Source organism: Lissotriton vulgaris, unplaced genomic scaffold (assembly GCF_964263255.1).
Source record: "Lissotriton vulgaris unplaced genomic scaffold, aLisVul1.2 SCAFFOLD_1193, whole genome shotgun sequence".
NCBI classification, from domain to species: Eukaryota; Metazoa; Chordata; class Amphibia; order Caudata; family Salamandridae; genus Lissotriton; species Lissotriton vulgaris.
This window is the reverse complement of record NW_028249262.1, coordinates 249107-393285: the sequence shown is the minus strand read 5'-3', so window position 1 is coordinate 393285 and position 144179 is coordinate 249107. Positions and strand designations below refer to the sequence as shown.

The window sequence follows — 144179 nt, the reverse complement described above, 5'->3', positions numbered from 1 at the left end:
ATGAGCTCGGACGAGAATGGCTGACCATTATCAGAGTACACGACACGGGGCAAGCCGTATCGCGGGAAAAATTCACGGACCAGTTGTTTGGCAGTGGTTACAGCAGTGTAATCTGGGACTGGATACGCTTCTGTCCATCGGGAAAGGGCACATACAACTACGAGGACATACTTGAATCCTCTGCATCTGTCCATCTGGATATAATCCATCTGGAGGACCTCAAAAGGATGGTCAGGAGGATGAAATCCACCTTGTTCCACGGGATCATGCAGGTACGCACTTTCTGTTTCGCTGCTGCACGTAAATGCTTGTTGAACCAAAGATTCTGTATGCTGTCTAACATGGCTTTCTCTCTCTTAAGTGTGCTGGACTATGTGCTGTATTAATGATAACTTGAACCATAGAGTCGGGGAGGAACCATGTGGCTCTTCCCTTCGTCATCCATCCCTGATCTGTCTGGACCCCTCCTTGTTCAGTCCATTTCTTGATTTCATCTGGAGTCGCATGTGTCTGTATGTCGAGTACATCTAGTGTGGGATCCTTAACTGTCATGCAATGTGTAAGTGAAGTTACTTCAGTCTTTGTCGGATCAGTTGGAATGTCTGTCTGGGTCTGAGCTGTGAGTTTGGCTGTTCGATCTGCCAGGTTGTTACCCTGGGAAATAGTGTCGGTGACTTTAGTATGTGCTTTGCACTTCATGATGGCTATGGCTGTAGGCAAATGTATTGCTTCGAATAGGGCTTGAATGAGGGGACCGTGTTGTATCTTGGCACCATGAGAAGTTAAAAAACCTCTTTCTTCCCAGAGAACACCGAAGTCGTGAACGACTCCGAATGCATACTGTGAATCTGTGTATATGTTTACTTTCTTGTTCTCAGCTAGTATACAGGCTTGGGTCAGAGCAATGAGCTCTGCTGCTTGGGCAGATAATGTGTCAATACGATGTGTTTCTATGACTTCAGTTTCAGTGGTCACTGCATATGCGGCTACTAACTCGCTTGTTCTCATACATGAACCATCCACATAAAGTGTCAGGTCTGGGTTGGGCAATGCAATGTCTGTCAAGTCTTGTCTGGGCTTTGTCACGGTATTAATGACTTCTACAGTCATGTGGTGCCGGATCTGCTGTAATGGAGGGTAACAATGTGGCAGGGTTGAGTATGTTGCAACGTCTGATTTCTATGTGTGGCTGGAACAGTGTCAGTTCATATCCTGTCAGTCGTGCTATGGTCAAGTGTTGAGTCTGGGTTCGGTTCAGGAGAACTTCCACGGAATGTGGAACTTGTACTGTCAAGGGATTGTGGTAAAATCGATTACCTATACTTAATTTGCTATCAATAATCAATAAGAATAACTCAGAAAAATAAGAGGCAAAATCCGGGATATTGAGGTAAACTCAAAAGGGTTTTATTCCTGTAAAAGGAATTGGCTCGAGCCAAGGTGGCATAACCATTCCATCACCACACAGGGTTCAGGAAGGGAAGACAGACAACATATTGTTTACAGAAGTACATATATATAGTTAATGCATTACAATGTATGAGCATGTAGTAGGCGTAACAGTAGGCGTAACAGCTGGAAAAGAAGAGATAAAACATGGAAACGTCATATAATAGGCGTTATAATAGGCGTGCATGAAGGCGTGTACTAGAAACGTCATTAATCATGAGGTCACAAAATGGGTGGATACATAAGAGAATCTTGCAATGTCAGCAGAAATTCATAGCAAAGATGCGCGCGCAGCAGCTTGACGTGGGTCTGACATATAACCAGAGGGTGAAAGGACTTGACATTTAGCACTACAAGTGTAGACATAAGTGTAGACATAAGTCTGAGATGTCAGATCAACCTGATCCCAATATCGTATCTAATATCGTATGTTTTAAGAACTGTAGTGTCTGGAAGGAAGGTCTCTCGGGCAGAGACTACTCTATACTGTCTGCGTGTATGTGTCTACATGTTGGTATGCAGGGTGAGGGGGCATGGACCTACCATGGCAACGGAGTCTATGAATTACTTGCACGGAGACAGAAGAACCGGGCCCTCTGCTCCTGCAGCTGGGAGGATGTTTACTTGAACTACGAGACAGGAATGTGTTTTCGAGGAGTGGAGCAGATAATTCGAAGGTTGAAGACGGTCTTGGCAGGCAGAGGTTAGGCTATGCGCCGGAGCCGCGCAAGGAATAAGGTGGGGGCCACTGGTACAGAGGTAGCCTGGACTGAGGCCCTCGGAGTCAGAAAGCAGGAGAGAACTTGAAAAACTCGATGGCATATTCTGGGCCTACTTCGCCAGAGCTGAAAAACGTGTAAAGTGTACCACAAAAAGACGGTGGCACGACATATATAGGAACTGAATATTCAATCCGTTCATGGCGGATCTGAAAGAGGACAAGTTAAAGATGGACGCAAATGTATTTGCGTCTTTGTAGCTGGCACAGGAGGGAAATAACATGCACTGCAAGCTAGTACATGGAGACGGTGGGGTACTCGCTGGGGAACACTACTCGATCAAAAATTATATTTCCTCATTCCCTCCTTGTTCCCCACGGACCCTTCATGATACATCGATTCTCATTAATTGATCGACTTGTTCACTTAACATCATTTGCTCTTCTTGCTTTACGCGCTTTGAACGGGAGTCAGAACGTGGAACACATGAAGTGGCACACAGGCCGCAAATTGCCGGTCCACATTGGATACACAGGCAACAACTGAATACTACAAGAAAACCAATACCTAGGAGGGATAGGATCTTCCACCCCCAGGCTGACAACGTTGTCCAGAACCAACCGGACCAAGTCCAGGTGCCTGGAGTCTGATGAATTAAACTTGCAATCTTATGGAGACGTGTAATAGCTTTGTACACGGATGGCGCGTTATTAGGGATGAAAATACAGCAGCTTGACCCGATGACCTTACAAGCTCCACCCCTATCTGCCAAGATGACGTCAATAACAAGACGATTTTGAAGAACAACAACCCGCATAGCGGACTGCTCCTCCGTTAAGTTACCTAGAGCTGAAGCGGTCTCAAGTACCACTGCTTCGAGGGTTCTGGTTAATCTACGGATTAGTTTACTATTTGAAACAGTACCTAGATAGGGGAAGAAACCTTTATTGAAATCCGTATATTGTTCCCATGTAGTTTCTTTATAATTGACAAGCGGGAGATCTCTCTTGTATCTATGCTTAACCAAATTGGTGTTTCTATGATAATCGGGAGGGGCTAGAAAAACAGGTGGCAGAAGGAATGCAATATAACAGGTGCCATCCCAGTCTAAAGGCAAACGGACATATGCGGTATGACCACAAACAAAATAGGAATGACGTAGAGCCCTAAACGTGGATCTACCATGATCAGTAAATTCAACTACAGTGGTACATTTACTATGACCTACGTGTACAGAACCATTCTTGCGAACACATAGTTCACCAGTAACAGGCAAGACTGCCATAGCCGGTAGAACAGGAGCAGCTTCGGATTCGACAGATAAAATCATGAAAGTGACTGTGTAATTTCCTAACCCATATACTTCGTTTTCTAGATCAGTTCCAGTATCAACGGGGAGTCCCTCCTTGTCAGGGTAGCATACCTTAAGCAGGACTAAGTTCAGGTCACCCCAAACCCAGTTACCTTCATAAATAGCAGCAGTAGAGACTAGGGAATTGAGCATTTTAAACCATGCGGCACATGTGCCATTGTGAGTGAACGGATACGGGAAAAGGGGCAAAACACCCTTGTTTTCTTGATAAGGAGGGAGTCGACCACATATCCAGCAATTAGTGGCATTGGTAGCTTGATGGGAGTGATGTAACATACTAATGAAAGTGTTGTTGCGCAGCGCAAGTCTATATGATAATTCATGAGGCGGTAAGTCACTAAAAGAATGTTCAGTAGTAGCATTATAAGTAGATTGTGCACGCTTGAATATAGGGTAGTATATATGCAGTAGAATACCAGCAATGATAACCAGCAAACATAGGAAAAACATAACAAGTAGTGTCACTATACAGCGACTACGAAGTGATTTGCAATACGCCTTTTTCTTATGTTGTCTTTGTCTATCTGTCTCTCTATCTCGATCTAGGGGATACATGTCAGAAACTAATTTAACCGATTCACCTAGGGGAGGACTTAAACAATTAAACTGTCTGACTTGCTAGATCGTAACTTTTGTCTGTAAATTTCTGAAGCAGTTTTCTCAACCAAAGGGAGTTTCGTATCAGTTTGTGGAGGAGGGCAGGGCTTAGTGTCCAAGTCCGAAGGAAGTCCAAAGTATTTTTTAATATGGCTGGAATGCAGCCATCCCTTCCTGCCCTCTATCTTAACCGCTGTCCTCGTTGTAAGCAAAACCAACTTCGGCGATTGCCAGCGGGGCTCCAGTGGACTCTTCCGATCAAAATTCCTCACATATACGAAATCACCAGGCACCACCTCATGGGGCTTCGTCTCAGTATTGTCGGGGAAGGCTGCAGCTACCTGTGAACGACAAGATTGTAGTGCAGACATCAAGGAGGCAAGGTAATCTGTCAGCATAAGACAATCAACATCAGTTATTTTACGCGGAATGGGCGTCCCCCACATATTCGGTGGCCTACCAAAGACCACTTCATACGGGGATAGTCCAGAACGGGAATGGGCCACCATCCTCATATAGAAGAGGGCGACCGGCAAGGCAACTATCCAGTCTATACCTTTATCTCTACAGATCTTGGAAAGTCGGATTTTAAGTGTTTGATTATGACGCTCCACGAGACCTGCTGCCTCGGGATGCCGGACACAATGGAACTTCCACTGGTAACCTAACAGAAGTGTAATATGTTTCACAAGTTCGGATGAGAATGGCTGACCATTATCTGAGTACACGATACGGGGCAAACCATACCGCGGGAAGTATTCACGAACCAACTGCTTGGCAGTGGTCGGAGCAGTGTAGTCGGGGACTGGGTATGCCTCTATCCATCGGGAAAGAGCACACACGACTACGAGAACATACTTGAATCCTCGACACCGTTCCATCTGGATATAATCCATCTGGAGGACTTCGAAAGGGTGATCGGGAGGCTGAAATCCACCTTGTTCTACGGGGATGCTTTTACCTGGATTGAACTGACCACAAATCATGCAAGTACGTACTTTCTGTTTGGCTGCTGCCCGTAAGTTTTTATTGGACCATATGTGTTGAATACTGTCTAGCATTGCTTTCTCACCAAGGTGTGCAGGACTATGTATTGTATTAATGATGACTTGTACCATAGAATCGGGGAGAAACCATGTAGATTTTCCCTTCGTCATCCATCCCTGGTCTGTTTGGACCCCTCCTAGTCTAGTCCATTCCTTAATTTCATCTGGTGTTGCATGTGACTGTATGTCGATCACATCATGTGCGGGATCCCTGACTGTCATGCAGTGTGCTGGTACCCCTATTTGTGTCTGATCAGTTACATGAGTTCGGTTCTGAGCAGTTTGCTTTGCTGTTCGGTCTGCCAGGTCGTTACCCTGGGAAATGACATCAGTGACCTTAGTGTGTGCCTTGCATTTCATAATAGAGATTGCAGTAGGTAGATGTATTGCATCCAACAGAGCTTGAATGAGGGGACCATGCTGGATGTTGGCACCGTGAGAAGTTAAGTAACCTCTTTCTCGCCAGAGGACTCCAAAGTCGTGAACGACTCCGAATGCATAACGTGAATCAGTATATATGTTGACTCTCTTATTTCGGGCTTGAATACATGCTTGTGTCAGAGCAATAAGCTCTGCTGCTTGGGCTGACAAAGTGTCAATACAATTGGTTTCAATGACTTCCGTGTCTGTAGTGACGGCGTAAGCTGCCACTAATTCACCTGTCTTTGTTCTCATACATGAACCATCCACATAAAGTGTCAGGTCTGGATCTGGTAACGGAACATCTGTTAAGTCTTGTCTGGGTTTTGTTGTGATAGTAATAACTTCAATGCAATCATGTGCCAATGGATCTACTCCATTTACTGGCAATAACGTGGCAGGATTCAATGTGCTGCAGCGTCTGATTTCGATGTGTGGCTGGAACAATGTCAATTCGTAACCTGTCAGTCTTGCTATGGTTAGATGTTGGGTCTGAGTTCGATTCAAGAGGACTTCTACAGAATGTGGAACCTGTACTGTCAATGGATGTCCTAACACAATGGAATCACTCTGTCTGATTGCTAAAGCTGTAGCTGCAACTGATTTCAAACATGCTGGAAGGGCTTGTGCGACTGGGTCTAATGTACTGGAAAAATAAGCACAAGGCTTATGTGAACCTGCTTGTTCCTGGGTGAGGACTGACAATGCAGTACCTTCACGTTCTGTAACAAAAAGTGTAAAAGGCTTACTGTAACATGGTGTTGCTAGGACAGGTGCTTGACATAAGGCTTTCTTTAAGTCCTCAAAAGCTTGTGTATGTTCCTGAGTCCAAGGGAGGACAGACGAAGTCGCTGCCTCCTGTGTTGTTAACTGAATGAGTGGCTTTGCTAGAAATGCATATTGGGGAATCCATTGTCTACAGTATGAGGTCAGGCCTATAAAGGCCCGTACCTCCTTTTGTGTTCTGGGTGGTGACATGTTTACAATTAACTGAATACGATCAGGTGTGAGCTGTCTCCCCACTTTGGACAGCAAGTGACCCAGGTACACAACTTGCTGAACACAGAATTGTAGCTTCGAAGGAGACACCTTGTGTCCCTTGTCAGCCAGGAAATTCAAAACAATCAGAGATGCATTTTCACATTCGGGTTCGCTTCGAGCGGTGATCAGCAGATCATCGACATACTGAAGCAGAGCAGTGTGAACTGGCATGTGGATACTGTCTAGTTGTTTTTTCAATGCTTGGCTATAGATGCTGGGGCTTTCTGTGAATCCTTGAGGTGCACGGGCAAATTTAAAAGATCGTCCATTTAAACTGAATCCGAACAAATATTGGCTCTCTGGATCAATGGGGACACTGAAGAAAGCATTCTTGAGATCGATTACAGTAAAGAACGCTGCTTCGGAATCAATGGCTGTCAGTAACGAAGAGATATCTGGGACCACAGGGTACTGCGGTACAATGCATTTGTTCAATTCGCGCAGATCAATAACCAATCGATAAACAGGTGGGGAATTTTGGTCAGTACGTTTGAGGACAGGAATGATAGGAGAATTACACACATTAGAGTCGGTTTCCACAACCACACCTTGTGCGATTAGCTCGTCAATTATTCTCAGTAAAGCCACTACAGCATCTGGAGGTAACTTGTATTGTCGAATTCGTGGTAATACCACTCCTGCTTTAAGTGTGACTCGATACGGGGTGATGTGCATGCAACCTACATCAGTGGGGCCCTGCGCCCACAGGTGGGCAGGGACGTTCTGTAATCGGGGATCCATGTCTCTCAATACATAATGGCCTTTGAAATCTCGCAAAAATAATCGTACTCCCTCGGGAGAACAACAAATAATAGCTCCTAGAGCTTTCAGTGTTTTTATGCCTAATAGATTTTCTGGACAAGATTTCGTGAGCAATAAGTCTGTAGTCCGTGTCAGAGGACCTACTGCAAGAGGGAGGGGTTGTGATACTTCGTTGATAATCGGTTTTCCTGAAAATCCGAGGGACACGTTCTGTGAGCCTGAGAGGGGTGCCCCTGGTACTTCACTGTGACTTATCGTGGTTCTGCTTGCCCCTGTGTCAATGAGAAACTTTCTGTCTTTCCCTAAAACTTGACTATGTACATAAGGACCATTCTGATCTACAGGAACTTCAATAAGGGGCAAGCGGAATTCACTCTCTAGGCTGTCTCATGTGTATCGTTGGTAATCAGGGTAATCATTCTGTGCATACTGATACATTTGCTGTGTCGTGGTTTGTGTTGCAGCAATGGGCTGTTGCTGAGGTATCGCTACTGTTTGTGAAGGAGCTGGCATGGGTGCGATCTGCTGTGTGTTCTGGGGTACTTGTTGTGTAGTCTGATCTTGTCTAGGAGGACGTGGTCTTTCTTTAGTCTTGCCCGTGGCAATATTATGCTTCAAAACGGCACATTCATTTATATAATGACCTGGCTGCTGGCAATAATTACATACACCTTTTACGGGAGCTGACGAATTACTAGATTGGTTCGCACCCTTCTTCTGACCATCAGCAGGAACCGACTGAGCAACTAACATTTTCATTTTCGTATCTTTCATACGTCTCTGTTCATGTTCTTGTTCTTCTCTAAGTCTATTCTGGTGATACTGTAACATTTGTAACATTTGCGAAGGAGTATTAGCTTGCCAAGTGCTTTCTACTTTCAGTACTCTATTCTTAACCTGGGGTAGGGAATTCTCGACTAATTTCGTTACAAAAAGATGTGGATATGACTCGCTACTTGCTTTCAGACCACTGTTAATACCAAAACATTTCTCAAATCGTGTATAAAAATCACTAGTGTCTTCATCAGGTTTCTGTTTGCATGCTGAAATTGCACCCCAATCCTCCTTTTTCGTACTCAATAAACGTGGCAACACTTGTACTAATAAACCTGGTAACGCTTTAACTTTATCTCCAAGCCCTAGGCCTGGCACTCGGGTATTCTCTTCATCTTGTAATGCAGCCCAATCAATCTTTGCATCACCCACCTCCCACTCTTTTTCTTTGAGTTTTTCGTATATGCCTGGAGGTAGTAACACTTTCAGTATTTTCATGAGGTCGGGATAAGTGTAATCGCCCATTAATAACATGTCCTTTATTTCGCGGTGAAAACCTGCAGGGTCTTTATCGTGACTAGGTACTAGCTTCTTCATTTCCAATAATTCCATTTTAGTTACAGGAGTATACACAAACACGCGTCTAAGCGTGTGGTCTGCATTCTGTACGGGGTGTACTTCTCGCAACGGATTCTGTCTATCCATGTAATACATGGTCTTTCGTTCCATAACGGGTGCTGCGTTAATCTGTGGACATAAGAATGTACTATACTTGTGGCGGTGTTCTAGAATTACTTTAATCAGGTCAGTACTTAGACCTTTCCATCTGTTCGTGACCAGTTCTATTAGTATATCACGCAGGGGACCTGGATCGGAATGCTGGCTTTTATATAACAAGAGCAGATGCTGTATCATGTACATACCAGCTAAACGCTGCTCACTCGGGGTCAAATTCAGGAACGTATGCGCTAACACATCATCACCATATTTCTCAGAATTGTCAGCCCATTGCACGGCTGACCTGGCTAATTCTTGTTCATCCATAGAGTCAAGTGCATGATACCCCATGCGCTCTTGAAGTACGCGGTCGGTGGCTTGGAATAAGTGTTCGGGTGTTTTAGGATTACACATGGCTTCCTGATATATTCTTTTACATTCCGGGCGCACTGGGCGCATCGAATTATTAAACGGTCTACCTTTACCTACATACGCTACCATTTCTCTGACTGGCAACTGTGCTTGTGCTAGTGTCTCTGGTTCTTCCTCTGCCTCCTCCTCTGTGGATTCATGTTTGTCGGAATCTACTTCCGGTACGGGCTGTCTTTTCTCATGCATCTTAATTATTGAAGTTCTGATTCTTCGGTACATATTATCTATACTGGCTTCTTTGTCATGCTGTCCATCGGCTATATGTCGGCCCCATTTGTGGAGTGCTTTAAAATCTTCCGGGTTCGTACCCGGCCTATCTGCTTCTCGAATAAAACAGTTTATAAGAAACCGTAATAACTTGGCTTTAGTATCTACTTTCTGATGGGCCATGGCCTCCTTAATGCTTTCAGGCCCTACTCCTGTCTGCACAAACTTATATATTCGATCTAAGTGATCCGTCATTCCAGGCAATGACATCAAGAAGTTCGTGACTCGTCGTAAACGTACTGATGCAAGTAACATGTCCACATCGTTCTTTTTACCAGGTACTGGATCATATCTACAATCTGCAAGGCGATCTCCATAAAATGTAATATCTGTTCTAGGTGTACGCTGTTGTGCTATTTCTCTAAGACTCAGGCGATGGTTTGGTGGCGGAGTCTGGTAACCAGCCCCTCCGGACGCGCCTCCTGAGGCACCGGTTCCGAAAGGGTTAGTCGGATCTGTATCAAGGGAAGTAGGAGGAGGATTCTGGGGAGGAGTAGCTTGTGGGGGAGGAAGAGCATAAGGGTTCTGACCGTTAGGCACAGGCCCTGGTGCAGGCAATGGCGCAGGCAATGGGGTATTAACATAGGTGGGATCAACATCATCTAAGTAGGAAGAAAGGAAAACGTCCTTTGCTGTCCTCGGGTGGGTTTTAGTCGGGAGCAATGGGGGTGGTAGGTCCTTCGGTACTTCTGGAGAGGCCTTTGGCAGGCCTTTTGATAGGATGGGGAACATACCATTCATAAGCGTATTACGCTGTCTGTCTACTTGTTCTAATTTTACTCTGATACCTTCCTCAACTAATGCGTTTTCTTGGGCCTTGTCAGACTCTTCCTTACTCTTTTCTTCTAGTCTATGTGCTTTTTCTGTGCGCCTATGCGACTCTTTACGCCATAACTCGATGGCATCTTTCTGTGACTGTCTGGCTTTCTTTTTCCATAATGCTTCTTCTACTCTCATGATGCAATCTGCATCCCATGTCCCTGCAGCGGGCCATCTCTGATTCTCGGACAGTTCTTTAGTGTAGTCTACCCATAAATCGAGAAATAAAACAGCATCTAGGCCGTGTTTATGGTACATAAAGTACCCTGGAGTGTCCCTAGGTGGAATGGGAACGGCTTCTTCTAGAACCCCTTTGCGGGTTTTTATTTGTCTTAGTTTGGAGAACAACGGCATTCTGAAATCTGGCTACTTGGTTCTTACTCGGATATACACACTACACATAAAACACGTGTAAGCACAATAATGAAGATCGAACATTCACTCATACCACGACATTTGAATGACACATTAAAACATTTCAAGAACGAACCACATTAATTGAGTACAATGACATGTAACAGGATGTACCGCTAAACGGCACGGATACACCTTATGCAGGTGCAAACTAGATATACTGCTATACAGTACAGATACACTGCTAAACAGTGCAGACCAGGCTCGTGCACCCGAACCTGTCTTGACCGGCACAAACTAATGCGCACGTCAGGATGCGTCCCTAGCAACGGTACTCACCAGGAAGCACGGAAACAGAAGGCCTCGGAAACTCTGGACTGGACTCGACGCGGACTGGATTCGGACTCGACGCAGATACTTCGGAACTTCGGACTCTGGTGGGCCTCGGTATACCACGGATCTTGCTCTCTCAGCTAGGCTCGGGTTGGGATCCTCCGCACTCCTCACCGCCTCGTCTGGGTGTCGATCGCAGCCTCAGTCACCTCCGTTGGCCTGAGGGAGATACAGGAAATCCTGCGGATACGCGTAGTTGTCCGTCCGGCTGTGGCAGGGGGCTAGGCCTGCAACGCACCGCCGGCGCGTGGGGTGGGGGAGGAGTCCCTGTTCGGGCGCCAGAACTGTGGTAAAATCGATTACCTATACTTAATTTGCTATCAATAATCAATAAGAATAACTCAGAAAAATAAGAGGCAAAATCCGGGATATTGAGGTAAACTCAAAAGGGTTTTATTCCTGTAAAAGGAATTGGCTCGAGCCAAGGTGGCATAACCATTCCATCACCACACAGGGTTCAGGAAGGGAAGACAGACAACATATTGTTTACAGAAGTACATATATATAGTTAATGCATTACAATGTATGAGCATGTAGTAGGCGTAACAGTAGGCGTAACAGCTGGAAAAGAAGAGATAAAACATGGAAACGTCATATAATAGGCGTTATAATAGGCGTGCATGAAGGCGTGTACTAGAAACGTCATTAATCATGAGGTCACAAAATGGGTGGATACATAAGAGAATCTTGCAATGTCAGCAGAAATTCATAGCAAAGATGCGCGCGCAGCAGCTTGACGTGGGTCTGACGTATAACCAGAGGGTGAAAGGACTTGACATTTAGCACTACAAGTGTAGACATAAGTGTAGACATAAGTCTGAGATGTCAGATCAACCTGATCCCAATATCGTATCTAATATCGTATGTTTTAAGAACTGTAGTGTCTGGAAGGAAGGTCTCTCGGGCAGAGACTACTCTATACTGTCTGCGTGTATGTGTCTACATGTTGGTATGCAGGGTGAGGGGGCATGGACCTACCATGGCAACGGAGTCTATGAATTACTTGCACGGAGACAGAAGAACCGGGCCCTCTGCTCCTGCAGCTGGGAGGATGTTTACTTGAACTACGAGACAGGAATGTGTTTTCGAGGAGTGGAGCAGATAATTCGAAGGTTGAAGACGGTCTTGGCAGGCAGAGGTTAGGCTATGCGCCGGAGCCGCGCAAGGAATAAGGTGGGGGCCACTGGTACAGAGGTAGCCTGGACTGAGGCCCTCGGAGTCAGAAAGCAGGAGAGAACTTGAAAAACTCGATGGCATATTCTGGGCCTACTTCGCCAGAGCTGAAAAACGTGTAAAGTGTACCACAAAAAGACGGTGGCACGACATATATAGGAACTGAATATTCAATCCGTTCATGGCGGATCTGAAAGAGGACAAGTTAAAGATGGACGCAAATGTATTTGCGTCTTTGTAGCTGGCACAGGAGGGAAATAACATGCACTGCAAGCTAGTACATGGAGACGGTGGGGTACTCGCTGGGGAACACTACTCGATCAAAAATTATATTTCCTCAGGATGTCCTAACACTATCGAGTCGCTTTGTCTGATAGCTAGAGCTGTTGCTGCAACTGATTTTAAGCACGCAGGCAAAGCCTGGGCCACTGGATCCAATGTACTAGAAAAATAAGCACAAGGTTTGTGGTGTCCTGCTTGATCTTGTGTGAGAACAGATAATGCTGTGCCATCGCGTTCTGTGACAAAAAGTGTAAAAGGTTTGCTGTAACATGGTGTAGCTAAAACTGGTGCTTGACATAAAGCTTTCTTCAAGTCATTAAAAGCTTGTGTACGTTCCTGAGTCCAAGGGAGGACAGTCGAAGTCGCTGCCTCCTGTGTTGTCAACTGTATGAGTGGCTTGGCTAGATATGCATACTGGGGAATCCATTGTCTGCAGTAAGAAGTGAGGCCAATAAAGGCCCGTACTTCCTTTTGTGTTCTGGGTTGTGGCAGATGTGCAATTAACTGGATACGATCTGGTGTCAACTGTCTACCCCTCTTGGACAGCAAGTGTCCAAGGTATACCACTTGCTGGGCACAGAATTGTAGCTTCGAAGGGGACACTTTATGCCCCTTTTCGGCCAGGAAATACAAGACTGTCAGTGAAGCGCGTTTGCAATCACGTTCGGTCCGTGCTGTAATTAACAAGTCATCAACATATTGCAGCAGTGCAGTGTCAGTAGGCATGTGAATACTGTCTAGTTGTCGTTTCAGAGCTTGACTGTAAATACTAGGACTTTCTGTGAACCCTTGAGGTGCACGTGCAAATTTGAAGCTTCGGCCATTCAAACAGAAACCGAAAAGGTACTGGCTTTCCGGATGAATGGGGACACTAAAGAAGGCGTTTTTTAGATCTATTACGGTGAAAAACGCAGCTTCGGAATCAATGGCAGTCAATAGGGAAGAAATATCTGGGACTACTGGGTACTGTGGTATGATACATTTATTAAGTTCGCGAAGGTCGATCACCAGTCTGTAGACTGGAGGTGCATTTGGGTCAGTTCGTTTAAGAATCAGAATGATTGGAGAATTACACACATAAGAGTCAGTTTCTACAACTACTCCTTGAGAAATTAGCTCGTCAATAATTTTCAGTAAGGCTGTTACAGCCTCAGGTGGCAATTTGTATTGTCGGATCCGGGGCAGTACAACACCTTGCTTAAGTGTGACACGATAGGGAGTAATGTGCATGCAACCTACATCAGTTGGACCTTGCGCCCATAAATGCTGTGGTACATTTTGCAATCTTGGATCAAAATCTCTCAACACATAATGACCTTTAAAGTCACGTAAAAACAATCTCACTCCTTCCGGAGAACAACATATCACTGCTCCTAGTGCTTTCAACGTCTATTACCAAGCAAGTGTTCAGGACATGATTTCGTAAGTAACAAATCTGTAGTACGAGACAATGGACCAACTGCAAGGGGAACTGGCTTTGATACTTCGTTACCAATAGGCTTTCCTGAAAATCCAAGGGAAACATTCTGTGAGCCTGAGAGGGGTGCCCCTGGAACCTCGTCGTGACTGATGGTAGTTCTGCTCGCCCCTGTGTCAATCAAAAATTTTCTGTCTTTCCCTAATACCTGACTATGTACATAGGGACCCTCTTGATCTACAGGAACCTCGATAAGGGGCAAGCCAACCTCCCTCTCCAGGCTGTTTCATGTGTACTGCTGATAATCGGGGTAATCTGACTGTGCATACTGGTACATTTGCTGTGTGACATGTTGCGTGGCAGCAATGGGTTGGGGCTGGGGTACAGCTACTGTCTGTTGTTGTGCATTCTGTGGAGGTTGCGTGTTCTGTGGAATATTCTGTGGAACGTGTTCTGGTCTAGGTGGACGCGGTCTTTCTTTCGTCCTGCCTGTAGCAATATTGTGTTTCAGAACCAGACATTCGTTTATATAGTGACCTGGCTGTTTACAGTAGTTGCAATTCCCTTTAACAGGAGCTGCAGGGTTACTAGTCTGTGTGGTACCCCTCTTCTGACCATCTGCTGGGACGGACTGGGCAACTAGTACTTTCATTTTTGTATCTTTCATACGTCTCTGTTCATGTTCGTGTTCCTCTCTAATTCGGTTCTGGTGGTACTGTAACATTTGTAACATTTGGGAAGGAGTATTAGCTTGCCAGGTACTCTCGACTTTCAATACTCTGTTTTTAACCTGTGGTAAGGAATTCTCAACTAATTTGGTCACAAAAAGATGTGGATATGATTCACTACTTGTTTTCAGGCCGCTATTAATAATAAAACATTTCTCGAATCTAGAATAAAAATCACTAGTGTCTTCGTCTTGTTTCTGTTTACAGGCTGAGATTGCATCCCAGTCTTCCTTTTTAATTGTCAATAACCTAGGCAAAACTTGTACTAATAATCCTGGTAATGCTTTGGCTTTGTCCCCAAGACCTATACCTGGGACTCGCCCATTTTCTTCGTCTTCTAATTCAGTCCAAACAATCTTTTTATCCCCCACCTCCCATTCTTTTTCTTTAAGTTTTTCGTAAATGCCGGCAGGCAACAATACCTTTAACATTTTAAGAATGTCGGGATACGTATAATCCCCCATGAGTAACATGTCTTTTAATTCACGGTGGAATCCTGCTGGATCTTTATCATGACAGGGCACTAATTTCTTCATTTCCAATAGTTCCATTTTGGTCAGGGGAGTGTATACGAATACTCGCTGGAGCGCACCCCCTGTGGTCTGGACGGGATGAACTTCTCATAAGGGATTCTGTCTGTCTATGTAAAATGGTTGTCTTACTGGGGGTGGAACAGGAACGAAATGTGGAGTCAGGAAAGTTCTGTATTTGTGGCGTTGTTCTAGAATGATATTAATTAAATCGGTACCTAGGCCTCTCCATCTTTTTAGGAGTAATTCTTCCAATACATTATATAGGGAACCTGGATCAGAATGCTGACTTTCATATAGTGTAATGAGATGCTGGATCATGTACATACCAACTAATCGCTGCTCGTCTGGGGTAAGACTCAAAAATGTTTGCGCTACTGAATCATCTTTATATATATTAGTATTTCCAGCCCATTGTACTGCTGACCGTGCTAATTCCTGATCACGCATGGTACTAAGTTCACTGTAACTTATTCTTTCTTTCAGTATTTTATCGGTGGCTTGGAATACATGTTCAAGAGAACATTGTTCTGGTATGGGAGAAAGGAAACGTTTCTTGTTTTCTAGGCGAATGGGTCTGTCAAAAGGATTCTGTTTAGGAAGTCTCGCTCTTCCTACGTACGCTATTCTGCCTCGTGTTCCGTCTTGTGTTCCTGTGTCTATATCTTCGTCCTCAGTGACGTCACTATCTGCTTTCTCGTCTTCTCTCGCTGCTTTGTCCCTTTCGTGTATGTCTAGAATTTCTTTACGAATCTTTCTGTACATGGCTTCTATACAACTTTGTTTATCATGTCTACCATCAGCTATATTGTTACTCCAATTTATCAGGGCATTCATCTCTTCTTTGCTTGTACTTGGCCGATCTCGTTCCCTTATCAAACAATTTATCAAAAACTGTAAGATCATTTTTTGTGTCTCAACCTTGTGATGTGCCATGGCCTCGTGAATACATTCTGGGTTTTCCCCTGTTCTAATAAAATGATATATGTTGTCTAAATGGTCATTCATTTCTGGTAAAAGAACCAAATAGTTTGTAACACGTCGTAAACGTAATGAATATATCATCATCTCGTCTACGCCTGGTACTGGATCATATCTACAATCTGTAATGTACTGTCTAAGGGATGCAAAAGTCGCAGCTCTGGGTGTACGTTGTAATGCTACTTCTCTAAGCGTCATTCGTTTTACTTGAGGCGGGGTGACAGGATGACCTCCTACGGCGCCTCCTGAAGCGGAAGCGTAACCATCAACTAGCTGTGATGTTGCTGCTGGTGTCATAATTTGAAAAGCAGGTGCAGGTAATGTAGGCAGACTCTGGGTTGTCGGTGTTGCGAAAGGATTGTAAGGGCCGACAGCAGGAGGGACAGTAGTAGTGACAGGAATAGTTGTGACAGGATGGGAAATTACAACGGATGGGGAAGTTGAGTCGTGAGGGAGTGGTGGTGTCGCGTCTTGAACAGACTGAGTAGGCTGCTGTATGTTTTGAACAGGCTGAATAGGCTGTTGTACATTATTAGCAGGTGGTACGCGTACATTGGTATATGCTGGAGCTACATCATCTAAATAGGAAGAAAGGAAAATGTCCGCTGCATTCTGTTTGTGACGGAGTTTAGTCGGGACCAATGGTGGTGGCAAGTTACGGGGTACTTCCGGGGTCGCCTTGGGCAGGCCCTCGGCAAGAACAGGATACATGCCTGTAATAAGGGCATTTCTTTGTCGGTCTAATTGTTCTATTCTGACTCGTTCTCCTTCTTCTAGTAACTCTCTTTCTCTGGCTTTTTCAGATTCTTCTCTACTTTTCTCTGCTTTCCTGATTTCTTTCTCTGTTCTCCTATGCGCTTCTTTACGCCACAATTCTATGGCATCTTTCTGTGATTGTCTGGCTTTCTTCTTCCATAATGTTTCCTCTACTCTCATGATGCATTCAGCATCCCATGTCCCTGAGACAGGCCATCTATACTTCTCTTCCAGATCCCTAGTATAATCGACCCACAAGTCTAAGTACAGTATGGCATCTAAGCCGTGCTTGTGGTACATAAAATGTCCAGGAGTGTCCCTAGGCGGGACTGAAACTGCTTCTTCGAGTATCCCTTTCCTAGTTCCTATCTGACGTAATTTCGAGAACAGTGGCATTTTTGGACTGACTTGAACGTGAACACAGTAAACACAGTAATGAATAGCAAACAATCATTCATACCACGACATTAAATACATTGAAACATTTCAGACTGATATTACCTGGAACATAGAAAACACGAATTCTGAAAATTTTGAGAAACAATACTAGAATACTGGATTACTAGATGCACTGCTAAAACAGTACAGAAAATACCGGTCCCATAAAGAGACACGTCATACCGCGTTCACCTAAGTGAACAAGTCTGGACCAGGTCTGTGTACCCAGACCTGTCTTGACCGGGCACAAATTAATGAACCCGTCTAGATGCGTTCCCAACAACGGTACTCACCGGGAAGCAGAAACTGAAGGCCTCGGAAACTGGACTGGACTGGACTGCTACGTCGTCTGGCTGCTACTACGCTACCAAGCATGCGCTTCGGAACAGGTGAGCCTCCGGATACCTCGGACCTTGCTCTCTCGACTCGGGGCTCTGGTCGGGATCCTCCGCATTCCTCACCGCCTCGTCTGGATGCCGGACCGCAGTCTCCGTCTCCTCCGTGGGCCTGAGGGAGATAGCAGGAAAACCCGCAGGTGTGTACTGGTTCCTTCACGGCTGTAGAAGGGGTCAAGGCCTGCGTAACATCGCCGGCGAGTGGGGAAGGGGGGGTCCCTGTTCGGGCGCCAGAATTATGTGGTAAATAAAATTACCGAACTATTTTTCCATACATTAAATATCAATAAGGATAGCTCAATCAAATGAGAGGCAGAGTCCGTGGTATCTGACTCATACGGGCTTTAATTATGCTCCTCGAGGAACAGGACATCATGTTCCATCACCACTAAGGTTCAGGAAGGGATATTCAACGTTTTATTAACATCACACATTATATATAGTAAAACAGTATGATTGAAATGAATACAGTAGGCGTAACTAGTGAAAAGTAAGAGATAAGAACACATGTGCGTAACAGAAGGCGTGTAAAAAGGCGTACACGTGGGCGTGCACTGGACATGTCAGAGAAACGTCACAAGAAACGTCACAAGTGGGTGGATGCATAGAGAAAGTTTGCAGGATCAGCAGAAACTTTTGGCCTAGATGCGCGCGCAACTGAGCATGGCAACTGGGGAGAACTGGGGGCTTTGACTTTAGCACTAGTAGAGGAGACTGGTGTCTGGGATGTCAGAACGACCTGTACCTATAGCATATCTGGTATCTCATGTTTGGAGGATGTAGTGTCTGAAGTAAAAGGTCTCTCTAGCAGAGGCCGTTCAATACTGGATGCTAGTGCGTGCATACGTATCTTGGTGCAATGCGCGGGGCCATGGACCTACCATGGTAACGGGTAATGTAAATCACTTGCAAGGAGGACAGGAAGGCCGGGCCCTTTGCTCTGCAGCCGGGAATATGTTTACCTATTTCACTAGACTGGAATGTGTTTTCGAGGAGGCTGAGCTGATAACTATAGGAAAAATACGATCTTGGCAAGCAGGCCAGGCTGGGCCGGGCACCGCTTCGCTGGGCAGGAAGTAAGGCAGAGGTCAGGGATGCATACCCAAACTATAGCTTTCAGAGACAGAAAAGACTCGGAGCCTCGATTAAGGGCCAAGCTCAACGGAGCCAGGAAACATGGAGAAAACGTGTGCGAGATTCAAAAGTGTACCATGTAAAGACGTTGGCACCATAGGCCTAGAAGCCTAATTAACGTGATTTTCTTGGAGAATGATATAACTGACATGTTAACGTTTGACGCAAATGCATATGCGTCTTTCTAGCATGTACGGGAAGGAAGTTACATGACATACAAGGAACATGGGTGCATGGATGGGGTGCGAGTGGGGGACACGTTAGCTACCTGAAAATTTCTATTACCTCACTTCAGTTCTTTCACATTCTCTGGTCTCTATATTTACCGACCCCCAGGACCTGCTTCAAAGTTTATCCAATCTCTAGTAGTGAGCTCCCTAGTAATAGGACCATCCAATTTTACTGTCCTAGGAGACTTAAATCTCCATTTTGACCAGAAGCATGAGGCTACTATCAGGAATCCTTTAACTGATTTAATGGCCCTGCAATTGGAGTATTTTGTCCATACTCCCACACATGTGGCAGGGCATACACTTGACCCTCTCTTTTCTAATATTTTAGAGCTTAGAGTCGACACCCCCAAATCTATGGGATGGACGGATCACTTTCTCATTAAAGCTACCATACAGGTCAGGGAACCTTTCAAAACTGCGGGGTTGAACCGGGTTCTCAAAAGACCATGGCACAAACTTAAATCTGACGATCTCCAGACAACTTTGGGGATGTTTCCCGGTGGAGAGGAGCCAGATGTTAATGCCGCATATTCTATCTTCCAGGGCTGGATCGTGAAGGGATTGGATGACCTCGTCCCTGCCAAATGGACTAAAGGGTGAAGGTCACCATCCCACCCTTGGTATAATGATACCCTTAGAGCCTGGAGGAAAGACTGTAAGAGAGCTGAACGCCTATGGAGGCGTGAATATAGGGATGAGCATAAACGACTGTACTTGGCCAAATTGAAACTTTATCAGAAAGCCATTTGTTCCGTACGTGCTGCTTTTTACGCTGATGAAATTAAGGTCAGCCCCAACCCCACCAAATTTTTGTTTAGACTTGTACAAGAGCTTCAAAACAGTAGAGCTCCATCCTCCAATATCACCTCGGCACAGCAGTGTGAGGATCTGGCCACTTTCTTTGTTGAGAAGGTTAATACTATATATAGCTCCTTTCTGCAGCACCCTTCTGAGTCTTGCACTTACACTTGCCCTAGTTCTAAGGGGGCGGTCTTGGCCAGTATCCCCGAGATCACTACCGATGAATTGGCCATAATCTGCAAAAAAGTTACATCTGGGAGCCCGGCAGACCCTATGCGGCCTGCCCAATTTGTTGATTCCCTGAACTTTTTTCTATCACCCCTTAAATCTCTTCTCAACCTGTCCTTTTCCACGGCAACTGTTCCTGATGCTTGGAAACAGGCCTGGGTCTCCCCGATTATAAAAAAGCCGACCCTGGATCCTTCCAGACCGGAGAACTTCAGGCCAATATCCCTCCTTCCTTGGGCGGCTAAACTCGCTGAAGCCCATGCCAACTCTGTGCTTGAACAATTTGTGCACCAAAATAACATCCTGAACCCATCCCAAAATGGGTTCAGACCGGGTCACAGCACAGAGTCTGCATTGTTGGCTACCACCGAACATCTCCGAGAGATCCTCGACGCCGGTCAGAGTGCAGCGCTGATCTTGCTTGATCTCAGCGCTGCCTTTGACACGGTGTCGCATGGGATCCTGATTCGCCGCCTGGAGGAATTTGGTATTAGGGAGTGTGCCCTGAAATGGTTTCGGTCATTTCTTCAGGATAGAGCTTTTATTTATTTATTTTATTTTTAGCTGTTTTATAACGCGCTCCGTTACTACCAGAGTGTCCTGGCGCGGTAGGGTTTCCTCCTTAGGTCAGATGCCTGCTCCCAAGGCCTCAGTGAAAAATCTGGGTGTCTGGATGGATTCCTCTCTGGGCCTCCAGACCCATACCAAGAAACTTTTAGGGTTTCCGCCCCTCCCTTCCTATCCAAGTTCCATCATATTGGTCAGGGTGTTCCACAGGGCTCAGCACTCAGTCCGTCCCTTTTTAATCTTTATGTACAGCCACTCGCTGCAATCGCCAGAGAGTGGGGCTTGACACTGGTATCTTACCCTGATGATACTCAGCTAGTCGTCACACTCTCTGAGAGTCCATCTGTCGATGCTACAAGATTTAGGGACAGAATAGCTGCAGTGGCTCACTGGATGACCAACAACTGTCTCCAGTTGAATGCTGGTAAAACAGAGATTTTGCTGTTGGGGAAGAATACGACCCTGTGGAACGAACACTGGTGGCCTTCCTCCTTAGGTCAGATGCCTGCTCCCAAGGCCTCAGTGAAAAATCTGGGTGTCTGGATGGATTCCTCTCTGGGCCTCCAGACCCATACCAAGAAAGTGGCAGCGACTTGTGTAGGCCTATTAAGGAGCCTTCGTCCCATCTTGGGGTTCTTTGAACCCGCTATGCGTCAGCTTGTGGTTTAAGCTATCATCCTATCACGTTTAGACTATGCCAGTGTTCTACTGCTAGGTGCCAACAAAACGGAAGTAGCCCGCTTTCAGAGAGTTCAGAACTCGGCTGCTAGGACCCTGGTTGGTCTTCCCCGAAGATGCTCTGCCAGAGCGACGATTAAAAAACTGCACTGGCTTCCAGTGGAATTCCGCATCAAATTTAAGGCACTTTGTCTGGCATTCAAAATCCTTAAACTTCAGAGTCCGGCAATTTTACTGCCTCTTTTGACTCCGTATGTCCCACCGCGTAATCTACGCTCCCTTGGTCAGCACCTTGCAATCATTCCTAAGAGCAGGCTCTGCCGCATGGGTGGACGCTCTTTTCGGGTGCTGGGAGCTAGGCTCTGGAATTCCCTTCCGACTGCCATCCGTGGTATCGAGAATCTGCTTGCATTCCGCAAGGCTGTGAAGACCTTTTTGTTCTCCTGCTCCTAGGGCTTCGCCCGGTCTGGTCCGCTCCATTCACTCCACCTCATTGCTCACTAGCGCCGGGACGCCTCTTTGCTGGGGCAGCTGTTGCGCTTTTACAAACTAATAACATAACATAACATAACATATATATAAAATCGAATTTTTTGGCATTGACAGGATCCCAGTATCAGCGAGAGGAGATCGGGAACGTCATCTGCGACGCCTGGAATCTGAATATATTACAAAGCTACAGAGCAAGACACCGGGAGGCCTCAACCATGAGGAGGACCTGCAAGTCCACCTAGGCTGAACCCAGGGGAACCAGGCCCTTCACTACACTAGTTTTGTGAGGACGTTCCCCTTTCTCCCCTTCATCCCCCGTCTCTCTCTCCCACATAGGTTTATAATTTCAGTTAAAATCTCTGAAACCGATATGCCCACACACTGCTAGTGACATCTAGTATTAGCCTATCCGCTATGGATTACAGGACCATGGTCTTTGCCTAAAAGGCAGCCCTGCATGAGCTTGACTTGGCCTACCCGGCTACCTGACTCCTAGGACCCCTGTTCCTTTTCTTTATATTGTTTCCTTTTTAGGTTATCACATTAGAACATTTACCTTCTGTCTCTCACTCATAGCCTCACCACAACTCCGATGTTTATTTTTCTAACCCATTCTAAAGACCTCAAGTGGCCCAACCCTATGTCTTTTCTCCTCTGGACATCCTGTGTTTTGATAAATACATAGTCCATCAGGCACTTGCCCGTCCCCACCAGCGCCTATATCTCAGGGCTACTGAGTGCAGCAAAGGGATATAACTAGCTTGCTTGGCCTGCCACTGAGCAGCTGTATATATTCATATATATATATATATATATATGTATATATATATATATATATATATATATATATATATATATATATATGAATCATTTGTCTGTACTTTGTTTTTTCAAAGACTAAAAATAGCGGCAGTATGTTTTCACTGTTTAGCTGTCACATGACACACTATGTCACTGTGAGGGGGTGTTCCCTTCTAAACTTGCATTTAAAAAAAGCATTATGTCTCCAGTACATGTTGCAGCGTGATCAAGGGCATAACTTGCCAGAAACACGTAGCTGCTTTCTGTGTACCGAATAAAATCTTTATGATGCTAAATCTTCGTGGTCCGTCTTCCTTCTGTTTGCTGGTGTGCTAAGTTGGAAACGCCGAGAGATTTGGAGGAGTGACGTGGTATATATATATATATATATATATATATATATATATATATATATATATATATATATATATATATATATATATATATATTTATGAAGCCGGCATGCAATTAAAGAAAATTTGAAGCACCGCAGAATTTGGTCCGTGCATTGTGTTCCTTGTGCAAGCTGGGATAAGCTGTTTCTGTGCAAGGGAAACTTTGGTTTTTGACAATATATATATATATATTACCTACTGGCGGTCGCCAGTAGGTAGTTATAGTTAGGATTATTTTCAATAGAAAATCTCAACATTCTATTGTGAATAACTTTGGCGCGGTAGAGGAATCTGCCTGAAAATTTCCTCAAATTTGCCTCGCGGCGCCCCGGTCCTTCACTGAAAGTTTGGTGGGGATTTGTCAAGCGGGGGCCGAGAAAAAAGGGGGGGGTCCCAAAACGTGTTTTCCCCATGTTAATTTCCATAGGGCGGTCGACCTCACTTTTAGCCCGAACGGCTGAATGGATTTCCACCAAACTTGGCAAAATTTTAGGGACTCGTAGCCCGATGTGCCTTTGCTATGTCTCAAGATATGTGCTCCAGTGGATTTTGAGTAATTTAGGTTAAAAAAAATATATATATCTATAAGCGCGCCCCGGTACGCGCACCAGGGAGCTAACCAGCGCGCTACGCGAGTTCGCGTGCGGAAAGCTGATTGGCTCTCGGGTGTCTGTCAACATTCCAAACAGTCAGGAGCGGCCGCCATCTTGTGTCTCGGTAGGATCGAGACACAAGAGGTGGCAAAAACAAAGGGGGAAATGACCATAAGGGGCAGAGTAGACCCCCCTTGACCCCCTAGGTTTGATGTGGGGGCTATAAAAGGGCCCCGCGGGTCAAAAAAAAACATTTTTTTCGTTTTGATTTGTACGCGCACCGCGGAGTGTACCGGGGAGCAAACCATGGGGAAAAGAGTTTTTAAAAAATGTAGCCTTTTTTATAAATTGGAGGTAGTTCTAAAAATAACTGTTTTTTTTCTTCTTTTTGTTGTTTTATATATTTTCTAATTTTTTTTGAACATTTTGTACTTTTTTTGGCTTTTATGAACTATTTTATATTTTTTTTGTTGTTTTTATGGGGAGAAACAAAAAACAGGGAATTGAAAACAGGTCAACTGGAGCAAAAAAAAATGATGAAAAAATTAATTTTTTGGGGGCATTTGTGGTTGTCACCAGCACGGTTGATGAGCGTTATGCTTTGCTCACCGTATGTGATGGTCTTGCCACAAAAAATACAAGAGATCTTGTATTGCCCAAACTTTTGTTGAATGTTTGGGACCATCTCCCTTGTTTCTGGTCCCGATGGAGTGGGTTGCTTTCGTTTGGAGGTGCTGGGTGAAGATTGGGGAGGGTTGCTGGCCAGTTCTCTCACCTCTGCCGCAGCATAGTTGTTGGGATGCTTGCGCTGCATGTGCCAGATCATGGTGTTATTACCAAATGAATATTTTTTATTAGGGTTCCCCCTTGAAAGTTCAATGCCACAGATTTGGCGCATTCACTTTCTTCTTTCCCTCAGGGATGGAAAAAAACTCCCATACAATGTGCTGCTTTGGCCTGTATGGGGTATTGTCTTCTGGCAGCCACCTCCTCCCCTCCCTCCTCCTCCTCCTCTTCTTCTTGACCACCAATGTGATGTTGTGGTGGTCCTCTTGGTGGTGGTGGTGGTGGTGGTGGTGGTGGTGCAGATGCTCCAGCTGCTGCTGCTACTGTAGCCATTTTAAAGTACAAAATATTTTTTTCACAAAGATCTCCAAACAGGTCTTCCTCAGTCAAAGGACAAAGTCAGAATAAGGAAAAAAGGTGAGGTCTTTCATCATTTGGAAAAAAAACTGTCCTGAACCAATGAAAAGTGTTATTTTCAGGTCACATGACCCGGGCTTTCATCATTTGGAAACCAAAACTGTTCTGCATCAATTAAAAGTGTTATTTTTAGGTCACATGACCCGACGCGCTTACGCGACGCGCCCCGGGGCGCGTCGCGTAAGCGCGTCGGATGCTTACGTTGCGCGATTGCATTCGCTCAAGTGCTTCCGGGTGCGCTTACGCCGTGCGTATCAAGCGGACGCGGCTACGTGATACGTCACAATGATGTTTTCGTTCGCGGCAATAGCGCTAACAGGACGCTCACCGGTGCGCGTCGGAATACTGCGCTTTCCGGTGCGCGCACCGGGAGCGCACCAGGGCAAAAAAAAATATATATATATAAATGTACAATATGGGATTCATTATAAAAAATATTACATTTCATAGGTTTGAGAAGGCCCTATATATAGTTAGGAATTAGCATTTAAAAAAACCTATGAAATTCACTGAAAAAACCATAGGTTTCACACCAGTTATAGTTAGGAATTAGCATTTAAAAAACCTATTGAATTCACTGAAAAAAACATAGGTTTCACACCAGTTATAGTTAGCTGGAAATTTTAATGACATAAAACCATTGAAATTCCAACGTTATAGTTAGTTGGACTCACTATAACTTGCGCGCCTGCAATGCACTGCTGATGACGTCACATATTACATCACTCATGACATGGTCAGTGACATCACTCATGACATCACTGATGACACCATCCTTGTGACAGAGTGACAGACCTCCTTTCAGTGTAATGTAACCCTTGAAACACATACTCAAAAATAGAAACTAACATTTTCAAAAAAATGGAGATACCCATACCAGTTACAAAAACCAATTCAGTAATTCCACCATCTATATACACATCCACTCATTCACCAACAGTTCTATATAGTCACTCATACATATACTCACTCATCATATGTAGTGATACACCTATACATCCTGTTACACACCGACAGTCATCCAAAAGTTACTCACACACATACTCACACATGCAAATAAACTATTGAACATCCATTTATTTGCATATACAACTATACACACACTACCACCTTACTTCTAAGGAAACTTACACATACTTACTCTCTTAAACAATCACTTATAGAAATACATACTTATTTAAACAGGAACTCTTACAATCTCTCACTCTCACATATACTCACTTATATACATCAATACTCACATATACTAGATTAAAACATATGTCGTTACTGATAAAGACACTAGTGAGACAGTCATTCACTCACTAACACACACATATACACACTCATCCACCCATACAGTCCTGCACATATGCTGTCTTCAAAACACATACAAACGATTTGATTTTATGTTTTCTAGAGCGCGCAGCTACCCTAAGGCATCCCGGCGCTAAAAAGACCACGGTACTGAGGGAAGGAAAGGTCAGGAGGTGAGCTCAGGGGAAAAGTAAGGTTTTTAGGCGTTTCCTAAACCTGAGGTGGTTGTGTTCTTGCCTCAGGGACAGGGGAAGGGCGTTCCACAGTCTAGGAGCATTATAGGAGAACATGCGGCCGCCTGTTCTGGCCTTCCTAATTCTGGGGACATTGGCGAGGGAAAGAGAGTTGGATCTTAGTTGGCGACTTGACTGTTGTTGAGTCACCAGTGTCCTGAGAATGGGAGGGCCTTTATTGTGCAAAATTCTGTGAGTAATGCACAGGGTCTTAAAATTGACCCTCTCCTTTACTGGCAGCCAGTGCAGACTTCTGAGAGCTGGTTTAGCCGAATTCCTCGTTGAAGTTCCTGTGAGGATTCTCGCCGCCGCGTTCTGTGCGCATTGAAGTCTATGGATCACCGAGGCTGGGGCTCCCAGGTACAGGACATTTCCGTAGTCCAGTCTGGAGTTCACAAGCCCCTGCAGCAAGAGTTTCCTGGACTGGAGCGGAAGTAGATGTAAAATCTTTCGAGCCATTTTTATCAGGCCGAAGCAGGTTCCCGCCGTTTTTCTCGCCTGAGTTTTGAAACTTAGATCCTGGTCAAGCCATATCCCTAAGCTCTTGACTTCGGACTTGGGAATGGGTGGTGTTCCCATGCACGGTGGCCAAGGAAGGGAAGTGGGAATTTTGTTGGAGGTTCCTAAGAGGAGTATTTCCGATTTTTCCCCGTTTAGTTTTAGCCTTGATTCGCACATCCATTGATGCACCTCCTCTAGACAGCTGCTCAGGTTGGACAGGGCGTTGGCGGCCTGGTTAAGGGAGACGATCAGCTGGGTGTCATCAGCATACATTATTGATTTAATGCCAAACGGCTTTACAACATCCTCAAGGGGAGCCATGTAAGCATTAAAAAGTGTTGGGCTCAGGGAAGATCCCTGAGGCACACCACACCTAAGAGACTGAGCAGTGGAGACGGAGTACCCGTCAGCCACTTGGAAGGACCTGTCTTTGAGAAAGGATGATATCCAGGCCAGGGCGGAGTCGGCCACTCCCATTAGGCCAAGGCGCTGGACAAGGGTTGCATGGTCCACCGTGTCGAAGGCGGCACTCAGGTCGAGGAGGATCACTGCCACTGATCCTCCTGCGTCCAATATGCCCCTGGCTTCCTCGACAACGGCTAACAAAGCGGTGTCAGTCCCCTGTCCTGGTCTAAAGCCTGTCTGGGACATGCGGAGAAGATGGTTGGTCTCTAAAAAATCCGAAAGTTGCTGATTTGCTACTCGTTCGGCTATTTTACTCATAGCTGGTAGCAATGAGATTGGTCTGAAATTGGAAGGGTCTGTGGGATCTAAGTGTGGTTTTTTTATGAGAGCCTTAACTGTGGCTTTTTTCCAGTTTGCCGGGACTATACCGTTTTCAAAGGAGGCGTTGATCAGCTTAGTAAATAGGGGAGCAATAGTGGGAGCAACTAGCTTCAATTTACTAATGGGGGCTGGGTCTGATGGGGAGCCACTTTTGACTTTCTGTAAAACGTTGAGAAACGTTTCAATGGAGATTTGGGAGAAAGAGGTTAATCTCGGGGTGTCTTGGAGAGGGGAGGAGCCAGGGAGTGCTTGAGTGGTAGATGGGGTTGGAAGGGAAGTTAGGATTTTAGCAATTTTTGCCGAGAAGAACTCTGCCATTTGGTTGCATTTTGTGCCATCCACGTCTGGGGAAGATGGAGGGTCTTGTATTTTGGTGAGGAGTTTCACTATTTGATAGGTCTCTCTCGCGGAGTTAGCGGCTGAGGCTATTTGCTCCTCAAAGAAATTGGCCTGTGCAGTTTTTAAAGCGTTTTTATACAGTCTAATATGGGTTCTATAGTCGCTTTTGTCATTTGTATTCCAGTTCTTTCTCCAACGGCGTTCAAGCTTTTTGCCCTTTCTTCTTAATTCGCGAAGTTCTTCCGTGAACCATGGTAATTTGGACGATTTCCTACTGGATGGGAGAGTTTTAAGAGGTAAAACTGAGTCGAGGGAATCTTTAATCCAGTTATGAAGTTGGATTTCAGCTGACGAGGGGTTAGGGTCTACTAGGGGAACCGTGGACGTCAGTGCCTGATCCCATAAGGTTGTGTCCAGTTTTTTCCAAGGACGAGAAGGGGCTCGGGGGAGGGGGATGTCAGACGATTTGCCTGGAAGTTGAAGTTTAAAAGGGACCAGGAAGTGGTCTGACCAGGGAAGGGGCAGAGGAGTTTGTACAGTGAGGGTGGAGAGGTTGGAAAAGATGGGGTCCAGTAGCCGACCTTTCGTATGGGTGGGTTCTTTGTTAAGGAGATGAAGATTAAGGGAAGCCAGATCGGCTTTTAGGTCAGTTGCAAGTTTGTTGCTTTGATCGTTGAAGTGGAGATTTAAGTCTCCAAGGATTGTGAAATTAGGGGTCACACAAGCCCGAGAAGAGATGGCGTCCGTGAGTGAGTCTATGAAACCCCCTACCTGTCCCGGAGGGCGGTAGATTAGGGCCCCAGAAAGTGTCGTAGATGGTGGCAGGTGAAGGGAGAACAGAACGTTTTCACTATCCAGAATGGGGCTATCTTTAAGTTGGCATGAAAGATTATCACGGTAGATGATCGCAATCCCCCCACCAATACCCTTCGGTCTATTTAGAGATTTAATGAGGTATCCGGGAGGAAGTGCTTGATTGATGTCTGGATCTGTGCTAGGGGAAAGCCACGTTTCTGTTAAGAACAGAGCATCTAAGCCCAGCTCTGCTAGTAGTAAGTGGATTTCTGTCTGATGCTTTGGGAGTGACCTACAATTCAGCAGGGCCATTTCAAGATGAGCCGGTTCGGGTTGGGGGGATGGGGATAACCTGTAGTCGCAGTTAGGGCAGCCGATAGGATCGGTTTCTGGCATAATAGTTTCCTTACATCTAATGTTCACTGGTTCCCTGAGCTGGTACAGGGTATTGAGTGAATATTTCAATCGAGGGCAGTTGTGACTAGCCTGGGGTATGGGCTCAGGGCTCGGTCTGGCGCAGACGGGCTTACCTTAGGCGTGCCTTCGGCGCGCAATCGTCGCGCCCGCTGCGCTCGTCCGCTGCGCTTCCTGGCAAGGCACATGGTTTATAGTCAGGAGAGGAGTAGTCAAGGGGGCGTGGCCGCCTGAGGTGGGCGTGTCTCTAGTCGCGCCTCGCCCTCAAGAATGGCGGTGGGAGTGACAAGCGTTGCAGCGATGAGCTCGTTGTTCGTGAATTGCTAAGTGCAATGAGGTGATCGTTTTAAAAAGTACAGAGTATCACACACAAGCGTTTTAAAAAGAAGGTTTGTCTCAATCTCTCCCGGCTTCCGCCTCAGGAGTCTCGTAGGTCTTAGTGTCGCGCTTTCCAGCTGCGCGCACTATTTATAGTGTAGTCAAGGGGGCGTGGCCGCCTGAGGTGGGCGTGTCTCTAGTCGCGCCTCGCCCTCGAGAATGGCGGTGGGAGTGACAAGCGTTGCAGCGATGAGCTCGCTGTTCGTGAATTGCTAAGTGCAATGAGGTGATCGTTTTAAAAAAGTACAGAGTATCACACACAAGCGTTTTAAAAAGAAGGTTTGTCTCAATCTCTCCCGGCTTCCGCCTCAGGAGTCTCGTAGGTCTTAGTGTCGCGCTTTCCAGCTGCGCGCACTATTTATAGTGTAGTCAAGGGGGCGTGGCCGCCTGAGGTGGGCGTGTCTCTAGTCGCGCCTCGCCCTCGAGAATGGCGGTGGGAGTGACAAGCGTTGCAGCGATGAGCTCGCTGTTCGTGAATTGCTAAGTGCAATGAGGTGATCGTTTTAAAAAAGTACAGAGTATCACACACAAGCGTTTTAAAAAGAAGGTTTGTCTCAATCTCTCCCGGCTTCCGCCTCAGGAGTCTCGTAGGTCTTAGTGTCGCGCTTTCCAGCTGCGCGCACTATTTATAGTGTAGTCAAGGGGGCGTGGCCGCCTGAGGTGGGCGTGTCTCTAGTCGCGCCTCGCCCTCGAGAATGGCGGTGGGAGTGACAAGCGTTGCAGCGATGAGCTCGCTGTTCGTGAATTGCTAAGTGCAATGAGGTGATCGTTTTAAAAAAGTACAGAGTATCACACACAAGCGTTTTAAAAAGAAGGTTTGTCTCAATCTCTCCCGGCTTCCGCCTCAGGAGTCTCGTAGGTCTTAGTGTCGCGCTTTCCAGCTGCGCGCACTATTTATAGTGTAGTCAAGGGGGCGTGGCCGCCTGAGGTGGGCGTGTCTCTAGTCGCGCCTCGCCCTCGAGAATGGCGGTGGGAGTGACAAGCGTTGCAGCGATGAGCTCGCTGTTCGTGAATTGCTAAGTGCAATGAGGTGATCGTTTTAAAAAAGTACAGAGTATCACACACAAGCGTTTTAAAAAGAAGGTTTGTCTCAATCTCTCCCGGCTTCCGCCTCAGGAGTCTCGTAGGTCTTAGTGTCGCGCTTTCCAGCTGCGCGCACTATTTATAGTGTAGTCAAGGGGGCGTGGCCGCCTGAGGTGGGCGTGTCTCTAGTCGCGCCTCGCCCTCGAGAATGGCGGTGGGAGTGACAAGCGTTGCAGCGATGAGCTCGCTGTTCGTGAATTGCTAAGTGCAATGAGGTGATCGTTTTAAAAAAGTACAGAGTATCACACACAAGCGTTTTAAAAAGAAGGTTTGTCTCAATCTCTCCCGGCTTCCGCCTCAGGAGTCTCGTAGGTCTTAGTGTCGCGCTTTCCAGCTGCGCGCACTATTTATAGTGTAGTCAAGGGGGCGTGGCCGCCTGAGGTGGGCGTGTCTCTAGTCGCGCCTCGCCCTCGAGAATGGCGGTGGGAGTGACAAGCGTTGCAGCGATGAGCTCGCTGTTCGTGAATTGCTAAGTGCAATGAGGTGATCGTTTTAAAAAAGTACAGAGTATCACACACAAGCGTTTTAAAAAGAAGGTTTGTCTCAATCTCTCCCGGCTTCTGCCTCAGGAGTCTCGTAAGTCAGTCATTGATGCATCTATGTGCTAAGTAATACCCCCACCAAACCATACAGACACTCATACTAATGAATCTGGGGGAATATTTTCTTTAGTTGATGTGTTTAAAAATATGGGAATACATGTATTCTTGAAGTCAGTTAGGCTTTAGGATATGTACTGCTAGAGAATCTTAGGCAGCATGTCTGTCAGGCCTCTTAATTCCGAAATAGGATCTATGCTGTGCAATAAAGATCCAGGGTGTGCCGTTGAAATGAAAAAGGAATGTTATGTCTTGCTTATATATATATGGTCTGTTTTTTGCCAGTAGAGACGGTGAAATGGTATGAGCACAGACACAGATAGGGCAAGCAGACACAGACATGGTAGATTACATGTAAAATCCTGGTGAAAAACTTTAAAAGTGCTCATTTTACTAAAACCATTTATCACAGTCATTTCTATAAGACAGAGAACACAGCCCATGTGTTGAATATTAGACAGATTTGTTGGCATGAGCTAGAAGCCATTTTGTATTTCTGGCACCCATTTTGTTTCCCATGTGCTCTCTCCTATCTTTCTGTTAACTGTCTTTGCAGTCTGTCTAGACACAAAGTATGTTTAACATACTCCACTTCACTCATGCCTGGAAGGGCTTAACTAACAGCATGCGCCTACTTCTCTAGTATAACTCTCAGACTATTATTTGTCAGAAAGGTTGAAGTTAAAATTGGATTCTTTAGAGAAATCAATATCTAAAACTGCTGGTTTAGAAAAGAATCTGTATGTATGTTTAAATTGTCGGATTATTTTACGAAGAAATTTACATGTGGAAAGAGGTTTGGTGAATGGAGCAATGGGTCATGTTGTTGGTTTTGTGAATTACCCAAATTGAGATGAGATTGAATTTTTGGAAAATCAAATTTGATAAAATTGAAGAAGTACAACAATTGAGTTGTTGTTCGGCTCGATTTTTGCTTGTAAAAGATTTATATGTCCGACGAAAACAGTTTCCTATTTGTTTGGCATATGCGGTGACTATTCATAAATCTCAAGGTTTAAGTGTAGATTGTGCTTTGGTGAATATTGTACTGTGTTCAAAGAAGGTATGGCCTATGTTGCTTTATCTCGAGTCAGATCTTTATCTGGATTATACTTGATTGATTTTGATGAGACAAAGATTAGTGCAGATCTAAATTGTGTGAAGGAGTATTACAGGTTAAGAAGAGAATATGCTCCAAGTTTACCTCAATATCCTTTAATTGAAAAGCATGTTGTAGGTCAAAAAAGAAGATATGAGAAAAAATGTAGTGAAGTGGTAGAGAAAAGAAAAAAAGTAGATGAACCTGTGATTGGAAGCAAAAAGAAAAAGGATACTACTGAAGAGGTTGTTGGATTTCAGTTTGAAAACAGTTCTGGTGTCAACTGCTATGCAAATGTAGTGGTTAATGTTGTTTTTTTTCTTGAAACTTTACAGCAACAGATGTTTGAAAATCGGGACCAAACATTTTGTTGTTTATTGAATTCTGTGTTTGAGAAATGTAGCAGTGATAACACTAAAATAGAAAATGTTTCTGATATTAGAAATGTTTTAGACATGTGTGCTGGACTAAATCAATTTTCTCAGAATATTCAGCAAGATTGTCCGGAATTTATTATGTATATTCTTGCTGTTTTACAAGATGAAGGTGTAGATATTGATACTCTTTTTGGTCTTTCTTATAAATGGCAACATGACTGCGACAATTGTTCGTTTTCAAGTAGTACTGACATACACACTGAAAGATTTATATATTTAACATTACCAAACTGTAAAGCAGTGTCTTTCAATAATCTAGTTAGAGAAGCAAATCAAAACATGGTCTGTTCTCAATGTAACTCAGAAATGTTATCAACATTATTTATCCGAAGATATGGACAGTATATAATTTTAATGCTCCAACAATGCAGACCTGATGGAACAAAATTGACAACTTCAATTAAAAATGTTGTGGCTTCTCAACTATCAATTTCTGGAAGAACTTTTGTAACTGTAGCAATTATCTTCCATGATGGTCCTCCTACAACATCAGGACATTACACAGCTTATTTAAAATCTCCAAAAGGCTGAACACACTGTAATGATACTCAATTGACTTTTAAAAAACGTTTACCTTTTGACTTACCAAATTATTACCTAGTGTTTTTGCAACCCAAATTTTGGGAAAATTAATTGGCCTAGGAAGATTACAAGATTACTGCTATTAAGAAAGGATACTCTGTTGTTCAGAATTAGTTTGTGAGTGAGGGTGAGCAAATTATAAAAGAAAACTTGTATTTGAGATAATGATAGCATCAGGTAGAGGTTTTACTAATCTTAGATGGTAGAGAACACGTTGAAACTTTTGATTCTAAAGGTCAGGAAAATAAAGGTTAAGAGTACAATTAAGTAATTTGCAAACTAAACACTTTACACATACTATTTGGCCGTGGAGAAGTCTCTCAGAACAAAATGACTACTTCGAGAAAATGTTGTTAGAACATGCTTGTATGGAAGTTTATTTAGAGGGTATAAAAATAAGTGATATTGTTTTATTACTTTATGATTGTTGGAGATGTAGCATACTTAAACAAGAAATTGTGAATTAGAGAAAAACATTTAAGATATGTTTTTTTTTATATTTACATTTTGTATTCAAATGTTGTATGGTTTTTTTAAACACAATCTTTTTGACTGTGTTTTTTTTACCCGCTGTCATATGATGAGTAGTATTGCACTCATTGTTTTAAGTGAAATTCAATACATTCTGAGAACAGCAAAATAAAATAATTAAAATATTGTACAAATTATTTTGTATTTTGTATTGCGAAATATACATTATAACTGAATTGTTTCTTCTCGTCCACAGATATTATATTTATAAGGTAAGTACGACAAAGAAAAAAAACTTCTTTAAGAATCTCTTACTTATCTTTCTCTCTTTCCTCACCCATCTATCACTTCTGTCACTGTCACTGCCTTTCACTCAATCTAAATCATATTCTACCACTTCCATTGTCTTATGTTTCCTTTTTCCTTAATCACTTCCTTGTGTTGCTGTATCGCTCAATCTCTTCTCACTCCCCCCTAACTTTCTTTCTATTACATCATCCCTCAGTGACCTTCAGTCACTCCACTTCTTTCATTCCTTCACTCCATTTTGTTCACTACCCTTCCTTAATTCCCTTTCTCACTATCTTTTGCTTCATCCATCTCTAAATCTCTTCCACAATTTTAGTCACTATAACTACATTTTACTCTCACTCACTCACCACTTCTCAATTTCACTTACCACCATTTTATTATCCTCATACCCCTTCCCTCACCATCACTCCACTTCTCTTAATATTCACTCCCCTTACCCTACTTCCCTCTCTCCGTGCCTTACACTCCTTCCCTGTCTCTGCCCCGCTCCCCTTCTCTCACTTACCCTCCCTCACTCTCTTTTCCTTAGTGCCCTTCCCTTATTTTTTCACTCCTCTTAACTCACTCCCCTACCCTTAGTCCCTTTCTTTTAGTCACTGTTTGTCTCACCTTTCCTCACTCATCATACTCTCCTTTCCTCACTCACCATACTCACCATACTCTCCTTTCCACACTCATTCCCTCAGTCCCTTCCTCTCCTTCACTCAGTCATTCATTTATACACTATTTATTTATTTATTTTGATTTGTATAGCGCGTTATAACCCAGGGGTCTCTAAGCGCTTTACACTACACATTCTCCCCCTCTCTCTCTATCCCTTCCACAGATACTATATAATTTGTCATTATTTATTTGGTAAGTATGACAAAAAAAATATCTTTTCATCACTCATTTCTTTTTCTCTTATTTCCTTTCTTCACTCTCTCTCTTACTCATCTTCCATTTGTTTATGTTAGTCCTCTTCCACCATTCTCTTTACTGCTCTATATTCACCTTTACATTCCTTCCCTTCCTTCACCCTGAAGTATCTTATCCAACTCCCTCTTTCCCCTCTCTGTCCCTCACTTCGCTTTCTTATCTTCCTCCATCACTACCCTTGTCTTGCTGTATTGATCAGTCTCTTCTCACTCTCCCGTTACTCATCATCCCTCACTCTCTCTTTCAGTCTCTGCAGTTCTTTCACTCTCTTTACCTCATTTCTTCCGCCAGTCCCTTTTCCTTACTCTTCTTTCCTCATTTACTTTTGCTAACTTCCTTTCCTTTAATTCTCTCACTTCATTTCTCTCTCTCTCCCTTTGTCTCACTTAGTCTAATCACTTCATTTCCTGTAAGTCACTTGCTCTCCCTCTCTTTCTTTGTCACTTTCTCTCTCTCTTTCTCTCTCCCTCACCCTTCCTCACTTTCCGTTTCTGTTTCCTTGACTTCTCCTTTTTTTTCTATTATGAAATATATATTATAACTAAAATGTTTCTTTTCTTCCACAGATAGTATATATTATTTTTAAATATACTATAAAGTTGTTATTATTTTTAAGGTAAGTTTGACAAACAAAAAATACTTTTTCATCACTCACTTACTTTTCTTTGTGTCTTTCTCATTCTTTAATCTCTCTCTTAGTAACCTTCCTTTACTCATGTTACTCACCTTTTCTCGTTGTGATTACTGTCCTTCATTCACTTCTTTTTCTCACCAAAAATACTCTTCGCTCACCATAACTGACCTTGTGTAACTCTCTTTCCACTGCCTGTACCTCACTTCTCTTTCCTATCTTCCTCAATCACTACCTTGTGTTGCTGTATTGCTCAATCTGTTTTCACTCCCCCCTTACTGTCTTTCTATTACATCATCCCTGACTGACCTTCAATCATTCCACTTCTCTCACTCTTTCTTTTCCTTTTCTATACTCCCCTTCCTTTATTATCTCCCTAATTCTCCTTTCCTTCATCCGTCTCTAAGTCTCTTTCTCTGTCTGAGTCAGTATAACTAATTTACTCCTTCACACTTCTTCACTCTCTCTTTGTTTGTCTCTCTTACTGTCTGCCTCTTTGTCTACCAGTCTTTTTTCCTCTCTTATTCCATAAATCCTTCTCTCTTACTCACTACTGTTTCCTGTCTCTTAATATGCTTCTTTTTCTCACCCTGTCACTGCCCTTCACTAACTCTCACCCATTCTTATCTCTGTTCATCACTCCTATTATCTTTCACCTGCATCAATTCTCTCACTCCCCCTTACTCTTTCCCTCACTCCATCTGTCATTTCTCTTCCCTTACTTGATTTTCCTCATTCATAGTTGCTAAATCCCATTCGTTTAGTCCCCCACTCCCCTTCACTCCATTTAACTTTCCCTCTCTTCGTCTGTGTCACTCAGTCTAACCGCCTCACTCCCTCTCACTCACTTGCTCTCCTTCGCTTTCTCCCTTATTCTCCTTCCCTCACCCTCATACCCTTTCTGTAACTGTCACTGCCCTTTATTCAACGGCATTCCCCTTCCCCTACTACCTTTCCTCCTGTCTCTGTCACCCCTGTTGTCTTTTCTGCTCTCTTTTCCTCAGTAGTGTGGCTCACTGGTTAGAGGCGGCAGACCCGAGAGCAGAGGACGGCCCGGGACCAGGGTTCGAATCCCGGCGTGGCAGGTTTCTGGACCAGGGTCAGCGGACTCGATAATTCTCTCGCCTCGGTGCCCACTCTGATCAGCGATCACACTCGACAACTCTGGGCATTAGCTTGCCTCATCTTCACTAACGGCCCCACCAGACCGCCGGGGATGCCTGGTCTCATCCTGGAGATACCCATTAAGGGACCATCTCTCAGGGAAGCCAGGAAGGGTTTCGCAGCGGTCGAAGCGCCTTGGGACCCTCCGGGTAAGTAGTGCGCTATATAAATGCCTATATATTTACATTTACATTTACTCTCCCTCACTCTCCTTCACTTATTTAAATCCTCAGTCACATTCCCTCACTACGCTTTCCAAAGTCCCTCCATTCCCTCACTCAATTTCTGTCTCCCTCATTCCCCACTTCTCACTTTCATTTACCTCCCTTTTATCATCCTCATACCCTTTCCCTCACCATTACTCCACTTTTCATACCTTCACTCCCCTTACCCTACTCTATTTCCCTCTCTCCGTCCCTTACACTCCTTCCCTGTCTCCGCCCCACTCTCCTTCTTTTACTACCCCTCCCTTACTCTCTTTTTCTTAGTGCCCTTCCCTTACTTTTTAACTCCCCTTAACTCACTCCCCTACCCTTAGTCCCTTTTTTAGTCACTCTTTGACTCCCCTTTCCATACTCACCATACTCTCCATTCTTCACTCATTCCCTCAGTCTCTTCCTCCCCTACAGTCAGTCATTTCAGTCCTTGATTTATTCACTATACATTCATTCAAACAAATAATGACACATTGTGTTAGAAATACAGCTCTTTTTGGAGAAGTGAGTTAGTTCTGAAAAGAACTTTTTTTTTGTTTTGTTGTTTTATATATTTATTTATTTTTGAAAGCTTTATATATATATTTTTTCAAACGGGAACAGGAATCTTCAACTGCAAAACTGTTCAACAGGAACAAAATAAATCCAAACTTTGAAAAAAATCATCTTCTCTGGGAGCATTGGTGTTCATTAATTCTCCGCTCGATCAGAGTGAGGCTCTGCTCCCCATACACAATAATTTTAACCCCTTCCACGCTCATGACGAGCTGGGCTCGTCATGGCGTAGCCTCCTCGCACGCTGATGACGAGCCCAGCTCGTCATGAAACAATGTAAAACAACAATTTCCAGCACAGATGGGGAATTGCCTTAGCAGCCATGGAGTTAAAGCACTTGTTGCATCTCATTGGCACTTTTCTTAAGAATGGTCTTAAATCTATTTCTGCTGTGGATGGAGATGCAGGTGGTTGTGCCGATGATGTGCTTGTCACAGCTGGTGGCATTTGTGTAGCCAGGGCTCTTTTTGATGCCTGTGCAAACAGCACAGAGTGCACATGTCTAACATGCCTTATCATCGTGTGTATTGGGAAGGAGTATTTTTTTGAAGGGTTTCCCCTTGAGAGAACAGTGCCACATATAGTACATGTGACTTTCGGTGCATTCACTTTTTTGAGCCCTTGTGGTATAGTAAAAAAATTCCCAAATGAATGATTCCTTCCTTTTTCTTGGAGGTAGGCGATATTCTTCCTCAGAATCAGAAGATGAATGCTGTCTTTCTACCATTTCTGAAAATTCTCTGGAAACTGGAAAAGCTCCTTCTCCCACGAGAGTGAAACAGATAGTGAGGGAAGAGGGTGGGGTTTCTGAAGATTCTAGGACAGAAACTACTCACATGACATCACTTGACGTGCGCGCACGTCGCTTAAAAATTGCGTTTTACCCGATTTACATAAAAGTTTCAAGGTAGACACTCCCTGACCCCCTAGAGCTTCTCAGGGGGTCCCAAAAGAACCCCGACTTACAAAAAAAAACCTTTAAAAAAAATAATAATAATCGCGATGTGCGCGCACCCGGGCGCGCACGTCTAAAAAATATATATATTATTAATATTAATATTTTATTATTATCTAAGAAAACACCTGAATATATTTAAATATTTAATATCATTTTCTATAAAATGTGCTCCATAATTTCGTATCGCGCACGTCATAGTTAGAAATTAGAATTAAAAAACCTTGCAAATTTACTGAATAAAAATAGGTTTAAAAAACGTTATAGTTAGGAATTAGTATTTACAAAACCTTTGAAATTCAGTGAAAAAACCACAGGTTTGACACACGTTATAGATAGAAATTAGCATTCAAAAAACCTTTAACATTCACTGAAAAAATCATAGGTTTGACATATGTTATAGTTAGGAATTTGTATTTAAAAAACCTTAGAAATTCACTGTAAAAACCATAGGTTTTACACCAGTTATAGTTAGCTGTACATTTTAGTCATACAAAACCATTGAAATTCCCCCGTTATAGTTAGTTGAACTCACTATAACTCGCACGCCTGCAATCCACTGCTGATGATGTCACATACTCCACCGTTCATGACATGGTGCGTGACATCACTGATGACATCTCAAATGACATCACTGATGACATCATCCATTTGACAATCAAATACACCTCATCATACACTAGTATAATCTTTCATCACTCAATGTAAAATAGTAAGTGCCATATTTGAAACCATTGACACAGCAATAGAAATTTCGAAAACACCCACTCAGTTATTCATAGAGCTATACACACATCTAATCACTTACCTATAGATTCCGTGTTATATGCAGTGAATAATCAACAGAACACTATCAAATATACTTATATGTCTATTTCAACATTACACACCAACACACATTGTATTCACTTATAAAGATATCCTTCTGACTTATGCAAACAATTGATTATACTTACATTTACTCATCTACACACTTATCCAAACACCACTTTATCTATTTATATAGATAGTAACTCACTTAGTGTGTTATAAACTCACTATTACAAGTATACGGTTATCCATATACTGAATCATTCAATCACTAAGTCTTAGGCACACTTAATTAGATATAACTGTCACATACACTGCCTTTTGTTTTTAAGTTGAATGAACATGTACCATTGAGAGAAATATTTCATCACCACCACACCCATAAACATATACACTCACTGAAAAAACTGTTATAACATGTAGTCTTAACCTCATATACCTAGTGAATGACATATTCACACATTTTGGGCAATCATACACCCCACCAGACCACATAGACATTCATTTACCCATACAAATACTCAGTTAATAAACCAATAAGAAATATAATGATAAATGATTCCTTCCCCTTTGCTCACTCATTCCATCAGTCCCTTCCTCCTATTTCCTGTCTCTGCCCCAGCTCCAGTTCTCTCACTCCTCCTCCCTCACTCTCCTTTTCTTACTGCCCTTCCCTTACTGTTTCTCTTCACTTACCTCACTCCCCTACCTTTAGTCCCCTTCTTTCAGTCACTCTTTGACTCCCCTTTCTTCACCCACCATACTCGCCTTTCCTCACTCATTCCCTCAGTCTCTTCCTCCCTTCTCTCTCTCTGCCCCTGCTCCACTTCTCTCACTCCCCCTCCCTCATTCCCCTTCCCTTAGTTTTTCACTCCCCTTAACTCACTCCCCTACCCTTTTTCCCCTTCTTTCAGTCACTCTTCGACTCCCCTCTTCTCAATCACCATACTCCCCTTTTCTCACTCTTTCACTCAGTCCCTTCCTCCCCTTCACTCAGTCATTTCAATCATTCATTTATGGACTACGCGTAGTAGTAAAATACTTTATTTGATTTGTTAAAATCATAAAAGGGTGGGACTTACCACCATATAATACATTAACATCTTTGAATCAGAATAAAACAACGTAAAATAGCATCTTTAAATCAGCATAGAACAACATAAAACAACGCTAGCCCCCATGTCCTGAGCAATTTTGCACAAATATGCATAAAAGTAAAAAAGGGGAGAGAGTTTTTAAATGTTCAAAAGTAAAAAGAAACAAGGGTAGGACTTTTGTAAGGCAGTCACCCTCTCGTTGAGATATAGGGGCCTACAAGTGACTGTTTTAACGGTGGTGCTGCACAAATAGGGGCTTATATTTGATTAGATGTAAATGTCCCCTCTTATCTCAAAAATGCTTGCCATATGTAAAAATAACAAAGAACAAAAGAGTTGGAGGAGAGAAAAGTGACTGTAAGGAGGATAAGGGAGGGTCTGTATCCAGCTGCGAGGAGTACATAAGTCCCAGTTCCTCTAATGCTGCCATCTTCTTTTCAATCTCTTGAGCAGCAAATGCCAGGAATTTTACGGTTTTACAGGAAAGTTGTATTGAGGTCCCTCTAAGGCATTTTATCACAGCCGCCCTGCAGGTCCTGACTTGTAATTCTTTTAAGAGTGGCTTCAGGAGGATCTTTCTTGGATTTTGTAAGGCTGGGCAAATACATATTAGATGCAGTAACGACTCTGCTCCCTTGTTACAGAGGCGACAATCCGAAGTTGGCCAGGTCCGTAGCCAAGTAGGGGTAAGATCTTTGCTCGGGAACCACCCCAACCTCAATAGACTTAGTTTCCTCTTGTAGTAGTCCCTGAAACATTCTTGTAAATAGGATTGTTGTTTCAGTTGGTTGTAAGTTGGCATCACAAACCAGGCATGGCTTTTGCCAGTCACTAATCCTTTGTCTATTTGCAGCGATGTTTGTTTGACAACTTTGTTGGTGATCCGTTTAAAAGCAGAATATGTCATTGGTGAATGCCAAGCTTCTTCCAGATTTAGCGATAGAAGCGCTTGCCTTAGAGACTTACACGTGGAATTGGTCTGCCTGGCCTGTTTTTTGCCCTCTTCCTAACAGAGGTGGGCAAGCGTGTCCTCTTCAGCATCCCTCATGCGCCAGTAATATTTGGCCAAGACCGCTTGTCTAGCCGAAATCTGATTTGTTAAACCATATTCCAGGCGTATTTGTGCTTGGGAAATATGTCGCGGAATTGAGAAAAGTTTTTTAAACAATCTTGATTGGGCAAGGTTTAACAAAGTAGAGTCCTTGGGGGCCATCATTTCGGAGCCATATGTGATTGAAGGCAAGAATTTTGCTGCTATGACCTTTAGCAAATGACCAGTTGAGCTTCCGCTCAGTTTTTTTTGTATAGTTTTGAAGGCGAATTGAAGTTGTTTTGCTTTTGAGTTCCCATGGTCTAAATGGTGTTTGTACTTTAATTGGCGGTCTAATAGGATGCCCAAATATTTGTATTCATCCACCTGGGTTAGAATGCAAGAATTTATCCTCCAAACAAATTTTGGTCGTTTTTTGCGCAAGCCGGAGAAACATAGGACATTAGATTTTTTAAGATTTATTGTTAATTGTGCGTTAGAGATGTACAACGCCAGTTGAAAGATTAGCCGTTGTAGACCGAGTGGGGTTTGTGAAAGAAACACAATATCGTCCGCGTATTGCAGACTCGCTATGGGTGTTTGTCCCAGTTTTGGTGGATCGCCCTGGACTGTGCGTAGTTCGAGCTCTAGGTCGGCGGTGTAGATGTTAAATAGGCTGGGAGCCAACACACATCCTTGCTTTAGCCCGTTTAATGTTGGAAATTTCTTTGTTAAGCACCGACCGTCCCCTTCTTTTATTTGGACCCAAGTATGGGAATATAAGTTGATAACTGCTCCCAATAATTTGGGAGGAACACCCCAGGCTTTCATTTTTGCCCATAGTTTAGGTCTTGGCACTTTATCAAAGGCAGCTTTGAGGTCGAGAAAGCATGTGTATAGAATGTTAGAGTTGTCGATTGCTTTCTTAGCTAGAAGAGTTAATGCTGATAAATTTGTTAGGGTGCCCATGCCGGCCCGGAATCCTGTTTCCGTCATTGGGGTCAAGTTTTTACTTCTGACCCAGATCTCCAGATCTGCCAATAAGTTGGATGCGTAGATCTTGGCCTCAACGTCTATTAGGGCTATTAACCTGTAGTTGTTAGGGTCTGAGCGAGTCCCTGCTTTATAAATCGGTTGTATAATGCTGCCCCTCCAAGAGTCAGGAATATTCCCGGTGCTTAAGCTGTAACAGAACAAGGGGAATAAGTGGCTGGACCAAAATTTAGGGTCTTGCCTAAATAAAGCATTGGGTAGGCCATTTGGTCCGGGGGCCCCATCCGCTCTCAGGTGGTTTATAGTCCTCAGAACCTGCTTTGGGGTAATCTGCCCGGTTTCTCCTGTATGCTCCAGAGTGGAGCACTTACAGCTTTCTTTAATTTGAAATAACTGTGTTGGGTCCGGGACTGGAGCTACCACCCGTTCCAGACTGTGGGTGCGAGATGAATCTTTTTGCACGCTGAAGTTCCAGGCGTCTGGGGTTGTTCTCAAACTGGGGGTTGAATTGAGCTCTATTGGGTTTGCAGTTGTATTATCTATGCACGTTTGAAATTATATGTTGAATCAATGGGTGCACACCATATTTGATCTGTCAAGTCCGAGTTAAACTGCCGCTGTTTGCCATCAAGCAGGAGGTTTATTTTAGCCCAGAACTGTTTTGAGTTCCGCTGCTTGCTGGCATGGAGTATGGTGGACTCCAAGTGTTCCTTATACTTTTGCTTGGCCGCCCTGGTTTCACGTTTTAGCTCCTTTTTTAAATTTCCTATTGCTTTGAGAGTTTGTTGTGATAAATGGGGATCCTTTTTTCAAATAGACCTTAGGTAGCTATTCAGCCGCTTTTTTATTGAGCGCATTTTTGACGTATATTACTTCGCTCCTCCGTTTCTTGTTGTTTTGTGTCCCCTGCATTTATTTTGGTGTTTTCCGTTGATGTTAGCTACGAAGGACTCCCAGGCCTTTGCTAAGTCTTGAGCTTCTGCTGATGATGATAGCAATAGCCGACATGTCTCCATTAAATTAGAAATGTTGTCTTCGTTCCAGTTTAATCTCTGCAAGTTAAAAATGTGGGTGTTCAATGTTAGAGGGTGCGCCTGCTCCGACCCTTTTAGATTGATCGATAATGTGAAAACCTGGGGATAGTGATCGCTTTCAACCCGTTCCAAGATATGGAAATCATTAATATAGGAAAGTAGATCAGAGTCTACTAATGTGTAATCTATTGTAGAGCCTGTTTTCCTAGTGACCCTCGTTAGGGCTGCTGGTCTGTCCGAGGGGCCCCTTCCATTTAGGGTGTGGAGAAAGAGGGCTTCAAATTCTGCTACACATTTCTTCCCCATTGCATCTTGTCTACTTTGATTGCCCTGTCGTGGCTGTATGAAGGTTGCTAGGTTTACCTCCTGTCCTTGGTTTAGGTTCATATTGAAGTCACCCGTTATTATCATGTTGTCACTTGGGTAGGTGGTTTTTAGTGTATTGATTGCGGCTAGTAGTTGCTTAATTCTTTTCCCTTTGTGTTGTCCACCTGGATGCATGTATACATTTAGAATTAGTACGTCCATGGTGGGAGAGGTTTCGATTTTAATGCATTGCATCCATGTTTAGTCTAGATCAATACTGGCATCTCTCCAAGGGAAATCAGTAGATATGAAACTGGATAGCCCTCCTTTTGCCCTACCATACCGTGCCTCCTTTTGTGCTGGTATGAAGTGTTCTTTGTATCCCACAAGTGGCGAATTAATTGTCTGCCAGGTTTCCTGAAGCAGAAGTATGTTAAATTGGGTGATGAACTTTAGGAAATCATCTTCCTCCAAATTTGAACTTAATCCATTGATGTTCCAAGAGCAGATCTTGCAAACCTGCTCTTTTCCTGCAGTTTGTCTTCGGTTAGTTTATGCTACGCTCCTCTGTTTTAGAACCAGGGGAGCTTGTCGGTGCCTCCCAAATGTGACTTCTTCTTGGCGAGCAACTGTGATTGTAATTTGCCTAGATAGATGACCTTCTGCCATGGTGCTTCTTTGGTCTGGGCCTTTCGCACTTTTTCGAAGACTCCGTTTCAGGATTTGTTTCTGGAGCGGACTAGGATATCGGGCAGGCTCCACCTTTAGCAACTCTATACCCCATAGGGAGAATTCCTCACAATATTGCAGAATTTGTTCTGTGAAACTGTTTTCGGTCCATGTTATAATCGTGGATTCTAGGCCTGGTTGGCGAGGATTTGGTTTAAATTCAATTGACTCCAGATCGACTGATTTTATATGGCGCAGACCTGGTAATTCTTCTAAAAGTTTTAAAATTGACCTTCTGTTCAAGATGTCATGTGGCCCTCTCGAGCTGTATTGCCGAATAAGTTCAACTTTATTACTAGGTATGAAACGGATTGGGTCTGTGTATCTTTTGTTACCTGAAGTGGCTGTATCTGCCCGACTAACATCTGGGCCAAGTGGGGCCGACTTGAGTTGATGTTGAGAACAATTTCTTTCAAGAATGGTGGCGTTCGCGGCTGGTGGAACTTGTGTTTCTCCCAACAGCAGTGTCAGGAAACACAAAGCTCTTCGGGATCTGTGCGATGCTCAAAAGGTCCACCTCCGGACCCCCCCAAGCTTGGTTCTCTTAGACACCCTAAGCTTAGAGGTGGTCTGGCGAGGGAAAATGTGAAAGGCCGGGATGGTGCGGCCTTGTGGTGCCAATCTGGAAAACAAAGGAAGAACCCGTTATAACTACTCTTGGGCGTAAATCTGATTCGATATACTGTTATTAACGTGCTCATACCTTGCTACGAGTATTCGCGGGAAGAACCTCTCTGCCACCTGACGCTCTCCTCCTGTGTACCGCCCCTGGATGTTTCCCATAAGCATATAAGGACAGCATTACTCCCCCATCTCTCCTGTAGAGTGTTTCTTACTTTATAAACCCCTTCTAAGTACCCACTAGAGACACACATCGTAGGAACACTATGGAAACCGTCAGGTAGCGCTGAAATATGTCTTAGTAGCAACAAAACGATGTAACTCCCCCTCTTCTGTTAACAACAGAGAAGCCAATGCCAGTATCTCAAGTTATTGCACCAGAGCCCGGAAAAGAAAAGTGATAATAAAAAAAGAAAAAACAAGGCGGCTCCTCGGAGAAGTAAGCTTGCTCGCCTTACCCCAAACTCTATCGGAGTCAACAGTGTATTGGGCTCCTCAGTGATAATCGAGCATTCTTCTCCTTAAGTTCGAAGCACTCCCTCCCACGGAAGACAACCTCTCCGAATACCAGATACCGCCAGCGTCTGTGTCTTCGCTTAAAGTCCAGCGAAGCACCACAGCGTTTCTTAAGCGCCCCGGCCGACGCACTGCTCCAGAGCTCCAGCGGTTCCTATGGTGGCTATGTCTTCGCGTATTCACACACAGCGAAGCACCACAGCTTCTCCTACGCGCATCAGCCGACACGCTTCTCCCAAGGTAACAGAGGTTCCGTCGGGGGCTGTGTCTTCGCGTCTCTCACACGCAGCGAAGCACCACAGCGTCTCCGAGGCGCATCAGCCGACATGCCTCTCCACAACAGCGGAAACAAGGTCCTACCCTAAAGGGTCACAGCCACAGTTGTCCGTGTCTTCGCGAAGAACTCTGCGAAGCACCACGGGTCCCCCACACTTACGGGCAGCCGCACCGCTAATGGACCAGGGACTAACACCAATCCAATACAACCCGACCTCCTGGTTCAATGAAACTATATAGTTCCCGCCTACATGCCGCTAAGACTTCTGGGACATGTAGTCCATTATTAGACAGGCGCGAATTACCGGGTCTCAGAACCCGAAAGGCAGTGCCCGATTCTTTCTTCCATTGGGCTTCATATATGTATGTATGTATGTGTGTGTGTTCTTATATAGCGCTCGACTTACCCCTGGGCATCTCGGTGCTTGCATTGGGAACCCGTCCTGGCTTTTCCCTGTGAGATAACCCGTACTGGGCATCCCCAAGGTGAAAGCCAGGCATCCCGCCGCGGGGGGGCCGTAGGGGAGATTAAGCAAGCTATTGCCCAGAGTTGCAGAGTGTGAACCTGTGATTCAAGTAGGCACCGAAGTGTGAATTATCGAGTCCGTGGACTCTAGGGCTCAGACCCTGCCGCGTCGGGAATTGAACCCTGGTCCCGGGTCTGACCTCTGCTTCAGGGTATGCCTCCTCTAACCAGTGAGCCACACTTCTCCACCATATATTTATCTGAATCGTCTTGGCTGCTGTTGGAGGTCACTTGTGTGGTAGAAAAAATTAATATTTGCTTTATTGTCATGCACTGTGTCTGTGTGTGTTGGAATTCCTAGGCTCGATGGTTTAGATTCTTCTTTCCCTACCCGGATATTAAATATACTGAAAACTTTCCTTGCTTGCTGACTTTGGTTAGATCGTTCGGTTGGGCCGAGTGGGGTAGTGGGCTCCTTTATTAACCACATCAGTGCTAAGGGAATTCCCCTGCAGTGCTGTTACTCCAGCATTCCCATTGTTCATGACGAGCTCAGCTCGTCATGAGCACACGACCAGTGTACTGTATGACGAGCTGAGCTCGTCATGAGTAGCGAAGGGGTTAAGGAGTTGACAATTGGAATTGACTCAAGCGCCGGCTTTTTAGAGGGGTCTCCCTCGGTCCGCATCTTATCGTTGTCATTTAGATCAAAGTGCGGTTACCGGCTTAATTTGTTTAGGGTTTGTTTGACCTTTTGTTAGCGTATCCAGGTTATATGGTGCATCCTCTCCTGCGTCCGACTGAGCTTGTTCGTCTAGGATTGCTGATGTCTTGATGTCGTCCGGAGTGGAAGAGCTTAGCTGTTCTAGCACTTCTAGGCTCTCTTTATTGCTCCTTCCACCGTTTTCCCTGCCACTTCCCTCCTGGCCGTCGTATTCAACTCTTTCCAGGCTGGTGGTTGTGCTGATCTCTTTAGGTGATTCCTTGACAACCCACAATATCTGTGACATCAACATAGGTACAGTTGCCAATTTGTCAATTATTTGAGGACAATGGCAAGTGTGGAAAATAGTGTCCTTGTTGAGTTGCACCTTTTTGATCATTGTGTGGAGGTCCTGGAAATTTGCTTCTATCCCCTGGACATGGATAGCCAAGATGTTAAGCAGATCGACTTGCGTGTCTAGTTTGTCGGCGTGGTATGACATTGTCTGCCTATGGTTTCCATGGTGTTTAATAGTTGCGGCCATATAGTGGCCATAGGTGTACTTTTCGGTGTTTCCCCCTGTATTTGGGTTAGAAGGGGTGAGTATACAAGATGCTTGGGGTATTCTGTCTAGGTGATGTCATGAGTGATGTCACTGACTATGTCATGAGTGATGTAATATGTGACGTCATTAGCAGTGTATTGCAGGCGCGCCAGTTATAGTGAGTACAACTAACTATAACGTGGGAATTTCAATGGTTTTGTAGTAGTAAATTGTCCGGCTAACTATAACGGATATGAAATCTATGTTTTTTTTTAATGCATTTGCAACGTTTTTTAAATGCTAATTCCTAACTATAACGTGTGTGAAACCTATGTTTTTTTCAGTGAATATATATATATATATATATATATATATATAATCTAATTTTTTGGCATTGACAGGATCCCAGTATCAGCAAGAGGAGATCGGGAACGTCATCTGCGACGCCTGGAATCTGAATATATTATAAAGCTACAGAGCAAGACCCCGGGAGGCCTCAACCATGAGGAGGACCTGCAAGTCCATCTAGGCTGAACCCAGGGGAACCAGGCCCTTCACTACAATACAGTTTTGTGAGGACTTTTCCCCTTTCTCCCCTTCATCCCTCCTGTCTCTCTCTCCCACATAGGTTTATAATTTCAGTTAAAATCTCTGAAACCGATATGCCCACACACTGCTAGTGACATCTAGCATTAGCCTATCCGCTATGGATTACAGGACCATGGTCTTTGCCTATAAGGCAGCCCTGCATGAGCTTGACCTGGCCTACCCGGCTACCTGACTCCTAGGACCCCTGTTCCTTTTCTTTATATTGTTTCCTTTTTAGGTTATCACATTAGAACATTTACCTTCTGTCTCTCACTCATAGCCTCACCACAACTCCGATGTTTATTTTTCTAACCCATTCTAAAGACCACAAGTGGCCTAACCCTATGTCTTTTCTCCTCTGGACATCCTGTGTTTTGATAAATACATAGTCCATCGGGCACTTGCCCGTCCCCACCAGCACCTATATCTCAGGGCTACTGAGTGCAGCAAAGGGATATAACTAGCTTGCTTGGCCTGCCACTTAGCCGCTGTATATATTCATATATATATATATATGCATATATATATTCATATATATATATTTATTGTTTTTGCTTTTAGGATGTTTCTGCTTAGCATACATTTCACTGTTATGCAGGTTTTCCCCACTAAATGTTTTTTATTGACACTTGTGGAATGAAATCCTTTAATTTGTTATTATTATTATCACTTTTCCAAAATGTTTCTTTGAAAGAATTTGATAAAGTTTTTTTTTTTGCTGACAGTCTGTCTTCCTCAAAACTTGCACAGGACTAGCTACCATGAAATGTAAATGTTTTCTATGTCCATAGTTCCTAACAGAAAAAGCTCATTCAAAAGACATGGCCACCTATGGATCAGTGTATGACTTGTTGACAAAGACTGTGTCGAATCGCGTCGAGTCAAATAAATAACTTTTTCCTGAAATTGCAAAAATCCTGAGTGCGACCCTTCCTTGCGTTGCTAGCAGCGCGAGACACTTACATATATAATATATATATATATATATATATATATATATATTTTGTCGCTCCAAGGTTGTCCACCTTTGAGTAGCACACGAGCAGCAGCTTGATTTATGTGTAGGTGAGGACGGAGATCCGCTTGTAGATGCCGCTCCGTAATGGATCTGCCGTCCAGCTGCGGAGTATGCACCACCCCGTCATCCTTGGGGGTCACGGAAGTGAAACAGCAGCCCTACACGGGATCGAGGACGGGCCCACTTGCGGGGTCCATACAGGACTTGATTATGTGTTTTCCGCACCACACTTCCCATAATACACAGTCTCATTTGAGCCTCCCATTGGTGGGTGTGTCATATGGAAAATGGAGAAGTGGGTTAGCGGTTGCGCACACCGCTTCAGTTAAAGCCCCTGAAGAGTAGCATATGGAGCTTCGAAACGCGTCAGGCAGATCCATTACGGAGCGGCCTCTACAAGCGGATCCCAGTCCTCACCTACACATAAATCAAGCTGCTGCTCGTGTGCTACTCAAAGGTGGACAACCTTGGAGCGACAATTTATACGTGGCCGTCCAGCCGCAGAGTATGCACCACCCAGTCATCCTTGGGGGTCACGGAAGTGAAACAGCAGCCGTACACGGGATCGAGGACAGGCCCACTTGCGGGGTCCATGCAGGACTTGATTATGTGCTTTCTGCACCACACTTCCCATAATTCACAGTCTCATTTGAGCCTCCCATTGGTGAATGTGTCATATGGAAAATGGAGAAGTGGGTTAGCGGTTGCGCACACCGCTTCCGTTAAAGCCTCTTTAGAGAAGCATATGGAGCTTCGAAACGAGTTGGGCAGATCCATTACGGAGCCGCATCTACAAGCGGATCCCCGTCCTCACCTACACATAAATCAAGCTGCTGCTCGTGTGCTACTCAAAACTGTGGACAACCTTGGAGCGACAATTTATACGCGGCCGTCCAGCCACGGAGTATGCACCACCCCGTCATCCTTGGGGGTCACGGAAGTGAAACAGCAGCCGTAAAACAGCAGCCGTACACGGGATCGAGGACGGGCCCACTTGCAGGGTCCATACAGGACTTGATTGTGTGCTTTCCGCACCACACTTCCCACAATACACAGTCTCATTTGAGCCTCCCATTGGTGGGTATGTCATATGGAAAATGGAGAAGTGGGTTAGCGGTTGCGCACACCGCTTCCGTTAAAGCCCCTGAAAAGAAGCATATGGAGCTTTGAAACGCGTCGGGCAGATCCATTACGGAGCGGCATCTACAAGCGGATCCCCGTCCTCACCTACACATAAATCAAGCTGCTGCTTGTGTGCTACTCAAAACTGTGGACAACCTTGGAGCGACAATATATATATATATATATATATATATATATATATATATATATATATATATACATATATACATATATATACACACACACACCATACTCCTGATTCAATGAATACGCAGTGAAGACAGGTACGGACCACAGCGTATTCGTTGCAGTGAAATTTATTGCAGGAAAATTAAATCAGCAACCATAGTGCAAATACAAGTGTCCAGCCTGACGCCTTTCGACATATACATATCCTGCTTTTATCCAAAATTCCCCCTCCAGTCATGAACTGGTGTTAATGGGAGATTTTAATATTCACCCCTGTAATCTGGGTTGCACCATTCTAGGAGTTACGGAGGCTTGGGAACAGGAGGGTCCACACTTCGAACATACCAGGCGTGGTGAGGATCTGGAGGATTTTCTGGCCAAATTTAACCTCCTTGAATTTACAGTAGGAGAGGGGGTACCTAGAGCATCAACGTTCAAGGGCTCCCCCATGGGTTCTATTATTGACTATATTTTTGTGACCTCTGCCATTTTTAATTGTATTATTTCCTATTGTACTGTGTTTTCGCCTTTTAGTGATCATAACCCTGTTTTCCTGTGCATCCGCTGGGGGGGGGGGGGGGGGGGGTGCTTTGGGTCCCATGCCAGGGCATTTTAAACAGGGCTTCACCCTTCGCACAACAGACCAAGGCAGGCGTTTGAAATGGGGGAATGTGGTGGCAGACGAGTTTTACACTAATATCGGCCAAAAGATTGAAGAGCACATCAAAATCTGTCAAGATCCGACTGTGCCAGGTAATGACATCATGGCCGCCTTTCAATCAATATGTCATATAGTGGCTGAGAATCTTACGGTATCAAGGGGTAGGGGTGAACAAAAGCTGTATAAATGGTTTGATTCTGCTTGCACCAGGGCCCTTAGAGATTTAAAAATGGCCCTTAAAGCACAACCTAGGGACAGGGCTTTGGTTTCAGTATTGAGAAAAGAGTATAGGGCCGCCACAAAGTCCAGAAGGGACAGCATCAAACAGGAGGCATGGGACCAACTAAACGACATTAACATCTTGAGAGACAGCAGGCAATTCTGGGCCGTAGTAAATCACCCTTATTTTTCAGATTCTCCAAATCTAGATACCGATTGTGTAATACCCGATGAGAAGTGGCTGGCCCACTTCAGCTCTGTCTATGGCGAGCCTGGTGCCTGTTCGCTGCCACAAAAGCGTGCAGGTTCTGTGGCCACACCTATACAATTCAACAGCGGGGAAGTGGAAAAAGCAATCTGTGCCACAACAAAGAATAAAGCCCCCGGCCCAGACGGGGTACCAGCTGACTTTTATTTACACTCCCCCAAATTCTGGGCTGGTATCCTGGCCAAAGTGTTCACAGCCGCAAACACCTCGCCCCCCCCAAATACATGGGCTACGTCCACCATAGTGCCTATATTTAAAAAGGGCAGAAGGGATGACCCAGGGTGCTACCGGCCCATTTCTCTCCTGGACTCGGCTATTAAGATCCTGGGCAGAGTCCTTTTAGTGAGATTAAGAGATAGCCTGGAGGATTGCGGTGGCCTGGCTGACATACAGTATGGCTTTAGGGAAAAAAGGGGCACGCTAGAACAGTGCTCAAACCTGCACCTTCTGATTTCCAAGTATACGGTGGCCAAGGAGGGGACCTTGTATTTAGCATTTATGGACCTCTCCTCGGCCTTCGACTTGGTCAACAGATCGAAACTTTGGGAAATCCTAACTAACATGGGAATCGACGCCGACTTGGTGGCTTTTATAGCTTCTATGCATCAGGATTTATTTGCTGCTGTAAGAGTAACCAAAGAGGGAAGATGCACGTCAAGTTTTAGATCTCTACGGGGTGTTAGGCAGGGATGCATATTGGCCCCCCTGTTGTTTACTATCTATATAAATGACCTAGGCAAGCATTTACTCGAGGCAGCATGTGACGTACCGCGTGTAGGAGAAGTTAAGATCCCTGCTCTCTTATACGCGGACGATGCTGTACTCATTGCACGCACAGGGGTATGCCTCCAAAAATTGTTGGATGCTTTTGGGACTTTTATGGACCGGTTGGACCTGAAGGTTAATGCATCCAAATCGCACACCATGGTTGTAGGGACACAAGGGAAAAGTGGCAAGAGAGGAACCAAAACCTTCTTTTGTAAAGGGGAGATTGTGTCAGGAGTTCCCGTGTTTCCATACCTGGGAGTGCTCTTCGATAGCAGGGGTACCTGGGGCCCACAGATACGTGCAAAAAGCCTAGCGGTTACAAGAACATCTAGGGCCATCTTAAGTTTTGCTAAAAGGCTGGGACATAGACCCATGAAGGCAATCATCCAGGTTTACAACAGTAAATCCCTTCCTGTGGCTCTGTATGGTGCCTCCCTATGGGGTTACGCACGACTAGAAGAAATCCAGGTAGCCGAAAATAGTTTTTTACGTTCAGTCCTGTCCCTCCCCCAATCCTCCCCGGTTTTCTCCATTCATACAGAACTTGGTTTGGATTACATCCAGGACAAACTGAGATTGGCCCCATTAATATACTGGCTTAAGACCTGGTTAAACCCTGAACTTCTGTTAAATCACACGATCATGAGGGATGTGATGAGTTTAGAGTACAGTCACAAGATACCATGGATGGCGTATTTGCACAAATCTTTTAATGAACTAGGACGACCAGAATTATTCACCTCCCCCTCGTGCATCACAAAGCAGGATGTGAGTCTTATAAAAAAACAGTTTATGTCTAGGGCATACATGTTGCGAGAAGAAGTCGAATTATCAAAACCATCTGTTCGAATGCATTATTTGTCACTCCAGTCACCTGCAATTGAACCCTATTTATGTTTTGTCACTAATCCGTTCCATAGATTCTTGCTAACAAAATTCAGATTTAACACTATTCATTTTTATTTGGGCCATTTTAATACCTGGATGAAACCTGAGTTAGCTCCCCCCTGCACTTGTGACAATTTTTCTGTTCAGGACAGTTTACATTTTGTTATGTTTTGCGATTTCTTCTCCGACCAAAGGAAAAAATACCTGTTACCAGTCTTAAGAGAAGCGGGTTTCTCCCAGGTGAGACCTGCCATGTTATATTTAAAATCACTGGGTAACATCTGTAATACTTTCGCCATGGCCAATTTCCTTGTGGCAGCAACCAGAGCCAGAAGGGGCATGAATTTGGAAATCTGATGTACATAATGTGTTTCTTAAAACATTTTAACGTACTGATTTTTCGTCTCATTAACTTGCTCATAAATGAAATTGTTTAATTCCTTTTTAAATTGTAAATAATACTGTTTTTATGTACTTTGTATGATTTTAACAAATCGAATAAAGTTAATTTGACTGACTGACTGACATATCCACTGAAAAAGCCTACGGTTATAGGGACATTCTAGTTAGGAAATATAATTTTTAGAAACCTGTGAAATTCACTGAAAAAAACAAAGGCAACATATGTGGGACAGGATGGGTATATGGAAATATGCATTCTGCAAGTCCCAGGATACCTTTCAGTTTCCTGAATCCTGAGCCAAAGTGAGCATTTTGGTTCTATCTTATCGCAGAAATGTGTTCAACAGGCAAAGGACCAGAAGGAGCCTGGTGCCCTCCTCCTTCCTCAGAATGAGGAAGTGGCATGAATAGCACCCTTCTCCTTTCTCAGAGTCCTGCACTTATTCAATGGCTCCCTTTGGAGAGTAAAAGACTAACCTCCTGCATCAAGATTGCTCCTACAAAATATGTGCTAGTATGGGAGGAAGGCAGGATGAGGAAGAAATGAAAAGTAGGGCGTAGCGCTTTGGAACAATCTTTAAGACCCCAGTGTCTGATGTGATAACCAACAGACCAAATGTTGGTGTCTGCCTCCTACCAGCCTGGCATGATGCACTTAGGGCAATCTGAAGCAGCTTGGTAGATATTACAGCGGGGCGTGCGAAAGGTGAAAAGGAAGACTCCTGTCCCTACTGGTTGAGCGGTTTCTGCTGGTTTTTCTATAGCAACCACAGCCTCGAAAGAAGTGAGAAGGCTGTTGCAGAATAGTTTGTGACATCTGGCACCGCCTGTATGCAAATCAGCCTTCTCTCCGAAGAGCGTAAAACTATTGAAGAGCATTTCCACTGCAAATAACCAGAAAACCCAGTTAAATGCGCCCAAGCATACCCTTCTGGGCATGTGCTGATAGCTCAGCCATTGCAGTCCGAGGCATCCAGTACTCCTTGGACAGGCTTGGCTGCATTCTGTTCCTCCGGTATTGTTTGGGTTAAGGAGGTCCTGAGATTACTCTGTATGGCCAGGAAAAAGTCTCATAGTCCATGGATGTACATTCCCAGAAGACAGCCTGTGTTAACAGATTGGTGAGCCAGATTTGCTCAGGTAAACATCTTCTTCCTGAAAGCATAAATTTTCTTTGACTCTTTGTCTGGAGCGTTAGTCACAAAAGAGTTAGGAGTGAGGATGAACCTTGCTTGTTGAAGCATGAAAAATCAAACTCTCAGTTGTAGGATACTTTGTAGAGAAATTTGGATCATCTATGTCACCATGCCACAGGCCGATTCACTGGCGAGCAGAGCTTAACCCGTGTAGCCAAAACAGCAACAATAAGGGCTTCTTTAAATGGCAATACAGGCTCAGAGACAGCGGAAGAATCTTAGTCAACAAATTTGTTTTTGTCTCTACGATGGGCATCTGTAACTCTAGTGGATCAGCTGCCCTCTGAACAAAGCTTCCTTTTGTTTCTGGCATTGGTGGAGAGCCTAGCTCCATCTCAGGGGATTCGTCAAGCCCCCTAGCCTTTTGCAAATCAACAAAGAAAGAATCTCCAGTATGTGGAGGAAGTAACCTGTCCCCTTCCTCGTCATCAGTGTCCTGAAGAGCCTAGGATTCTTCTTACACTGGATCTGAATCAGAACCCACTAATGCAGGTACCGTAGGAAAGGTGTTGCATTAGAGTCTGGTTGAATGAGTACTGATAGCATTTTTTGATTTAATAGAGCAACATAGGCTTGGGTCGAGCTAAAGCCGATTTGTGGTCAGTAATCTGCGTATGGGTTGGATATATGACCAGTGCTGGTGGAGTTAGTGTCGGCATGGATGGAACCAACGTGGACCTTGGTGTCGGAGTGGAAGTTAGTTGACAAACTTGGCACAAGCACAGTCGTGGCCCTGAGGGGTCCTGAAGGGGCAAACTCACCTGTCAGAGTCTGACTGGAGTCATCTGGGGCTCTGTGGGACCAGAAGATGCATCAGCCAAAACAATGCCAAAGAGCTGCAGTGTGGCCTCATTAAAGGCCACTATTTTCTACAGGGTCGACAGCTTGGAGAACTGAGAATACACTGGAACCAAATGTGAGATTGCTTCCAATTTAGGAGGGCTTGATGCCCTAGCACCTTTTTGAAAGATTTCCAGTGGTGGGATGGCAGTAAATCCTGCGTGGCTTTCTTGTGTTTATGTTTAGAATTCAGTTCGGACTCACCAGAACACTTGTCGCAGGAAGTCGACTTCTCGAGGGTCTGTGCCATGACAGCAATCAGACACACAACTTGGAGGGGGTATTGGGATCTATGCTTCAACCTAAACATTCTCTTATGTTCCAAAAAGTACGATTTTGTTCCCAGTTTTTTTAATCACCTTTGGGTGCTACTCACCCCACACCTGATGCCTAAAATGTGCTTACAACCCAAAGTAACACCCAGTTGGAATTCTAAAAAACAATAAATACCCACTCTCAGCCCCACAAAATCCCAAGTGTGTGTGTGTATATATATATATATATTGTCAAACAAAGTGCCCGAAAGCTTTTGAAAGCGCACACTTAGCAAGCTGAACCTTTCGGTCATTTTCACAAGGCATAGGCTGGCGCTGATGTTGCTTTGGATTATTTAATAGACCTGACGCGTTTCATGGCTGCTGCCAATCATCAGAGGTCGCTTAGTAGAAGACTCATGCAGGCAGTTCTGGTTCTTTAAATTGGTTCTTTTCATGCCCCGCCCTCATTAGGCTGCTCGATGTTCAAAATTGCATGCTGGTTTTAGTAGTTCCATCCAGAAATATAATCTCACCTATAGTAGGTCCTGCTTTTGTGTCTTGATTTTTAAGCATTTCTTCACCCATAGTGGGCCCAATAAATCAGAGCGAGCATTTGTCGCCGCAGTTCGCCAAACCGTATTGGTCCGGATCCGGTTCCGAACACGGCTTCCTTAGGGGTGCAAGGACGGTGCTGCTTTCCGCGACAGGGCTGCCGCGTGAATAATTGTCAAACAAAGTGCCCGAAAGCTTTTGAAAGCGCACACTTAGCAAGCTGAACCTTTCGGTCATTTTCACAAGGCATAGGCTGGCGCTGATGTTGCTTTGGATTATTTAATAGACCTGACGCGTTTCATGGCTGCTGCCAATCATCAGAGGTCGCTTAGTAGAAGACTCATGCAGGCAGTTCTGGTTCTTTAAATTGGTTCTTTTCATGCCCCGCCCTCATTAGGCTGCTCGATGTTCAAAATTGCATGCTGGTTTTAGTAGTTCCATCCAGAAATATAATCTCACCTATAGTAGGTCCTGCTTTTGTGTCTTGATTTTTAAGCATTTCTTCACCCATAGTGGGCCCAATAAATCAGAGCGAGCATTTGTCGCCGCAGTTCGCCAAACCGTATTGGTCCGGATCCGGTTCCGAACACGGCTTCCTTAGGGGTGCAAGGACGGTGCTGCTTTCCGCGACAGGGCTGCCGCGTGAATAATTGTCAAACAAAGTGCCCGAAAGCTTTTGAAAGCGCACACTTAGCAAGCTGAACCTTTCGGTCATTTTCACAAGGCATAGGCTGGCGCTGATGTTGCTTTGGATTATTTAATAGACCTGACGCGTTTCATGGCTGCTGCCAATCATCAGAGGTCGCTTAGTAGAAGACTCATGCAGGCAGTTCTGGTTCTTTAAATTGGTTCTTTTCATGCCCCGCCCTCATTAGGCTGCTCGATGTTCAAAATTGCATGCTGGTTTTAGTAGTTCCATCCAGAAATATAATCTCACCTATAGTAGGTCCTGCTTTTGTGTCTTGATTTTTAAGCATTTCTTCACCCATAGTGGGCCCAATAAATCAGAGCGAGCATTTGTCGCCGCAGTTCGCCAAACCGTATTGGTCCGGATCCGGTTCCGAACACGGCTTCCTTAGGGGTGCAAGGACGGTGCTGCTTTCCGCGACAGGGCTGCGGCGACAAATGCTCGCTCTGATTTATTGGGCCCACTATGGGTGAAGAAATGCTTAAAAATCAAGACACAAAAGCAGGACCTACTATAGGTGAGATTATATTTCTGGATGGAACTACTAAAACCAGCATGCAATTTTGAACATCGAGCAGCCTAATGAGGGCGGGGCATGAAAAGAACCAATTTAAAGAACCAGAACTGCCTGCATGAGTCTTCTACTAAGCGACCTCTGATGATTGGCAGCAGCCATGAAACGCGTCAGGTCTATTAAATAATCCAAAGCAACATCAGCGCCAGCCTATGCCTTGTGAAAATGACCGAAAGGTTCAGCTTGCTAAGTGTGCGCTTTCAAAAGCTTTCGGGCACTTTGTTTGACAATATATATATATATATATATATATAACACAACCACTGTCTCCTCCCGCAATCGCTCTCACCACGATCACGCTGTGGACACAGACACGGACCAAAATTTCAGATGCTGGTTAGATTTATTCCGCTGTCGCCATAACGTTTCGGCACAGAGCTTTGATCACATGACAGCGTAACCACATTTTACGGCAATTTTTAAAGTGCACGGTGCTGCTTCATGATTGGCCTATTGCAAACATGAAAATAAAGGAAAGACTCATTGTTGTTTAGAGGCAAATCGTACCCTAAATTGCAGGTGCGAGTTACTAGTACATGTAAAAACCTTGCTATAGTACATAGTTATGCCATAGTAAGTTATTATATATACATTTGTAATAAAAAATCATGGGTTAAATCCCGGTATGAATTTTCAATATATTAATACAATTTCAAAATTGTGGGTTAAATCCCTTGGTCGTATTATTACACAAATGTAATCTTCTCGGTCTTTCCCTGTGTATTGACCATACTGATCCCAATATGTGAAAGTGCATTAGTGTGCTAATAAAAGTTATGTAAACTTAATATTTCATGAGTAGGACTGAGCTTCAAATTCTAAATCCATTTATTCTGTCTATTCTGTCTTAGCTCCCAGTGTAGCCTCCCTCTCTTATTATATACTAATTCTGCTATCTACTTCTCACAGTCTTTTCATAAGTCACCAATTGCTATTCTGACTTAATAGGCTAAATTACTAGGAATTAAAATACTCATTACATTCAACAGACTAAGATCATTTTTCCGCAATTATAGTATACCTCTGAGTCTTACAGATATGAAGATGGAGTGTCTTGAACCTGTATTAACCAATGGGTTTGCTGAGTTTTTATGATTACTTCAGTGGGGGAACAAATTGCTAATGGTTGGAGAGGTATTGTCCAATTATGTATTTCATCTCCTGTTATATTCAATATTTGCAAATATATTGCACTGCAATCTATTGCGCAGAACGTTGTTGTTATACACATCATGTCCTAGTTATGTGAACGGAATACATTGCTAAAGAATATATTCATGAATGTATTAAATCGATAATACGATCTTAAAACCATAAATATACTAAAATCCATTAAAATACATTTTTCATTATAAATAAATAAAAAAGTATTCAGAGTTCATTTATATACAGCATTGTAAACATTGATGAATATTCCTTGGAAGCTTGCTTTCTGAATAGGGATTCTGATATTTTCTATCCTAGTGGAGACATGTGTATAGGTCCTCCGTGAGGTTCAATCCTCCAGGCTGTTTTACTATTGAATTTTAAGATGTAATTGGTTTCCATTTTACGCAATTTTGCCTCCCTATTACCTCCCCTTCTACCAGCTGTTATAGCATCCACCACATAATAGATCAGTTCTTTGTTATTGCTCTGATGGTGTGTTTTGAAGTGGCGTGCAACCGGGTAGGTGTTGTCCTGTGTTGTTATTGCCCTAAGATGTTGTAGGATTCTTCAATGGACGGGGAGCTTAGTGCTCCCCACATATTTCAGTTTGCATGGGCATTCCAGGACGTATACAGCGTATTCCGTTTTACACGTTAAAACTTTAGTGATTCGATGTTCACGTTCACTAAAGCCATCACTGTATACCCGTTTGTTGACAGCATGTACACAGGCCTTACAGGTTTTACATCTGAAGAACCCTTGGTTGTTTTTGTACCATGATGTGCTGTCCAATATCTCCGGGCATGTTACAACTACCCTCTCTCTCATATTGGGAGCCTTACTGAAAGTGATGGATGCCTTTCTGGGGAGGTCCAGACCAATAATGGGGTCTTTACTTACTGTGGGCCAGTTTTTATCTATAATTTTACGCACCTCCCGGTGTTGGTTGCAGTAACCCATAATTATTCGAAAAGGTTCAGTTCTTGCTCCCTCTTTATTGCCTGTTGCATTTGGTATGCTACGCGTCTCAGCCGAGACATCATTGCGACCAAGCAACTCCATTCTGCCCTTGATCATGGATTTCTGGATTGCCTGTCTGACTGTGTTAGCATGGTACCCACGTTCCAAAAATCTAAGTGTGCTGGCTTCCTGAGCTTTCTTTAATTCCTCAGGCTCACTGCATAATCTCCTAAACCTGAGCATCTCCCCATACGGGATGCTCCGTATTAGGTGAGGTGGGTGAGTGCTGCTCGCATGCAGTATTGTGTATCCTGCAGTGGCTTTTCGGTATAGCCTGCTCTCCAGTTTATTATTGCGGGCATACACCTCGATGTCAAGAAAAGGCACCTGTGTCTGACTCATTGTTACCGGAAGTTGATATTTAGTTCATTCTTATTCATGTTTTCAATAAAATTTTCTGCTTCTTCACGTGTGCCCCTCCACACAACAAACAAATCATCAATAAAAAGGTACCACGCAACCACATTTTCCCTCATCTCTTTTTCAAAAGTGGTTCTGAGGACCAGTTCCTCCCAAGCTCCCATGTGTAAACATGCAACGCCTGGTGAGAAACTGGCCCCATTGCCACTCCTTGTCGTTGTCAGTATAAGAGATTGTTAAATATGAACACATTATGCTCCAAACAATATGTCAGCATCCTGATCAACATGGCATTGTGCTCTTTAAACCCTCCAGTCCTTCTTGCCAAGTAATACTTGACCGCCTCAATACAGTCTAAATGGCGGATACTCGTATAAAGGGCACTCACATCAAGGGCTAGCATCCACTCTCCCGGTTGCCATTGAATTTTGTCTAATTTACATAGAAAATCACCTGAGTCACGGACATATGAATCAAGAGATTGCACATACATTTGGAGAAAATAGTCAATATACACTGACGTGTTCTCTAGCAATCCCCCTCTTGCATTTATGATGGGTCTACCTGGGGGGTTTTCAAGGTCCTTATGCACTTTGGGAATGAAATATATACAGGGCATGATCGGATGGTCTACCTTAAGATATTGAAATTCACAGTTTGATATTAATTTCTTGCCCTTCCATTTCGCTAATAGTGAATGATATTCAGTTTGCATTCCCTTGACTGATACCGCATTCACCCTCTCATAGTGATTGCGGTCGTTCAACTGTGCATATGCCTCTTTCTCGTAAATTTCCTTTGTTAGTAAGACCACATTGCCACCTTTATCACTTGGTCGTACTATGATGTTCTTATCTTTATTCAATCTTGTGACCAATTGTTCATAGTCCATTGTTAGTTGATTATTTCTGTAATGTCCCTTGCATATTTTTTTGTGTAGGTCTTTAAGGTCATTTGTGACATTCTCATGGAAAATATCTAATCCATCGCGCGGCATTATAGGACAAAACGTAGACGGGGGTTTGAAGGGTGTAAGCCCCGTCTCACCCTCTTTTTCAATTTGTGTGTTAGAAATACTCTCCATTTGCACAACAGGTTCCGCTACCTCAGTCTCCCATAGACCAGCCAACTCCTGGGAGAGGGTTCCCGTTTGTTCTCCATGTTTTAAATTGCTGCCTGCAGGTCGTTTGTTGGCATTTTTGATCTTGTAATATTTTCTTAATTTCAACTTTCTTGTTGCCTTATAGATATCAGTCCGTGCTGCAACATAGTTGAGGTTAGATTTCGGTGCAAAAGATAACCCTAATTTTAAATGTTTTTCTTCATTTTCAGTTAGAGCCATGGGTGTGAGATTGATTATCGTTTTGTTTGTGGATGTTATTGTTTCTTGGTCCATTTGCCTCGACCTCTCCACGTGGACTGTCCTCCGTTGCCTTCGTTGCCTCGTCCTCTGCTTTTTCCTTGCGGTGTAGTTCTTCCTCCTTCGATGTAGTTTTTTTGCGTCCCAGGTCTTAGAGACTGCAGTCGGTCCTGGCATAAAACACTGATTTCCTCTCCCGGGGAGGGTCTTTTTTTCAGTGTGTCAGACACCACCTCCCTTTGTTCCGACTCGGATCCACTGCCTCCTTCCGAGCTGAAATCAGATATTGTGGAATCAGTTTGATCTTTGCGCATTCTGTTTTGAGGCCCCTTTTCCCGCCTCACTGCTTGTGTCTTGTCTGACAACGTGGTACGCATAGAGTCATATCGTTTTGAGAATGTAAAGATCTGCCCAAGTTCATAATCTTTGCGATCTCTTTGGAACTTGTATGTTTTGCGGTCTATGATCTTTTCTTCTTTTTTTTAGCCTTATTTTCATTTCTTTTAATAATTTCTCTTTTTCATCCTCCGGACCCATGGTTTCCAATTCCTCGTTTAAGGCAGAGATTTCATCTAGAATTCTTGCTCGATCAATATCCGCATACTTTATAAGGATGAGCACTTGTTGCCTCGAAGCCTCGAGGTTAATATCTGCCCACTCCCTCATTAGGTCAAGATTAGGATTCTCGTAGCTAGGTGCTGTGAGTATGCGAAGCCCCCGAGGTATCCTGTTGACATCAATGTACCTCTGTAAAGACTTCGACTCCCACCATTTACTTTGTTCCTGGCGGGATTTCTTTTCCAAAATTTTAATTTTGTCATGCAGAGAGTAATTTTTGGGGCCACTGGCAGCTTCCGACATGTTACGGATAGTCGTTGGTGTTGGTTGGCTATCCGAAAACATCGTGCTCGCCCTAGCCTCCCATTCCTTTACGCTGTCGGCCGACATTTATATTTGCTGTTTGATTAGTTGCGGGTGTCCTGTTATACTGCGAGTACTAATTACGCTTAATCACAGATAACGCTGCGCATCGATTTATACTTTCCTCCCTCCTGTACCTTAGTTTGACGTTTTTGGAATCCTCAATCCCCGTCCCAGATGTGCCACGCCCTTTCTTCGGTGCAGCTTTCTCGGGGGTTGTTGGATTTCCGATATGACTTTCAGCTCCAAACTTACTCCGGGAAACCCCGGACCGGATACCACTTCGGCGTCGACCTATCAGCTCTTCCCTCTCAAGCTGACTTTTGGAAAGGGTCCGTGTATAGCTGTGTGATATCCAAACGGCGAAATATATAACACAACCACCGTCTCTTATATATATATATAGAGAGAAAGATAGAGAGAACAAAATCCCAATCATATATATATGGAGAGAAAGTGAGAGAGAAAGAGAGAGTTGTAAAAACACCTATATATATATATATATACACATATATATATATACACATACATACATACATGTATATATATATTTTAAAAGTTGATCTACTTACCTTCACTGCAAAACCCCTTAAGTGTTGTTGTGACTCCCTTTGCAAAACTACAAACACTTACCTTGGTTGTAAAAGTGTGCATTGTTCTGCATGTTTTGGAATTGCATGTGTGGTGCAGCCATTGTTGTAAAAGACGGTACTAACTGGATAACTGTTGGCCTAAAAGTCCCTACCCTAATAACCAGCACCCTGATAACAGCTCTGGTGGTTTCACCATTCAGGTAAGCCTTTTGTTCTGCCCTAGAATGCAGCAGGGCTGCAAAGACGTGTAGATGGCAAGAAAGCAAAACCTTAGGTATCAAAATCAAAACATTGGAGAGAGACCTCCAGGCGACTTTCAGTTTATTTAGCTTCACCTTTATAGTAACTCAATTGCCTACAATATGCAACTACGTCTGGAAATAATGATATAAATGGTTATCTGGGCCTCTGACACCGTTTAAAGAAGCTAAGCTGTATGGAATTGGGCAGATTGCTTGCCACAATTTCCAAATCTCTTATAATGTTTGGAAGAGCCATGTCAATGCTGATACTTTATCCCGAAGAGCACATTTATCATCAAAGTCTAGAGAGAACTGCACTGAGGTGTCAGAATAAGAAATTAAAGTGGTTTGAAACATTTTAATTTATTTAGAGGCAAGTGGCATAACATTGTGACCAGAAATATCTTACAAAAAGATTACCATGGTATGCAGCTAATTAGATTTGGTGGAATACATAAACTGGCGAGGAGACTGAGATTTTCAACAAATAATCCGACTTGTTATGGAAAGATAACACACCCGAGAAAAATCATTGTTTTCTGTAAAGAATCAATGAAAAATCACCATCACACTATTCCAGGTCAGCAGCTATGTGCAGGATATAAAAAGCATACATTCTGTGTAGTTTGTGATCAAAACTACAACTTGACATTCATGAACCCATTGAACCGGTGAGGAACAGATTTATTTGGCCATATCTGGGAAGAGCACAAGCGTGGAATGTTCATAAGGCAACTGAATCGCTTGTTCATGGAGAGACGAACCAATCAGGAGGACATCTGCAACGTATGTAGTGAAAGGAGTGATGTCTGGTGTCCCTGTACACTAGGTACAACAGGAAGGCGGTCTTCTTGTCATATGGGCAGCACTGTAGGAGGGTGATGGACTGTTTTATCTCTTATACAATCTAAACAGCTGCTTAATGCACCCCTTTCTGAATTGAGCGGCAGCTTTAACACCAAGTACAGGTTACGGTTGCAATGGAGCACCACAAACTAGACTTCATGCATTTGAAATGACACACAAGTAACAGCATTTCAAATGAACTCCTAATGAAATGAGTAGTCATATGAAATGCAGAGAAAAAAGGTAACACCCGACATGATTTGATGTCTATTTAATTGAACACCAACATGAGAAGTAGTGTATTGGTAACAATGAATGTAATCCATAGAGAAACAAAAAGAAAGTGCTTTGATAGTTCTCCAAGAGAACGACCCAACATTGCGTTCATCATGGGATGTAGTAGACCATACCATGGTGAGTTAGACTGAATCTGGATGTGTGGCCAACACAGTCTAATAAGGTTAGGGAGCGCCATACCCGGCCTCTCGGGAAGAAGGCTGTGGACACCTCGTTTAGGTATCTAGGCAATTCAACTCCTCCAGTCTCGTGCTATACCTACAAATGTCTCCGATACGAGGGAGGGAAGCTCAATTCAAGCACAAGAGGAGAAGTGTTGAGAGAGCTCTAAACTGATTTAAGATTAATTATACCCAAACACTTCAAATGAAAAAAAGAAATCACCAGCAAAAGTCAAGTGGCGCTGATGTAAAAATCTCAGAAAAGTACCAGTAAACAAATCTGAACTTTATTTACTTGCCACTGAACATCTACGCACATCCATTCAATGCAGAAGCGGCATCAAGTCAGTCTTGAAAAGGAATCCGATTTTTATTCCGGTTCAGAGAGAGGTAGTAATAATTCTCTACAATACATGAGCAGAATAAAATGCATTTGTTTATTTGTATTTATTTAAGTATCTTTCAAGCAAGTACCTAACCACAAGGGCAGTATAATAGTGTACACCCACTCAATGATATATGACCACTCCCAAATAGTAGGCAACAGTAAACGTAATACAAATTTCATTTGCAGATTGATTAAAAGAAGAATTAAAATCACTATTCACAAATATTGAGAATATAATCAGCCAGCAATAATAAGGAGCAGATTTGAGGAAAAATAGACTTGTGTGAATTTCACTCCTGTACTTCCTAGATTTATTTAGTTAAAACAAAAAAATAAGTGTCCATACTTCCAATGTTTCATGATGGAAACCAACAGTACATGCATCTAGATACAAAACATGAGTTTCCTGGAAGCCGGAGCTGAGGGCCAAAGAAGAACGTCTTATCCAAAATCCTCATTGCTCAAGAGAAGTTTGGCATCTCTTGAGAGCATTTACATTGCACCAATGATGGTTGTTTTTTTCTTGAGTTTACGTTGTGCCCCCGGTGTGAGCCACTGGTTCAAGTACAGCTGGGATTTTGTAGTTTTATGTTTTGCTGCATTTCAGGGTGAAGATTAATTCAGAGAACATGCTTTACGGCGTAGCGATAGTCACTGGAAAGAGAGGACTCTGATTTGATCCAGAAATTGTGTTTCTTTCATCAGTTGTCAAGTCTGTGCCATGCCAATGGCCTCCACTGGGATAGCTCATGTGAATACAACATCCAGCAAGCATTGCTTCCTTTCACATTTACTGAAGGATGGGGTGCCTCATTGTGTAGGACGCTTGGGCACGTGTTTATGCATGGGTCACAGTTTGAATGTCTTGTCCTCATACCTTATCGCCATCTCTGCTTTCCGATGTTCTAAGGCATAGTATTGTGTCTAAGATTCCAGATAGAGCAGGAGGTTTGATTTATCCCCTGCACCTTGCATGCTTACTTCACCACATGGGGTATTGGAACTTGGACTTTGCAGATCAGCTGATGGCCTTGGATTTTTTTTTTCTGTTTGTCAACTCCAAATTCTTCTAGGTCGATCCCCTCGGTTTAAAGCGCTACTCTCTGGTATAGGATTTCCGTTGACCTTTCTCTCACATACAATATACAGTTATTCTCATGTCGCCGTGCCAAGAATCAGTCCTGTGGCTCACGCATACTGTGGGCTCAGATTGAAAAAATCAGGTTCACCAATATGCTTCTCCTGACAGAGATTACGGTCAATGGCACATGAGCACCATGTCCCTTCCATGTATGTGGATTGGTTAGCAGGATGCAACACAATGGATCCCCTGGGTTTAACCCCTCCCCTGCTGATGACGGAACCGCTCCGTCATCAGCTACAGTTGAGCTGTGCTGATGACGGAGCGGTTCCGTCATGGCCCAGCCGCTGCGCCTGCGCGTCATGACGGAACCGCTCCGTCACCAGCATAGCTCAACCGCGGCTGGTGACGGAGCGGTTCTGTCACCAGCATGCGGCCGCCACGCGGCCGCCCCGCCCCTTTAGCGCTGCGGCGGAATAGCCGCCGCAGCGAAGGGGTTAAACCGTCAGAACAGAAACAAGTTTATGGAAAACAAAGTCAGGTAACTTATCAGGTTTAAGCTTTCCTGTGGGGTCTGGCTTTTTAATCCTGAACCTAAGTCGTACAAATAAAAGTGTTTGCGTACTCTGCAGCCAGTTTTGATTCCCCTCAATGTTTCACACGCTCTGCCCATTGGACTACCCTGAGCTAATTAAAGGGTATTTATTATACCGCTAAAAACATCCGCTGTGCTCCTCCCTCTCAGCGAGGGTGTTGTAGCCTGCACCGTTACTAGCTATCATGATGTGAAGAGGTTCCCGTGATGAGGCAATGCACCGTTGCTGGGTGAGGGAAATAGTCCTATAAATGGAATGCTCCAACAAAGCTAGGTTACTTCACTTTGTTTTCCATGAACTTTTTTCTCACTGATTAGACCGAGGGGTTGTTTTGTGTTGCGTAGTATTACATTGGGGCGTCTCCTCCTGCTGGTCTTTAATCTCCTCTGGCCCACTTAGTGCTTTGATTGGTTAGCGGGAGACTGAAACAGACACTATGAGCCCTCCATTGCTGTCAAACTACATTTTTCAGCAGCGTGTGCGTACGCTTAGCAGGACAGTAATGCAGGACTCGAAGTGTTATTGGAAAGTACTATTCTCTGTAATTTGGATTTCCTGAATCCTGACCGGAGATAGCCGAGTACACTGCGCTGCATTGCTCTGGCTGTTATGCTAGCAAGCCTGCTGTGCTTTGACACAGAACCTAGATTTGTGTTTCTTGGATTTCTCCTGGATTCCCCTGGTGGTTTGATTAATGCTGTCCTTTTTGGCATTTTATTTGGTGTGTTTCTTGGACTGCTTTCGATCTCGTTTGGACAACTGTGGAATTCTTGGATAACACCTTTTCGTTGTTTTCTATCTGAGGTCATTAATACCCCTTTTCATGCTCATGAATGTACACATTATGTGGCCACTTTTTTCAAGGAATAACTGTTTCAGCCTATTGCAGAACTCATTTATGTACACAACGTTTAGTTACAATCCATAAATTTACTTGATTATGGTTTTCCGGGCAACAACAATGTTTCTCTGTTTTCAAATACACAGATTTGCAGAGTTTTTAGCTACTTAGAGGTTCACTAGGTAAGCCGTGAAGCTATCTGCCTCTTCAAATCTGCTTGAACTACAAAAGTCACTCCAACATTGTGGTTCTTATGTATTGAGAGGTACATCGGGAACAAACCTCAACCAGACTGAGGTAAGATAATGATTTGCGTTCATGCTCAATTTAACGAATGTCAAGTGTTCACCCTGCACCTATGTTGTGCAAACACAGTTCAAATTATGTCAGCTTAGCAGGCAGCATGTTCCTGTAGGCCCCTTTCAAGCATTCCTTCCATGACCATGTTGTTGTTGCTGCTGCTATTGCAGTCTGACACCACAGCAATAGGGTAGACAAGTCTGTCCATTGCTAGAGTTCAGTCTAATTTAATCTTTAGCGGTTTTGTTTAACTTCATGTCAGCATTTACCCCTTGAATCAGTCTAAATGTATTCACATTTTCTTCAGCAGATTAGTTTAGCTTGTCAACAGTTCCCCCTTGAATCTTGTTGGATTCATATTTTATTTTCTTGCTTTTGGCTTTGGATGCATTAGGAAGTAGCATTTAAACTCAGCGGTTTGCCATACCCAAGTCTAGGTACTGGTGCACACACGGCTGATTTGGCACAGGTCAACCTCAGGACAACTTGTAAGCTAGAACACCACTTGTGCCATCACCACAACTATGAAAAATGATTCCCCTGGTTAAGAGAAGCTAGTACAATGGTTACATCGAAATGGTAAACAATGATGATGACAAACAGGAACTCTGAGAAAAACTGCACCTATTGGGAGATCATAGATTACCTCAGCAAGCCAATCAGAAATGAGCGAAGACACTTGTCTGCACGCTCTGCCACTTCAACCAATTCCCTGATTCTAGACAGAAGAAAGGAGTGGTGAAAGCAGCTGACAGGGCGAATAATATCAAAATGCTGTATTTTTCTTGTCAATAATGTAGTAGGTGGAAGAATGAACATCAAGAAGAACAAGCATTGGCATAGCCAATAGGTCTCGCCTTTGGGACCTTATACGTTTTTAGCTATGTAACAGTTGATGTTGCACCAAGGATATTGTGCTGCATAACTAAATACTTTTAAGGTCCCAAAAATGAGACCTATTGGCTATGCCAATGCTTGTTACTGTAGTCCAGTAGGGCATGTTCTCTGGGATTCCTTACTGACAGCGGTTCCTGCCTGCTCTTCGTGGGTTTGTTGTACTCTAGAACTGTTTGAATAAAATCTCTTTTTCATGGGACCTCGTCTATTCTTGTTCTTGGATTATAACAGTCTTCCAGTGAATCGGGTCTATTGACATGTATGAACTATATCTTGTTTTCCTTGTCCATCTCATGCAATTTATTCTGAGCAATATTCTACAATATGATTAGTGATTAACTCCTCGGCCTTTAACACTTGTTTTTTGTCATGACGTGAATCCTTTTAATAACCCTTCATCGTTTTAAATCCTTCTCTCGTTTCAAGCCTAATGCGCTTCACTATTTACAATTTGAGTTATAATTTTCTTGATTAGGTCCAGTTGAGGAGCAACAAAATCCCTGAGGAGTGAGCACAGAATAGGGTGCGGCAGGAGTGCTTTATTAAATTATGTTTACTTTTGTGGAAAAGCGGCAACACATCACCGGCTGTTATCTTTTTTGTTGATCTGATCTTGCGCAGAGTATTGTTCGATAAGCTGTTGGGCTTGTATGCAGTCAGAGACTGGCTTGATCACGTATACAGCTGTAGCACTTCGGTAAACTGACAAAATCAGTGGAAAGAGTCATTAGCAGACTATAATAGCCCATGTCATTTATGGTAGATACCACGCTCTTCCATGAAACGCCGGGCACGGACACAAGAGTCTAGAGATAGTTATACTCTATGGGATTAGAGTCCTCCACAGAGTACAGCGCACCCTCGTCTTGCGGTACTTCTGGCTGTTAGAAAGCCAAAGCACCCTCGCTCTATGACAGTTCCACTTAACGAGCCGTCACTTCCGGTCGGTTTGTGGCGCTGTTTCTGGGCCTGTGTCTATTGAGCTGATGGTGAGTGTGGGGCGGGAGGGGATCCGAGGAGAAGAGAAAAGAGAAAATGAATAATAATATGTTTTGCTCACATTTTGATCCGAGAAAAGCGAGCGTACGAACCGAGATAAAAGCGAAGATTTAGCATGCACACAGAAGGCCGGGGCATTTTTAAAAAAATCGATTTTCCCCCATTGAAAAAGAGGGGTCGAGAAAATAACTCGTCGTGTTCAAGAAGTGGTATTTTGGAGGAAGCGAATGTTTTAAGGGACTTTTCACACCGTAAGGCTTTTGCGTCGCGCAATGGGTTGTGGAGAGATAGGAAAAATGCTCCTTCTTCAGATTGAAGATAGATAGTAGTATGGCATTGCTGAAACAAGCGCTCGCCATGATGCCATGACGTACACTTTCCTCACGCCCTCTGCCTGCATTCCTTCAGCTGCAAAAGGTTTATTATCTTTATGGGGCCATCTGTTTGGCCCCCCATAAAGATAACAAACCTTTTGCAGCAGAAGGAAAGCAGGCCAGTCCGTCCAAGTGGGACAGTCGAAAAAGAGAAAAGAATACATCACCATGACCTCTTTCCCAATGGCTGGCCACCGTTTAGCATACACGGTGATGCCGGCCAATGGGGGGGAAGGGGCGGGCTTAAAGCCCGCTAGTGAAACATACCCTAAATCATTAAATCTTGCCAGCGTGACTGCGCATGTGCGCAGTATTACGCTAGGCTCGAACTAAAAAGAGGGTCACTTTTAATCCTTGTTCTCCTACCGGAGAATCTCACTGGAATCAGAAGAACTGAACTGTAAAGTGCAGAATCCCAGAGCACCTCAAGAAATAAAACAAAAAGTATCCTTCTCCTTGAGGTGATCCCCACTTAAAAATCATAGGCACAGAAAAAACGCAGGTCAACTCCAGCAGGTTGATATGGTACAGATCCTCTTAGTGGGGCCATGTACTCGGTGTTCACTGAAGACGAGTACAAATAAGCCCTCCACCCAGCTGTGGATACACCCATTGGAATGTCCTGATAAAATGAGACTCCCTTGGGATTTTCTGCCGCGTACCAAAGCGTAAGAGATTGTATTGCTACTGGGGTAAGAGTGAATATGTATTCCCAACTATCACAGTGCTGCTAGCGCTGATTGTCCAGACAGTGCTGAAAGGACATCTTGAGGAGATATGCGGACGGTATGAGGCAAATTCAGGATGCCATGGGTCCCGGTACCGAACACATCTGGTGAGCCATGATTTCTTTAGATTTCTACACTTCAGATTCATAGCAATGTCTCCCACAAATATATATACATTTCCCCCGCCTCTCCTGCCCCTCTCCAGTCATTAGTATAGATGTTGATTTAGCGTGGCTGACGTGTCAGACCAGCCTATTCAAAATGTGTAGAGTTTTCTGGAAATACCATAATACTTTTTGAGTTGTTGACACTTTTATGAGGCAGTTTAGTATGGGTATGTGAAAATAGTTTGCTTTCTCAAATAAGCAGCTTCTTTTATGTCTATGAAGTTCAAAGTTTCCCTCAAGGTTTTCATAGATTACAATCCTTAATTGGTGTGCGTGCCAAAAAGTGTAATACCAGAAAAGGCATGTTTAAAATATGCTGATGCAAGCCAGGGTCAGTGACAAACGACTGGCCAAGCCAGTAGTCACGACAGCAAATTCAGATGGAGTTTGAGACCACCATCACTTCCATCAATACTATCTACAAATCGTTTATGTCTTCACCAGGGAGTCTTGCACTGCACTACTGCAGCAAGTCCCATGTGGATTGGTCATCTCTGCTGAAGGAAGCTGCTGCACTGGCAGTCCTTGCATTTGCTTCCTTTGTCAGAAGCAACAGTTGGTGTAGGATCAGTGGAATGGTATTTCCTTGCTTTAGAAACCATGACAGAATCCGACTGCAGATTCACTTTTAAGGGCAGACGATACTGGGCTGTGTGTAATTGCAGTTTTGACCTGCCTGTGATTGCATATTTTATCACCTGTTTTGTGTTTTAACCTTGTGGTTTTTCCTGACCATGATTGCTTGCATTTAACCTGTTGAATTGTGGGATTTGCAGTCCAACCTCTGTAGTTTGTCCCTCTCATTCCTTGGTGACAAATCTGTTTTCTCTCTAAATTTCTCCTTTGCTCTGTGCTAAGGCCTGTGTGTTAAGACAGTGTACCCCCAGCCACCATTTTGTGTTCACAAGCCAGTGAGGCCAGTCCCCCTTTCTCTCCCCCCCCCCCCCCAGCAACAGGGATATTGTACATCAGAGGGTGCTTCTGTGAGCTGTTTAAACTGTATTTACTAGGGCCTGTGCACTTCGTTTTTTGGCCAGCAGGGGAGTAACGTTTTATTCAAACAGTATTGTTAGATTTCGAGTTAGTGAAGCCTTTACCTGCAGAAGTTCAAAGTGTGGATTGAGCCTGTCTGTCTGCTAGGAGATTCTGAACAGGAGAAGCAGCTTCCAACTCCCTGGCCAGCAAACCTTGTCTGAGGTCGCTGGGACCTTATATGGTCTGCTGGTGGTCGTCACATGTGTACACGGATTGGTGGTTGTATCTGGTGTTTCTATTGGGTTAGGGTTAATGTCCTCATTGGTTGGGTATTTGAGGGATCGGATTGGTTTCTGGGTCTGTGATTCAATCATTGTAGGGTTGGGACTAGGGCTAGGGTTAGGATTTCTATTGGAAGTAGGGACCTATGTTATTGGTTGTTGGGAGTAGGGTGGGACTAGGGCTAGGGTAAGACCTTTAATTGGAAGTAGCTATTTAGGGCTTCTGGTGTGATTGGTTGTTGGACTAGTTGTGGGACTAAGAGTAGGGTTAGGCTTTCTATTGGTAGGGCTAAGGCCTTTATTGGACGCAGAGCTCAGGGTTTTTGAACTGATTGGGCGCTTGGACTAGGGCTAAGATTGGCTGTAAGGTCCTGGTCTCTTATTGGTTTTAGATATTGATTCATTTATTTACGAGTTTATATAGCGCTGGAATCGACTCCAACTGGAGTATCTCTGCGCTTTTGGGCCGGTTTACATACACAGGGGAGTGAATAATGCTGGAGTTAGATCTCGTTTTTAAACAACAGGGTTTTAAGGTGTTTTCTGAATTTAAGATGTTCAGTGCATAGTCTGAGAGTCAGAGGGTGTCCGTTCCACAGTGTGGGTCCTACTACAGATAATGCTTTGCTTCCGTGCCTGGCTTTTTTGGCGCGAGGTACTACCAGTAAATGGCTTTTGCTGGATCTAAGCGATCTGGAGGGGATGTAGGGAGTGAATTTCTGTTCCAGGTAGGTAGGGCCTTGTCCGTTTATGCTCTTGTGAATAATACAGCATATTTTGAATTTTGCCCTTTGTCGTATGGAAAGCCAGTGTAGTTTGATTAGGAGTGGTTTCGATGCTGTTCTTGGAGGGGCATTTAGGACTAGGCGAGCCGCCGTGTTTTGGACTACCGGGAGTCTAGCCAATACTCCCTCGTTAGCGGAGAGAAACAGGCCGTTACAGTAGTCGATTAGACTCAAAATAAGGGCCTGCACTAGAGTTTTCCTGAAAGAGTCGGGCAGCAAGGGAAAAATTTTGCGCAGCATGCTAATGATGTGAAAGCATGAGCCTGCAACGAAGGTACTGTGTTGTTTTAGTGACAATTCCTGATCGAGGCGGATCCCTAGGTTTTTGATGACCTGTTTGGGTTCTGGGACCATACCAAGATCAGATGGCCACCAATCCGGGGTCCATAGTAGTTTGGCCTCTCCGAATAGCATAACTTCAGTCTTGCTGACGTTGCACTGTAGATAGTTGGTAGACATCCAATGTGCAACGGCCTTCATGCCTGCAGAGAAGGAGTTCCTTAATTCAGCGGTGAGAGTTTTAAAGGGGAAGAGGAGCTGCGTGTCATCCGCATATGACACGGGGATGAAACCAGATTTGCGCATCACTCTTGCCAGGGGTGCCACGTAGATGTTAAAGAGTGTTGGGCTCAAACAGGAGCCCTGTGGCACCCCTTTTGAAATCTCTACCTCCGCTGATCGATATGCACTCATGGTGACAGTCTGGGTGCGATCGGATAGGAAACTCCTTAACCAGGCAAGGGCTTTGTTCTTAACTCCTACGTTCGACAACCGGTCAATAAGGATGTTATGTGATACGGTGTCGAACGCTGCCGACAGATCTAGTAACACTAGGATCACAGAGTAGCCTTTGTCCTGGAACATGTGCAGGTCGTCGGTAACAGACAGGAGGGTGGACTCTGCTGTGTTTCGGCCTAAAACCAGATTGGGAATAGTCTAGGCCGCCAGCTATTTCAATGTAGCTGGATAAGTGTCGATTTACGTATTTCTCTGTGAGTTTTCCCAAAAACGGTAGCAGAGAGATGGGCCTGAGGTTTGCTAGTTCGGTCCATGGTGTAGCAGTATTTTTCCTAATGGGCCTAACTAGTGCCTGCTTCCATTGTCTGGGGACAGAGCCTGTACTAAGTGACAGATTGACAAGTTTTTCAAACGTAGGACATAAGGCTTCCAGTAAAGTGGGCATAAGCCTGGCTGGAATGATATCGTCAGGGCTGCCACTTTTGATCTGCATGGTGAGTGCTGACAACTCCTTTGGGGTGATAGGGGGAAAGATATCTAGGGTGTAAGAGTTTTGATTGTATTCTGTTTCGTGAAAGGCAAGACCCGCGTCGCTGATCATGGTATTATTAGAGTTGACTATTTTGTTTGAGAAAAATTGGGATATTTCGTCACAGAGCTTTTGTGATGAAATGTCGGAGCTTTCACATGCTGTCGGTTTGACAAAAGATTGTAGTACTTGGTATTGGACCCTGGGGGAGTTGTCTGCGGCCGTGATAAGGGATGCTATGTGGGTTTTTCGCGCAGTACGGATAGCTTTATGATAGATGGTTAATGAGTCCCAGTAGAGGCTCCTGTCGGTAGCTAGGTGGGAGATTCTCCATTTCTTTTCTAGCTTCCTAGCTGTTTGTTTTAGTGTCCTAAGGTCGTCAGAAAACCATGTTTCTTGTTTGTTAGCTGGCCGGGGTCTAAATTGTTTTAGGGGGGCTATAGTGTCTATGGCAGTCTTTGTTGCTCTTTCGAATTTTTCGAGGGCATTTTCGATATTTTCCGAAGTGGTAATGGAGGGTTCAGTGAATTTATCTGAAAATGTAGTTTCGTTGACTTTGTGCCATTGACGTTGTTCGCTAGGAAGGGAAATTGGCCCATGGGGGGTAGGTTTGGGGTGAGGGGTATAGAACTCAATAATAAAATGGTCAGTCCAGCTGACTTGGGTGGGAGGTAGACAGGTGACTGTGGGGAAATTGGCTAGTATTAAATCTAGGGTGTGCCCTGCCTGGTGTGTTGGGCCCACATTACGTTGTGTTAGCCCCAGTAGGGAAAGGTCATTTAGAATGGATTGTGCTTCCTTGCAGTCTTTCTGTTCACTGTGTATGTTAAAATCTCCTACTAATAAGAAGTCTCTGTAATTGTAAACATAAGGTGCAAGATTCTCAAGTAGCGTATTTGAGAAGTTCGTGCTGGGTCCTGGTGGGCGGTACACTAGGGCACCCATTCTGGTTTGTTTAGGGGAGAGGGCAGATCTGAAGACAAGTAATTCAATGTCGGGAGTGCTTAGTTCTGCTACTATGGTACAGTTAATTTCTTGTTTATGAATGATCGCAATCCCTCCTCCTATTTTTGTGGAGCGTCTAGCCTAATTATTTTATAGCCGATTGGAATTGATAATGTGATAGAGGGGGTCGAGTGGGGTTTAAGCCAAGTTTCGGTGATGAAACACAGATCTGGCTAGTTGGTGGAAATATGGTCCCATACTTCAGATGTGTGTTTAGGTAGTGACCTTATATTGCAGAGGATGTTTTTCCTTCCAGTGAGATTGGGGGTCTTAGTGTTATTGTTATTTTCCCTGACTTTGGGGGAGGGAGTATAAGCTGTTACATTTCTCTTAGTGCAGGTTACCTGGAATTGTGTGGTAAACTGGGCTCTGCAATGGATGCAGGCAAAAGGACCCTCCGCTGAGTTATTCTCATCCTTACCACACTCTTGTGTTTGTTTCAAATGTAGATTCCGAAGTACCTGTGCTGAGTAGGTTATCCTGGAGGAAAGAGGATTGTGCAGATTTAGGCCTAATGTTTTGATTGGATAGTGTTAGGGTTAGGGTTCCCATTGGCTGAAGGGGTCACCTGATTACTAGGGCTATAAAAAAGGCCAGGCTTAGGGCGTCTCAGCCCGGGCATTGAGGTTAAGGGTGGAATGGACAAGGGTGGTTGCCTGTTAGAGCCTGTTCGAGACTAATCGGTACTAGGGCCAGAAATGCTGCCCTTTATCTCATTTAGCTAGGTTCTCAACCTTTTGGAGCTAGTGTGACATGTTGCCTATATTTTTTGAGTGTGTTTAAGGCTGAAGGTGTATGAGTCAGTGGAGGTGGTGCAGCATGAGGGTCATGTTGTAATGTTCTAATTTGTCCAATGGATGAGAGGCGGTTAGAAGAGAGGTGCTGTATTGCTGTATCTGTGTTAGGTGTGGTGGAACAGTGAAAGCTTGGCATTGGAGTTTGTTCCTTTGTGTGGTTTCAAAGGTGGGTATATGTATGTATTTTGTGATGGTAAGTATTACGAGGGGGTTGTGCTCTGAAGATCTTGTTGTGCTGGTGTGCATGATATGTTTTGCTTTTGAGGTGTAGTGAAAAGGGGTGCTGATGTATATGTTTCATGCACTGGATTTGGTTGTGTAGTATTGTTTGTGAGAGGAGGTTGTGACGTAGAGGGGGTTGTGATGTGTTTATGAGTAGAGTGTATGTTGTGTGTAGGAGGGAATGAAGGAGAGGTGAGAGTGTTTATCTTAGACTGGTTTGTTGCATGAGTTACAAAGTGTGGTGGTGTGCAGTGTGTGTGTTGTGTGTTAGTGTTATTATGGTAGAAGGGAGAGGAGGGTGTTTGTTGGACAACTGATGGAAGGATCATTATATGTTTGATAGTGATAAAAGGTGGTCAGTTAGGTGTAATTACAGCAGGGAGAGTGTATCTGAATGGGATGTAGTTATGTATGGTGTTGATCGGCGTTGTGTTAGTGATGAGTGTATTGGTTAGTGGTATAGGATAGAGTTGTGTACTGTTTGGATATATGGGTAGTTGGGATAGTAGGGTGTGTAGATGTGGTTTGGTTGGGTTTGTAGTGCATGCTGGTACATTACTCTGTGCATGGTGTTGTGCATGGTGTGCATTTAGTGCCAGTGTGTTGCTCTGCTTGTGGATGGTGTGGGCTGGGTATTGCTAAATGAGAAACCTTTCTAAACTCTTCCCTCTGACTCCTCCCCTCCAAAACTCATTTTTACTCAAAAGCCTCTTCCTACTGCTAAGAACTAAAAAAAGAAAAAAGAAATCCTTCACTCTTTTATTCCTCTACTATCCTTTTCAATCAAAATTAACAAACTAACATGTTCACTTCTCAAATTCCATATTCAACTATACTAATATATTGCCCAACTAACTGAATAACATTTCTACTACTCAAATTACTTCATATTTACACTACACTCATTTTTAACACTAATCCTTTATGGGTTCCGGAGTGGCATGCTACTCGCCAGTAAAGCGCTTCAACAACCATCAGGGGTAACAAGTGCTATATGAATGCAAATCTCTCTTCCCCTTTTATCCCTCCGCTATCCTTCTCACTCCAAGTTAACAGACTAATAAAGTACTTCATATTTCACCATATTAATTCACCACTAATCCTTTATAGGCTTCATGAATATCCTGAGTCAACACGCGATAAATAAATACAAACCTTTGTACTCCTCTTTCTACTATCATTCCAAATCCAAATAACGGACTAACCTATCCACCACTTAAAATGTACTTGCATGTTTCACTATACTAATTCAACACTAATACTCTATGGGTCCCGGAGTAGCGTGCTACTCGCCGAAAAAGCGCTTTGACGCCTCGTCAGGGGTAGTAAGCACTATATAAATGCAATTACAATACATACAGTGTCTGCCAGAGGAGATGGTTCTAGGCATACAGTGTCTGCCAGAGGAGATGGTCCTAGGCATACATTGTCTGCAGGAGGAGATGGTTCTGGGCATAGTGTCTGCAAGAGGAGATGGTTCTAGGCATACAGTATCTGCAGGAGGAGATGGTCCTAGGCATACATTGTCTGCAAGAGGAGATGGTTCTAGGCATACAGTGTCTGCAAGAGGAGATAGTTCTAGGCATACAGTGTCTGCAAGAGGAGATTGTTCTAGGCATACAGTGTCTGCAAGAGGAGATAGTTCTAGGCATACAGTGTCTGCTAGAGGAGATGGTTCTAGACATACAGTGTCTGCAAGAGGAGATGGTTCTAGACATACAGTGTCTGCAAGAGGAGATGGTTCAAGACATACAGTGTCTGCTAGAGGAGATGGTTCAAGACATACAGTGTCTGCTAGAGGAGATGGTTCTAGACATACAGTGTCTGCTAGAGGAGATGGTTCTAGACATACAGTGTCTGCTAGAGGAGATGGTTCTAGGCATATAGTGTCTGCAAGAGGAGATAGTTCTAGGCATACAGTGTCTGCAAGAGGAGATAGTTCTAGGCATACAGTGTCTGCTAGAGGAGATAGTTCTCGGCATACAGTGTCTGCAAGAGGAGATAGTTCTCGGCATACAGTGTCTGCCAGAGGAGATGGTTCTAGGCATACATTGTCTGGTAGAGGAGATGGTTCTGGGCATAGTGTCTGTAAGAGGAGATGGTTCTGGGCATACAGTGTCTGCAGGAGGAGATGGTTCAAGACAGTATCAGCTAGAGGAGATGGTTTTAGGCATACGGTGTTTGCGATGAGAGAGTGTCCTCTGCCTGGGAAGCCTCAAGTGGTTAAAGTGACATCTGTAATGCTCTGAAGGAGCCTTCGTTTGGAGCTCCAAATCTAGGTGGAAGAAACGGAGCTGGAAGCTCCCCTGGCTGTTGTGTTGAAGTTTGCACTATTGCCATTAGCACTGATTCAAAGAGCATGTGGCGAAGACCACAAACGATTTCTCTGCAACACGTTTCCCTTTTGACCCAGTTTAGTCTACTAAACATCAGTGACTTTGCATGCCTTAACAGAGAGACCTCATTCCATGTCGACTACCTTGCAACACTGCTCAGGACAATGGGAACCATGGAAACAACTATGCAGCCACTATGTGGCTCAGTCTACACCTAATGCAGGAAGGGCATTTCTCAAAGAGAAAGGACATTTCTCGGTGAAAGAAAAAATATTTTCTGCGAAGGAAATGGAAAATAAACATCAAGACCTCTAAAGACGTCGAATGAATGGGTTTGTGCACATGCTTGGAAAGATGTTTCCACAAAAAAGCAGAAAAAAAAACTGAACTCAGCGCTCCAGGATCCTATTATCCTATTTCTAAGGAGCTGGAAAAAAGAACTAGAACTATTGTCACCGGCAGGGTATGAGGAAATACAGGTGGTATGTATCCCTTTGAAGAAGCAGACTGAGTTTTCTAGCCTCTTTAGATTGCATCCTATCTAGTTAATCTGCCCTCTATCTCTCTCCCTTTTTCTTTTAAAAAAGGTCTATCAAAGAGTTTACTTGTGTCATTTTTCTTTAATAAAAAAAATGAAAATTGGCTACATTCTTAAAGAAAAGTAAACAAGAATTGGTCAGTATGGCCTTCAATAGGCTGTCAAATGTTTTAATTGAAAATAAATTGCTTTTTCTACAGAAAAATATATAATGTTCTATTAAGTGCTCTCTAATCCTTCCGATTGGTGGTAATCAGTGCTTATGATCATTAATAGAGATCTCCTGGAGGAGACGCGCGCTGGCTGTGTCGCTGCCTGAACAGAACTCGGATTGCCTGTTATTACGGATTTTATGAGTTTAAGGACACTGCTGTAACTGAGAAGTGAATGCAGTGAAATACTAGGAACGACATTTGGCGGACTAGGTTGGATTCTGTCATCGCTTCCAAACGAGGTGAGATCCAGGATTTCTTCGAAGCCCTATGAATGACATTGGCCTTGACAAACAATTTAAGCAACAATTACAGTCTGGAGCTTTTCATTAACGCCCTCATAGGTCACCTGTGGTGCAGGGGATCCATCATCATAGATTTCTTAACACCTTGACTGCTAGGGGGTTTTCCCCTCCTGTGCTGCAAAGTGGTATTTATCATTGTTCATGACAAGGTCAACTCGTCATAAGCACAGCTCAACCGTGCCTCATGACGAGCTGGCCTTGTCATGAGCATGGAAGGGGTTAATAATAATATGGATTCTCCTCCTGTGTGACAACATAGAACAAGGATGCAACAATGACATGTGACTCGCGTGATGCTTAAACGGCTGACAGAGTTGGAATATGGTCACAAAGGAAATCTTGAATCATCACAACTGTAAAACCTGCAGATTAGATCACTAGTCGTGGTGGGGATGGGAATGGGGTACAGGGCTATTACAAGCATTTTGGCTTCGATGCTTTGCAATTTTAAATATGCTTCTATTTCACTTGCAAAGAAGACTTTTTAGCACTATTACTGTCTTACAAATATGATAATTGCACAGCAAATTACCAGCAGTGTGTTCTCAAATTAACGTGTTGAAGCAGGATTTCTTTAGGTGGGAAAACATTATGGGTTCCTAATTGTAACTACCAATCAGTGGTATAACCAGAGGTTTATTAGTTACATCCATTTTTATATTCTGATTTGATTCCGGTGTCAGACACCTTTTCATGTCCGCAAGTAGCTCTTTTACCTGTATAATTTTAAGTCACATTGAGAAGTAATTATACTTCGATACAATTGACATGGGATACTCAGCAGAATCAAAACTTCATTGTGTCCTGGGATTCTGTCCGGCTCTCAGTTTCCTTGTCCATCAGTCTTGTTCTTTCAGTATTCACTACAACAATCTTACAGTGCTGCTGCGGATTTTTATGTGTTGCCTCATGTTTATAATAGTGGTACCTTTGCGTGAAGCGTTTGCCACATACATTGCAATGATATGGTTTTTCGCCTGTGTGCATTTGGATGTGCCTTTGCAGAATTCCGTTTTGATTGAAACTTTTTCCACAAATCATGCAATGAAAAGGTCTCTCCCCGGTATGAATAATCATATGTTTGGTAAGATTTGACTGTGAAAAAAAGCTTTTACCACACTCAGAACATGTGTTTTTCCCTTTAAGATTTTGTGCACGCGGCCGTCCGGCAGGCCTGTGTTTTATGGCAAGTTGTTCACCCTCAGGTTTTGTACTTGGTTCGTTTCTTGACAGCAGGTTTAATTTTGGGGGAACAATATAATTTCTGAATACACGGTCAGATTTATCGGATGTTCTTGATCTCTGGCCATAAGATGTTACCTGGGGGACATCACTCTGCAGCTCTGCAGCTTCCTCTCCGCTGAGCTCCGGTTGATGGCCAGAATCCTGTTGGCTCATGGAAACCTTTCTTCCATAAGCACGTTGGAGCCTCTGTGCACTGGAATTTTTTGCCCTCGGTTTGTACACCCTCGAGCCATATAAGGAACTAGTAGCATTTCTTTTCCTGCTTCCACTGCCTGTTGGATAAGAAATAAATTGACATTATTACAAATTTCCATGTTAAACGTGGCAAAGAACAATAGGTCCATGTCACATGTAAGGAAGCATGAGAACTCATGTAGGAGAGTTGTGTCTAATTTTTAAGCCCAGGTAGAAGTGTTGAAAACATGTGCTTCAGTGCTAGGGCTGAAGGACCACTGGCACATGTAGGGTCAAGTACAGATAGTTAAGGCAGGATACGTGTTGAGGAGACACGTCATGCCTCTTATACCCAATGGCTGCACAGCACATACCAGAAGGCAGCTAAGTGGCAGGTGCACCATGATAAGGTGATGTGAGAATGGCTATCGCCGGCTCATTTTTTCTAATTAGCATCCAGGCAGAGCATGCATCAAATTGATTATAAATCAGTAATGGGTAAAACTGCAAAGAACCTGATTGGAGAATACAGTGTGATGGAAAGGCAAGACCGATATAACACTGCAGCCTTTACATTTAGACATTTTATTTCTTTTCCACTTTATCACAGTAAACCTTATATTTAGGTATATCACACTACTGCATGATACGTTTTTCATTTATCATTCATTTATAATTCTGTCTTCTCTTAATAAGAAAGATAGATCAAAGTGTTTAAATATTTTTAGAATCCTACTGATCAGACATCCGAACCCACTGCTGTAAGTTGAGATAGATAAATGTTCGCTTCTTGCCCCACAACCACCATCTGCTGTGTAGAATATGCAAACATTGCAGAACAGTGATGCAGGAGAAAGGTGGGACAATGTAAAATAACAGAACAAAAGTTAAAAAGAGAGGAAAAACAACAAGGTAGGCTTCTCCACTTGGAGCAGTTGTGGAACTGACCAGATTTCCTCAGTGTGTTTTTATACAAGTAGGTAACGCAAACTTCCTAAAGGGTCAGAAAAGGAACACTCATGGCACCGTATGCCCGGATTGTGCATGTGATGTCATAGGGTTTTCAATGTTTACTAGAGTTATTAACTACAATATGTATTGAAAAGTACCCCTTCTTTACATCTTAGGGATACTGCAAGTCACAGAGGAGTTCCATGAGCATATAGATGAACAGGGCAGAAGGTTGAGTACCTTTAGAACATTATGGAACTCCAAGGTGACCTGCAATGCCCTTATTATGTTCGGCAGGGAGTACTTTATTCCTTACTAGCAGCCCGTCCCGACGTTGTCCGGGTATGAACTGCTGCCGGCCAGTATTATATTGTTTTGTAGGATTTCATTTTGATAGCATTTCTTATCTGTGACAGGCCTGTGAAACTGTTGATGCACTTAAGAGTGCGCGTTCAGTAGTGTGTGAACTCGAGTTTCCCTACTTTATTTTTCCTTGCAATATTATATAGCGCGAACTCGACAACATGGCAGAGGCACATTTTACATTACAGAAGAACACATTCATTTGTGGTAGGCACGGGGAGACAAAGCGATTTACCTGGAATCACAGGATGTTGAGCTGATGCCGAGATTCGAACGTAGCACCCCAGCTCTAAAGTTCGCAATTCTAGAACTTGTGGCGGGAGGTGTGTCTAAAAGTGTATGTCGGTGCTCGCCATCAATGAGAGAGACCTGTGCATTTTTCAAATGGGTGGTGAAAAAATATGGTATGTTGCTGTAGATGTGGGCCGCCATGCCACCAATGAACTTACCGGGGGAGGGTAAACATCCATTATTCCGCAACTTTCTTTCCGCATACCATCACTCTGCATACTTTCATTACGAAAGTACCATGACTCCGCAATGCCATAATAACGCATGGCATTACATTTTATATGCTTTTACGACGCATACATTTACAACGAAACTCGTTGTAAATGCATGAATGGTAAAAGCAGGTTTTCTTTTAATGTTTGGATATGGTAAGTATGGGTATAGGGGTATATGTTTTGGGGTACTAAGGTATATGTTTTGGGGTGTTTGGGTATTTTAAGGGTTCAGATATAGCTTTGGGTTATGGTGTACAGGGGTAGTTTTAGGGTTCAGGGGTAGGTTTGGGTTTTGGGGTACAGGGGTATTTTAAGGGTTCAGGGCTAGGTTTGGGTTTTGGGGTACAGGGGTATTTTTAGGGTTCAGGGCTAGGTTTGGGTTTTGGGGGTACAGGGGTAGGTTTGGGTTTTGGGATACAGGGTTATTTTTTATGGTTCAGGGCTAGGTTTGAGTTTTGGGGTACAGGGGTATTTTTAGGGTTCAGGTGTAGGTTTTGGGGTACAGGGGTATTTTAAGGGTTCTGGGCTAGGTTTGGATTTTGGAGTACAGGGGTATTTTAGGGTTCAGGGGTAGGTTTGGGTTTTGGGGTAGAGTGGTATTTTTAGGGTTCAGGGCTAGGTTTTGGTTTTGGGGTACAGGGGTATTTTTAGGGTTTAGGGATAGGTTTGGTTTTGGGGTACAGGGTATATTTATAGGGTTAAGATGGGTTAGTGTTTAAGGGTGTTGGGGTATTTTAAGGAGTAAGGGTGGGTTATGATTATGGGGTGCAGGGGTATTTAAAGGGAGCAGGGTGGGATTAGCACACGATATGAGACATGGAAAGAAGGGCGGAACGTACCACACGCCCCCAGCGTTTGTCACGCCCCCAGCACACGCCCACCGCACAACGAAGACACGCCCACAAGGGACTACTTTGCTGGCACGGTTCTTTTACCTTTTAAATGTATATGGTGGGCGTCTGTATAGCCTATGTCCTTCTGCTGCAACTGCCCTTTCCAACGCTGTATTGGGTGTTGTGATTGATTGCAAATGCTACTTACCAGTATGCATCTGTTCTTGGCATGTAGGGCTGCTGACATTCATATCTGTGCATAGATCGCCGCCTAGTGTTGGGTCCGGATGATTGCACATTGTTGTCCTGGAAGAGTCTTCGAAGTATCACGAGATAGGTGGCTCCTCCCCTGGACTACAGTGCGCATGGGCATCGCCTCCATCCCCAGATTGTTTTTAGCCATTGGCAGAGATGGAGTGAAGTATGTGAGTGATGACCATGCTATAAGCATATAAATATATGAATACTGCAGCTGCTACAGGCGCCGGGGAGGAGGGTGGGCGATATGAATGTCAGCAGCCCTACATGCCAAGAACAGATGCATACTGGTAAGTAGCATTTGCAGTTCGAGGCATGTGGGCTGCTGAATTCATATCTGTGCATAGAATATATAGCAGTCCCTCCATTAGCGGCGGCCGCCCGTGCCAGCTGCAGCAGTCTGAAAAAGTGTTTTGAGAACAGCCTGACCAACAGCTGCCTGCTGTTTGGAGTGCACGTCTACACAGTAATGTGTAGTGAAAGTATGTGTGGTAGACCATGTGGCTGCTCTACAAATATCTTCTAAGGGAATGTTACCTAGGAAAGCCATAGAGGCCCCCAACTTCCTGGTGGAGTGGGCTCTTGGTGGGATAGTGAGAGTGCGTTTAGCTTTAGCGTAACAGATTTGAATGCATTTCACGATCCACCTAGCGATCCCAGCTTTGGAGATAGCGTTTCCCTTGTGGTGTGTGGCAAAAGCAACGAAAAGCTGCTTGGTTTTGCGAAAATCTTTTGTCCTGTCCACGTAGTACATCAAGGCTCTTTTAACGTCAAGGGTGTGGAGCATCCGCTCCGCCAGCGTCTCTGGGTTTTGGAAAAACACCGGCAACTCAATTGTCTGGTTCATATGGAATTGAGATACAACCTTGGATAAGAATTTAGGGTTAGTGCGGAGCACAACCCTGTTAGCATGTACTTGGAAGAAAGGTTCTTGGATGGTGAGCGCCTGCAACTCGCTAACCCTCCGTAGCGATGTAATTGCTACTAAGAAAGCAACCTTCCAAGTCAGAAACTGAAGCTCACAAGAGTGCAGTGGCTCGAAGGGAGGACCCATCAGTCTTGTAAGAACCACATTGAGGTTCCATTCTGGAGCTGGTGGGGTCCTTGGAGGAATGACTCTCTTGAGTCCTTCCAGAAAAGCCTTGATAGCAGGGACCTTAAAAAGTGACAGGTGTTGCCTATTCTGGAGGTATGCTGCCATAGCAGACAGGTGAATGCGGATGGAAGAGTACGCCAAATTGCATTGATACAGGTAACAAATGATGTTTTGAATGGAAGCATCTAGCGGGTCAATATCGTGGTTAACACAGTAGATGACAAACCTCTTACATTTAGCCGCATAACAAGCTCTAGTAGTGGGCTTCCTTGCCTCCCGAATGATGTTCATGCAATCGGGAGGAAGATTGAGGTAGCCAAACTCTAGGACTTCAGGAGCCAGATCGCCAGGTTGAGCTGTTGCGGATCTGGGTGCTGAATGTCGCCATGGCTCTGCGTCAGAAGGCTGGGAGTGAGATGAAGCCTTTGATGCGGTACCACGGAGAGTTCCAGAAACGTGGTGTACCACGGTTGGCGAGCCCACGTTGGAGCAACCAGGATGAGAGTCATCGAGTGCTGCCTGAGCTTGCGTGCCACCAGCGGTATCAGAGGTGCTGGGGGAAAAGCGTACGCAAATCTGCCTGACCAGTTCATCCACATCGCATTGCCCTGTGATTGCGGGTGTGGGAACCTGGCAGCGAAGCTTTGGCATTTTGCGTTCTCCTTTGTGGCGAACAGGTCTATCTCTGGATGACCCCACCTTTGGAAGTACGGTTGGAGTACCGATGGATGTATCTCCCACTCGTGCATTTGATGGCTGTGCCTGCTGAGCAGGTCCGCCATCTGGTTGTCCTTGCCCGGGAGATGCTCTGCCATGAGGAAGATGTTCCTCTGAATGGCCCACTTCCACATGCTCTGAGCCAGATGAGACAGCTGCGGAGAGTGTGTGCCTCCCTGCTTCTGAATGTAGTACATGGCTGTCATGTTTTCCGTCCGGATCAACACGACTTTGTTGCACAGATGTACTTTGAACGCCTTCAAGGCCATGAAGATTGCCATCAGTTCCAACACATTGATGTGCATCTTCCTTTGCTGTAGCGTCCATAGTCCCTGCACCGTGTAGTGGAGTACATGCGCTCCCCATCCCTGGAGAGAAGCGTCCGTCGTCAGGATAATCTGTGGCACAGGCTCTTGGAATGGTCGGCCCTTGCAAAGGTTTTGTGGATTCCACCAATGCAGAGAGTTGTATGCCCGACCGCTCACCAACACTAGGTCTGTCAGTTGCCCATGAGCCTGAGTCCACTGACGTGCTAGGCACTCCTGAAGCGGACGCATATGTAGTCTCGCGTGCGGGACAATGGAGATGCAGGAGGCCATCATGCCTATCAACTGCATGAACGCTTTCGCTGGAAGCGAGTGTTGGGGTCTGAATCGTTGGATCAGCGTTTGCATACTGGCGATTCTCACTGAATTTGGCTGCGCAGTGGCTGCCAGAGTGTTTATTGTCGCGCCCAGATACTGTCGTACATGGGCGGGCTGGAGATGGGATTTTGGGTAGTTCAGAGAGAATCCCAGATCGTGCAGGAGATGAATGGTGCGGGACACGTGGTCGGCGCACTGCTGCTCTGTTTTTGCCTGAATGAGCCAGTCGTCCAGGTAAGGGTAGACGTGGACGTTCTGGCGTCGTAGATGCGCCGCCACAGTCGCCAGGCACTTCGTAAAGACCCTTGGCGCTGTGGTGACCCCGAACGGCAGAACCCTGAACTGGTAGTGCTGGTCTTGAATTGTGAATCTGAGATACTTCCTGTGGGAAGGATGCAAGGGGATATGAAAGTATGCATCTTTTAGATCCAACGTAGCCAGGAAGTCCCCCTGTTGAAGCAGAGGGAGTACCTGCAGCAACGTGAGCATATGGAAATGCTCCGAGAGAATGTACCAGTTGAGGGGCCTGAGGTCCAGGATGGGCCGCAGGGATCCGTCCTTCTTGGGGATTAGAAAGTACAGAGAGTAAACTCCTAAACTCCTGTACCCCTTTCTTGCAGTGGGACGAGCTCTATTGCCCCTTTTTGCAGCATGACTTGAACTTCCTGCTGCAACAAGTGCAAGTGCTCGCCGGACATAGGACGGCTTCTTGGAGGTATGTTTGGTGGAGTGGAAGTAAGTTCCAGACAGTAACCGTACTGGATAAGAGACTTGACCCACCTGTCCGTGGTGATGGAATTCCATGCGGGCAGGAACTGCTGGAGTCTCCCCCCGACCGGTGTTGTGTGGTCGGGGGGCAGTGACAAGGCGTCACTGCTTGTTGGCGGTGGTGGACCTGGAGCTGTTGTTTCCACGTCCCCTGCCTTTGATGTTGTTGCCTCTGTAGCCACCTCTACCCTTGTTGGTGTATGAGGTTTGGGTATTACTTTTATAATACTGTGTGGATTGCGATGCCTGACCCCTTGAGGTGCCTCTGGTATTGGAGCGGCGAAAGGAACCACCCCGAAACTGCTGAGACTGGAGGGCCCCCATAGACTTAGCAGTGTCTGTGTCTTTCTTCATTTTTTCCAGTGTCGCATCCACCTCAGGGCCGAACAGGTGGTCAGGATTAACTGTTTGGTTCAGGATGGTTGTTTGTATATCCGGTTTGAAACCTGATATCCTAAGCCATGCATGTCTTCTCAGCAACACACTAGTGTTGATTGCCCTGGAGGCTGTGTCAGCCACGTCCAGCGCACATTTGATGGAGGCGTTTGTGATGAGCTTTCCTTCCTGAATTAACATTTCCCCTGCCTCCTTGTACTGGTCAGGCAAGTGTTGCAGCAGTGTTTCTAGGGTGTCATAATGAGCCCTATCGTAGCGTGCAAGTAGGGCCTGCGTGTTTGAGATTCGCCAAATGTTAGCTGCCTGTGCAGCAATCCGTTTCCCTGAGGCCTCAAATATTTTAGGCTCTTTGTCTGGGGGAGGAGCGTCACCAGTGGTCTGCGAGTTCGCCCTCTTGCGTGCGTTGGATACCACCAACGAGTCCAGTGGCAAGTGTCCCTTGATGTATGTTGGATCCGAGGGCGCTGCCTTATATTTTTTGTCAATGCGAGGATTGATGACACGCGCCCGGGTGGGCTCTTTGAAGACCTCAGTCGCGTGCTTTAGCACTCCCTTGAGCATTGGCAATGCCTTGACTGACTTTTCAGCCACTGAGAAAGTGTCAAACAAAAAGTCCACATCCACAGGATCTGAGTGCAGCTCGACCTCATGGTTAGCTGCAGCTCGCTCAATCAAAGCGTTGAAGGCTGCCGAGTCCTCCGTGGGTGAGGTCTTTGCAGCAAAGAGCTGCGTTCCTGACCCGATTGGGGGTCGTCCGGGTCGCCTCCGGCAGACCAAGGCTCATGTTCCTCCTCCGGATCCGAGTACGCCGGATAGTTGTACTCGACCTCCTCATCGTCACCATCCCCTGCGTTGGAACGCGTTGGCGAATGTTCTAAAGCTTGTGGAGAGGCAGGCTCGATCGGGGCCGAAGTACCCGCAGAACCCTTCTTATTTTTGAGAGGAATGCGAAAATGTTCCAACACCGGCTCCGTGGTGATTTTTCTCTTGAGGAGAGACAGTTTTCCAGTATTGGCGTCGATGATGACCTCTCGACGCTCTTCCTCTGCAAGCAGCTGGAGCCGAGGCTTCGCCACCACCAGTGCCGCTTCGGGGGTCGACACCTGCTTCGAGGGCACACCTGCCCCATGCTTCGGAGCGAAAGCCTTCGGCGTCGACTTCGGCGGCAGGGTGAAGCGGATAGGCGTTTGCGCCTTTGTGGGCTTTGTTGTGTGCTTCGGCACCGCATCCCTTGGTTCGGGAACCACAGCGTCCTTCCGAATCCGTTGCAGGGACTCCGCGACCTTCTTCGTCAAGGCCGTGGAGGGCTTGACCGGCTCGAGCGATCTCCCCGAGTCGGGAGTCGGGTCGGCGAGAGGCAACGTCTTCGGAGCCGACACTTCACGGTCCTTGTCCCCGACGGGCGGAGCCGTGGAATCGCCTTGACGCTTCTTTGAAGCTTTCTTCGGGTCATCGACCTCGACCATCTTCGGCGCCGACGCGGCCGCGTCGGTCGACTTAGTCTTCGGCGTCGACCCCGAGGCCCTTGGGTCGGCCATCTTGGCATAGCTCTTCAGGTCGGCCATTTTGAATCTTTTGGAAGTCGACGCCTCCAGAGCCTTCTGCACCAGTGCAGCCTTCACTTTCGGTTTCGAAACCGGAGGAGTGGATACCAATGGCTTCACTTTCGTTTTTGTTAACGGGAGTGGCGCCTTAGAAATGTCTGTGACCGGGCCCGGAGGCGGGGCTGCTGGACTAGTAACGAGGTCTTGGGTAAGGCCCGAAGGCGATCCCTCGACCTGGGCCGCATGAAGGGGATTGACCCCCTAAGTCAGTCTGGGGACGCTCTTCCTCCGAGCTGTCCCCCACGGTGGCAATCGCCCCATCGTCGTCCCCTACCTCGTCGCCGGCTTCGTCAAAGTCCTCGTCTCCCGCGTCATAGGCATCCCCCTCAGACGCGGGGCTAGAGTCCGAAACCTGCATGACATCGTCGTCTTCAACAGATTCTTCGAAGATGTCGTCCGGCGGGGGCGCCGATGTTGCCGATAGCTGGGCCTGGAGTCTAGCGGCCCGACGAATCTTGGGAGTCTTCTTGCACCGGAACTTCGAGCAGGCCATGCACCTGGCCTCATCATGGTCCGGTGACAAACATTTGTTGCACACAGGGTGCACATCGAGGTGTGAATACTTGGAGGTGCACACCGGGCACCTTTTGAACGGAGTCTGTTCCATGTCTGGAGCGTCGAGTAGGCCCGTCCGCGCCGAGAGCACGCGGATGGGTAGCAAGAGTTCGGAGCTGAGAACAGACAAAAACCCGAACGAAACGATACCGACGCCCAGCCTAAAGACCTTTTGGTCTCGAGTTAGAAAAGTTTTACAACTATCGATTCCGACAGAGGGAACCGAAACACATCCGAACCCAATGGCGGAAAAAAACAATCTGGGGATGGAGGCGATGCCCATGCGCACTGTAGTCCAGGGGAGGAGCCACCTATCTCGTGATACTTCGAAGACTCTTCCAGGACAACAATGTGCAATCATCCGGACCCAACACTAGGCGGCGATCTATGCACAGATATGAATTCAGCAGCCCACATGCCTCGAACGCTGTGGTTCCTGAGATTACCCACCTCAAAGGTTTGGGCTCTCTCTTTATTATATTAGTATGGATATGGATATGGATAAAATGTGGTCCCACAATCACCTACTTGAATCCTTGATATAGCTATTTCATATAAAAGAGAGAGCACGTTTGCAAACCTGAGACTAAAAATAGAATCTCCAGTGTAGAGCTTAGTACACAAACAACAGATATTGTTTTTTGGAAAAAGATAGAATCAGTTGAATACAAAACAAGTTTTTTTAAAGGCACAGTAGCTCAGAAGGTGTAGAAACAAAGAAGGATTCGAGCTTTTCAATAACTAAATAAGGAGTGCAAAAAGACCCATGCTGCCATTAAAATATTTTACGTTGCGACTGTAGAGCTGGAAAACGGGGCAAAAGAAAGAAAAGCCATGTTTCATTTTTATTGTGACGTCAGAACTCAATGTAATAATTTCCTACAGGTGAGTTCTTGTGTCACTTCTTTATAATCGGTGACTGAGTGCATCACAAGTCGCTGATTATAAAGAAATTAGAGACAGGCTTTTATAGAGGGAGTGCAGAATGCCATGTATTGGAAGGTAACTCATGGCATAGAGCATGAAGTCAGTGTGATCCTTTGTTGTTTGCCAACAGCCAGGGGTAAATGGAAAGGTGTCTGTGCGTCGTGTCCTCGGAGGTGAAACCTGGCCAGTACCTTTGGTTATAATTACGAATGCCATCATTCCAACATAACCTTCGTGTGCCTCTGAAAACTTCAAAAGAACCGTTGGTGTAATTGATGTACTGAAAAAGGTTATGGTATCCAGTATTAATTCTGGGTATTGCCAAATAAGGTGATGGCTGCCACTAACCCTGGCGGGGGAATCAGAGCTTTAATGACTTAAGGACTCAGTACTAAAGACTTACAACACACACGGACAGAAATCCATTTTTGTACACCGTCTAGCTGCAGGTAATTGGCTACTAGGGCACCCAGATTACTCGTGGTCATAGGTACTTACCCAGGAGACAAAAAAATGACCCCCAGATTGATATTGAGGCTGTTGTGAACAGGCAATTTCAATATAATTCGGTAGGATTACCTCAGGTGCACGGGGTCACGGTGTTCACTGATCACCATCATTGCAGTCAAACACAGCACCCACCATGCTGGTCATCTTCTATGACCCCTTTGAGAGGAGGGATGGAGGATACACCTGCACAGAATCATACAACATGCCCTTTGCTACACTGTCAGTGAGCACCCAGGGACTATCTCAACCTGCCTTTGGATGGAGGCCAGAGTGTAGACAAACATTCCTGTGGGAAGGTCCCTGGGCCCTCGTGCCACTCTGTAAACGCAGCAGTATCCTCGTGGCTCACGCTACCTGTGCAATACCTCCCTGGTGGCATGCATATCTGTGCAGAGCTTTAATGCTTATGCGTTTGCCTCCGTGGTATGGTGCAGATACTCCCATGCAAATGGAAACAAGCATTTGCAATTCAAACGGTCTCGCATTAGGAAAGTGTGAGCTATTGTTATTGGAAATGTGTTGGCTTTGAAAATATCTAATTTAATAGCATTGTTATTCACAAAGCCAATAGCTTACACTTTCCTAATGCGAGTCCTATTGGTTATGGCAATGCTTGTTGGTAGCAAGCAAGAACAGTGCTGTTGTGGTGCTGAGTGATGATGTGGTTGGGCTGAGTGATGTGGTGGTGGTCCCCGAGTGATGTTTTGGTGGATCCCGAGTGATGTGGTGGTGGTCCCCGAGTGATGTGGTGGTGGTCCCCGAGTGATGTGGTGGTGGTGGTCCCCGAGTGATGTGGTGGTGGTGGTCCCCGAGTGATGTGGTGGTGGTGGTCCCCGAGTGATGTGGTGGTGGTGGTCCCCGAGTGATGTGGTGGTGGTGGTCCCCGAGTGATGTGGTGGTGGTGGTCCCCGAGTGATGTGGTGGTGGTGGTCCCCGAGTGATGTGGTGGTGGTGGTCCCCGAGTGATGTGGTGGTGGTGGTCCCCGAGTGATGTGGTGGTGGTCCCCGAGTGATGTGGTGGTGGTCCCCGAGTGATGCGGTGGTGGTCCCCGAGTGATGCGGTGGTGGTCCCCGAGTGATGCGGTGGTGGTCCCCGAGTGATGCGGTGGTGGTCCCCGAGTGATGCGGTGGTGGTCCCCGAGTGATGTGATGGTGGTCCCTGAGTGATGTGGTGGTGTCCTCGAGTGATGTGGTGGTGTCCCCGAGTGATGTGGTGGTGTTCCTGAGTGATGTGGTGGTGTTCCTGAGTGATGTTCCTGAGTTTTGCTGCTCGGAGGGGTTTTAAAAACGACTTTGGTTTTTAAACGGGATGGAATCAGTCTTTATTAATTGCTGTTAATCTTTTTGCACATTTACTTTGTTTGAGGCTTCCCCGGTCCGCCACGGCGTTGCTGATTGTTGCGAAGGGAAGACCTCATTTCTCCTCACTTCCGGGCGCCTTCTTCCGCCCAGGTCAGAGTTCCAGTGGCCAGGCGAGACTATTTAGAGCCACGCTGGCCCGGACGCGAGCAGCGGGCACGCCGGGACCAGGCCTAGGGCCAGTCATGCTGCGGGTTTTGACCAGGGCGATGTGAGCCGGCGCTCCTACAGTCGGGCAGCGCTACTATCTTGGAATCCTGGCACCCAAGCAGGTCAGAAACGCTGCAACTTGATATCTGACATCGATTGGGGATGTCCTGGCTGCAATTTTCATTTCAGCACTTACCAGCCTAGAACGCACATAACTGATGAGCAAGTGCCGACCGTGCTGGCAGCCCTGAATAACGCACGGTCTATGGTGAAACATGCAGCAAATATTTACGAGCTTATAGCGGACAATAATTTGGATATTCTGTTTATTACGGAAACGTGGCTCAAGGAGTCCTGCAAACCGGTTGTCGAGCTAGCTGTCCCTAGGGGATATTGTTTGGCCCGGGCCGACGGGGAGAGGGGGTGGCACTGCTGTGGTGTTTAAGGATTCTTGGGCATTTGTATGTGCAAAATCCACAGACGTTTTGGAGGGGGAGGCTCTTGATTTCTCCTTCACCTTAACGCCTCATTTTACGCTAGGAGGCACTCTGATTTACCGCCCCCCTGGGCAGCTGGGGACATTTCTAAAGTCCCTGGGCGAGTCCATGGCGGAGCGAGTTCTTCGTTTTCCCAAGTTTCTTCTTCTAGGAGGCTTCAATATTCATTTAGATTCCCCGGAGGCCCCGGACACATCGGCCCTTCTGGACCTCCTGGGCTTAACTCAGCTGACCCAGTGGGTCTCCAAACCCACTCAATCTAAGGGTCACCTGAGAGATCTGGTGTGTTCCAACTTTGAACTAGATGTTAAAGAACCTCTGCCGGTGACTTGGTCCGACCATGCCTTGATCGTCTTCTCATGGGCTATGGGCAAGTCTTCCCGCCGCCCACCACGTCCCCCCGGGCCTTCAGCCCGTAAGAATAATATTCCGGGGCTGGTTGAGGCCCTGACTCACTCGCAGGTAGCTCCTGCTGTTGATCTGGAAGGGGCAGTTGACCAATTCAACATCTGGGTCAGACAAGGGGTCAAATCCACATGCAAACCTCTGCCTAGAGCGCCCCAGCGTGAGTCGCCCTCTCAGCCTTGGTACTCCGCTGAGCTAAAAGAACTGAAGCTGAGTTGTAAGAGGTTGGAACGCCTCTGGAGGGCGGCTTACTGCCCCTTAACTAAATCTAAATTACGTTCATCTCAGAGAACATACTACACTGCCGTGAGGAAAGCCAAAAGCGAGTACTTTGCGTCTAGAATTATGAAGGCTAACAACAGCAAAGAGATCTTTTCCATCGTACAAAGCTTTATGTCACCTCGAGCAGAGCTTAAGTCCATTCCCGTCGCCTCAGGGTGGTGCGAGGAGCTTTCAGCATTTTTATTAACAAAATCAAACTAATTGAAGAAAGTTTAGCCTTGTCTACTACCCTCTCAAACTCCTTCCCAGTACCTACTATCTGCTCCCCCCCCCCCCCCCCCCCAGCAGGTGTTTTTCTCAGTTCGACCTGGTGGAGTTGTCAGATATTCGCACCATTCCTCAAATCGTTAAAATCAGGATCTCCCTCAGATCCCTGCCCAGCCAGAGTCCTGGCCGGAGTGGCAGATATTGTAGGCATGGAAGTCACGGCCATTGTTAACAGGTCGCTGCAGTCAGCAACAATGCCTAGACAATGGAAACAGGCTAAGCTCCTTCCGCTGTTAAAGAAACCAACAGCGGATCCTCTCATACCGGAAAACTATCGGCCTATTTCCCTGTTACCAGTACTGGCCAAAGTTTGCGTGAAGGTGGCTTTTCAACAACTGAATGCATTCGTAGAAACCTCGGGAGCTCTTCACCCAGCACAGTCGGGCTTTAGATCAACCTACAGAACAGAGACTGCATTGGTGGAGGTGACTGAGGCTATTAGGGAATGTCTGGATAGGGGCGGCAGAGCGGCTCTGATTTTATTGGACCTCTCTGCCGCCTTCGACACGGTACCTCACCAGCTTCTTCTTGCTCGCCTATCATCCATCGGCCTCTCTGGTTCAGTGTGGTCGTGGCTGGAATCTTTTCTGAACTGCAGCTCTCAGCAAGTCTGGAATGCCTCCTTTCTCATCTTCGGCCAGGGAGGTTCAGACGGGAGTCCCTCAGGGCTCGACTCTGAGCCCGCTACTTTCAACATCTATATGACCCCACTGATCATCCTTGCTGAAGAATTGGGTGCCAAGATTATGGCCTACGCCGACGACACCCAGCTTTTGTTTACCTGGGACTACTCGGATGTATGCACTATTACGGCGCAAAGATGCCTAGCCGCCGTGTTTACATGGCTCGCTCAGGCCAAATTAAAATGTAATGAGGGGAAATCAGAAATCATACTATATGGGCAATTTCCCCCTCGTTTTACATAAGCTTTGTGGCCCTCTGATTTCCCCGACCTCTATCCGAGGGTAGCCCGGCCAAGAATCTAGGCATTTGGTTTGGAGCAGACCTTAGGTTCGCGGAGCACATCAAGAGACTCACGGGCGTCTGCTTCGGGACTTTCAAGTCCTTAGGCAGATTCTTTCCCTTGCTCCCTTAGCCGGCCAAGGAGACGGTCGCTCGGGCACTCATTCTATCCCGCCTGGACTATGCCAATGCGCTCTTTCTTGGCATCCCGGCATATCTGGTAAATAAATTAAAACTTATCCAGAATGCTGCGGCCAGACTTCTTCTTGGCATTTCTAAGAGAACCAGTATCAGTTCACAAATGTGCACTCTCCATTGGCTGCCGGTGACCCAGAGGGTACAGTTTAAAGCTCTTGTCTTAGCACACAGAGCCTTACACGACTCTGGCCCCTCCTATATTAGGAAAAGAGTGGCCTTCTACACTCGTCGATCCCTAAGGTCGGCAGTCCATCGACTGATGGCAACCCCTCATTTCCGTCGGGCTAGGATGGGTGGCCAGTCTCTTTCAGTTAAAGTAGCCATTCTCTGGAATGCCCTCCCTATAGCGCTGTGCCACACTCAGGACGTAAGATGCTTTAAGAAGCTCCTCAAAACTCACCCTTTTAAGCAGGCCTACTAATCCATTTTTCTAGCCATCTGTTTGATACCGTACCGCGCCAGGATACTCAAGAGTAGTTGTGCGCGCTACAAATTCCCATATAACATAACATAACATGTGGTGGTGTTCCTGAGTGATGTGGTGGTGTCGCTGAGTGATGTGGTGGTGGTGGTGTCCCCGAGTGATGTGGTGGTGGTGGTGTCCCCGAGTGATGTGGTGGTGGTGGTGTCCCCGAGTGATGTGGTGGTGGTGGTGTCCCCGAGTGATGTGGTGGTGGTGGTGTCCCCGAGTGATGTGGTGGTGGTGTCCCCGAGTGATGTGGTGGTGGTGTCCCCGAGTGATGTGGTGGTGTCCCCGAGTGATGTGGTGGTGTCCCAGAGTGATGTGGTGGTGTCCCAGAGTGATGTGGTGGTGTCCCAGAGTGATGTGGTGGTGTCTCAGAGTGATGTGGTGGTGTCCCAGAGTGATGTGGTGGTGTCCCAGAGTGATGTGGTGGTGTCTCAGAGTGATGTGGTGGTGTCCCAGAGTGATGTGGTGGTGTCCCTGAGTGATGTGGTGGTGTCCCTGAGTGATGTGGTGGTGTCCCTGAGTGATGTGGTGGTGTCCCTGAGTGATGTGGTGGTGTCCCTGAGTGATGTGGTGGTGTCTCTGAGTGATGTGGTGGTGTCTCTGAGTGCTCTCGTCAAGAGGCAGCTTGCACCAGCCCATTTCTCCTATTAGCTCCACCTCAAACAGAACCTACTACTAACCAGGAATGGGAGAGGATGTGGCGTAATGGCCAGAGCTGCCAGCTTCGGCTCAATATTCTGTAGTTCTGGCCAAATCGTTAATCTCCAGTGCCTACAAAAAGGAGTGTGTCCTTAACTGTGTCCTTAAGAAGGTTAATTCAACTTACCCGGGCGGTGAGTTGGATTTGTGTTAATTAAAGCGCCGCAGTTTTTAAAGCTAAAGCGCAGCACCCGGGGGCAGGACAGAGATGAAAGGCTGCAAGTTGCCGTTGCCAATGGCAAGTTTGTGTTAATTGATTTCAGCAGCTGTGCATTAGAAAAGAAATGCGCGGCTGCCGTTCTCGAACCTGAAGGTGCCTTGCACATCAAAAGTGACAATGAGAAAAGAGCGGACATTACACGCAGAAAAATGAAAAGTGTGTCGGCCACTGTTGAAGGCAAACGCGATAGTACAAAAACAAGCATTGGCCATGAAAGAGACACAGCCGTGAAAGTGAAAGCACGTCCGTGAGACGCGCTCTGTAGTGAGGAGGGGGATGGGCAGGGGCCGTTGTGAGACGGATTCCTCTGAAGTCTGATACGAGGCAGATGGTATTTATGGCTGATGGGGTGTGACGAGAAGTGAGGCCAAGCTTCAGATGCCTGGCTCGGGGAGCAAATGGGTGCGAGGCGGATGGCTTTGTGCACGCGCGTCTCAAGACCAGTAAGCTTCCCAAATTATTACATAATTCATGTCAAGGGGGGGGGGGGGGGGGGGGTGCCCTCTTATGGTAATTTGCTCAATACTGTTCAGTGAGGGAATAAAGAAAAATAAACGAAGGTGTAGTTTTAACGTAGCCTGACTGACGGTTCAGGGAATTATTCCTCCCAGCAGTTATCAATATTTATATTATTCTTATTGTTGATGCTGTTATTAGTCTTATCAACATTCTTAAAGAAAATATGCTAGATTCTAATTTTTAGAACTCATTTTTTAATATTATTTGTATTTTCTTGCTTCGCGCGTACTGAGTATTCAAAGTACCCGAGGCGTACGGGTAGAAAATGGTGGTGGGGGGGGGGGGGGGGGGGGGGGGGGGCGGCAGGATGCAGGGGTGATGGGCGGAAGACAATGATGTGGTGTCAAGGAGGCGAGAGGCGCGGGGTTGGATAGAGCGAAGAGTTCAAGTAAGGACTTTTGGAAATAAGAAGATAAGAGAAAGTCGTAATGAAGGGTGGAAACGACAAAGAGCTCTGGTCCAATCTGTTTGTGTACTCTGTGTGAAGGAAACGTGCAGGGTGAGCTGTTATCCAGGACAGTCCCATGATTACCAAAACCATCCCACCAAATGTCAAAATAATAAGAAAATAAGAGAAAGTCGTAATGAAGGGTGGAAACGGCAAAGAGCTCTGGTCAAATCGGTTTGTGTACTCTGTGTGAAGGAAACGTGCAGGGTGAGCCAGTATCCAGGACAGTCCCACGTTTACCCCAACCATCCCAGCAAATGTCAGTAAATTAGAACTGAGCGGGAGCCGACTGGACTCGGATGGAGGCACATTTTCAAATATTCTAGTACAGGGTACATGACTAGTTTGAAGTCCCTTAGTAGAAGGTAATTTAGTTAAAATACAATTAAAAGATGGTGATTAAGTTATTCATTGTGCAGCTTATTGTCGACGTCTTCACCTAAAATCGACTTCCTAGTGTGAATGCAACTAACGAAAACGCGAGTAGGGAGAAGGCAGCAGAGCATGAAATGACTGGGCGAGAAGGGAGGGGGGATTGCGAGGAGCCAAGGACCCAGAAGGGGGAGGAGGGAAATGCGAGCAGACTTTAAAGGGATGGGCTAAAAGGGAGGGGGGGAATACACGGAGCACAGGAGGCTTAATGAACAAGAGGAATGCCATAGAGGTTTACTTGCAAGTCGGGTGGGGGGCGGGGGAGCGAGCAAGTGGGAGAGAGAGCATATGGGGATGGGGTGTGAGGCCAAGCGCGCGCCTGGCGAAGCGTCACGCTGCAGTACACAACATGCATTGGGAGCAATCCGCTTGTTCAAGAGTGTTTCCCCTGCAATAGTTCAGAGCTATAAATAGCTCGACCTAAAAAGCACTGTGCCAGAGTCTGCTTTGCAAACAAACAGTACCAGCAGGCTTCCAAGAGCCAGTATAACACACTAATAACAGGGCCAAGAAATGCCCTACTGGTTGACTAAGTTATAGTTTACAAATTTTACTCATGAAGTTGTAAGCAGCATAGAATAGGTTACATACCTGCAGGTCTGGATACACTCTCTCTGCTTGTATAGTTCTGGATGCCAAGGTCATATGTCTCTCCTTCTTCATTGATACCGATTGATGAAACTGCTGCGGTAACGTCAAGCCCTGTTATGAAAACATTGATTTAAGTATACATTTATTTACAAGCAGATAGAATCCCAACACAGTGCTCCACATGGACCACTCTGAATAAACAGGTTAGCAGCCCTCAGCTAATAAGCTCACACAGTTAAGTCTGTACTAGTTTCATTAGCGAGCCAGCCAGCTTTGCAATGAAACTGGGTGGAGGGATAGAAAATAATTACTACCAATAAGGAAACTTCCCACTCACATCTTAAAAAGAAGCATTACTTAATACAACCAAATTCCGAATAGTACAAATAAAGATAGTCCAAGAACACTTTGAAGCAGAACTAAAATCCTAAAATGATTTACTAAAACATTGTAGTCTTTATAATGCTGTCATCGAAAACCTTGGGCTCTGAGTCTTCCAACAAAACCTTGATTACAGTCTCTGGTCATAACATTAACGTGTATTTGTAAAGCACACGTTCACCCAGAAAGGTTATCTTGGCGCTGAATTACAGATGTTCATTGTTAACCAACTCAATGGTACTCATTTTATGGACCTCAGAAGGATGAAAGGCTGAGTTGACCCGCTGGGATCTGAACCTGTGACCATGAGGACGAACTAGTCCATTAAGCCACCAGGTCCGGTCAGTGGAAGAAAGGTGCAAGGTAACATTCTAACGGTGTATCCAGTATGGTGGGATATGTCTGCTTTTATCGTGGACTCTCAGTGCCCAATAGGTTTGAAGACAGGCAGCTGAGAATGCCACAAATGTTTTCAAGCATCTGAAAACCCCCACTCAAAAGTGAACTCTACTTCCCACCCAAAAGAAAATATGGCTTAATGATGTCCAAACTGTTTAGTCCAAAGTCAAAGTCCCATTGTACACTTTACTGGTACACTGGGGCTATTTGGTCGGTGGTGAGGGGCAATGAATATAGATCAGAAGCAGACCAGTTACTGCTCAACTGCCCTCCAAAGTAACAACACAAACAGGGAGGCTATTGCTGACGGAAAAAGTTTGGTACTCGCGAAAGGTACCCGTCAAAGATCCATATCACTTGACCAACTGATCGAAATATTAGGACCGGACAAATGCTTTGCACATACTGGGTTGATTCTGACTGGGGTTTAGGATCTGAGTCCAATCACCCTTTTAAAGGTGATGCCTCTGGAAACCTATATTTTTATTCCCTCTAGGGAATCCATGGCTAGAAGTTGGAGGTGGGGAGCAATGACTGATCAAAATTTTGCATAACATTCTGGTATTTATTTGCTGCTGGTTCAGGATCAGTGAAGTACAAGTGGAGTGTCGCAGACAAAAAATACATAGTGTGCACTGTAGGATTTAGCCATGGTGAATGCCAAGGTGATCACTGCCAGCTTCCAAAGATGAGGGTAGGCAAATATGAATCGACAACACTACCTACTACGAAGCGATGGTAACAGGGTAAGTGACACTTTCCATTCGCAGCTTGTGTGGCTGTAGGTACACATGCTTTGCAAATACTGTACCGCAGTTCCTCCCCCGAGGGGTGACCAGCGATTGGATGATGCAGATGTTCTCAGCACTGCCTGGCCAACCGAAGCCTCTTGGCGGGCTCTAATGTTCACACAGTCGCAGTGGTAAGTGAATGTGTGTAGTGTTGACCCATGTAGCAGCCTTACAAATGTCTTCTAAAGGTATGTGGTCTAGAAACGTCACAGTGACTCCCTTCTTGCAAGTGGAATGTGCTCTAGGCAGTACATAGGGTGTAAGCGTGGCCTCAGCATAGCATGTCTGCAACCATTTAACAACCCATCTGGCAATGGCTGCCTTGGATATGAGGATTCGAGTGTGAGGTGGACCGATTTGGTCTTGTCAATGTAATACGAGTGCCTTCTCAATATCCAAAATGTGTATTGCTTTTTCGGCCTCCGAATCTGGGTGTAAAGAAATGATGGGCAACTCAGCAGTCTGGTTAAGGAGGAAAGGGGGAAACATTTTGGAGAGGAATTTTGGGTTGATTTTTAAGACAACCCTAGCTTGCTGAACTTAAATGAATGATTCCTCTACAGTCAAAGTCTCCAAATTACCTGGTCTCAGAGATATGACAGCAATCAGAAAGGCAGTGGTTCGAAAAAGGGTGATCACTACATTGAGGTCCCAAGCAGGGGCGTTAGGCATCTCTGAAGGAATGGCTCTCATAAGGCGCACCTTGAAGATCTTCAGAACAGGAATCCTAGAGGGAGAAGCGCTCCTGTTATGCATATATGCTGCAACCGGGGGTAGGTGTAGCTGAATGCAAATGCAATAGTTAACAGATGATCTCCTGCACTTTGAGGGGATGTATAGGTCTACCAATGCAGTAGTGGCGGCCAAATATTTTCCACATAGCTGACTAACAGGCACGAGTGGTAGGTTTATGGGCCTCACACAGTATTTGCATACACTCTTCAGGCCTTGAAAAATTATAAAAATCTTATTAGACCTGCAAGTTGAGCGACTTGAATAGTCTATTTGAGCTAAATGTAATGCACTTGACCCATAAACTGGTCTCAAATTGTGTGATCTTAGACAGATCTTTTATTTCAGTTAATCATTTCTTTCTTCCATTATCACATGTGAAAGCACCTTCAAATATGGGAGTTCAAAACTCTTTTGTTTGATTTCATAGATAAAAATATTGCTGTATGTATAACAATGACCCCTGACTTCCTACGCTCACTTTTAATGAATATATTATTACACCATGATATGGTAGCGCACTGTCCTTTCAGACAGCACATTTACATTGAAATGGCCACAAACCTTCCCACTGACAAGCAGTTTTACTTATAAATAGTGCGCTACTCGACAAAAAAAGTGCTTCAACACCCCATCAGGGGTAACAAGCGCTATATTAATGCAGGGGAGAGGAGTTGGCCTAACGGCTAGGGCGTTCGGCCTCGGACCTGGGGAACTGGTTTCGAGTCTCGGTAACAACGCTGAACATCCTGTGATTCTGGGCAAATCACTTAATCTCCCCGTGCCTAACAAAAAATGAATGTGTGTCCTCATGTAACATAACTGGTGCCATGTAAAGTGCTCTGATACCCGATTCGGTTGCGGGTCAAGTTCGCGCTATATAAAACTCTGCAAAAAAAACAACATAAAAAACCTTTTCTATCCCTCCGCTATCCTTCTGAATCCAAATAACTGACTAATCTTTCCACCCCTGGATTGGATTGGATATGGTTTTTGTATAGCACGATAGCTACCCGCAGGCATCCTAGCGCTTAGCCAAATACAGGTGTGTGGGGCAGGTTAATTTTATCTGCTGAAGAGAAAGGTTTTTAGTTTTTTCCGAAAGTGCAGAAGGTTGGGTTCTGAACAAATAGAGATTGGGAGGGAGTTCCAGAGCCTTGCTGCGTTTGTTGAGAACATTCTTCCTCCACTCCTTTCTCTTTTGAACCTGGGTCTGAAGACTTGAAAGGTAGGAGTCGACCTAAGCCGTCTGTTGGGGTGGTAGGGGGTAATCAGGGTGTGGTTTAGGATTGCTCCTTTCCTCCAGTAGGCACGGTGGGCAATGCACATGCTTTTAAAATTGATCCTGTCTTTTACTGGCAGCCAGTGGAGGGCTTTTAGTTCAGATTTCACTGATAGGCGGCGGGGAATGCGCAGAAGTGTGCGGGCAGCGCAGTTTTGAATCACCTGGAGTTTTTTCAAGGTTGATTCAGGGGCGCCTAGATAAAGGGCGTTTCCAAAATCCAGCCGGGAGAGGATTAGGCCCTGGACCATGATCTGTCTGGCCTTGTGGGGGAGAAGCGGTAGGATTTTTCGGATGAGTCTTATAATGCCCATGCAGGTGGCAGATAATTTGGTGTACTGGTGTCCGAAGGATAATGTGCTGTCTAGCCATATTCCTAAGCTCTTGATGGTGTTCCTGGCTGGGGGTGCTGGGCCTAGATCTGGTGGCCCCAGAGACTCAAGGGATTTTTGAGGGGAGTTACCCAGTACCATTAGCTCTGTTTTGTCGCTGTTTAGTTTCAGGTAAGACTGGCTCATCCAGGTACTTACTGCTTCCATGCAACCTCTGAGATCATTAGGACATGAAGAGGGATGATTTAGGGTAACCACCAGTTGCTTGTCATCCGCGTAGGACACGACTTGGACGCCGAAAGGGCAAATTATTTCTGCGAGGGGGTGCATGTATATGTTAAACAGTGTGGGGCTCAGGGACGAACCCTGGAGAACCCCACAACTGAGTGGTTTACTGGGCGAGGTGGCATCGCCTTAGCAGACTCGGAATGAGCGCTCTGAAAGAAATGATCGTAGCCAGGCTGCCGCTGTAGATGTTATCCCTAGTTCTGCGATTCTGTGAAGCAAGATGTCATGATTCACAGTGTCGAAGGCGGCACTGAGGTCCAATAAGATAATGGCCGCAGTGCCGCCCTGATCCACGATCATTCTTGCTCCTTCTGTTACCGCTAGTAAAGCGGTTTCTGTTCCATGCATGGGGCGGAACCCAGTTTGAGAGGAGTCCAGTAATTTATTTGCTTCCAGGAATTCTGTGAGGGATTGGTTGACGTGCTTTTCCGCGATTTTGGATATCCAAGGTAGCAGGGAGATTGGGCGGTAATTTCCCGGGTTCATCTGATCTAAGTTGGTTTTTTTTCAGGAGGGCCTTGACTGTGGCCTGCTTCCATTTTGGGGGGGCGAGTCCTGAGGAATTGTTAATTAAGTTCAGAATGGTGGGCAGGATGGTAGGGGTGATTGTTCTGAGAAACGGAGCTGGGGCTGGGTCGCTGGGAAATCCGGACTTTACCTGGAGTATTATGGTTTCCAAGCTGGTGGACTCCAGTGGTGGAAAGTTTTCTAGGGTGGTAAGTGGAGGTGGACTGATATCCTTTTGTTCTATTTTGGGGTGAGGGGGAAGGGGGAAGGATGAGTAGATTGTGGCTATTTTGTTGAAGAAGTAGTCTGCCTGTTCATTGCAGCGAGTTTGAGCAGTAAGAGGATCTGGAGGTTTATCGGGAAGTTTGAGCAGGCTCTTCGCGATTTGATATATTTCCTTAGGTTTAGATGCTACTTCGTTAATTTTGTTTTCGTAGAAGGTAGCTTGAGCTTTTTTTATGTCATTTTTATAGATTTTTATGGCGGCCCGATATTCATTTTTGCTGGTTTGTGAATAATCGATGCGCCATTTCCGTTCCAATCTTTTGCATTCTTTTTTAAGAATGCGCAGGTCCTGTGAGTACCAAGGAGCGTTTTTTGGTCTCTGTTTGGCTTTGATGTCCTTAAATGGGATAGTAAGATCTAAGGAGGTGGTGATCCAGTTGTTGAAGTTGTCATTATTGATAATCGGATCGGATTTGTTTACTGGGACAGAGGCTTCCAGAGTGGTTGTCCACAGGTTGGTGTTAAGTTGTGACCATTTGCGGTCCCTGCAGGAGGCGGTGGAAGGTTTAGGACGTGATCCGAACGGCGCCCAGGTAAATGGGATCAAAAAATGGTCCGTCCATGGGAGGGGAATGGGTGGACTAACTGTGAAATGGGTACAGTTAGTAAAGATTGGGTCCAAGAGGTGACCTTTGTCGTGGGTGGGTTGCAGCACTCGCTGGGAGAGTTCTAGTGCCTCCAGATTGTTGCGTAGTTCAGCTGCAGCCCAATCTAGGGTGTCATCTGGGTGCACATTCAGGTCGCCTAATAAGGTGTAATTAGGTGAGGAGCAGACACAATTGGCTACCTCCAGTGCGAGTTGGTTTATAAAGTTAGTCGGAGTGCCCGGTGACCGGTAGATAAGCGTCCCCGAGAATGTGCATGTGGGGGAGAAGTCCAGCGAGAAAGTAAGGTGTTCGCAGCTGGATAGGGTAGTTGGAGAGGAGCGGCAGGTGTAGCAATTCTTGTAAATGATGGCTATGCCGCCGCCTTTTCCAGATGAACGGTCGGCTCGAAGTATTTGGTATCCTGCGGGGAGAGCTTGAATGACATTGGGGTCAGATTCAGATTGTAGCCATGTTTCCGTGAGAAAAATGGCATTGGGTTCTTTGTCGGAGATTAACAGAGATATTTCTGCAGTATGTTTAGGGAGAGACCTGCAGTTCAGCAGGAATATAAGGTATGAGGGGAGGGGGGGTGTTTTTGGACAACTTTGATACGTGCACTGTGGGCAGCAGAAGAGTTTTGAGGTCGGATTCCAGGACGCAAGGCATTGGTCGTTGATGGGGCCTCGTAGTTGATGTAAAGTGCTGGAAGAGTAATGGATGGATTTATTTTGGCCAGCGGTCGTGGCACCTGGTCCCGGACGGTCGCGGATGGGCGCAGACGGGCTTGCCTTTGGCGCCCGTCCGCTGCGCCTCCCGGGTAGGGTGATCATTTTATAGTGGCGAGGGCGTGAGGGTGGGAGGGGCCTAGCCCTGGTCAATTATCTCGTATTCCTCACCCAAGATGGCGGACCCGGAAATACTAGTTCAGCAGGTGAGCCGAGGCTCAATCAAGTTCTCGCGGGGGCAGGATCCGCTCTCACTTCAGCGGCAACTGAATGTAAGTGGCGATTTGATTTTAATATTTTAAAAATGCAGTTTCTCCAAATAAATTACTTTCATATTTCACTATACTAATGCAACACTAATCCTTCTTGGGTTCCGGAGTAGCGTGCTTATCGCCGAAAAGGCGCTTTGACGCCTCGTCCGGGGTAGTAAGCGCTATATAAATGCAATTACAAAACAATATAGCGTACAAACAATAATGTGTGGGAATGGAGTTTCAGCACATATTTAATATTTGCACGTCACCAAGTAACACGTTTGATTTGTTTCGCTCCTATTAAAATCTTTGCTTCCATCAACACTTCAAAATTTTTAAAAAGGGCTTTCTTAACTACCAAAATAGATTTTGAAATATCTGCACAGTTCATTTACAAACTATTTTAAATCTTGTTAGAAAAAATTACATCCGACAGCCTTTCACTTTACACACTGCCCCAGCACGATTGCTAGACAGTTCGCTTTACTTTTCTTTCTCCGACTTTAAAGTTAAGAGGATTTTGTAAATACCAATCCCCAGGATAAAAAAAGCAGCAATTTGTAAGTAGACATGAACCCGTCTCTCAGCACAGCAAATGTGACAAGATTTAAAAGCATCTTTATTGCTCCTTCATTCACTTTCAGAACACCTTTTTTTGTCAGAAGCTCTTGCGCCACAACGGACCAGTAGGCCTTAACAGAGCTGGAGTACAAAGAAATACCAATCAGTGCCAAAGGAAACATCATATGGTGAGGAAAAGGAGTTTTGACTAATATTGTAGCCACAGTCACTTGTTTTTGAAGAGTACAAAGGCCTATATTGGGCTCCTTGACTCAAACTCGCAACGTGTAAGCAGCGATTTAACCCAATCAGCTCATTTGGACGCTTTTAAACATTGTGACACAGATTTGTTTTTACCTTCATTTGAGAATAAGTTACTGATGGCAGCCCTCAATAGGTTCAAAGGACAGGTAGTCCCAAAAAACCTAACAAGAATTGGGGTTGCCACCATTAAAAAGAACTTTTGATTTGAGGGGGGGGGGGGGGTATTGCAGGATGTCCCACAACCAAAGGATTCTATGGAATGTCAGCTTTCCAGTGCGGTCTGTAGTCAGCAAGAAAAACCTGCTGCCAGTGCCCAACCCGCTGGAGACCACCACTCCCCAGATGTGCAATGTCTTCGGATGTAAGCTTGCAGGCCCAGAAGTGGAGGCGTAAAGGCTCCCGAGCGATGTACTGCCTGTAAGATTGCAGGCCCAGAAGTGGAAGCTTAAAGGCTCAAGAACGATGTCCTGCCTATGTCAATCACATTTTAAGGTAGGACTTCCTGTTTTTGGCTCACTGTCTTCCACTTACAGGTCTACGAGGATTCACCTAAACATTACATTCAAATAGTAATTCCTGCATTTATACAATATGAATATATTTTCTTATGGCGTGAGCTCATAGGTCTGGAAGCTACAGGCTCCAGAAAAGAGATGCCTCCTATACTGGTGACGTTTAGGCTGGGACTTGAGGCTTCAGGGATCACAGATTTACAGCATTAAAGGAAAATATCTGTTACAACAACTACACGCCGCATTCAGCAATGTGACTCCAGCTATCACCTAGGATGGCCATTTTAGGAGGAATGCATGCGTTTACATCCTTTTTTTCATAGCTAATAGCTTGAAGCGCATGAAAAATGAAGCGTGGTATCTGTCCAGCTACATTTAGGCTACGAGGCTCATTTGAATCGCACAGGTTTTATTTTTATAATTGAAGTATGTGAATACCGACTTTGTATTGCTTTGTGCATTACTCTAATTATAAACCACTTAAACCCACCACAACCATGCGAGCAGAAGGTAGCCCAGCGCATGTTCACCCAATCCACCATGATGGTCTCCAGCCAACCAATCCACCAGGAGCGCCACACACCTGCTCCTTTCCCAGGGGCTTGTTTCTTTCTACGTTTCTCACATGCAAGTCTCATTTGCCCTGGTCCCACATTTCCTGTCCCTCTAGATCTTACAAAAGTAAAGGCTTGGATAGCAGTTAAGTCTCAAGTGTCTCAGAAAATCTGTTGTTCGGGTTTCAAATTCTTCATACAAATCTGTCTGTTACAGTTTGTGAAGCACACCAAAATCACTCAGTGTGTGGAGGAAAAATTGAATATTTATTCCCATTCTTTCAATCTTGGTATTTGTCAACTGTGAAATGTTTGGAGTCTACCTGAGTCGAGACACGCCACGCTTTCTTCTTTTTCCGCACAACAATAATCCCCCAAACTTCCATCTGCTTCAATGATCTGAAACGGAACTCCTGTTGCACAAAAGATAACAGCTGCTTTATTGCAAACAGTATTTCGGTGCTAGCAATAGAACACGGACTTATAAAATGAGGTTCCAATACAGATGTGGATATATGGGAGAAGGTCTCCCTGCTGTACATTATAAAGATATTGCAAGTCACCAAGGAGGTCCATTGCCATATGGAAGGCAGATGGCTGTGTTCCTTTATACGGTCAAGGGACTCCAAAGTGACTGCAATATCCTGTTAAAGAACAGCAGCATGCATTGAATTCTTTATACTAGACGATCACCCTTCCCCCAAACGACTTCAACCCTTGGTGTCTTGCTTTTTATATGAGACAGTATGTTTGCAACATGAAGAATTAAATTAAAACTTGTAGTGCGAAATTAAACACATCCAAAAACAATTTGTTGCAAAAAGTTAAGTTTCATTTTAATCCGAAAAAATTCTGTAGCTTCGAATGTGTAGAAACATTCAGATTCCATCTTTCCTGAATGATCTATAGAATGGAAAAAATAAACACGCTTCCTTCAATATCTCCTTTCTGCTGATCAGGGTTTAGTTAAATAAAACATATCAGAAGAACGTAAGCCAGTTCTCGTTTTTGTTGTTCAACGTGCAGCTGTAATTATGTTCTGTGATGTGCCATTCACCTCGGCTGCTGGCTCTGGCAGGGGGCATTTTGACGTCAGAATTTTCAACTGCAATGGCTTGTCAAAAAGCCCACTAGATACCAGGGATATGCTTTTTGTGGTAGAAAAAAATGTAGGTGTTGGCAGGTTGCCCTAGTCCACCCCCAACTATCTTTCTACCTGTCTTGTGTGCAAGGCATCCCCACCCCCACAGCACAAAAGAGGGAATTTGGATGCTTATGTGATTAGTTTTGACATATGGCCCAGCAGAGCGGAGGTAAATCCAAAGTTCTTCTAATTTGCCATGCTCAATGGCTGGATTATTCTGGTCTGTGATTTGACGCCACCCTGGGAAACCTACCACACCCAGGAATTTCTAAAAATTGAACATAGAGTGATGGCCAGGTTGGTGTACCATGCATGGATCCCACAATGTCTTCTAACCCACAATGTCCTGCAAAATTCAACTTTTGCATCAAATCACTAATATTCCCCCCATTTCTGTATCCTAAACGTCTAGAAACTGTGGAGGCCCACATTTTTTACCACCTAGAGTTCCAACACTTCTGATAAAAATGCTACACCCACTAGTGTGGCTCAGCCGGCGCTTGCATAAGAAAAGGCCCCAAAACACAACATAGAGGCATTGACATTAGGGGTAGCTGTGGTATTGAGACCCAGGGTCAGCTGCCATTCAGGGAAATTTACCAAACCTGGGTGGTAAGAATTGTGTATATCCCTGCAGAATCCAGAACTTTCTCTCACAGAAATGTGAGAAAGATGCATGTTTTTGGCCAACGTTTGAAGAACACTGTGGATAAGAAAAGAGGGAGATCCATGCAAACCAGACTTCCCTGGGTGTCAAGTTTTTTAACTGTTTGGGTTTGGTAGGGTTCTCGGAGTGGCGGCAGAGCAGCTTTTCACATAACCAAACCGGGTTGTTTTCCTCCGAGATCGTTTGATGTCCCAACATTGAATTATGTGATGTTTTTTCTCATGCACGCTAGGGCTCAGCCACACAAGCGAGTACCGCTTTGAGTCGGAGACATGTGGGAACACAGAATAGCAGAATATTTGTTATTACCAACAAGATCTCTGAAATGTGGCTTCCAAATATAAGCAAGTGTGCGAAAATGAATATATTTTGCAAAATGCCCTCTGAATCACCATAGTATGTGTAACCCCAAAATCAGAGGTGTACAAATAATCACGGTTCCTAAGTTCAGTATTTTGAGAACAATTCAGAAATATATATGTTTTCTTCGTACGGATTTTTCATAGGTTAGGTTTTACCATAGGACTTACTGCATGGTCGGTACATGATGAAAAATCATTATAAGTTGCAGCTCAGTTGTTGGCTCTGCTTATCGTCTGTTTTTAGAAAACCTACCAACCCTATACATCCTTGCAACCAGTAGGGTCTGATGGACGTAGCCATATACTGCTTTTTGTATCTAAGCTATCGTACCAAGAAATTACAGATGAAAGTTAAATGCATTTGTTCTCAAGTGCCTAACGGGTTTACACACTTGGGGCCTGATTCACAAAAGGTAAATTGTACAATTGTTGTAGTAACTTCACTACTTTTTTGTAGTCACAAAATATGAGTGTAATTTTACTTTTAGTAATTTTACTAGTAGTACAATTACACTCATAAAATTAGTAGCAGTAAAATTGAACTTGTAGTTTGTGAATACCAAAACAGTAGTAAAGTTAGGTAAACTTACACTTGTGTACGTTTACTATTGCTGTAGTAAATTTTCGACTGTTTTGGTATTCACAAACTACATGTAATTTTACTACCAGTACCTTTCCTGGTAGTAAAATTACACTTGTAAAATTAGTAATAGTAAAATTACAATATTTGATTGTAAATACCAAAACAGTAGTAAGGTTACTACAGCAAGAGTAAGTCCTGTATTGCTCACAGCTTCTTCAGGTTTTACTTTGTTGACTCTAAAAGGAGTGCATGCAGTAATCGGTGTTTTTCAGCTATGGCCCTGGCTTTAGTCACCAGGCCTTGCTCTTCGAGCAACAGCTGCACTCCGAGGAGGCACAGATGATACTTTGCTGAGACAACCAAGGTACTCACTTGGCCCTTCACGGATATAGTTTTATCAAATAAACTTTAAATGTTTACACCATACTCTTCTGTGGGATCTGCGAAAGGCCTGCTGGGAAGGAGAGGTTTAAGTTCCTATTCCGATCCTATGAATGGGATCCAGCATCAATTTTTTCACTTCGATGAAGATGTCCCTATCGGCTGCAGGATCTTAAGAAAGATTAAACACCATGTGGATGTCATTCCTCAGCACGATTATAATATGTTAGTTATCTGACATCTTCAACGACTCCCTTAGCCCACCTCACATAATCCTGTTGCTCAGGGAAACAAGGCAGCACGAGAATAACTGGATAACCTTTATCTGTTGCTAACGATACAGAGGATTGCATGTTGATTAGAACGGACTTAGTTCCTATTAAATCCAGGCAGCTAATTCCCGAACGTTTTGTGAGTTGTACGCAATTCTAAAATTGTAATGTGCTACTTTTACAAGAAGCAATAACAAAAAAAGAAAAAGTACATTTGAAAACAGGTCGAGAATTGTTTGCATCCAATGGATTCACAGTGGCTTACTGATTAAGAGGGTAACCAAGTTATCCGAGACAGGAGCTGATGTAAATGGGTTATTTATAAAGTCATTAATAAGGTAAAAAAGTATGCAGCTACCTTCCTCAATTCTTTAACGACACAATATAGAAAACTCAACTGAGGTAGGAAACAGAGAGTGCAGGAAATATGCATCCCAGTGGGGGCAGCTGAACTTCTACGCCCGACACCCCTCAAAGAACACATATGTTCAGGTTATTCTGTTCCAATATGTAGTATTCCACTCACGTATTTTACTGGAGACGCTGCCTTCACTCTTGGGATCCAATCGATCAATGGAACTTAATTCTCCCTCTTTTTTAATGCTGATTGAGAAAACAGGTGCAGTAACTTTGGGCCCTGTAACAAAAACATGCACAAAATGTGATTAGTTTTGCTATTTTGTAAACAAAAACATTTAATAAGAGCAGTCCTTGCGAGAGAATGAGTTAAAGGTAAACCCTGATCATTCCTACAGAGGGACACAGAGAGGAATTAATCAGTCAAGAAAGTGGTGACCCTGAAGGAGCAAGCACTCGATCCCTAACTTCTAGTAGTTATTCTTAAGACGATACAAACAACAAACCTAATTTTGCCAATCCCTCCTGTAAATTTTGTAACATTAGTTACCACCATATATGGTTTGATTTGGCAATATATATTGCTATTTGAGTCTTTGAGATTAGGATTACAGTTCAACAAACAGAAATATTGCTTTCTCAATTTAGAGTCAACATTGGGAATCACTCACATTTTGAACCCAGGGGTTGTGCTTCACAGCATCTCTCAAGCGGCAAATAACCTATTCTGAACCGGGGAATATTATATGAGTTGGTGGAGATAAGTTCACTTCCAAATGGCTCATTCTCTGTATCATTGTGACCAGAACTGGCTGCTTTGTGAACATGATGTTCTAAAAATTCATGTGTTCGAAATACGCTAGACCACCATGCTACAACAAAGTAATGCTTGCCCAAAGGCGTGAAATGCGGCAACTATACCGTAATCTGGTACAAATATGGGGATATTGTTTTAACTAGAGATGTATCTTCAGTCTGTAAATATCACCTGAATTCTAGCAAATGAGGTCACTGCCATGCTGCACACACGAGCAAGCGTTTGGAAACCATTCTAGGTACCAAGGCATGCTAAACTGAGTGTCAAACAAGCGAAGAAGGAACTACTTGAATTCATTTGTACCATTGACAATTTCCTTAGGAGCATGGCACACCATATTTCTCTTGCTCATCTGTGATATTAAAGAAGGGACCAGACATGAACCAACTCAGCCTTCGCCCTGTTCCAATTCAAACATTCTTTCCTGGAGTGCTAGGATCAAAAAAAGCTGAAAACATGTTTCGGAGTTGCTGACGTTTGCTTACAGAGTGGAAATAGTTGAGGCCAGACTGCCCTTGAGACAGAATTTAAACTGACTCCCCATCTGTAGAGGTTTTAGAGGTACAGTGGATAATTACACAATGAACTGAAATATAGTGCAAAATAATTACCTATAACTAATTCCACTAATCACGATTTGATTTTGTTGAGTACTGTTCCTGAGATCTAACTGATATTAAACTAACTATATATGTTCACGGCTTGAAGGGAGAATTCAGATTTTTTGCGGTATAAAGGACCCGTAAAGTGCAGACTCTGTGACTGTACGACATGGATATTAGGGAACACTACTCCAGGGATTAATGGAAAATGTATTATTTTAACACTTCATTACTTCAAACTGCTTTCTGTAGGAAACAGAGAACTGAACCCTTCAGACACAATTATCAGGACACACTACTCTACTGTGGCGATGTGCACAGAGTGCCACACTTTTGACAGAGCTATTGTGACACACTATCCTTTCTCCGAGGAGAGCAGAGAGTGAAAATCTTCTCACATAGTTATCGGGACACACTATCCCTTTACAGCGGCATGCAAAGAATGTAACTTTTACAGAATCATTTAATGTTTAGTAGATGCTTCTCGAAGCTTAAACAGAAAAGACAAATATTCCCATAATTTTTCTAACCTGCACGGAGACCATCTTTGCTGTCCTTTTCCTCTGAACCCTGAGCATCCTTCAGACATTGGTTTACCTCGAAGGAAAGATCAGATTTAGCAGCCGCTTCTCCTGTTAAAGACAAATACAGGATTTTACTTTCAAACATAAAGTATCAACTTCTGAGGGGGGCACACAGAGGATAAACACATGTAGCATGGTGGACAGGAACCGCTGGCGCGTACATAAAGAGCATTACTAAAACTAGAATCCACTTAGTAATTCAGTCTATAAAAGGCACCGAATTTGAGAAGTTCATGGGATTGTGAGAGAACTTAACATTTAAATATTGTTTACTGAAGACCAAAGAGATTTAGTGTGTCCAACCTTCATTTAACGCTAAATGAATGGTTTGAAGTATACGAATCAGATGAGGACCCCCCGCACAACCCCCTTCCAAGTATGTCAACAAATTAACTCCTAGGAATACTTAAGAAGCCTTTCACCTGGATGTTGTCCTTACTGGCCCCAAAGTAAACTACAAGCCCGCTCTGGCTTGATTGGAAAAGGGATCATTCTGAAAATCTGACACGGTGTGAGCTTGTGATGAAAAGAATCCCAACAACATCCACATTGGCCAAATGTATGACACGTGCATGTGTGCTGGAGGGTATGTTCGCGCAATGGTGTGGCTCTGCTCATGGCCACACTTGAGTCTATTTACTGAATGTATAATCCTGCAGATCTACACAATATATATTTCAAATCATAGTGACATTTCTTTTAGGACTCTTAGGGGAGTAAAACACACTGTCCCTTTTTACACAGGTACTTCTAACCCGTTTGTTTGTTGCCATATCCTGCCCCTCATTGGGGTTTCCTATATGGATTATAGTGAAAATTCCTATAGTGTTATTGTCATTTCCCCTGTATTCCTCAAATCTTCATATGAAAACCACATTTTTGTGTTTTATTTCCTGTGCTGAAGGATATTTTAGGCTTGACTGAAGGTAATGGTTTCTAACACCGCATTGTGGAAGATTAAGTCATGACTTTCTAGATACTGGTTACTAACTGGGGCTATTGTGTTCATTCCTGACTGGGACCATGGACCTTTACCTCTGACTGGGACACTGGGGTTAACTACTGACTGGTGTTAATCATGAACTAGACCCTTGGTTGTAATTACTGACTGACACCCCTTGTGTTAATTACCGACTGGGACCACAGGTGTTAATTATTGACCGGGACAATCTATGATAATTACTGACTTCCATGCCAAGTAGAAGCAGGCAATAACTTGTTTGCCTCCTTCATCTGGTGTCGGACAACTGGAAGATGTTCCCTCTCTTGCTCCCATGTGGCACAAAGACACATAGTATAGGGTAAGTCTTGTGTTACTGATACATGCGTGTGTGGTGAGACTTTATGGAAACCCCCCCTCTCACCGGAATGAGGCATTTTACCACAGTTTGCAGCGGCCCACGCATCTGCACATGATAATTATCCTAAAGGTAACAATGATAGTAACCATTTTGTGAGTGTTTTATATTTTTCTATACAGGAAATCCCAATGAATATGAATGATATGAACGAGTATCAAGTGTATGTTTTGTGTTTATTCATTCACCTACAAGTACATAACTAAATGTTATACTAACGAGGCAAGGCAACATGGATCTTTTCAGTCCTGATGAAGGCCAACTGACCCACACAGCTATCTATACAGACTGAAACATGCCGACGATAAAAACAGGATAGTTGGATAACTGTGTCTCACAACCATCTGCTCTCCTGAAGGTTTTTAATCTTGCCAGAGCAACCACTAATGAACTACTTCTTAGGCTACTCTAGTCAAATCTACTCTGCGACTGAATATATCTATTCCTATCACCAATATAAAAACAAGAGATCCTACTTGTTTGGTAGAGCCCATCCAGACACAATAATGTTGTGGATGAACTTAGGCCTGGTGATGAAGCATATCACAAAAATGTAGCTGAGGGCTCTTTTGTCCCTCCACAAGTGATCCTAGCATACATCAAATAAAGGTGTAGTATCACAAGAGTTATGACTGGTCTTGCTTTACCTTGTGTGTAGTTGTATTATAAGTTGGGAGAAAGTATAAGTGAGAATATTTCACTTCTCACGTTTTGTGTGTAGGAATTACTGACTAGGACCATTGCTGTTAATTTCTGACTGGACCCTTGATTTTAATTACCAACTTGGACCTTTTAGTTAATTACTACTGGGAACTATTGGTGTGAGGTTGGGGACGTGAGAAGGGTTACTGTTTCTCAGCTGGTCCAAGTAGCCATGGGTATCTATGGGCATATTGCGCTCCTGGTATAGCCATGAATGTATTATCAGAGACAGTGCGAATGTTTGAGAAGTGGGGTGTGCGTGTGTGTGAGAGAGAGCGTGTCTGTAGACATTGTGTATCTATCTGGACCTGGGCATAAATTATACAAATATAATATGTACTGTATTTTATATGTTTGCTTTCAATATCGAAAAATGTAAGATTGTGGTTTTGTTCACTATGCCTAACACTTTTTGGATTTAAATTTTTTTTAATCATTTGACTGGGCAATGCCTACTGTACGGAGAGGAACTGCAAACTTTAGTAGGGATCTTTCAGAATTCTTCAGAAGTAGATAGGATTGTGCACAGATTAACAGCCAGCCTAAACGCAAGACTCAGCGGGAACTAGGTTGTACATAAATGCACACATGGGAGAGAAGAATGGAGGTCTGCTGTGTAGGTGAGGGAGAGGTGAATCAGAACTTGAAAAATATTGGCTCACAAAATATTGATCATAAAAGCTGTGTATACAGTGTTGCCAAAATATATTCACAATGAAGTACTTCACAGTTCGAAACCACCCACGAACTGGCATTTCCCACATGAGTTCAAAACAATACAAACTGCTTCTCTGATGTGCCAGTAGTTCATCCTTGTCACTTCTACTCACTTGAGATAGAGGTAATAGTGCCTTTTATCTCAATGTCCTGAAAACTCTGGTCTTCCTTTTTTTTAGGTCTTAACGAAAAGACAGAGGTGGCAATCAGAGGTCCTATCACATAAAGAGAAACAGAACAAAATGACCACGTTATTGTAAAAATACAGTAATTATGTTTGTGCTGAGCAAAATTAAACAGCTGAACTCAACATAGGCCCATATTCTGAGTTCCTCTGGAATTCAGGTACAGTAATCCGGCACCTAAGATTATAAATACCACAGAATTTGTAATTACAGGATGTAGAATTACCTTTGCCTATTCTCTGAGGGAGAACTGTGCGGAAGGATCTCCAATGAAAGGGGATGTGCTTCGCCTTTTAGTGGGGATGGGGAAGGAGGAGTTGGAAAGAAGAAACTATGCTGAAGAACCTCCTGTGAGGATGGTGTACGTTTCTTCCGCTCTGAAGGAAGACATGCGAAAGGGCCTTCTTCAGGAGAGACTGTGTTTTTCGTCTGCTTAAAGGGGAGCTAGGTCAATGGATCTTTAACATGACCCTTTTTCTAGGCTCAGAGGATATTTTTCTGTAGGATGAGAGGTTTTGAGCCCCGTCTCGGTACTGAGGGGAGATGTGCCATGGGACGTTCTGCTCAGAAGGAGGCTCAGCGGAGGGGATCCTAGGGGAAAGATTATGTTTTGCCTTTGATATGCAGGGCTGTGCAGAACAAAAGGTTACGATTTCCTCAGCTCCGTGATCACCGATTCAGGCTGCACAGAATTACTTTACAAGTTAGGAAGATATGCCCCTCACAGGTCTATGGCTTACTTTTTCCCCACCAACAAGTCAATAAATAGTTTCCCTTTGGGTTAACTCACAAACCCACTTTCATAAATATCCTGATTTCAATCATTCATCCAAGAATCTAGCTAATATCACCAAGATAAAACCTCACAAATTTTATAAAATCAGATGTTTTCTTTATTTGTAAAACTTTGTATTGGTTAAAAACAGTACATTTGTTCATTCATTTTTGTATGACTCAGATATACAACAAATACACAGCCCCACTATTCTTACAAACAATAAAAACCATAAATGGTTAAAATCAATTTAAACATTAATAGACACAACATTTATACAAAACGGGAGAATACAATTGATTCTGTCATTCAAAAACACCAATCACAAGTAAATCATAGATTGAACAAACCCCTTTTCAAATAAGGTTACTTAAACGTATTTCTTAATTCCAATCAATGTTTAGATGATCTAGTGTAGAATTTGCATCGACACGTTTTGGTGGATTCTTAAAGTTCTTCTTCAGGAAAAAAATAAACACCTCCCACCAACGTCACATTTAATTGGTGGCTGAAACATCCACCCTCCTTTGTCCCTGAAGGTCCTGTGCATATACATCTGGACCAGTACGATAAAACTGTAACCTTTTTCTCTATTTTCTTGTCGATTTTTCAGTGAGATTTACAGTCACAACCTCCGCCTGCTTCTGTGTGTAAGTTAAACTGCAGTTTAGAAAATGTGTGCAGTGGTTAAGGAGAATTGCAAGATAACGAAACCCCAGACATTCTTCTTAGAAAATGTAAGCAGTGGAGGGGCGTGGCTTGGACGCCGGAATAATGGCGGCTTAATCCTTTCCTCCTCCAAGCGGCTGTGAGCAATTGCCATACAAGGGCTGCGATCCGACTCCAACCCGGACCAAAACGGGTGCCTGGCCGTCGGAACGCCAGAACTACAAATGGGAGAAGTTTGGGCTTGATCCGTCGAGAGAAACGGGATTAAACGGACCGTTTTTCCCCTGACCGGAGGAAGTGCGTTTCACGCCGGAGCCCGCCTCCGGACACATCCACGCGGTCTCCCGGGGCCCCGGTCTCATCATGAGTCACTGATTGGAAGCGCCCGCCCGCATTGAAATGCAAGCTACAGCAACGGAATCGTGAGTAGAAGAACCTCACAGGAGTACGCTGTTGGTAACATGCTGCTGGCAAAACGTGCAGCTCGTGAAAATGCAGCGTAGGGTCTAATTAGCTAAAATGGCGGCTTCCCAGCATGTCTGCTACCGCGCTCGAGCCATCCAGGGCTCTAATGCAGTGTTGCCTCTGGTTGTACCCACGAGGAGCTGAACTCCACAATTACTCCGCCCACCATGCGCTCTACATTGAATTTAGCGCTTTAAGTAACTGAACACTTCCACTAATCTCAAGTCTGTCAGCGCCCACAATGCCTAGGTGGTGTATGACGGTGATTGAAGGTCTGAGCTGAAACGGCGTGAATTGGAATGATGCCTGAGATAGCTGTGAGATCAATATGGATGCCAAAAATCTCTGCCAAGAAATGTGTTAATGTATAAAACGACAGCGCGACTGAACCAGGGCGCCAAGTTCGCTCACCGGGGCAGCAGCGGGAGCCTAAGACGCTAGAAAAAGGCGTGAAAAGAGCGCGAAAACACCGGCACACAACAGCGCAGCATCTGAAAACCCAAAGCGCTCCAACAAATTGACGGCTGATCGTGGGGCTCAGCGAAGTAGTGTACCGCCCTCATAAGTAGTGTACTGCCCTCATAACATCATAGTGTTTACGGGCGTTCTTGGAAAACACAGTGCACGTCTGCATCTGATGACTTTTACACGTCCTCCCCCCCCCTCACTGCGGCACATTGATTGTCTGTGTGTACTACGGGTCGTACAACCACAGACTCTTTAACTCATTTATCTCCATGATGGCAGCCTGAATGGTACATCACCCTGCCGCGAAACGCATAAACTTCTCGTATGCAGGAAGTTGAGTAAAGTGAAGCCACGTGCGGCACTGGATAAAGAGCAAGGGTTTGCTGCTTCGAGTTGGGGACCTGACGTAAATAATTAATTTACTCTCTTAATTTCTATGCAGGTAAGTACTTAATCAATGATAACTCAATCAGAAGGAAAGAAAACAGAGTCCGTGGTGTTAGAGTTTCTAAGGGTTTTATTCCTCATAAAGGAATCAGGATATCATGTTCTGACCACCACAGGGGTGTCAGAAGGGATAGATGAGCGCGCTCTCGTTTATTGACAATACATAGCTTATATACTTGATTTACATCATAAGGTTCAATGTAAGAGGCGTAACAGCTGAGAGAAGACAAGATAACAGTATACACGTGGTACCAATACATCATCAAGAGGCGTAAACTAGGCGTGAACTAGGTGTGTGCTAGAAACGTCACTGATAGGTGACGCAAGTGGGTGGCACCAAGGGGTGGTGCTAACAGAATGTTGCAATGTCAGCAGAAAATCGGAAGCTTGGATGCGCCCGCAGCTGCATGACGTGTGATTGACGGGGTGCAGGGGTCTTGACATTTACACTGACGGAAAGAGACAGAAGTCTGGCATGTCAGATCAACTTGTACTTCTATCATATCTGATATCTGATGTTTAGGAACTATACTATCTGGGCGGAAAGGTCTCTAGGGTAGAGGCTATTCTATGCTAACTGTGGATGCGTGTATGAGCGCCTGAGTGTCTACATGTGAAGCGTGGGGGCACGGGGCCTTCCATGGAAGCATGGCAACGGAGGCTATGAATTACTTGCATTGAGACAGGTCGGCCCTTTTGGCTCTGCAGCGGGAGAGGATGTTTACAGGATCTAGTAGGCAGGAATGTATTCTCGGGGAGCGGAACAGATAACTCGAAGGTTATAGTCAGTCTTGGCAGAAAGCAGGCTTGAGCTGAGCGCGAGGGGCCGCGCTGAATGTAGGACAGAGTTCACGAGTACAGAGGTAGCCTGGGCAGAGTCAGGAGCCACAAAAGAGGTTCAGATGGCAGGAATTCAGGGCCTACTCTTGCTAGAGCAGGAAAAAGTGAAAAGTGTACTACAAAAAGACGGTGGCATAGCATACTTAGGAACGGACTACATAATCCATTCATGGTGCATCTGAAAGAGGACAAGTTGACGGTGGACGCAAATGTATTTGCGTCTTCATAGCTGGCACAGGAGGGAAGTTACATGCACTTTAAGCTGGTACATGGAGTCGGTGGGGTACGCGTTAGGGAACACAACATGGCCAAAATTTAATTTTCCTCAGACCCCGCAGCGTATTAGGTGCTTACCTACTTGTGGCTACCTACCTGTCTACTGTTGGTCTACTGCTGTAATTACCCTCACGAGCTGATATTCACAAGGAGCAGCTATAAAGAACATCTTTGAAAAGGGAGGGGCGTATACTCCGCAATCCAAACATACGTGGTCTCATCGCTACATGCCTGTAACCCCAAGACGCCTGTACAACCCATCGCCTAAGCATTCACAATATGGGAGAAAAGGAGAATGGTGCAGCTGCCAAACGCCTGAAATCTAACCCACCGACACCGATCAAAGGAAAAAAATGGAGGAAGCCGTCGAAACAATCTTGAGCAGGCTAGAAGAAGTCAGGGACTTGGCCAAATCTACCAAGGAAGAGGTTGTCGCTATCCGCCAAGACATTAAGGACATCAACTCGAGATTAACCGACACCGAGACAAGGATAAGCAAATTGGAAGACCTTGAAAATAAAACATGGGGAGCTGTCAAGAACCTTTCCTTGTGCTCTGACCATCTCGTGAGGAAGGTTGCAGAGTTGGAGGACAGAAACAGAAGAGGGAATATAAGAATTTTTGGTATGCCGGAGAAATCGGAGGAGAAACATGAGTCCTGCATACCCTTCCTCGAGGAGTGGTTCACGCAGGCCACAAATCTAACTTTCACTCAGCCACTGGAGTTTGACAGGGCGCATAGGGTGCCAGGGCGAATCTCAAAGGACCAAAAGGGCCCAAGAGCGATTGTGTGCAAACCACTAAGGTACCAGCACACAGAACAGATACTCACCTTGGCTCGTAAACACAACCACGTACTATGGAAAGGCCAAAAAATCTTCATCTCACAGGACTTCAGTAAGGAAACTATGGAGATCAGAAAAGCCTTCCTTGCAATGAGACCCCAACTAAAGTCACTTGGTCATCTGTATGGCTTTATCGGTCCAACTAAGTTTAGAGTGACGATACAAGGCATATCCCATGTGTTCTTAGATCCGCGAAAACTACGACAACTCCTGTTTGACCGTGGTGATGGCAGTATGGAAGTCTCCCCCCCAGATCAACAGGGAGCCTCTGCGTCTGGCCTCGGATAAACTCTGATTTTGAAATTTTGTTCTACCAATCTCATACTCCGGAACTCTTATAAAAGTGCCTATGTGAACTGGACCTGATATGCGGCTCTCTTGTCTTGGACTTGATGCCTGGTTGATGAGCATTAGTGGCCTTTGGACGGTAATGACACGGTAATGTACTCTGTACCCTTGGGCCCTATCTCAGCTATTCACCTGATGACAGATCTATATTGGAACGACCCCTTGAACTATCTGGTGAACCCTTAACCTGAAATATCTAGATTAGATAGATTAGATATCTAGATTAGAACTATTAGACCGATCCCTTGAACGTTCGGATGAACCTTCACCTTGAAACAAATATCATAAGCTGCCTCAGTATGGTTCTATCCTTGCTACCGCAACCACGACACCATACCTATGCTAATGTGATATGAAGATATGATAACATGCTACCATGATACTGTTCATGCCCCTTATGGGCCTTAAAGAGGCACTATGCCCTGCTGTACTGTTGACCTGTTGTTGACCCCGCTTACGATAATTCTTTGCAAGTACTGATATATTTGGTCCCGACACTGAACCCAAAGCAGTGCTTTAACTGTGTTTAATGTTCTGGCACCAGCGCTGTTTATTGTTTATTGTTTGTTGTTGCCTAACACATTTGGGCTAATTCCTCAGTATTAGGATTGCAGCCTGTAGAATCGTAATTAAGAGTAAGTTGCTTGGAGGCGGCCGATTGGTCGTCATTCCTGAGTCGCCATGTTCTGTTGTATCTACTATTGGGGAGGGAGGGGTGGGAAGTGGGTGAGGGAGGAGGGCGGTGGGAGGTTGGAAGGGAGGAAGGGAGGGGTTGTTTTGTTATTTCGTATATGGTTTTGCTTAATTCTGTCCGCCTTGCATACTAGCTTACATCCAATGTACCACATTATGTTCCGAAGCTTATACTCTGTACCTCTGTATACTGCATACTGTCCTAGCCCCACATCATGTGTGTCAAAAGATGCTGTCGACTCCTTAAGGGGTATGAGACTGCTTCCACGGCCTAGTCCTTATGTATACACATGTGTTATGAGACGATATTACTGGATGCATAGTTGATGGCTGCTGTTATAGACACTCCGATAGGAACGACAACTGTAACTAACCTTAAAATACTATCATTGAATGTAAAAGGACTCAACCAGCCAGTTAAACGCCAAAAGATACTTGACTATTTACGAAGACAGCATGGAGATATAGCCTTATTGCAAGAAACGAAACTGGAAGCGAAGCAATTCCACACACTACGCAATAAGTATTATACCGAAGTGATAGGCTCTGAGGCGATTTCAAAAAAGAATGGGGTGGTAATCCTAGTGGCTAAAAATGCGAATGTGGAAATAGTCTCTAGTGCATCAGATACGAAAGGCAGATGGGTCTCAGCGAGACTACTCAAGGATGACACTGACTTCTTTATCACGACTATCTATGCCCCAAATACACATGATCCGTCCTTCTGGGTAGGCTTAACGAAGCAGATAAACTCCATCCCCGACACAGCAGTCCATATTTTGGCGGGCGACTTCAACCTCCCACACGACCCAATACTAGATAGAGACTCTAAATGCGCCTTTCGCCCGGGGAAGGCCCATAAGGCATTCATGAAACTGTGCCATAGGTTTCATTTGGTGGACACGTGGCGCTTGATGCACCCTGATGGCAGAGATTACTCATTCTATTCCCCACCGCATGACTCATTCTCAAGAATCGACTATATACTCATATCTAATAATGCGGTGGCAAGAGTTGAGGACGCGGACATTGCTCCCAGATTAGTATCTGATCATTCCTGCGTCTCCCTTACATTGTCTAATATTAAACCGACCACCCGTCAATCTATGTGGCGATTCAATGACACCATTATCACTGACACAAAGCACAAAGAAACCCTTGACACTGCCATAAAAGACTTTTTGTTATTAAACAAGAGAGGGGACACTTCAGACACCACTCGATGGGATGCGTTGAAATCCACCATAAGGGGGGTTATTATAAAAATGTCGTCTGCAATTAATAAGAACCGCACTGCAGCCTTGTTAAAATTGGAGGAGGACATTGCAAAACTCCAGCACACATACTTGAGAAATAGAAACCCTGAGGTTCTTACTGAACTGTCCAACCAGAAATACACCTATAACAAACTTATTAGTGAAAAGGCGGGAATTTGGTTAGACAGGAGGAAGCGTTTCAAAATTTGTGACTCGAACAAAGCCGGGAAGGGATTAGCCGCTTATCTTAAATTTAAAATCCAAAAGAATACCATTGCATCCTTACTCGATGACAATGGGACTCCTAACTCTGACCCCACTAAGATTGCGAATATCTTCAAGGGCTTTTACGAGAAACTTTATGCTAAGAACATGCATGTAGACAGCGTAAAAATGGAGAAATACCTCTCCAACTGCACGCTCCCAACACCAACGGCTGCGGAAAGAGACTCCTTGAATGAACCAATCTCTGAATCGGAGGTTATTGGCGCGATCAAGTCTCTCAAAAAGGGGAAAGCCCCTGGGCCTGACGGCTATACAGCACAATTTTATAAGTCCTTTGGCCATATTCTCTCCACCCCTCTCCTAGAGGTCTTTCATGAAATCACCAATACAGGTAAAGTTAAGGGGACTATGGCAGAGGCTGTGATTGCGGTAATACCCAAGGAAGGCAAGGACCACAAACTCCCCAAAAACTACAGGCCTATCTCACTGATAAATTTAGATTGTAAGCTCCTAGCATCAATTCTAGCAAATCGCATTCAAAGAGTCCTGCCGTCTCTTATACATCCCTCGCAAGCCGGTTTTCTGAAGAACAGGCTCTCGAGCGACAATACGAGAATCCTGGCTCATGTCATTGAGAAGGCGAAACTCTTAGCTACGACCACCATCACCATCACACTAGACGCTGAAAAAGCGTTCGACAAAGTAGACTGGGGTTACTTAAATGCTGTACTACATAAATTTGACCTGGGTCCCACATTCACTAAATTAGTCATGTCCCTCTATGCCTGTCCCTCTGCTAGAGTACGAGCTGGTGGCGCTTTTTCCTCCCCATTTGGTCTAGAGCAGGGTACTAGACAGGGATGTCCATTGTCCCCGTCCTTATTCCTCCTGGCTATTGAGCCTTTTCTGTACTACATAAGGGAAAACCCTAACATCGCTGGAATCCGATTCACTGACTGTACAATTAAACTCACGGCTTATGCAGACGACGTGTTAGTCATGAGCGAACAAGCTGCTAAGGCTATCCCTCCGCTAATGTCCACAATAGATGACTTCTCAGCTGTTTCTGGATACTCCTTGAACAAGGATAAAACTGAGGTGAAGTCGTTGAATAATCTATGTGATAAAGCCATCCTGGGCGACTCCGGGCTTATCTGGCAGTCGAAGAGTTTTAAATATTTAGGCATGGAATTTGAAAAAGACTTGATATCCACCTTAAAAATTAATGAGGAGATGCTCTACAAGAAAATACAAAAACTGTTGGATGGGTGGTCCCCTAAATTCCTTTCGTGGTGGGGCAGGGCTGAAACACTAAAAATGATGATCAGTCCCTTGGTGAATTATATGGCATGTATGCTCCCCATGACCTTCACGGAGGACTTTTTACATAGGATTGAAAAACTGATCTCGGACTTCCTGTGGAAAGGTAAGAAGCCGAGAATTGCCATGAAAAAATTGCAACTTCCAAAGCTTAAAGGGGGATTAGGGTTGCCAAATTTCAGGAATTACCAGACCGCCTTTCTCTGTAAACAAGGAGCCTCCTGGTTTATCGAGGATCCTGTCTACACGCCCTTATGGATCAATATTGAAAAGTCCATTATGGGCAAAACCCCGCTATCTGCAGTCCTAACAATGGACCTCTCACATCTCACGAACTCTAAATACATCATGCTCAATACCAAGAGAGCCCTCCTGCGGTTAGATCGCGCTCATGCCAATGGTCAACGATTCCACAATTCCTCCTCTGCGTCCTTATGGCGTAACCCCTCCATTAAAATCAGTGGATCACCTATCGTATGGGACCACTGGTCCGATAAAGGTCTTAATGTGATCTCTGATCTGTACGAAAATAATATGCCATTGCCATTCTCGACTCTACAGGCCAGACACTCCCTGTTGCCGATAGACTTTTATGCCTTTTTAAAACTAAAATCGGCCCTATCCACTAAAACATTCAAACTAGTGAAGCCTTGGCTAAAAACTATGCTACCCCACTTTCAATCCACTGGACATTTTGTCTCTAAAATATACAAACTACTCGCGCCAACGGCCAGCAAATCAATGAAGCGCAATGAGTTGAAATGGGAATCAGAAACAAACAACACTGGCATAAGTATAGACTGGGTCAGGATACATGCATCAGCACTCACGCACAAGGTATCGCCGATACTATCACAAACCAAATATATGATTATCAACAGAGCATTTTGGACCCCACAGAGGCTATTTAAGATTGGCCTACGGGACACACCGGATTGCTGGAACTGCTCCTCTGGTATTGGTGACCTTTCGCACATGTTGTTTGATTGCCCCATGCTCCACGCCTTCTGGGCAAAAATCTTTGACTACATTGCACACACGCTCCACATACACCCTACGAGGGAATTCATCTACATTCTCCTAGGGGCAGTAGATCCATCACTAAAAGGTGACCATGACCGCCAGCTCCTGGATCTCCTACTGACTTTAGCATGTAAGGTGATCCTGTGTAATTGGAAATCAACGGGTGAGGTCTCCTTCAATGCCTGGAGGGAATGGCTGTCCTGCATTAGGGGCACTGACAACCCCGCGTTACACTCATCACCATGGCAGGTCACCAACAAAAAATTATGGTCTTCACTGGACCGAGCCTCCTTCATCTTTGACCCACCTTGAAGCTCCATACGATGAGGTCCGTTCTCAGTGAATTATGGGCTCTGTGTTGCGTGAACTGTGACGGCTATATCTTGGGCTCACGGGCTTGACAACCTTAGAACCATGAAGCAGGAATGGTGCAACATACATGGTGTGATATGACTTGGCTTGGACAGAGGGCTCTACGGAACTATGTACAAAAATGTGAATGCAAGGATGGTACTTTATTTTTCTTTACTGTATACATATTGTTTTGTGTAACAACCCATGTCTGGTTGCGGTACTTTGGCAACATGATTGTAATTCTTTTGATGTTTTCTTGCCGCTATCATCTCTGTTATGATTAATAAATAAAATATGATTTGAAATCAAAAAAAAGAAAATGTAAGCAGTGGTCACTAAAACTCTGAAATCACAGCTTACAGTGCAGTGGGAGGATTCTTCTGGTTTGTTCACGAAAATATATAGCTTTTATGTCAAATCCAAAATAAATCAAGAGAATCCATTATTGTAATGACTGAGCACTATTTGGTTTTACACATTCATATTATAAATGTCAAATCTACTTTTCTGAATCTTGAAACAGACTCCGGCTGGAGAGATTATTACACACTATGCAATAAAACAAAGATTGGCAGAGTGTCCTCACCGAGAGAAGTGAACGCTTGTTGTATTTCCTTCATCACATTCTGGTACAGCTCCTTCTGCCAGTGCTGCAAGAGCTTCCACTCCTCGTCAGAGAAACCAGCAGCGACGTCACAGAAAGTAACTGCCGCCTGGAACAGAACATTTCAAATGAGACGTTATTTAGCTACAACAACTCAGATATGATACAGATTTAGAAGGATCTTTTTGAAACTTGAATGTTATATTAATTCATCACGAGATTCACTTTGCAGAAGTGACTCAAAGGAGCAAGCTTTAAAACAAGGTGTAGTAAGCTTTCACTTTAATTCATGTCATGTTGTTTTTAGAATGTATTTACTGGTGCTAGGTTACCTTAGAATGTCCTATGGGTATTCTTGAGATGATGTCTGTTAGAGCCAGTTGATTGTTACACTGGCTCTCTTTCCATGTAACTTAATAAATCTACTCAAGACAACAATATTTGTTTACTGCAAATTACTACACAAGGACATACATTTTTATATTGCATATAGCTTTAAACATCTGGACGACTAACATGTTTCAAAATATTACATCCAACTGCCATATAAACATGATCAACTGCAAACACCTTAAACCACCACAAAATAATAATTTGTGCTTTTACAAGTTACTCACAAATTGCTTCACAGTTGTAACCTACCGAATTAGATCTTCCATGCACTGCCAGCACACCTGGTGCAGCCCATGACACTGGCCCTACCCTTATATCTGGTCCTTCATAATGCACCCTGCCACTGCACAGAGGCACATTGTTTATCAAAGCCATTACATCACTGACAGTATCTAATCCAGGCTGCTGTCCAGTTGTTGTCAGTTATTACAACCTTTTTAAAAACGGTTTAGCGTGAGACCTACAATAATCCGAATAAAGAAAAAAACTGGGTTTTCAAAAATGAAAAAGACCCCATGTGTACATTATGCTTTCCTTTCATCCTTTCTGACAGTCTGAGACTGAAGCCAGATTACCGGTCAGCCTCTCGTGTTCGACCCAGTGCACCACTCCCTCTTACATGAAGTATTGAGAAAGTATTTAAAACCCTGCAGCTCGATTATGCAACATGGGTTCTGTCTTTGATTGCTGCTACTGCTAAAGGATCGTTTTCATGCCCAATTTTGCTGAAAAGGGTAGTGTAGGCAGCCAAGTACCCAACAAGTCCTGTAATTATACCCTTGCCACTGGCCTCAGAAACATCTGTGCATTAGTAGATACCTTATGTTATTTATTTCTACTTCTCGGCATTTGCCAGAACAAATACAAACCAAAGTGATTGGAAAAATAGTACAACACCCCAAGAAACATTTAAAACCTTTACAAAGTTCTTATAATACTATACAAATTCAAATTAGTTACAAACCATTTCCCAGTTAAAATCCAGGTGATCCAAATGAACATAGAAACTGCAAGGTAAATAAATCTCTGGGTAATCAGTTCTGTAACTGAGAGCTAAAGTGTTCATTTAGCTAAAAACGTTTTAAGTGTAAAATAAAGGAGCAGCCATATTATGCGTACTCCACTACCTTAAACAAAATAGCATGAAGTTGGTAATGGTCTCAGTTTCACCATAATAACATACCGCATCAGTCCCCTTGGGCTTGCTCCGTAAGTCTTCAAAGGGCAGAAGCAGAATGTATGTAGAAAGAACGTTGTATCTCAGGGTAGATGTCATTCAAACAGGGTTCAGAACCAACATTAGATTTAGGTTTAGGATAACCATGTCCCATGATCCAATTCTTAATTAGTATAGAAGAGTAGAGAGGCGCACTCAATGAAGTCAGTGATATAAAAGAGTCCATAAAAAGCGTAGATCTTCTGTTCTTATTCTAAATATATTCTTTATTTTCACATACAACGGCACAGCCAACGCGTTTCATTCCCATTCGTGCCTAGGGAATTTCATCAGGGCATGTACTAAATAGTCAGGTCCATGCGATAATCTTATAATACTATACATCTGCTAGACCTCTCCTGGCCAAGCTGCACTGGCTTCCCATTGAGCAAAGGGCCGCCTTCAAAATCGGATGCATAACCTACAAAGCACAGCATACCAAATGCCCGACCTTCCTGAAATCCCTCATCAACCCCCATCGCCCGACCCGCAACCTCCGCTCTGCCCACCTTCATCTTCTCACCTCCCCAGTGTTCAAGCTAAAAAAATTGGGTGGCCGGAGATTCAGCTCCCTGGCACCCAAGCTGTGGAACTCCATCCCCCTACACATTAAAACCTCTGACACCTTGCTGATCTTCAGAAAAGGCTTAAAGACCTGGCTCTTTTCAAACTCTCACTAGCCCTTTTCTCCTGCCCCATTTTCAATCTCGAAATTGCCAGTACTGATAACACCGCAGTAACATAAATTCAAACACAGTACTTGAGAAAATATTCAAGACTGAATGCTAGTTAATAGCTTTTATTCTTATTTCTGATTTTATCAAAAGATACTTTTTCATTTTGTGAAAACGAACATGTAAAAAACAATTTAATGACCAAAATCAAAACTGGGGGTAATCATTCATCATATCACTCATATCACAACCATACGATAAACAATCATTCATGGGGAGAAGGGGAGCACTAAATAAGAGAGCTACAACATTTATCAAAACATACAATATTTACAATATAATACAATACCATACATAAAACAAGAAAAGCCAGTGTCTGCAAAACACTTAGATAATACTTTCTTTTGATACACAATCAATTTTAACGTACATTCCTATAGTTAAGTATATAAAAATACTTCTTGGATCTTTAGAAAAAGGATAATGTACAAAAATTAGTGATAAGCAACAATTATCATAGCATTCACGCTTATCACTAGAGCAGACAGTAAGGTGGCTGGGGCCTACGCGTTTCGAATCCCAATGACTTGTAGGGATTCTCTTCAGGGCCTTTGGGGTTCTCTACAAAAGTGAAAAGAGAAAGGGAGAGGGGAAAAAAGAATTAGAAACAACTCAGACAGGCAAGATTAAATTTAGTCACAAGATCAACATCAGTCACCTACACTCAGTGGCCACCCAGAATTCCTCAGACTAACCGCTAGGCTGTACAATTACAACTGACTAGTACAGGATGTTTTAATGAGTCTTAAAAATACCGCAAGCGGAGTAATACATCGAAGGTAGCAAGGCTTTACTCACATTCTGTATTTTGGAGAATGAATAGTCTCAAGGTGGGGATTGGTTGACACAGTTGGATGGTGGTAGACCTATAAGGTGGAATTGAAATTTATTAAGGAAGGGGGGAATGTATATTAAATTTGAAGTGCTGCCAGTTTAAGAGAGAGTCTCACCTAGTGAAATAGTGTAGGAGACCGCGTCTATAAAGGCTGTCCGTTTTTCGTCACTGGACGTGTCTTGGGAAAATGGAAGAACGCAACACTCAGTATAACCTTATAAAGCGTATGCATGGTAAAAAAACACAGCAGATATAACTCATTACCAAAATGCGTTGTTCTACGAAGAGATAAAGTAGCACTTGTTCGCGGAAACCGTCTGAAAAAAGGGGACTTTCAACGCGTTGCTCATCTAAAAAAACAGTGGACACCATTAACCGCCAGCACACATTCTCCTTGAAGAAGTAAGTTAAAACGGGGGCGGCAGCTTACCGGCATAACAAGTCAGCTACGTGTGACCACGGTAGGTAAAGCACACGGTTGTTTTGAGTTCAAGACGCCTGTGGGCTAGAGTGGAAAATGAAGCGCGTGAGAGTCAATTACATTAACGGAGCCGCAGAAGACAAACACGTGGAACGCGTTAGTTAGTTTGTGCTCAGACATGGCGTGGCATAAAAGATTAATACAACTCAGGGCTTACCGGCACATCTTTGTTCAACGCGGTCAGCGGTAGATATTAAACTAGGGAAAAATAAATAAAAGCCAGGGTAAGAAACTAATTTTAACTGTCTAAACAGAGCGTGACTTAGCGGGTTAGCAGTTTAGAGTACTTACTAATTTTAATCAGGGCAAGTTTTCAAAAAGGCAGCGTCCAAGACAGCACTATCCGGCGGCTCCTGCGCAGTAGCAGGCTATGGTTAAACTGCTCTGCCTATATACCTGGCTGATGAGCAGAAGGGCCGCCCATTCAGTGGCCAGGGTTACATGAGAATACTGGACTGGATCCAAGATGAGCTATGGATCGGAGTTTCACAAATGCGCGAACAACACAAGTGTTTGCCTGAATACATTTCGTTGCAGGACTGGGGAATGGGTTAAATGCAGGTCATTTACAATTTGAAGATTTCACTTAATTCATTAAGTCCAGATACTGCTGTATCAAACTTCACGATAAGGAAAGCTTCACGTTTTGATAGTGTCAAATTTAAATCGCCACCTCTGGGATTTCGCTCTATTTTGGAGATTACTGTCCACTTGAGGTCACTCACAGTATGCTGCAATCGCGTCCAATGTTGCACCAAGGGGGCATTTTCAACTTTCCTGTTGATCCTTGATTTATGTTGCGAGATCCGTTGCCGGATCTCTTGATTGGTTTTGCCAATATATAGCAATTGACATGGGCATATAATACCATATACCACATATTTGCTCTTACAGTTACTCATCGTGTCATGTTTCCATGACACTCCGTTATGCTGGAACAAAGAACCTTCCATGGTTGATTCACAGCATAAGCAGTTTCCACATTTGTGGTGTCCAAGAATGGGTGGCATCCCCATCATTTGGCGTAACGTTTGTGGTTTGGCAATGGGCATGGCAGCTCGAACAATATGGTTTGCAATATTATTTTCTTTCTTGAAGGCAAATAGTGGTTCATTTGCTAGACTAGCATCGAGATTCTTGACCAAGTGCCAGTTCTGTTTGATCACCCTTTTTAGACGGTTGGCGTTGGGGCTGATAAGGGCGGGGCGATGATGGGGTGTTGTGATAGTCCCTTAGTACCTAACATAGGGCCTGCCCAGTTGATATTTGCGCCAGTTTCGCCCTCTGTGTCGCCTTCTTGATGGTTCCCCATGAACCGTTCTGCCATGCCGTTGGCTTGTGGCCACAGCGGAGTTATTCTTCTATGGTTGATTACAAGGTAAGCTATGAATCTCTTGAATTCCTCACCTGAGAAGGGCGGGCCATTATCTGTTTTGAGTGTCTGTGGTGAGCCCCATGCTGCGTATACATCATCTAGCACTGGCGACTTCGCGCTTTGGCACAGCTTCTTACCGGCACTCGTAGACTTCTTTCTGCAGCGATCGGGGTGGGCTCCCACGTCGCTGTGTTTCTTTTCTTGATGGCTCTTTCTTCGTGGGCAGGACGCGATCCAGAGTGGGCTCCTGGTCTAAAATCCCAAATGTTCGTCGATCTTCAGTCGGCACACACACGATGGAAGCATCCCATCTCTCGTTGTCAAATGTCGTGTTCCCGACCTCAGGAAGCACGCAGGACACAGCGGGGCAAATCAAGTATGCTTTATTGTTGTTGTGGAGTACAGAGGTCTGCTCCTAGAATGTCCCCTAGTTCCCTCCCCTGACCGGATGTGGTGTCCGGTGTCCCCTTGTACCCTGGCCCTGTGCCCCAGGGTCCAAGTGCCATTGTCCAAGGCACGACACACTCCTCCCTTTGGTTCATGGAACTTGTAGTGTTTGCAGTTTTTTTACTTGATCTTTGAACTTGATGAAAAATAAAGAGTGAAGAAAGACATCCATAATCCTTGCTGCTGCATCCTTAATAGATTTGAAACTTTCCCTCATGTTAACTAACCACACCCTAATATTAACACCGCCTGCATATGATGTTGCTCCTGTTAAAGTCCGCCCCAAAACCACGAGGGTCCTGGTGCATCATCAAAGCCTCCAGTCCTGACATACAATTGAAAACTTTCCTTTTTTTTTGTTGTTGCAGATTTATATAGCGAGAAGTCAACCTGAAGGAATCGGAGCGCGGGTCCGCTCAACTGAGAAGGGGGCAGAAGCAGATCGTGCTTCGCCCAACCCGCCGCTGCTCTCATCGGAAAGCAAGCCACTGAACGGGTAAAATTCTCTACCATCCCGACTAGCCTGGCATTGAGCGTCTACATACAGCAGACTCGCGCTGTAACTAAGAAGGGGCCAAAAGCCGATTGAGCTTCGCCCTACACTCCATTGTATTTCAACTGGAAGCAAGTCAAAGAACGGTCTGACTCCAAGCCCACCGCATACAGAGACCATCCGATGCCCTGCTACACCATATGTAGCTAGCAACCACGAGGATCCATCAGAGGGAACCTCGCTGCCACAACCAATTACAGGTTATCTCTCCAGGCCTCATTAGTCAACACCAATTGGCTTTATGTATTGCAGGCAATAACTATAAAAATAGTCCTGATGATGATACCATTGTACTATGAGCCCCTAGGGATCGAAACGTCGACGCAATAAGCAGTGTAGCATATTATTTAATATGGTCATATGAAATGGTTGGCACTGCACGGTGAATTTGTTGTATTTGTATTTACTTTAACTACAAGTCACCGATTGGCTCAAAAACTTCTTGTTTTGCCTGAAAAGTTTTCCTTTTTCTATCCCTCTCTTCCTGGTTTATCTTCTCTTAAACCTCTTGGGATAGGTACAGGACTGTACCCTATCTTGCCATTATATTTTTTGGCCTCCTCTTGGGCCAACAACTTCATGTTATCTTTTGAATAAACTTACGTCCGGCTGGACGTGTTTCAAAAATATAGTACTCATTGTAGTCTGTATTGCCACTTTTTGTTATATCTTGATCCCTTAGGACCATTGTTCTTTGAAATGTGTTTTTTTACCATGCATACGCTTTATAAGGTTATACTGAGTGTTGCGTTCTTCCATTTTCCCAAGACACGTCCAGTGACGAAAAACGGACAGCCTTTATAGACGCGGTCTCCTACACTATTTCACTAGGTGAGACTCTCTCTTAAACTGGCAGCACTTCAAATTTAATATACATTCCCCCCTTCCTTAATAAATTTCAATTCCCCCTTATAGGTCTACCACCATCCAACTGTGTCAACCAATCCCCACCTTGAGACTATTCATTCTCCAAAATACAGAATGTGAGTAAAGCCTTGCTACCTTCGATGTATTACTCCGCTTGCGGTATTTTTAAGACTCATTAAAACATCCTGTACTAGTCAGTTGTAATTGTACAGCCTAGCGGTTAGTCTGAGGAATTCTGGGTGGCCACTGAGTGTAGGTGACTGATGTTGATCTTGTGACTAAATTTAATCTTGCCTGTCTGAGTTGTTTCTAATTCTTTTTTCCCCTCTCCCTTTCTCTTTTCACTTTTCTAGAGAACCCCAAAGGCCCTGAAGAGAATCCCTACATTCATTGGGATTCGAAACGCGTAGGCCCCAGCCACCTTACTGTCTGCTCTAGTGATAAGCGTGAATGCTATGATAATTGTTGCTTATCACTAATTTTTGTACATTATCCTTTTTCTAAAGATCCAAGAAGTATTTTTATATACTTAACTATAGGAATGTACGTTAAAATTGATTGTGTATCAAAAGAAAGTATTATCTAAGTGTTTTGCAGACACTGGCTTTTCTTGTTTTATGTATGGTATTGTATTATATTGTAAATATTGTATGTTTTGATAAATGTTGTAGCTCTCTTATTTAGTGCTCCCCTTCTCCCCATGAATGATTGTTTATCGTATGGTTGTGATATGAGTGATATGATGAATGATTACCCCCAGTTTTGATTTTGGTCATTAAATTGTTTTTTACATGCTCGTTTTCACAAAATGAAAAAGTATCTTTTGATAAAATCAGAAATAAGAATAAAAGCTATTAACTAGCATTCAGTCTTGAATATTTTCTCAAGTACTGTGTTTGAATTTATGTTACTGCGGTGTTATCAGTACTGGCAATTTCTCTTTTGTTATGTTCTATGAAGGCTCAGCCATACTGATTAGAGCCAACCCTTAGTTGTTTATTGGCCATTTTCAATCTCAGCGCCAGGAAACCTCCGGTGTCAGTGCGCTTTATAAATGCAGCCTAACATTAACATTAACATTAACAATCCTAGATGAGGTTCCTCCTAGGAAGCTGGTGTATAAGAATGATCACTGTAGACCACAATGTATTCCTGAAAAAAGCTTCACACTCAATTCCAAGTGGAATGGTGGTTCGAGACCCCCGGTTAGCTGGAAAGTATCACTTTGGCGATTCAAGAAGTATATTGATTCCGGACCCCTTCGGGGAACTCCAAGGCGGAGGGGGGTCAGAGTGCTCGGGAAGATGACCGGCTTTAATGGTAGATGTGTTGCGTTAGTACGCGACGGTACCTATGATATGGTCTCCGTCGCTCCTCCTCGTGGATTCTTAATTAACTCAAATGCCATTCAATTCTTATATTGCCAATAGACATCCTTTACCTTATTTATTGTTTCCCTATCAATCGCCGTGGGATCCTTACGAATGTCCGGATTCAGGTGCTTTAAGGTACTATAAACATGCTTCCACCAGGGCATCCTGGCAGGCCAGGGCCAGGATGCCATGCTACTGGGGCTAGGGCAATAATATCTGAAACTGGTCTCATGCCCAGTCCCAAATGTAGCGATGCTAAAGGTATACCCCCGCCCCTGCCGCAATGGTGCCCTTAGATTCCTATTTTCAATTTTCTGAAATGCAGAGGAATCTGTGTAGCTCCAAATTTCAGCTCCATATATCGCATCTGTAACGGCTGTTGCTCTGTACTCATGTAATAATGAGGTCTGAGACTGCCCCCCTATTCTTTGTTTGCACCTAATACCTGCGTCTGTTGCCTGCCTCAAAATTAAAGCCATTGTTTCCCTACGCTGTTTCCATGACGTATTACCAGATTCCAAAGTAACTAAAATAGTTTACTTGTTCAAATGTGTCACTTTTCACTGAGTAGGAGAGATTTAAATTAGTTCTAGATTCCAGTATCATAAATTAAGTCTTGGAATATTAATAGTCAAATGTTGCACGTCACCATAATCTGGAAACCCCTTAATCAATTTATGCACAGAACTCTCAGTAAGAGAGATCAACATTGCATCGTATGCATATAACACTATGATACGGCTATAACCAAGCTTCTGACAATCTAAGTTCAAGCGATCAAGATATGAGCCAACATCATTCGAAAAACAGGAAAAGAGCAAAGCGGCCAAAACACACCCGCAGTTATCAAAATGCTCTCTGTATCCCCTAAATCCACCGTGCACTTGGGCAAAGGTATCTCTATGGAGTCACGAACTGCAAATCGATGGTATTGGATGCTTGCGAGGATTGGTAAACGTTGGTTCATGTCAACTGAATTCACATTTATGAAACACTCGAAGTACATATGCACACCACACTGGACAAAAGCTATTCTAAAATCAAGTGTGTAAAGCAGGCCTGCCACTATCGTGTGGGCCTCCTCTTTGAGCGGCAGTGGGCCAGGAGGGGGGGTCACTGACTAAAAGCATTGGCAGAGTCACTTTATTTGTCACTGGACCTTTAAGCCTGCACTGCAGGTGTAGGAAAGGAGATATCAAAATGTGCCCAAGCAAAACTCCAGCAGCAAAGAGGCAGGCACACTGAGGCCTCCCATGTCCCTTCTGGGTGCAGAGCAGGCAGCCGACGAAAACCTGCCTATATGGGCTCCAGGCCCAGCTCTCCGGGCCTGTGGTGCCGTTCTGCTTCCTCCCGGTTCTTCTGAGGGCTTTCTGCTACTTTTACCTTGTTTATACTGCTTGGTCCTTCCGCTTTCCCTTCTTTCTGAGTGCTTTCTCCTTCCTGCTCTCCTTGTTTTTCTGGGTGCTTTCTCCTGCTTTTGACTCATTCACTATTTTCTCCGCGAAGCAGCTAGCAACTCCAACGCCTTGAAACCCTCACAGGTGATTTGTAGCACTTGATAAATCTTGATTGATTGACCAACTGACTAAGTCAAAGAATACAGGAATACATGTTATAAATGAAAATAAACGAAGACGAGGAACGACAGAAGCACTGAGGAGGCTGGAGAGCGGGAGCCGGTGTGAGCCATTGAACCCGGGCAGGAGATGGTTGGGATTGGTTATTATTTATTTATTATTGGGGGGAGAGGGCTCCACTCACTCGGTTCTTGAAAGGAACGAACTCTGAGGCTGCAGACCTTGACATTTATTGCAGTACTATACCCCTACTTGTACTTTGTACGCTTTTGTTACCTGCACACGTCCCTTTTTCCTCCTGTAATGCACCGTTTGCTACCTCTTGTTATTTTTGTTTGCTCACAATTGTCACTTTTGCCTCATGTAACTCAACGTCTGCTTTTGTAATTTGTTCACTTGTAATTTTCTCCTCGTGTATCATGTAAATTGATGCTTGTATAGCGCACTACTCACCCGCAAGGGTCTCAAGGCGCTTGTATGAATACCGCTGTGGAACCCGTCCTGGCTTTCCCTGTGAGGCGTCCACTCCTGGGCACCTCCAAGGTGGAGGCCAGGCATCCTTAGCGTTGTGGGGGCCGTTGTGGAGATTAAGCAAGCTATTGCCCAGAGTCACAGAGTGGGACCCATGATTGGAATGGCGAGAATTATCAGGTCCGTGGAATTTTTGAGCCCAAGACCCGCCGAGGCGGGAATTGAACCCTGGTCCCGGGCCAGCACTCTGCATCAGGGTCTGCCGCTCTAATTATTGAGCCACACTCCACACTATCATTACTGTTCCTATTCTGAAGCGATCTGACGCCTTCAGGGGAAAAGTCTGCGCTATATAAAAACGCATAAAATAAAAAAATAATTCAAGGACAGTTGGTGCCCGGACTGTGGTAGCCTCCGTTTGTTTTCTCTCCCTCCCCTGCACTGTTTACCTATTTTTCATGTTGTATTTTTATCTCTGTTCTCTTGTTTTGCTTCCTTACCGATGTCCTAGTATTTAATGCAATTTTCCTTCCCTCTTTACTGTGTGTGTAAAGCGCTCCGCCACCCTCTGGTCAAGCTAGCGCTGTATAAAACTTTTAAAATAAAATGAACCTGAGGGCGAGAGTCAGGCTCATGAGAGGGGGGCAGGCAGTAGGGTCAGGGCCCCGGGGCAGCGGGGTCGGGGCCCCCGGGCGGCAGGGTCGGGGCCCCCGGGCGGCAGGGTCGGGGCCCCCCGGGCGGCAGGGTCGGGGCCCCCCGGGCGGCAGGGTCGGGGCCCCCGGTGCCCGGAGCTCCGCGCACTTGCCTGGGTAGAGTCCTGCCTCTGCAGGCCGGTCTGGGCCTCCATGGCTCCTCGCAGCAGCACCCCGCCCGCGGGCGGCACAGGCTCAGCGCCCGCCGGGACTCCTCGGAGGGGACGGAGAAGAGGAGAGGAGACCGCTTCAGCCACAGCGCCCTGCCGAGGATCCTGGACGAATGACTGCGCATGCGCAAGGAAGTCGTACAGCTCCAAAGAGAGCATGCGCAGTGACTCCCAGGAGCATGCGCAGTGCAATAATAGGGGTTCCAAGCGTACCCACAGCACCCTGCGCGAATGCTTTGGAATTACTGCGCATGCGCAGAGAAGGTCACTGTTCAGGGGAGCATACGCAGTGCAGGAACGGAGGCTCTAAGCGTCACTTAACGGAAGCCTTCTGAGCATGCGCGTGAGGAATTTCGACGTTAACCTCATATAGCAAGTACAAACTGGCGCCCTCTGACGGTCGGAAAGACACGATGCATGCGCACGGCCCCATGAGGATCCAGGGACTCGCTGACTCACAGGAGACACTGTCTTTGTGCGCATGCGCACTGAGACCCTGGAGCCTTCTGTCATTCTTACTTCAGCCAAGAAAAAAGTTAGGTAATAAATACCATGTATGACGTCAGATAAACTGATGACGTAACTATGCTTACAATGACGTCACCAGAGATGATGTGTATACTAATATCCTTAAAAAAAAAGCCGTGATTGGTGTTCACATCTCTTCAACTATTCCTATCTATCAAGCAGAGGAGAGGAGAGGAGGTGGCGTAACGGGCAGAGCTGCCAACCTTGGAGCTGGAAAACCAAGATTCGAGCCTCGGCATAGGTTCAGCTTCCTGTGATTCTGGGCAAATCGCATAATCTCACAGTGCCTACCAAATTGTTATGTTTCCTCATGTAATGCAACTGATGTTAGTGTAAAGCGCTCCGATTCCTTCAGGTTGACTTCTCGCTATATAAATCTGCAACAACAAAAAAAAAGGAAAGTTTTCAATTGTATGTCAGGACTGGAGGCTTTGATGATGCACCAGGACCCTCGTGGTTTTGGGGCGGACTTTAACAGGAGCAACATCATATGCAGGCGGTGTTAATATTAGGGTGTGGTTAGTTAACATGAGGGAAAGTTTCAAATCTATTAAGGATGCAGCAGCAAGGATTATGGATGTCTTTCTTCACTCTTTATTTTTCATCAAGTTCAAAGATCAAGTAAAAAAACTGCAAACACTACAAGTTCCATGAACCAAAGGGAGGAGTGTGTCGTGCCTTGGACAATGGCACTTGGACCCTGGGGCACAGGGCCAGGGTACAAGGGGACACCGGACACCACATCCGGTCAGGGGAGGGAACTAGGGGACATTCTAGGAGCAGACCTCTGTACTCCACAACAACAATAAAGCATACTTGATTTGCCCCGCTGTGTCCTGCGTGCTTCCTGAGGTCGGGAACACGACATTTGACAACGAGAGATGGGATGCTTCCATCGTGTGTGTGCCGACTGAAGATCGACGAACATTTGGGATTTTAGACCAGGAGCCCACTCTGGATCGCGTCCTGCCCACGAAGAAAGAGCCATCAAGAAAAGAAACACAGCGACGTGGGAGCCCACCCCGATCGCTGCAGAAAGAAGTCTACGAGTGCCGGTAAGAAGCTGTGCCAAAGCGCGAAGTCGCCAGTGCTAGATGATGTATACGCAGCATGGGGCTCACCACAGACACTCAAAACAGATAATGGCCCGCCCTTCTCAGGTGAGGAATTCAAGAGATTCATAGCTTACCTTGTAATCAACCATAGAAGAATAACTCCGCTGTGGCCACAAGCCAACGGCATGGCAGAACGGTTCATGGGGAACCATCAAGAAGGCGACACAGAGGGCGAAACTGGCGCAAATATCAACTGGGCAGGCCCTATGTTAGGTACTAAGGGACTATCACAACACCCCATCATCGCCCCGCCCTTATCAGCCCCAACGCCAACCGTCTAAAAAGGGTGATCAAACAGAACTGGCACTTGGTCAAGAATCTCGATGCTAGTCTAGCAAATGAACCACTATTTGCCTTCAAGAAAGAAAATAATATTGCAAACCATATTGTTCGAGCTGCCATGCCCATTGCCAAACCACAAACGTTACGCCAAATGATGGGGATGCCACCCATTCTTGGACACCACAAATGTGGAAACTGCTTATGCTGTGAATCAACCATGGAAGGTTCTTTGTTCCAGCATAACGGAGTGTCATGGAAACATGACACGATGAGTAACTGTAAGAGCAAATATGTGGTATATGGTATTATATGCCCATGTCAATTGCTATATATTGGCAAAACCAATCAAGAGATCCGGCAACGGATCTCGCAACATAAATCAAGGATCAACAGGAAAGTTGAAAATGCCCCCTTGGTGCAACATTGGACGCGATTGCAGCATACTGTGAGTGACCTCAAGTGGACAGTAATCTCCAAAATAGAGCGAAATCCCAGAGGTGGCGATTTAAATTTGACACTATCAAAACGTGAAGCTTTCCTTATCGTGAAGTTTGATACAGCAGTATCTGGACTTAATGAATTAAGTGAAATCTTCAAATTGTAAATGACCTGCATTTAACCCATTCCCCAGTCCTGCAACGAAATGTATTCAGGCAAACACTTGTGTTGTTCGCGCATTTGTGAAACTCCGATCCATAGCTCATCTTGGATCCAGTCCAGTATTCTCATGTAACCCTGGCCACTGAATGGGCGGCCCTTCTGCTCATCAGCCAGGTATATAGGCAGAGCAGTTTAACCATAGCCTGCTACTGCGCAGGAGCCGCCGGATAGTGCTGTCTTGGACGCTGCCTTTTTGAAAACTCGCCCTGATTAAAATTAGTAAGTACTCTAAACTGCTAACCCGCTAAGTCACGCTCTGTTTAGACAGTTAAAATTAGTTTCTTACCCTGGCTTTTATTTATTTTTCCCTAGTTTAATATCTACCGCTGACCGCGTTGAACAAAGATGTGCCGGTAAGCCCTGAGTTGTATTAATCTTTTATGCCACGCCATGTCTGAGCACAAACTAACTAACGCGTTCCATGTGTTTGTCTTCTGCGGATCCGTTAATGTAATTGACTCTCACGCGCTTCATTTTCCACTCTAGCCCACAGGCGTCTTGAACTCAAAACAACCGTGTGCTTTACCTACCGTGGTCACACGTAGCTGACTTGTTATGCCGGTAAGCTGCCGCCCCCGTTTTAACTTACTTCTTCAAGGAGAATGTGTGCTGGCGGTTAATGGTGTCCACTGTTTTTTTAGATGAGCAACGCGTTGAAAGTCCCCTTTTTTCAGACGGTTTCCGCGAACAAGTGCTACTTTATCTCTTCGTAGAACAACGCATTTTGGTAATGAGTTATATCTGCTGTGTTTTTTTACCATTGTTTTAAGGACACAAGGGAACCCAGTAGGGGGCCTTCGGACCGTGGGTTACTTAACTTATTTCAAAGAACAATGGTCCTAAGGGATCAAGATATAACAAAAAGTGGCAATACAGACTACAATGAGTACTATATTTTTGAAACACGTCCAGCCGGACGTAAGTTTATTCAAAAGATAACATGAAGTTGTTGGCCCAAGAGGAGGCCAAAAAATATAATGGCAAGATAGGGTACAGTCCTGTACCTATCCCAAGAGGTTTAAGAGAAGATAAACCAGGAAGAGAGGGATAGAAAAAGGAAAACTTTTCAGGCAAAACAAGAAGTTTTTGAGCCAATCGGTGACTTGTAGTTAAAGTAAATACAAATACAACAAATTCACCGTGCAGTGCCAACCATTTCATATGACCATATTAAATAATATGCTACACTGCTTATTGCGTCGACGTTTCGATCCCTAGGGGCTCATAGTACAATGGGATCATCATCAGGACTATTTTTATAGTTATTGCCTGCAATACATAAAGCCAATTGGTGTTGACTAATGAGGCCTGGAGAGATAACCTGTAATTGGTTGTGGCAGCGAGGTTCCCTCTGATGGATCCTCGTGGTTGCTAGCTACATATGGTGTAGCAGGGCATCGGATGGTCTCTGTATGCGGTGGGCTTGGAGTCAGACCGTTCTTTGACTTGCTTCCAGTTGAAATACAATGGAGTGTAGGGCGAAGCTCAATCGGCTTTTGGCCCCTTCTTAGTTACAGCGCGAGTCTGCTGTATGTAGACGCTCAATGCCAGGCTAGTCGGGATGGTAGAGAATTTTACCCGTTCAGTGGCTTGCTTTCCGATGAGAGCAGCGGCGGGTTGGGCGAAGCACGATCTGCTTCTGCCCCCTTCTCAGTTGCAGCGCGGGTCCGCTCAACTGAGAAGGGGGCAGAAGCAGATCGTGCTTCGCCCAACCCGCCGCTGCTCTCATCGGAAAGCAAGCCACTGAACGGGTAAAATTCTCTACCATCCCGACTAGCCTGGCATTGAGCGTCTACATACAGCAGACTCGCGCTGTAACTAAGAAGGGGCCAAAAGCCGATTGAGCTTCGCCCTACACTCCATTGTATTTCAACTGGAAGCAAGTCAAAGAACGGTCTGACTCCAAGCCCACCGCATACAGAGACCATCCGATGCCCTGCTACACCATATGTAGCTAGCAACCACGAGGATCCATCAGAGGGAACCTCGCTGCCACAACCAATTACAGGTTATCTCTCCAGGCCTCATTAGTCAACACCAATTGGCTTTATGTATTGCAGGCAATAACTATAAAAATAGTCCTGATGATGATCCCATTGTACTATGAGCCCCTAGGGATCGAAACGTCGACGCAATAAGCAGTGTAGCATATTATTTAATATGGTCATATGAAATGGTTGGCACTGCACGGTGAATTTGTTGTATTTGTATTTACTTTAACTACAAGTCACCGATTGGCTCAAAAACTTCTTGTTTTGCCTGAAAAGTTTTCCTTTTTCTATCCCTCTCTTCCTGGTTTATCTTCTCTTAAACCTCTTGGGATAGGTACAGGACTGTACCCTATCTTGCCATTATATTTTTTGGCCTCCTCTTGGGCCAACAACTTCATGTTATCTTTTGAATAAACTTACGTCCGGCTGGACGTGTTTCAAAAATATAGTACTCATTGTAGTCTGTATTGCCACTTTTTGTTATATCTTGATCCCTTAGGACCATTGTTCTTTGAAATGTGTTTTTTTACCATGCATACGCTTTATAAGGTTATACTGAGTGTTGCGTTCTTCCATTTTCCCAAGACACGTCCAGTGACGAAAAACGGACAGCCTTTATAGACGCGGTCTCCTACACTATTTCACTAGGTGAGACTCTCTCTTAAACTGGCAGCACTTCAAATTTAATATACATTCCCCCCTTCCTTAATAAATTTCAATTCCCCCTTATAGGTCTACCACCATCCAACTGTGTCAACCAATCCCCACCTTGAGACTATTCATTCTCCAAAATACAGAATGTGAGTAAAGCCTTGCTACCTTCGATGTATTACTCCGCTTGCGGTATTTTTAAGACTCATTAAAACATCCTGTACTAGTCAGTTGTAATTGTACAGCCTAGCGGTTAGTCTGAGGAATTCTGGGTGGCCACTGAGTGTAGGTGACTGATGTTGATCTTGTGACTAAATTTAATCTTGCCTGTCTGAGTTGTTTCTAATTCTTTTTTCCCCTCTCCCTTTCTCTTTTCACTTTTGTAGAGAACCCCAAAGGCCCTGAAGAGAATCCCTACAAGTCATTGGGATTCGAAACGCGTAGGCCCCAGCCACCTTACTGTCTGCTCTAGTGATAAGCGTGAATGCTATGATAATTGTTGCTTATCACTAATTTTTGTACATTATCCTTTTTCTAAAGATCCAAGAAGTATTTTTATATACTTAACTATAGGAATGTACGTTAAAATTGATTGTGTATCAAAAGAAAGTATTATCTAAGTGTTTTGCAGACACTGGCTTTTCTTGTTTTATGTATGGTATTGTATTATATTGTAAATATTGTATGTTTTGATAAATGTTGTAGCTCTCTTATTTAGTGCTCCCCTTCTCCCCATGAATGATTGTTTATCGTATGGTTGTGATATGAGTGATATGATGAA

General features: G+C 44.6%; 1 protein-coding gene across 3 annotated transcripts; it reads right to left on the bottom strand.

Annotated features, from left to right (window-relative positions):
- Positions 1–65319: 65319 nt before the first annotated feature.
- On the bottom strand, positions 65320–138286 carry LOC147663636 (zinc finger protein 10-like). 3 transcript variants are annotated; one of them, XM_086950313.1, is made up of 9 exons: positions 138115–138286; positions 126970–127096; positions 116308–116409; positions 113364–113465; positions 111584–111694; positions 107972–108061; positions 99195–99305; positions 81469–81665; positions 65320–65458 (listed from the first exon to the last, which is right to left on the bottom strand). In XM_086950313.1, the coding sequence occupies exons 1-9, from the start codon at positions 138154–138156 to the stop codon at positions 65435–65437; spliced, it is 906 nt and encodes a 301-aa protein (XP_086806439.1). In that variant the 5' UTR covers positions 138157–138286; the 3' UTR covers positions 65320–65434. The 3 variants fall into 3 exon arrangements, with proteins under 3 accessions (XP_086806439.1, XP_086806437.1, XP_086806438.1); XM_086950311.1 differs by lacking the exon at positions 65320–65458 and having other exon boundaries at positions 80767–81665; XM_086950312.1 differs by lacking the exons at positions 65320–65458; positions 107972–108061 and having other exon boundaries at positions 80935–81665.
- Between the last annotated feature and the right edge of the window lie 5893 nt (positions 138287–144179).

Excerpts from the sequence above, each read along its gene's own strand:
- LOC147663636 (XM_086950311.1), bottom strand. The coding sequence starts at position 138,156 with ATGGAGGCCCAGACCGGCCTGCAGAGGCAGGACTCTACCCAG. Across the intron at positions 111,695-113,363 it reads CAAAGATGGTCTCCGTGCAG|GGCCCAAAGTTACTGCACCT; the intron begins GTTAGAAAAATT and ends TTTTTGTTACAG. Across the intron at positions 81,666-99,194 it reads GAGTGTATCCAGACCTGCAG|GCAGTGGAAGCAGGAAAAGA; the intron begins GTATGTAACCTA and ends CTTATCCAACAG.